The sequence below is a fragment of the Patagioenas fasciata genome, chromosome 3 (genome assembly GCF_037038585.1).
Source record: "Patagioenas fasciata isolate bPatFas1 chromosome 3, bPatFas1.hap1, whole genome shotgun sequence".
Lineage (NCBI taxonomy): Eukaryota > Metazoa > Chordata > Aves > Columbiformes > Columbidae > Patagioenas > Patagioenas fasciata.
In genome coordinates this window covers 80,132,494-80,275,520 of record NC_092522.1, presented here as the reverse complement: position 1 = coordinate 80,275,520, position 143,027 = coordinate 80,132,494, and the positions used below count along the sequence as shown (strand labels likewise).

Below are 143,027 nucleotides of genomic sequence, written 5' to 3'. Positions count from 1 at the left end.
TTTTTGAGGAATATTATCCTATGTAAAAAGATGTTGGTTTTATAATCACTTAATGGGATTTCTTAAAACTATTTTAGTATCTTCATTTAATGGACAAACTTAGTTCCCTAAATAATGCTGAAAATCATGTTCTAGAAAAGTACAAATGCGTATAAATTGACTGGGTTTCTTTTGGTTTTACTATGAAGAGGTTTCATCAGGGGAGGAAATTCACTCAGAGAAGGTTCTGAGAGCATTGCAGTTGCTTTGGTTGTGCCAACTGAAAGGTAAGTAGCTGTGAGTCAGGACATCAGAGAAACTCCCCATCTCTTTTTCTGGTTTTATTTTATTTGCATTGTTGAACTATTGAATTCTTTCCTTCTGTTTCTTTCCTGCTTTGTTATATGAACTGTACTAACTCCTGGTTTCTCTTTCTGATACTTATGACAGTGCTGCAAAAGAGGTACATGTCTTTTTTTAATTTGCTTTCATTCTAATTAGAATCTAACATAAGGTTAAAAATGTTATTGCCTGGTTTTATGACCCACATGATTTACACTGACTCTCAACAACATTTCTAAACTAAAGGACCATCAATTACAGTTTGTGCAACATCCATTTCTATTCTCTGTGGAGCAGTTAGTGCTACTTGACGCCTATCCACATTTCCTTAAAGCTGAGTTGCTGAAATTTCTCAGTAAGAAAGCATCCAGGCTCCAAGATATAGTTTTTAACTCTCTCTTTGTCTAATACATCCATGCTTCTGGTCTGAAGCAACTCTGTCAGTTCTGGTTTTGCTATATTTCTGTTATATTGGTTTTTCAAAAGGAAGTTTTACTGTGCCTCAATATAAATCCACAATGCTCAAGGATTAGAGTGAAGATACTTTGAACTATTTTCATACTGTCATAGCCCTTAACTTTGCAAAATCTTTACTGATGCTTGAAAAGCTTACAACTACGCCCGATATTTAAAAAACAGTGACGCTCTTCTTTTAGTAAACCTCATCTTCTGCATAAAGCATTTTTGAGCAGACAATATCAAAGGGTAAGACGTAGACACAAGCCTTTGTTCTGCTAATCATTATGCTTCTCTCAGTATTAGTCAAGGTGGAATCAATGAAGAGCCAACTGTTTAAACATCTGCATGGGCAATAAGAAGTTGATAATTATTCTGTCCTTGCCTGTCTAACTTTAGTAATGCCATTCTTGTAAGATTCTTACTGGCTGTCATGTTTTCCCTACCACTTGTTTGGATAGTTGTGTTTTCAACTTTATGCTGTGCAGCTGCAGTTCTCTACAGATGTGAGGGGGTTCTCCTCCAGATAATTATGGCAATTACTTTATATTCTCTCATGTTTCCAGAACACACATATTTACAGTTCTGCAATAGTAATCATAACTTAAGGTCCTGTAATTCATTATACTCAAGCAGAAGTCACAACAAGGAAACTGGCAAGGTGAACAACACTGAAATACTCCATCACATCCTGAACAACAACATAAACTTATTAAATGAGCAGTGGAACTGATTATTTTGTTGTGCTCACTGCAAATTTAGAGTTTACAGTGTACTGAGATTTTTATTATCTATCTCTGTTTCAGGCCCTCATTAACTCTGTAAAAATTTTATTCAGACTGACACTATTTGCTGTCATTCTAGAATAGATTCTATTTTGAAGGACAAGAAAAATCTATTAATTTTTTCCTGGTCAACTAATTTCCTTCTTGAAAGTGTGTTAAAACTGGGTTAATATTAGTTTTGGGGAGACAAGGGAGCATTCTGTCACTCAGAAAAGTTCAAAGGAAGGTAATTTCCTTTCTTTCTCAAGCAAATAAGTAAATTAATGAATTATATATATGAAAGAAAATACTGGGTTGATCTATCCTTAGCTAACACAATAATAACTGAAGATAATTGATCTGTTGTTTCTCTGCTACTTGCTGCTGATGCTGCACAGGTGGACTCCCCTTGCTATCCCAAGCGTCCTGTAAGGTATTGCTGCAGAAGCTGTTGATGCCTGTGAACGAGGTAAGAAAGTACTAATAGAAGATCAGAAAGTTTCAGATAAACATCCAGATTAACTTTCCAGCTTTGTATCAACACATGGCAAGTTACAAATTGCTGTCTAAGAAACTTCTGCCTTTAAATTCAGAAGAATATGAAGATGTAGCCTCATATTGTTACGCCATCTCTGAGATTCAGAAAATAATGCAGCAATTGCTCTACTGTTTGGATTTGCAATAATAGTATTTCATGCTCTGAAATGGATCCTATTTTGCAGACATGGGAGGTGTGTCTTTTACACTTGCACCACAATAAAATACATGATGAAATCTTGGGGAGCGCAGCAGTGCTCCCAGTAACCATCTTGACTAAATATATGCAAAAGTCAGGCCTCACTACACACATTCTGCTGCTCCAGCTGGATGCTGGTAGCTTTTAACTCACAAAAGACAGAACATTGTTAGATTTTCAAACTGAAGGATACTCCCCTGTCACTCTAGCCAATGTCTTTGAGTTTGTTTAGTGTTCTAGGGTAGGATTACTAACAGTTTTAAATATATTTAAGTTGATAAATATCAGCATGTAAAGAGAGACATGTTAAAGCGGGCTGTGATTGCAGTGTTAAGAATGGTTTTGTACATTAGCAATTCAAAACCATAAAGCTGTGAAGAAAAAAAAAAAAAAGTAAGTGAATTGTGATACCAGCATTATTTCTTTTCTCAACTCCCTGTTGGGATTGCTGAATAATTTTCAGAATCGTGTAGCTAATACACAATCAGTATCGTACAGAAGATGTACAATAGCTATTTAAGCCAAGGGAGAAATTCAGTCTTTTCTAAGAAACTGGAGAAGACAGCATACAAAAAGCAACCACAAGATGTCAGCCTAAATGAATTACAGTAGATCATTCCGATTGGCTTCTTCCTGATATGTAACTAGATAGGGAAAAACTATTTATCGTGTTGAAAAATCTGTGGAGAAAGTAATCTAGGAATAATATTTCTAGTCGTAAACAGATTCAGAAAAAAAAACAAAAAACAAACAAACAAACAAAAAAAACCAAAACAAACAAACAAACGAAAAAACAAAAAACAAACAAACAAAAAACTAATTATCAGCTCCAAATATAGTCCCTATGCACATTTGTTTCCACTAGGAAAAAAGCGGAAGATTTAACCTGTCTGCTTGAGACTCACAGGAAGGATGTAGCAGGGATTTGCCACTCCTCACTTGCCCATTTTTACACTCTTTCTCCAACCATTTGTTGTCAGAGCTAAGGTATCAGACTAAATTGACTTTCAGCTTCTTCTTGTACAGCTGTTTTTATTTTCCTAATATCCTTGACCACGTTCTCATGCTACACTTCTGAATGCTTGTAAGATAATGAGAAAGTCTGATTTTCATTTCCAGTCCAGGTTTGGAGACATCCAAGTGACAGATATTGATCATTGTTCTGGAATACTTTGCAATCCATTTCCCCATAGTTCACCATTCAAAAGCTTACAAAGGAGTTGTCCTCTCAGTTCGTTCGTTTTGTTGTTTAGGGGTTTGGTTTGGTTGGGTTTGGTTTGGTTTGGTTTGGTTTGGTTTGGTTTGGTTTGGTTTGGTTTGGTTTGGTTTGGTTTGGTTTGGTTTGGTTTTGAGGGATGCTTTATTTGCCTCTAATTACTCCTACTAGCAATGATCTCATGTTTGATACCGGTTGCTCACACTAGCAAGGTTTACCATTAGCTTGCCATCAGTCACAGCCTCCTGTTGTTTCTGCTGGTTGTTCATGCTGCACTGCTTTGCTCTGCTCTGTTCTGCAGCAAAGCTGCTGACTGCTTCTGTACTCAACCCTTTCTGCAGTCCATACAGTCTTCCAGTCATGCTTAAAAAGTTGAAGTAATACACAGGACCTGCACAGAGACCTTGCTACAACGGGCAAATTTCCCAGCAGGGTCTTACCCACGCTTTTAAAAAACATGCTGGGTGCTTTGACCCAGATTTGCTTTTGGTGCCATCCTTTTGAGATGCAATGACAAGCTGCAGCATTTGCTCCCTCAGCAATCACAGAGAGGCTTCCCAGAACAAAATTATAACCCTTACACAGCAACTTGTAGCTGAAATAACCCAAGACATGACAACACTTATCCGGAAATCAATCCCTGAACCTTTAATTCCTTCTCTGGCCCTAAGCTTGATATTGTCAGGCAGGGTCTCGGCTCCCATCTTACAAGATTCTCACATGGGCTGTCACCCTCTAGCCTTATAAACCACCAAACTAGTGGTTACAAGTGAAGCTGACCTACTCTGGTCATTGAGGTATTAAGTGAAAGCACTTTTACTAAAGTTACTTTGGCCTTAAAATTTAATTCACCTGCTGTGTCTTCAGGTTTCATAACACACTGTCTGATGGTTGCCAGTCTCCCTTGGGACATTTGCTTCTGCTCCATAAAGAGAGCAGGCATCCTAATATGCAGATAAAAGATGCTATGGGGCTCAGCTCTGGGGTTTTGAGTGGTGAAAAGCTGACAGAGAGCAGAGACATGACCTTGCAACTGCCTAATACTACCACCAAAGCAGGGACAGCCAAAATGCACTCACACAGGGCAAGGAGGGAGATGCACTGGTGTCAAGCCTCCAGAAGTCTGCATCTGCATCCCATGGCTGAAAGTCACCTGCCATTTGGGACAAGTGTGTCTGCAAACGTAGGTTATTTGTGTGTCTGGTTGAAAGATGATTCATGTTCTTCTGAGATCTGTTCTGTGCTTTGTAAAATGAATGCGTCATAGTAGGACATTTCAAAATTTAGGAGGGAAAATGTTTGGGGCTGTTAAAGCTTCTTCCTGATACATAATTTACTATGACAGTATCCTTGGAGTAATCCTTTGCAAATATTAAAAGTAAAAAAGTAAAGGATGAAAAGGTGTTGTTTCTCTCAAATTCTATCTTGTACTTTGTCTGGAATCTGTCTGGGCTTTGGTACAAAATCTTTTCCTTCCTGTGTACTTTCTTCTCTGAAATTGAACTAGACATATTGACCACTACTGCTGTCACAAGGGATATAGAATCATAGACTCAGGAGTTAACATATATTGATTTAGTTCTCATCAATTATTTTGTAATGAGTACTGGAGAACTGGAGAACTACAAAATGTCAGTAAGACAATGAAATACCAGAACTTATCTAAAAATATATCTGACATAGATAATTTCTACAGAAAGTCCAATGCTTCTAACATGAAAAGATCAATTTTTCAGACCATTTAATTGTATTTATATTTTTTCAACATTTCTAAACACAGTCTATTAAAATTTGCCATTTAAAGAGTAACAAAATTGATTAGTGTAGTCCCCCAGCTCTTATACTAGAAGCTCTTAGAGCACTTGGTTTTCACGGGTAACTTTACATTAGTCAGTACAACTCGAGCTCAAGTTTCATTGAAAACAGCTAGTAGAGTTACTCTATCCCATTAAAGAGATTTCCTTGCCTGATGCTTACTCAGCTTCTTAAATGTTATTCGCTTGTTCACCTGTTCTCAGTATGTGATTTTTCTAGTTTTAACATATAGATCAATGTTTCCTTCAACATCAGTTTTAACCACTGACAGTGATGATGACAGACGATGTATACCTTCCCCCCATGGCAAGACACTAATTCACAATCCATTTCCTGCCCTGCATTCCTAAGCTTACCAATCACATTCCTTATCTTCCTATTCTGCCGTTTTATTTTGATCTCAAAAACTTGCCCACCCACAACTATTACCCTTATCCTTCTCTGCATCAGCTTCCAGTGTCTCTTCAGGCCTTCAAGAACATGCACTTAGAGGCAGAAAACAAACCAAGCCAGCCCAATGAGACATGCACAGTTACCCATTTTCTGTTGCAGTCTTGTTTTCCTCCTTACAGTAGACTGTTTCCCAGAGGACAGGATAAGGTTTCATAGTGTGTCTAAAGAGCTAGCCAGATGAATGGGGATGATGCGTTCTTTTTAACAGCAGGGCCATGAAAGGATAGGATTCTTGGTGTTATCCTAGTTTCAGCTTCCAAAAAGCATAAAAAGCTGTTTTCCAGACTTCTGGTTTTGTGTTCTCCTGTACTACATGAAACCCATATTTGGATTTTGACATCTTCGGACCTCTTGACATTGTCATCCACTTTTTTCTCCCTGAATTTGGACACATTATAAGGCTCCTGTGGCTCGCTCCCTCCTTGAAGCTCTGGATCATATAACAAGGGACCTGCTGAGGAGTAGACATGTAGCTGTGGAGTTTGTTTTTGAGCACATGCTGCTGGTTGCTCCTGAGCCTTGTGACCTCCTTTATGGTCCTTGCCATATGCAGCTGGTTGATGGCTCCTTGAGCTGCACCTGGCCTGTGGGACTCTGGAGCCAGAAAACAGATGCAGGTTAGCTTAGGGGTACGTCCTGGAGGTAGATGATTGTTTGGTGCCATGGCTTGGGAACACAGAACAGAGGGAGGCTGAGCAAGTGCCAATTTTAAAGGATGATTTGATGTATCTAGATTTCAGAAGAAAGGTCATTCATTCTCTGTTAGTATCAAAACACCTGACAACTAGAGCACAAGTAATATTGCTAATAAATGGTAATTTCATTATTTCCTATTCTAGTATTTTTTCTTTCTTATAATATCTATTGTTATTCAGAAAGGTTTGTTGTTGGGTTGTGTCTGTGCCAAAGGATTCAACTTCATGAGTGAAAACAACTTTGTAAATGAAGAGTTAATCATCTAAAACATACATATGGTTGGGAAAAATAGCTGTATAGAATATCCAGTCTTGTCACACTTATTTATGTCATCATCTCTTTAACTTCCTCAGAGCAGGGAGGGGCTGTGGATCCTGGGAAAAGAGGAAGGGGTGTGCAAGACAAGAAGCAGAATGTTTTACATCACTCTGAGCTATTATTTTAGGCTGTTACTCATTTCCTTCTTTGGGCTCTTTGGGGCCACCTAAGAGAAATCAGTGAGATGAATGGTCTGCTTTGTACACTTTGGAAAAACCCTCCCTATTTATAGATCAGTTCTTCTAAAGACAATGTATATATAAAAAAAGATCAACCCATGGAAAATGAAGCTATCATAAAAGGAACTACAGTAAAGTGCTAGAAGATGTAGCCATAGCCAAGGAGTGGCACAGAGCCACAGACCAGTGGGCAAAGTTTTCTCATACGTTGGTTATTTGTAACTCGAGTTACAGAAGCGAGAAAAAGTGACACTCTCCAGCGAGCCGCTGCCTGTAATATGCATGGTATGCTAGAGAGGGCACCTGACAGCAAAGAGCAAGGGCACGGTTTGCCCATGATGTTAGTGGCCATGTGGGACAAGAAGACAGGAATGCACAGGAAACAGCAGCAGCAGAAGGCTACAGGGAGATAAGTACTACAGAGGAGTTTAATTTCTTTCCTGCTGCTGTCTTCCAGGGATTGGAATGAGTTTCCCATGAACAAAACACTTCTAGCAGAGCCCCGTACTCAGGCCACTTGTCCTGGCTGCACTGCAGGGCTGCATGGAGCGCCGGGATTGTGTGCCGCAGAGCCCAGAGGGATGGAGCAGAAACCTTGAGTTTTGTAACCTTCATGTGCAAATGCAAGGAGGTTCAGAGCATGAGGTCAAGAGCCTTCTGAGCTGTCGCATAAAAATTGCTAAGGCAGCCTAGCACCCCCGGACTGTGCTTGGCTTCTACTTCCCTTGGCAAGTTTCACAGCTGACACAAATTAATTTAGGCTGTGCTAGAAGACGACGACATGCCAGATCTCACATTAACAATATACAGTATTACCTACACATAAAAATATAGAATATGACAGACCTGTGACAGACCACTGGGGTGTTTTCAGTTCTTGCAATGACCTAGTTTCTGACTGTTCATAAAAGAAGACAATCACTATTTTAATTTGAAATTTGATTTTCATACCGTACCTAAATAATTAATCAAGTGACAAAAATCTAAACATATTTATCTACAAAGCTACATGCAGCCATAAATACACAAAAGAAAGATGTTAATTTTTGTCTCTGTCCTTAAAAAAAAAAAAACCTCAATAAAACTGGAACAGGTTGAATAATATTTTTTGTCAGTTTTCTATATATAGCAAGGACATTGAATAATGAGCAGAATATTCTTCCTTGTGAGTAAGGGAATCAGAATCCAGCCATAATAATATCTCTCTATTTACATACAAATAATGGTCTTACGTAAATATTTAAATAGATTATTAGGGAGATATTTATTCCCATGCAAGGCCAGATTTGCACGTGGCTCTATATGTTAAAAATTCTTTAATGTGTTTTTTAGCACAATCTGACTTCTGAATATACTAAATCTGCAGAACTTGTGTGCTCCAATGTCTGTATCTAATCCTGATTATGCCTAATCTTGAAGCAGAGGAAATCCTCTCCTCCCTTCTGCAATCACCTGATCTTGATTCCTGGATTGCCTTATAAACACTTAACTGCTTATTAACATGAATAATCTCCTTCTTTAAATATATTATCCATATAAATAGAGTGTATCTTTCGTTTTCTCAATCCTAAACATTGCTGTCTTATGCTATTATGTCTCCTAGGTTTTCCAGGTGTACTGTAGAAGAAAACAGCTGGATTCATCTAATTTCTCAACATTTTTCTGCTGTTCCAAATACAGAGCAAATACAATGTCCCAGATTTGGGAGGACCTGCACCCACTCAGCATACACACTGCTGTGCCATTCTTCCCCACCTCTGGCTTCTCTCTGTATGAATAAATCAGTTCCTGGGATTGTAACCATGTATGGAACTGAAGTGTCTGTATTGCTAATTGTTGAAGGAGTCCTTAGAAGTTTTGCCTAGGCATGCTTCTCCCAAGCAATTTCCAGTCATAGGTCAGGAATTGGCCAAGACGAGGGACCATTTACAACAGAGCACGCATATGGCCACCATCATTTAGAAAAAAGGGCCAACACTGGCTGTTTATGTCAGCCCCACAGAACCACTAATGTATTTAATTATATGACTAGTGAGTACATTCCTTCATGGATGAAACATGAGTTCATTTTACTTTGAAGACTGATGATGGCTCCCAAAGAAAGTCCCATGCTGGGTCTGGCAGAAAGAATCCCAAGTCTCCCACAAGGTATGATCTCCATGCAGGCACCATCTCTTCAAAGGGCAGGCAGCAACAATGACCCATGGTATCTGTTCTCCCAGGTAAATCAACAGAGAATAAAAAACAAACAGAAAATGTCATTGCACCACTGAATACTGTGGGCAGTTCTGCCCCCTCACCCAGCTCAGAAAGTATACAAAAGGATGTCAGGCATGGTTAAATTATGAAACTGCTCCCATCTGACAAGTTTCTAAATATTCAAAGACAAAGCTGGGAGTGAGGAGGAAGGTATAATAGAGCTCTGTAAGGTCAGGAATAGTGCAGAAAAGGTGCACACAAACTGACTATGGAACATGAAGTGAAATTGCCAGGTAGAAAGCAGAATATGAACAAAAGGAAGGATTACTTCATACAGCACATAGGAAAATGGAACTAATTGCCATAGGACATGGGGGTAGCCCAGAGTATAGAAGGGATCAAAAAGCAGCTCGAGAAGTTCCTAGAAAAAAAGTTCAAAGGCTGTTGAACACAAAGTCATAGATACAACTCTGGTTCTAAAATGCCAGTGGACAGGACCAGAAGAATATACTGATCAGGAGAATATCCCTATATGCTTCAACATGCTTTAATGAATCATCCTGCTTATTGCTGGAAATTAGGATATTGGACTTTACATTTAAATTAGTAAAATCATTCTTATTTTCTATTCCCCAAAAGAGCTCATTACTTAGTTAATTAAAGTTAATCGTAAATTACTAGCAGGTCATAATTTGCATTGCCCATTATCTAATGACCTCCCACTGGCTGTTTCATAAACAGTCAGTCTGTTTTAATGTGTGTTAATTAATGCAATTACAAATTATAGTGCAAGTACTGTTTACATATTTGTCCCATGACTCAAATATTTGCTCTTTAAACACAGTTAATCAAAAATGTATGTGTCCCACCTATAATATAATCATTATATCAAATTAATGTTCATTAACTAGAGCTTAAATACAAATGAAAATTCAAGTTGGCCTTATAAAAAAAAAATCTTCGGTTTGGGTCTTTGCCATACTTACATGACTAGATAACTTTGAGGAAGAATGATAGTACCCCATCAGAAACTGGCCTGCCAGATATACAAGATGTGCAATTGAATACATGATAGGGACAGTTTTAAAAGAACAGAGTAAAGCTCCCATGCCTGTAGTTAAAGGGATATATCATCATTACTGTTGCTCAGAGCTGGATTAACTTTGGATATATAAAAATAGCTTCAGTAGCTGTGTAAGGTGAGTTTTGACTTTGGAGATTAGTGTTTCACAGGAAGAAAAAACATTCTAACAAGTCTCTACTCACTACCATATCTCAGCAATTAATAGATCTGAAGTCAGGCCAACTAAGCTGCTGAGTCACTTCAGTAACAAAGCTGAAAAAGATGAACTTCATGTAGCTATGGACCACATTTTTGCTAAATTAGATTGTTAGTAAGTGAGTTACAGAAGAATGGGCATCAATGTAGCAAGTTCTGGGCAGTCACACAGTATTTATTTAGTATCCTGACAAACCTATAAGCTGAGCAGTGAGAGTAAGTTTGCCTTATTTCTTTCCATCTGTTCGTCGTAGGTGTCTTTTCCTTTTTTCATATTTTTCATCTTTGTCCTTCAAAACCTGGCAGACCATCTATGCTACTGAGTTGGATAAGAAGAAAACTACACTATCTAAAACTACTCGAGGCAAATGAGTTGGTTTTACTTTATAACCACCTGAGAGCTTGGCCAATGAGCTTGTGCAGATCTGTATTTTTAAGTATTTTTCTCTCTGTAGCGTATTGAAGTTTTTGAAGCTCTAAGCAATATTGCTGTCAGCACAACCTTATACATAGTTAAAGGTCTACAGCAGCTCTCAGTGAGCTCTCAGCTGAGTCTGTCTCAACTTTCTGTTACACAAATCTGTGCAGTTACTGAATCCTGAGTCCACAGTGGAATAGCCCAGGATGTATGCATAGAGTTGTTATAATGTTTATTAGTGGAAGATACATTGGTAGAAGATGTTATCTCTTGGTTAAAGGGAAAAAGAGCATCTTAAATGTGGTCCTATGAAATTTGGTTTCCAAATATGGCACTGAAAGAACTCCATTGCATTATTCCATTCTTGACCTCATTTGTATATTAGTATCTTAAATAACCATATTAGAAAAATATTTATGTGCCAAGTTACGTGCCTACAGGCACTGAGGGCAATGCAATTTACTGTCAGTGAGGTGGAAATGCTGACTAATTCAGAGACAGAGGGAAAGCAGTGGAACTGGCAGAATTGCCTGAAAGGACAACTAGCATAGGATTAAAAGTGAGCCGTAAGATGAGTACTGTGTCTTGCAAACATGTGCAGACCTCCAAGCATATTGCCTTGACATCCTAAAGGCAGTAAGCTTTCAATTCCCTTACATCTCCCTAGAGCACATGCTGTTTCCTCCTCCCTTCCTGTTGCATGGTGTGCAAATCAGCAGCTGTCCCTGTGTGCTGGTGTACATGAGTCTGTGCAGGTGGTGGGCTCAACAGCACAACTGAATCCTCTCAAATAAGCAGCCAGGGAAGAGCTGTCTGTGAAAAATTTTTCATAGCCTTTTTGTATCTGAAAGACCAAAGTCAGAAGCCTTCTCGTAGGCATCTCGTAGACATATGAGTTTCTTCAAGGGGACTGAGATCAGACACAGTTTAGCTGAGGAAGAAAACTCATCCTATACTTGGTATTTAAGTTATAAGTTTTTCAACACTTTCTCACATAAGTCCAGATAATTGACAGGCTTAAATGTAAACATAATACAGATTAAACTATTTTTTGCTTTTCTGACTGATTTTATGAGTTTACCTTTCAACCAGGTTTATTAATGAAAGCTTCACTGGCTGACTGCACAGGCATAGATATTAGTGTAATGCAAAAAAAGTAAATAGGAAATTTAGTACTTTTGTTAATGTAAAATTGAAAGACACTTTCTATATAAAATTTAAAAAGGAAAAAAAAAAAGGAGAATTAGCAGTAAATTTCAGTCTTGTCTTGTAAGTTCAAAAAAAATGAGGTTTTCTGGGTTTGGATGGCTGGTTGGTTTTTAGTTTTGGTTTTGTTTTTTTGTTTTTAATGAAGGAGAACTGATTAGCAGCTTCAATTGTATGCAAAAATCTGACACTATAGAAAGGACAAGAAAGCTTTTCACAGTTATGAAGTGTATTACTGCTCACCAACTCCTTTTGTGTTGAAATTAAAAATTTGGTAATTGGAAAACATAATTTCTATATTGTTTTATTGCTAGGTGAAACAGTTGTCAGGCCAGAGCAGAACAAAAAATTCTTTAATACTCCCTTTGAAGAAAAATAAAACGGAAGTTAGCATCTATCAGTGTCGCAAACGATGGAAAGATGTCTTTAAAACAGAAGGGATGGTGCCATTTCCTATTCCAGATCATCATCTTCTCTGGAAGTTTGCTCTACCTCTGTATCTCTTTGACAGAGAAAGTTTTAACTTCCTTACTTCATCCAGAGCCTTGAATTGTCCAAGAGGAGCACAGCTGTGGTGATACTTCAAAGGTCAGGACACAATCTGTAATGTAGGTCACATTTGACAGTTGAATTGATTCAGGAGTCATAGGAACAATGGTACTTTACTCCATGAGGACTTGCCTCTAAGTACTTTGGTATCTTTCACATACACAGCAAATGGTTGTCCCAAGTTTCATTTACTCTGTTGTGGTTTTGTTTGAGGTTCCAAGACGACAGGAGAGTAGGTCTGCTTGCTAGACGTCTCCTGGTTAGGTAGTGTTTTTGGACAAGAGTGGATTGATTAGCAACCATTATGTAGTTTGCACATCACTTGCGTGGTAACCTGCTGTTTTTTCAAAGAACAGACTTATTTGGTGAGTACCAGGGAAAGTAGGTAGAAAGAATGTCCAGTTTTATTTAACATGGAATGTAAGTAGGAAAGGGATAAAAGATTATTTAGTTTCTTCAAAGTATGTTTAAGAAAGGCTTTTCACTTGCCTTACTGAATCCTGGGGTGAACGCATGGGAAGGCTTGAGACAATGGCAGCATTGTTTGATGGAGTCTCTGGAGGGAAGGGACAATTAGCTTTACACAAAATTTTGAGGATGTCAGGAGTGCCTTGGGGTGGGGGAGGAAGGGGGAATGAGAGAGCAGCTTCATTTCAAAGAGTTTGATTTGCTCCCAGTCTACTTTCTTCTGTGTCAGCAGGGATTCAGCAGAAGCATTCATGCAGGAGAGAGCAGGTGACAGGGCTGCTGGCTCTTGGAGGGGGCAGCACTGTCACATCTCCGACTGCCATTCCTCATACCACTCCCCACTGAACACACTTTGTGGTGATTAAGTCATTTGGTGGTAAGATGTCAGCTCCTGTCTCAGGTCAGGCTCTGCCTTGCCTATTTCTTAAAGTTAATGCTGGGGAGGGGGGGGAAGGCAGATTAAAAAAATTGTGATTTCTCCTGTGCTGGTCCTCACACTTAGTTAGGAGCTCTCTTCTGCAAGGCCATTTCATGATCCTTTTTCAGGGAGGTCACTCACATTTCTTCCATAATGCCTGCAAAAATATGACAACAGTGAGATTATTGGTGTGCTGTGGTCAGTGTTATCTCATTGTTTCCTGATACCTTCTTATCAATCTTCATTCTTATTTTGAATTGTAAAACCTTTACTGAAGATAGTATTTTTTTTCTTTCTCTCTGCTTGCATGAACCCTTAAACAAATAGACTCGACACTTAGATATAAGGTAGGAAAAAAACAAGCAAGAAAAATAATTCACCCGTATAATCTAATTCACCTATTCTCTACCTGATCCACTCACTCTTTAAGCTCTAAGTCCCGTTGAATAAATGAAATTTGTAGAAGATTTGCATGGCTACAGTTCAGCTTTCATGAGCAGAGCCTAAAGAATGAATCAGTGCAGGAGGATGCAGGCTGACTTGAAAATCCCTTCTGTTTTCAACAGACTTCTTCTTTTTTTTTTTTTCTGACTGTAGAGATAATGAAGGGATAAAGCTTTATTGCCTCCTTTCCTTATTTTTGCTGTTTCCCTCCTCGTAGTTGCTGACTTGCTAGTCAAACAAAAGAAAAGAAAAAAAATTGAATCCTTTTTTCCTCAGACCTCCAGCTGTGTTAGCAAATCTGTTACTTAGATGTTCCCAGGTCTAGCACAGCACAATAGGATGCCTCTGCAGAGCTGCATGAGACTTGTCTCCCCTCATTAAGTGTGAGTTTATGGTTGAATGGCAGAGGAATTTATAAGCAGAGTTAGATATCCAGACCTAGGAAGGGCTATAATGAAGTGTAGGAAGTGTTCTGTATCTAGATCTATTAAGTAGTTACAGAAAACTCCTCGTTGTGGCTTGGTTTCTATTTAATTTTCCTCTGAGGGTTCCACTATTAGCTGTTAAGCTGCATACACAGCATGTCACCAAGCTGAAGTATGTGAATCCCGGTATTTGTCACCTACAATAAGAAATGAGCATACTGAGGGAGATAGTTCTCTAGGCTTTCTTGATTCTTCCTCAGACTGACAATTATTTTTTAGAAAGGTGGTGAAAGCTGTGGTTAACAAATTTTGCAACAAATTATTTTCTCTGAAGTCTTTCATTAAGGGATGTTTTTATTCTCATGCTATAAAAAGGGAACAGTGAGGGAATCCGATTCCCATGGAAGAGAGCATTCTTAACAGGTGGAATGGATTCCCCAAATTCCATTTGGTTCTACTTTTAATATTGTCAGTGATTCACTGCGTGATGCTGTACAATTTATTCTTTTATGGCTTAATTTCTCTATCCCTAGATTGAGGATAACATCTTTGTAAGTACCAAAAGTAAATCACTAGTAGGATGCTAAGTGACAAGTAGCACTGCTACATAGTGTAGCATATACAATTAAGAGAATACTGATCTTATCTGATATTATAGCAGTAACCAATAAATAAAAAATAATTTATTTGGGCCACCAAAAAATTCTTCAGTTGTTCAAGGACTCTTGAACTACTCTCATGAAGCACTCCAAATGAACACTTAATTGTGATAAACTTAGGGTAGTGAATTTACTTAACTGTAGTAAGAAAAAGTAAGTGTACCTATTATGTTTCACCTAAGCTATAACTTTGGAATACCTTACCTTTTTAAAATTGCATTTTTCTTCAAAATTGGTGAAATATTCACACCAGCTTTCTTGAGGTAGTATATTTATTTCATATAATTACAGTGGTGTTCACTGTTGTTCATTTAAAGCACCTTGTGTTTGACATGTTTGTGTTTAGTGCATTGTAAATTTCACAATTTAAAAAAAAAATATATCACAGTTTTACCTCAAATGTGACCATAATCCAATGTTACAATATGTCTATAGAGAACCCAAAGAACTAGCATGTGATGACGCAGTAGATCAGTGGTATAGAAATTACAACAATACATATAAAGATATGTACACATTTTTTTTTAAATCAAAGGTGATGAAAGATGCAGAAACTTGTGCTTATTTTTTCAGGTCAGATCTGCGATTTCCCTTTGGCTTAATGCAAAGCTGAGCACTTACTTAAATGTGAAATTCTACTCATGATGTGCTCAGATATTCTTTTGGAGCAGCACTCAAAGCTGATGTTTAATTTATTCAGATTTCTGTGATCTATAGTAAATCTTCAAATGTTCAGTTGTTTCAGTTTTGCTAATGACCCAATTAACTTCTAAATTTGTATATATCAAATTTAATTTGCTTAACTTTTAAAGGTTTTCCTTTATAAGAAAAAATAGTCTAATGAATAGGCTACTAGGCTAAAAATTAATTGATAGTAATTCACCTTCCAACTCAGGCATATAGCCATCAGCAACAACAAGAAAATACTTTTTTTTCAATATACGTCTCCTATCTGTAAAATTAGAAAAGTACTTCTTTTTCTTTGATGGCTGTCAAAAGAAATAAAATCCATTAATGGCTATGAGGCATTCAGATACTGTGATGAGAAACATGGATACACATACAGTTGTAAACGAAATAGTGCCAGAAGAGGGGTCTGAAGACAGGAACTTACTCATCTACACAAACTGAGCCAATTACCTTTTTCCTCAGCAATTTTAGGGCACAGTTCAGGAGTTAGTGAGGAGGAGGGGGACACAATTCGCAATTATGACGTTGTATCTGGCCACTGTTTGAAATCTGGAGAGTTTAATAATAACATAGATCTTGGCTTGGCTACCCCAATCAACCAACTAAAGGTCGTCATCCATGAGAAGACATGGAGCTTGTTGGTCCTGAGAAGTACTGTTTGTTTCAATAGGACTTATATGATGAATATATTTCCTGGTGACAAAATTAGATCAATATACCACAACATACGATATGCCAGTGTTTCATTTGAGCAGATCTGAAGAGGGAAACAGTTTCCTCCTCCATGACAAAAAAATGTTTTGAAAGCTTTCTGCTCTATATTGTGCAGAAAATAACGAACTTCCCAATTTTCCTTTATTTTTCAATTGAAAGATGAATAACAACATAGACACATTGGTTGCATCCGGTCCCAATAATACATTTGAGAGACCAGTTTAAAACCATGGTCTGAATTCAGAAGATAATTTCTTACTTGACCAGCTCCAATTTGCACAATACACTTTCATAGCACTAACTTTATATCATATTCTACCACTACAAACTCTGCTCGGGCAGTATGGAGTTACCCAAGTGACTTGGCTAGATGTGTTCTTAACCCAAGTCAAAAAGAACTTAATTTTTTCTCACTTTTCTTAATTTTGACACAGCTTTACCTAGGGAATGATCCTGCAAGCTCTTCCACACAGATGAGCCTGTGCAGCTACGTACAGCTCCAGCTGAGCTACAGATATCTGCCCTCAGGGCACAGTTTGGGTTTATCTTTCATTTTTAATGTTGAATGATTTATGCCATTTATGCTGGTTCTGATTATGTCCATGCTCAGCTCTGTTTTCTAGGTTGCAATTCACTTTTTGCTTATGTATTATTTCCAGTGTCAAAACCAGTCTTTAGTAGAGCTTCTTTAGAAAAATGCTTCTGGGAGGTTCTTCCCTCCCAGCTGCGTGTTTATGGTTGGGTTTTGTTTCTGTGAAGGTACCTGTAGACCTATGGAAGACAGGCACCATTTGAGTTAAGTACTTTTGTTGCCATTTCATTATTATTAAGCTTCTACCTTGTGTTGATGGTTATATATTTCTGGTTTTGTAACATACTTTCTTCTGCTGTCCATCTTCTGCAGGACCCCTTTATTTAGTATTTATTACAGAATGGTCCCGTTTTTACTACATTGCCTTGCTAGGTATTTCCAGCTTGATATATTTCACCCTTTCCTTTCCTTTCCTTTCCTTTCCTTTCCTTTCCTTTCCTTTCCTTTCCTTTCCTTTCCTTTCCCCTTTCCTTTCCCTTCCTTTCCTTTCCCTTCCCTTCCTTTCCTTTCCTTTCCTTTCCTTTCCTTTCCTTTCCTTTCCTTTCCTTTCCTTTCCTTTCCTTTCCTTTCCTTTCCTTTCCTTTCCTTTCCTTTCCTTTCCTTTCCTTTCCTTTCCCTTCCTTTCCCTTCCTTTCCCTTCCTTTCCTTTCCTTTCCTTTCCTTTCCTTTCCTTTCCTTTCCTGACCCTTTTCAGAGCCAAACAAATTTATTTCAATATCCTGTCTCTCACTTTGGTTAGCATTTTCACCATTACTACTGTGATATCTTGTAGATGGCTTGCCTCATTTCATAGATCACAGAATTACAGAATCGCTGAGGTGGGAAGAGACCTCTGGAGATCAGTTAGTCCACTCCTCTGCTCAAAACAAGGTCACCTACAAGCAGGGTGTTCAGGGCTGAGTCCAGCTGAATTTTGATGATGTCCAAGGATGGAGACTCCACAAGCTCATTGGCTAACTTGTGCCAGCATTCAATCATTGCCAAAGTATGTCTGAATGAAATTTCCTGTATGTCTGCTTGTGTCCATCACCTCTTCACTGAGACAACTTCACTGAGATACTCTTTCACTGAGTCACTGAGAATAACCTGGATCTGTCTTCTCTCCTTCTCCCTATCAGGTATTTATACTCATTTATCAGATCTCCTTCAGCCTTCCTTTTCTCCAGGCTGAACAGTCCCAACTCTCTCAGCTACTCCTCATATGGCAGATGCTCCAATCCCTTCCTCTTTTTGGCCCTTTGCTGGACTCAGTCCAGCAGGTCTCTCTTCTACTGGGAAGCCCAGAACTGGACCCAGCACTCCAAATGCTCTTCCTAAAGCAGCCCAGGATACTGTCACCCTTATTTGCCTTGAGGACACATTGTTGACTCATGTTCAACTTGGTGTCCACCAGGACTCCCAAATCATTTTCTGTCAAGCTGCTTTCCAGCTCATGAGCCCCCAACATGTTCTGGTACGCGAGTTTATTCCTCCCCAGATGCAGGACTTGTCACTTCTCTTTGTGGAACTTAGAGGATAACTCTCAGCCCATTTTTCCAGCCCATCCAGGTCCGTCTGAATTGAATGGCAGTGTAACTTATGTGGTCTATGAGCGACTCCTCCCAGTTTTGCACTAAGAGCAAAGAAAAAGCTCTTATAACAGTCTTATATCTGAAATTCATCTTTACAAAGTCTCTCATTTCTCTAAGAGACTTTTTAGTCTTTGTGCAGGCTCTTTCTGGGGTTTGTCTCAGAAAGCAACCTAGGTGAAAATCTGTATCAAAGCTAGCATGACTTTTAAGGAGAAAAGAGATCGACATGTTTTGGTTTTTTTTCTTTATGTCTGTCCCTTTTTATAGAATACATCTCAAGTTTACAACTCACATTGATCCTGGGATACACTCCTAGAATGACCTGTTCTTCAAACAAGATTGTTGAAAACTATAAATCTGCCTTGGATGGTCTTTCACTGCAGAGGAGCTAACTGATGCCAGGAAATAAAGTCTTTCCTCTTAGTAACTCTCCTTTCAAAAGTAAAACTGAGTCTTTGATAAAATCCTGCAGGTTCAAAGGAACTTGATAGAGACCAAGATCTTGGAAGAGATATTTTCAGGGTTTTTTAGGTTTTCCTAGAAACAACCAGTGTTCGAAGAGAAGCTGGAAAATATAGTACCCTAGTTAACTTCTATATATATAGCGGGTTCTGAAGCAATGAAGGTTATCAGCACATTTGAAAAGGTAAGAAGAGCACTGCAAGCTGCGAAACAATGTCACATATTTGAAGCATGCACTTAGACCAGGTGGTTGTCACCTAAGAGAGGGATATGTTTCTAAAAAGTGTTTGGCAGCTGTGATTATTCACTCCGATGTTCCCATCCTATGTATCTATATAATAAGTTGAGCAGGTCCAGCGAAGGGTCACTAAGATGATTAAGGGATTTCAGCACCTATCATACAGAGAGAGGCTGAGAGCTGGGGTTGTTTAGCTTGGAGAAGGCTCTTCTCAGTGGTATCAACTGACAGGACAAGAAGCAATGAGCACAGGTTGAAATATAGCAAGTTACATTTAAACATAAAAAACATTTTTACTCTTCGGGTGGTTGAATGCTGGCACAGGTTGCCTGGTGACATTGCGGAGTCTCCATTTTTGGAGATACCAAAACGTGACTGGATATGGCCCTGAGTACTTTGCAGCAGGTGATCTCGCTTTGAGCAGAGAAGCTCAAAGGTGATCTCCAGAGGTTCCTTCCAAACTCAACTATTCCATGATCCTGTTTGGGGACTGTTTTGTTGACTGAGCACTGAAGAACAGTTTTATGGTATCCTAAAGACCTATTTTCTTTAAGCTACAGACATACACTGCCTTACTTGAAAGGGAAACTGAGTAGCAGCCACATCATGACAGAATGAAGTGAGAGATCTGTAACACTCTCTCACCCAAGTCTTTGTCTCCTCATGCTGTTGTCACAGCTCAAAGCCTGCTATGTCCACAGGAGCCTTCTATAGCTCTGTTCCTGCCTTATTAACACAGTAAGTCAGGAACTAAATCAGACATGACAGATGGGTTTGTTTTCCCCATCTTCCCTCCCAGCTCACTCTTGTTCACTTGTACAGTGAACCACAACCATGGGACTTATCTGGCTGAAAAAAATCACCTCTGTGCGAAAAGTATCTAGCTGAAAAAAAAGTGCACTTCAGCCATGCCCATTCTGCAAGCCAGTTCCCAGTGGGGGAAGGCATCATTTGTGCCAGAACCAACTTAAAGCAGAATACTTTTTTCAGTGGCCCGTCCAGCTTAGTGAACGGCTCAAATTATGATGCATGAGAAACTGTCCCTGTGAAAAGAGAACAGGTCTGGGAAAAGAACAAAGACCTACCTCTGAGGCAGGTATCATGTCATCTAGACTACACCCTCTTCTAAATTGTACTCTTATTTGTGAAAACAGATCCTCTAGGTCAGGACCAAAAGGTGCTGGTGCCTCGAAAGAACCCAGCTACTTCCCATGTTGCAACTACTGTGTACCTGATTATCTTTCAAAGGATTGTCAGTTCGTAATCTTTTATTGGTGTTACACTTGATTATGCAAGGAAAAATAACCTTCAAAGCAAGTATAAACCCTGTGTATATCAGCAAATATCTTCAGCTTTTTCTAGTAATGTCTTACCCCCTACTTGTTCCGTATTTTTTCACTATTCCAGGCTATGCAGAGTTCAGTTTTCATCTCTCTCATTAATGCTCTATGTCTTAAATACTTTCCAGGCTTATTAGTTTTTCCCCTCTCTTTAGAAGACGGCAAGCTTGATGGAGTTATAATAATGATCAAATCATCTCCTCTACACTAACTATAACGCACATATAATTAACAACGGAAGCAAAACATTGAGTAAATCAAAGGTCATGGTAATTGAAGCTGATTTCATTAGACAGTGTCAGTATGTTATTGTTCCCAATGCAGAAATCTAGGTTTAAAGGAAGATAATGCATTCATGAAACTGGGCCACAGGAAATGGTCATTCTTCCGTTACTTTTGTGTCACCTGCAACTTCTAGTTTAATTAGGGTCACAAGCAGCCACTACTAATAAATAACCTAAAAATGGTATATGGATAGAACTATGAATGTGTTTTCATAAAAATAATTCACAAACAATTAGATTATTCCACACTTACTTATTGGGTAAAAATTCCCAGTATGAATAATTAATCGTATGTGTAAGGGTGGAAAAGTCTGTCCAGTGATTTGTGTCATTTCTATTTTCATCTCTTGGTACTAAGAAAGGAACAGGACACCTGGGTCTATGTGTTTTGAGAAATTAAAATAGAGCTAGGATTAGGAAGAGACACTTTATTTCATGAAAATTCAAGCATGGTGCTTAAAGAAACACACACACAAAAAAGCAGCTTTCAGCTCCTTAGATGAAGGATATGTTGCTTAAGTACAGACATATTGCTTGGGGAAAAGGATGGAGTTTAGAGTTAGAAGTTACATGCTTGGCTACTTGAACATGCATCATTCTGTATAAATTGCAGTGCTGGGGGTCCAGAATAATTTCTTTGATACTTATATTGCCTGAAGTGGAGCTTTTGTAGCAATGGATTTTGCTCTGCTTTTTAGTAGCCTATATAATTAAGCCTTATGACTTCAGAGTATCGATCAGATTATGTCAGTGCTCTGTTCCTGAGAGAGAAAAATGCCAGACACCTGAATGGTTTTTATATATTCACAGTTCACCACCCAGCTTTCCAGCTGCTGCGTGTCAGCCCTCCCTCCCTTCATCCCCCATGTCCACCTGGCCCTGGCATGGAGTCTTCTCATCAGTGGCTTCATTAAACAGCCAAATATTGCCAGTACTCATGCTATTTGGCCCTTCAGTGACTGTCAGATTTTTGACGCTCCAGTTTCTCTGCCCTCCTTTTCATCGCCCGTAATTCTTCCCTGATTGCATGGAGAATCTTTGCCCCCATTGCCATTCTGTAGCTAACTGATTTGTGCTCCATTTTGAGCCTCAGACATGTCTTTGTTATTTATACTCCAGAATCTGTTGGAAAAAGTCCCAAGATCTTTCTGTTCCCACAGCAAGCTGATCCTTCACTTCCTAGCTCAGCTTTTACTTTGGCCAAGTAGCGACTCTTTCTCTTTTCATTCTGTGTTTTTTATCTCTGGCTGTTATGTATGTCACTTTTTTACATATCTAAATGATTAAATAAATAGGATTTGCTAAGATCTCCATTCCATGCTTCCTTCCCCACTCACATTTTAACTTGGACTCTGTCTGCCTAATTGTCTTCCAGATTAGTTCTGACAGCAAGTACAATTGGACTTAGACTATGCTGACTTTTAAAGAAAAGTCAGAAAATAATTCAAAATCTATTAAAACACCATGCTACTATTTGCATTGGTGTTTTGGTTTTGTTGTGCATTTTTGTTTGTTTGTTCTGTGGTTGTTTTTGTTTGGTTTTTTGTTTTTGTTTTCATTTATTTAAAAGGGTATGGGAAACACGAAGGGAGGCTCTCCTGTATGAAAGCAGTCTCCATTTGAATCTGCCTACCTTTCAATCTGTTCACCCTTTAGCAATGTGGTTTCATTCTGTAATTAATCTATGTGTGAATTCTGACTGACTAAAGCTGAAGAGGCAGAGGTAACCCAGGAGTAAAACAAAATCTTTTGAGATAATATTTTTGAGCACTTTAAGCCTTGCTTATCAATTAAGGTTTCAGTCTAAAAATTTGTGATTAACAATAAAAGTCATGCTGCTAATGAATGCTTGGAAATTATTCTAGTTGCATATTATTCTGGCCCAGTGGAAATGCAGAGAAGTTCCTTTTAAATCATGTTAACTTCTCCACCTGTTTTTTCAATATTAAATAGAACAGAGAAATGCTAACCTAAATTACTCTAATTAGTTCTTGTGATTGGAGTAATGGTAGATGAGGAAACAAAGTAAATGTATAAACCAACTGTGGCTTACCACCCACAGACACATGAAGCAGGCACTCTCTCACTCTACGCCCCCAACTTCAAGTAATCATTTCCTTTCTTCACCACTGTATACTTTGAAAAATGTTCTGTAATTTTTTCCAACCAGCTAACAATTCAATTTTTTGAGGCTGCAATTCCCCAAGGAAACTCTTTCAAACTCTTCAAATCAAGTTGCTATAAGGAGCCAGACAGTTTGAGCTGATGAAAACTGTATACAGTATAATGCAATAAAACCCACAGGCCAGTCTCGGTCATAATAAAATAAAATTTATTCCTAATGTTAAGCTAACATTTTCTTATGGTTTTTATTCTTAAAGGCTATACATATACTGATTTTAAAAGCTTTCAAATGTTAATGGTTAACCAAGTATATGACGCTGAATTCCTAAAAAAGGATTTTAACATGACTGTGGTCTTTTTGAAATAACTGTTTGTCTGAAGATCTATTGCACTAATTCAGCTTCACCATAAATCCCTCATCTTGAACCGCTCCTTGCTGTTGCTTTTGATGACCATTAGATAAAAAGCTACATATTATTTTTCCTTTTTACAAGGTGCCACAACCACCACTCTGATAATTATTCCATGGAGGAACATGCTCAGACTCTTCTGTTTGAACTGGACTGAACAGGAGTCTGTATCCCAGGATCAGGGGTAGAACAAACATTTAAAAACTTGGCCACAAACTACCACTCTGGTTAGTCAGCTGGACACAAAGAGACCTGAGCTCTTATTTGCTCTCTACTATCTTTTTTTCTTCAGTAACAGTGTAATATAAAAGACAGAAGCAATTCAGACCAGCAGCCATTTAATTATTAGTCACTTTTTGGAGCTGGCTCTTACAAAAGTGGTCCTCATAGTAGAGACCCCCCCCTTTTCCCTTCCTCCCACCAAGCTCATCATGGGGTCAAGACCCAAAGGCCATGTCTATACTGGTAAACAAAACATTACAGGGCTCATTTTCTGAACCTGTGGCCAACCAGCTGGGCACATCTCTCAGCCATACAGGTTTTAAACCAGTTATCTCTGCAATCAAGCCAAAAGCAATCTGCATATCAGGGCTTGGCTTTGGCCCATGCTAGTTCCCCAACCACAGCCTGGCACCGATTGTTTCAGCGAGGCCTGGTTAGCGCAAAACCTCTTCATGGGCTGTGCACAGCCAGTGCTCTGGTGTTTGCCCTGGCCCTGCTCAGTTGGCTAATTTGGATGTGGCCAGAGAGTCTTCACATCCATGTAGGGGCAAACCAGCAGTGAGGACCCAGGCACAGGATTTTTCAGCGGTGAAATAAAATATGGTGGGACAAACAGACAGATCACAAGCAGTAGTCCAACTCACTCTGTTTTGTCGAAAGCAAAATATTTGTCTTTTTCCTTGATGTAAAATGAGTACCTGTGTGATTCACATGTGACACACTCATTCACAGTAATAGGAAAGCCTGAGCCAACACCACTTTTTCTGGAGTTGCACATGTGGCAGGATCTCCATTGACTGAGGGGATTCACAGCTTCCTCTGTGGTTTGGTCCCTCTTGACCAACCCATCACCAGGTGATGGCATGGCAAGTTTCTGGATGTGCACAACTGGGTTTCTGCATCAGCTTAAACAATTAACATAACCTCAGCTGTCATTCATATTAGCATATCTGAGCCACTAAACAAGGCCAGAAATGACCACACACTCAAATAAGGCAAAATACCTACTAGTTTGGAATTAAATGTAATCATGTGAAGGTGGTAAATACTGGTTTAGAAAAGGTGTGCAGAAGTCTACAGCTGAGCTTGAAAGAGTGCTCTCAGTGTGCCTGTAATAAAGGCTTGACTGAAATGTAATCGACCTGGCTGCAACTAAATAAATGTCTAAAAGGGCACTTGTGATAAAATACTTTTCTCTGGTAACCATATTGGATGTTCACGTGCTTAGATATCTGGTCTGGATTCTTGAGAATCTTATATTCAAATTTAAAGCTTAATAAAATGATGCATAATTTTCAAAAGGCCACAAAATAAAGCAGAACAGGATATTTTTGCACAGCTTTTCCAAACTAACTTAAAGCCACTTCCTTTCTTTGGCCCCACTGGCAAAAGCAAATGAAATATGGGGAAAACAGAAGACAAATAGGAAACTTCTCTGTTACTAATGCTTTCGTTGGGCCATTAAAAATTAGAACAATCCCAAAGGGCAAAGGAGGAGACTAATGGCTAAAAGGAGAAAAAAGAAAGTTCTGTATATGCATAAAGCCATAGCCAGCTAAGAAACAGAGCACAGTTTGGGCCTTCATGAGGCATGAGTGGTTCTGGGGGAAAGAAAACAGGAAACAGAAAACAAGAGCCTCACCAGGGTCCTTCTATAGCACATTTTTATCAGTTTTCCTGCCAGCATGCAGTTAACACTTAGCTTTGCAACTGCAGTAATTTTCCTTTAATTGAGTTTTACAGTACACTTGATGTGTTTTTAAAAAAATTAATTAAAAGGGGCTTAAACAGAGTATCAGTAGTCATATCATTTATCACTAGGCTTTAGACCATTAGGATATGTACCTGGCATGCACCTTCGAAAGCTGAAGGAGCAGTCTAACTATGTTACTACTCCTGAGAACACTGGTGGAACGTGAAGCTGCAGGGAAAGGTGCACACCAAGTCCTCAGTGCCAGAGGCAGGAAGAGGAGGCTGCTCCACTGGGGACGGGCAGCTGGGAGCCATGGGTGACAGCAAGGCCAGTGGGGCAGGGGCGTCACTGACAAGAGCGCAGAGCAGGTCTGTTGGTGGCAGCCAGGGCTAGCCAAGAGTCCAGGGGATGAGGCAGATCCAAGGTCAAGCCTGACACCACTCAGAGTCCAGATCAACGGGCATGGGCATGGCTGCGGCACAGCTGCAATGGAGCTTAAGAAAGGAACAAGGGTGAGAGCCTCAGGTTAAAACCAGCTCCTGGGCGAAGGAGCAGCAGGCCTTCACTAAGGTTTCTTCTAGCTCTTTCCTTCAAGGCTACCAGATACACTGTCTCTAAGCCAGCCCTGAGCCCAGATAGCCAGAGTCCCAGAATGGGGGATGCACACAGGACCCTCGCACACCAGCCCTTTTTGCAGACAAACATCTATTTTCTTTCTCCACTGCATTCCCAGATCCTTTTTCTCTTCTTTCTTTTAGTGTATTCTATTCATCCACTAACTTCCCATGCTTCTTCCCTCATGGTTTTGCAGTCAGTCTCCCCCACGCATACTACCAGTCCCTGCCCCTCACAACTAATAGGAGAGATGCTGCTACTTCCCACAGATAACATGACAGGTCTTCCAGCCAGCAATAACCCTGGTCTTCATCAACTTGTACTTCACATAGTGTGGATTACGCTATGCTGGCAAATAAACACACTGATATGAAGTAAAATGCTCTTGGGCAGTGAGTCTCTGCCTCTGCTCCGCAGTTTCTATACTTAGCTTGTTGCCCCTTAAACAGTCCCGATCTCAGGAGACTCTTCCTCTTAATCTTTTTTTTTCCCCTCATCCTGGCCTGGCATTTGTCTTTTTTCTTTTTTTCCCATTTGACTCAGACAGCTTCTTCCTTCATGCTTCCAGGGTGTTAACAGTAAGGTCACTAAAAGGACAAGAAATTCCTTGTTCTTGGTTCCCAAACAAGAACACGTTTGGGAAAAGGAGGTTAAAAACATCCATGGAAAGTTTTCCCTGAGATTCTGTAGCCTGGACAAGGAGGGGGAGTATGTGTGTGAACTGCACCCATCCGCTGTAAAATCCGCGGTTCACACAGGCTGCTTGGTGTTCAGTGCTGGAAGTGACTTGGGTTGTCATTGGACTCGAGACTTGGTAGATTTTAGTTGTTAAGAAAGTCTCTTGGTGTGTGCAAACTGCTGTTTGGCAACAGGTTATTGCTCAGCCAGATGTGGACAGGGCACCCACATGAACAACAGAAGGTATTTTCCTGCCATTACACCAGATTTGAAGCGCCTGCTCTAAACATTGGGACTGCTAGATCATCTTACAGAAAACAGTATATCAGCATGTACTAAATGCATTTTTTTAATATTCTTCCTGGAAATGACTGCAAAAAAATTTAAACAGTCTATAACAGGAGGTATGAAAAATTTAATACAAAAGAGCTATCTTGCCAAAGATACAAGCAACTGGAAAACTGTCATAATGGGAAATATTTAGACAATTTTAGTAATAGCTGACACAAACACACCCACCTATAACAAACAAATAAAAGTTCATAGAAATATTGCCGATAAACCTATATGCAATCTCCAGAAGTGCCTAATCAGAGCCCAGTTAAGCTGGCATAAAGCAAGACTAATGAAGGGGCTGGCAATTGGGAGATGATATCGTCAGGAAAGGAAACAGAATGCCAAGAGGATAAACGTGGAAGGACGGGAAACCTGAGCCAGTAAAAAGCTGTGGGAGAGGAAAACTCTCTGTGGGATAAAACGAGCAAATGTTCTCTCTGGTCTGAGTAGCAATGGCGGTGGAATAGGAGCAACTACCTCTGGCTTTGGACCAGTTTCTGAAATCCAGGAATCTGCTGGAGAAGGTGCTACCTGGAACCTCAGAAATTCCTGCCCTGACATCAGTGTTTCAGCTCCTTCTTTTGAAATGTTCAATTAATATTTTCCACAGTTGGAGACACCATTACAGAATGGGAAACAGCACAATTTACTGAATGCTTTTTTCTTTTTTTTTTAACTGAAATGAAAAAGCTTTAGTAGACCTCACTAGAAAAATACTATACATAATAATTTTATGACATTTTCATGAACTGTTCCAGAATTTATTTTTCTTGCAGCACAACACAAATAGGTTACATGTTTTTGTTTGCCTTGGGTGGAACGTACAGCATGAAAAATTAAAAGTGCTTTTTCAAGTCATTTTTTTTGTTTGTTTTTGGAAAATATATTCAGTGCCTTTTCTTTTTCACCAGGAATGGCAGACCACTTTAACACATCACCTTAGGAAAAAATCTTGTACCTCATGAAAATGCCTAGAACTGTTTAATCAGCATAGGAAGAAACAAATTTTCCACTACGTTCACAGAGGAAACCCTATGAACAAGCCCAGTGAGAAAAAAAAAAAAAGCTGAGAAATTGAAAGTAATAGAAAAGAACGTGCAGTGTTTTCACAGCTTTTCAAACTGTTTGCAGTTCAGTTATTTATTGAAAGAGTTCGATTCTGCTTATGTTCCATTTATAACTTGTTTTATAAAAGAATGCTATAGAGTTAGATTATGTCACATGCTGAAGGTACAAAACCAAAGCAGGCAGGTAGGTTTCTTTCTCTGAAAAAATATCTCAGCACAAGTACCACGGACCAGGAGGGAACTCTTCCTCATCTATTCGAAATAAGTTTTTTAAATAAGTGAGAAAACAAGTTCTGATTGTGCTTTGGTTTCATTTGTTTGTCTTTCAGAAAAGAGATCATGCATTCTCAAACTATTAGCAAAATATAGCTACAGCTGTGTTAGGGTAATAAAGCTATATATTGGGCTAGATTTATTTATGTATCTATATACACACAGAGTGCACACTCAATTTTAGGTAATATAGTCAAATATTAGAGATATTAGCAAAATGTGGCTACTTAAATCTCACTGGGAAACATGAATTAAATAACTTTCTAGGGCTAAGATGATTTCTTGAACAAGACTCTCTCCTAACCCTTGAAAATATTTCTCTGTCCAACATAAAACCTCTCTCAGCCAAGCAGGGCACAGCATTTGAAGATTCAAGAGGCTCCACAGCTTCTTTAATCACAGGTTGAGATCACATATCAAAACTCCGTGTAAAGTTTTTTGTTTGATTGTTTGGTTTTTGTGTGTGTGCGAAGAAAGAAGTTTAAAAGCTATGCAGTGTAAGTATTTTAGCACTGACTGGCCCTTAATTACACTCAAAATGTGCTGATATGTTATTGAAAGTCTTACCGGAGCCTCAAAAAGTAAATCCACAAAGGAAATCCCAAGAATGGGAAGTTGTGATCAAGGCAGTCATACAAATGCCTAACGTCAGAAACCTATGTGGACTAGGCTCACTACAGAGTGGGAAGTGAGCTCTTCAAAGAGCTCTATGTGCCAGATTTTTATCTTGGTGTCTTAGGAAAATGCAACTGCATTCACTATCCATCTCCTTGCTCCCGAATAACTTTTGAACCCTTTTTAAGTTTCAGCCAAATTCAACAGAAAGGACCCCAAAATACTAAGTATCATGAAAATCAGTGATAAGATAAAAAAGACTGCTAATCAGTGTCCTCACCAGAGTAAAGATGGTGTGATTTCACCAGTTACCAGTTGGCTAACCTTCAGCATGAGCACCTGGTGAGCCTGTCACACCACTGGGAACCATCTCCATTTTGCTAGTGCACATGGGAAGTGGCCACTATTGGAGCCTACATAGAAGGGATGGGTAGAAAAAGAATGTGGAACATTAATCCATAGGTAACCAAACTTTGTTAACCCTGCTATTTCTAGAGTATTATATAATATATACACTTGGGTGATGTACATGATGGTATGTAAACTACCATTGGGGAGGTCTCTGAATAAATCAGAACGAGCTAGGAAAATGCAACTGCAGGACTGATAAATTCTCACATGCTGGGAAAGGAATCCCGTCATGGTGCAAGACAGCTGGAAACCCACAAGCTCTGGACAAGCCAGTTGTAGAGCTACAAACCTGCCTGCTTCGGGATTGTGTACAGCACATCATGACACCCGGCAAGAGCAAGCCATGGCTGCAAGTGGCCAAGGTGGTATTCAGTTGTGCAAGAGCCTCCATACAAAGAGTGAAGCCCCATCTGCCAGCGGCAGACCTGGGGTGCGGCAGCAGCGCAAGCGGGCTGAACATGCTGCAGGCTGGGGGTGCGGTCCCCGGGCCGGCGGACCCAGATGCAGTCAGGGGAGTCAAATCGCCTCCGGGACACGCGGCCAGGAGACACGGAGGTGTGTTCGAACGCCGGGGAAGGAGGTGCTTGGTGGGACGTGGTGAGCCCTGCAAGCCGGCTCCCAGAGGAGCAGCCCCATGACCTCTGCTAGCGGGAGGCCGAAGTGCTGTGAGGTGCCCCGGGCCCACGCGGTCCCGGCACGGCGGACGGAGGTCGGAGGGCACAGGAAGAAGCCTGTGGAAGGACAAAGGCCGGACAGCTTATCCCGGCGCCCGGGGGATGGGGGCGGAGGGCGCGCAGGCGGCACCGGCGGGCGGGCGGCTCCCGGGGGCGCGGGCGGCACCGCCCCGCCCCGCCCGCCGGCTCGCGCTGCCCTCGAGCGCCCCCGCGCGCAGCCGCCGGGCGCCCGCCCGCCCGCGGGGAGGGCGGCGGGCAGGTGCGCGGCGGCTGCGGCGTGAGCCGGCGCTGGGGCCGCGTCTGCCCGCCACCGCTGCCCCTCCTCGCTGGCTGCCGCCGCCTTCCCAGCGTGACCACCGGTTCCCTCCTGCCGGCTGCGGCTCGCTTCCTCCTGCGTTCCATCCTCCCAGCGGCTCGGGAAGGCAAAGTACCCCCCTGGGGGTGCGTGCCCCCAGCCCCTGCGCCCGCCTCCCCACCGCGGCAGCCGCAGCCCCGCTTAGCCCGGCCACCATGGCGCGCGGGAGGTAAGCGAGCTCACTTCACCTCTACTTCGCGGCGGGGCCGCCGCTGGGTCTCGACCTCCAGCCGGTGCCGCACCTGCCGGGGCGTGCTCGGGTCCGCCGACCCTGGGCGGCTGCGAGGAGGGAGCGACAGGCGGGTTTTTTTCGATGCTCGAGGAAAAGTTACGCTCGGTGGAGGCGAAGTGGCCCCGCATTGTTGTGTTTGGGCGCGGGTGTTTCCCTGCGGGCGGCGGCGTGGCGGGTGTACTTCCGGGTTCGCACCTTTTTTTCCTTCGCCGCCGCTCTGCGCACCCTCCCCCGCCGGCAGCCGCTGCCCTCGAGCGAAGCCGGAGCTGCTACCGGTTGGGCTGTCAGCACCTGAGCCGCGGCACCCTGGAGCGGACGGGGAGCCGGGGATGGCGGCACCGCTCCGCACGTCAAACACGAACGACGACAGCAGTCGTAGTAGAGGAAGGTTGAAGGGACGGAGCCTACCTCTGCCGCCGAGCGGGGTGCGGGGTGCAGCGCCCCGCCGAGAGCCGCCAGAGTGGCGGCGACGGTGGCTGAGGCCGAGGTAACGGCCGGGCAGCGGCCGCGGGGACGCTGCGGCAGCCCGACGCCAGGGGGCGACCCGCGCCCCGCCGGCGGATGGCGATGGCCGGCGGGCGAACCGCTGGGGCAGGGGGGCGGGCGGAGACCGGCGCGGAGCGCCCGCGGCCCGGCGGAAGGGAAGGCCGGGGAGGAAAGTGGACGGACAGAGGCATGGGACCCGCCGGGCGGCGTGTCCGCCGTGAGGTGGCCGGGGAGCGGAGAATGGGTGTGTGGCGGCGCGCCCCGAAGGGCGCCGGGTTTGACCGGCGTGCGGTAACTGCCGCCGGTGCGGACGGGGGCGAGGGGCCGGGGCGGGCGCCGCTGCCGGGTGTCACGCGCAGCGCCGTGTGCGCGGTGCGGGGGGTTTAAACGTGAGTGGTGGCGGGGCCGCCATTTTGAATGGTTCCTTGCCGCGCTGAAGGGAGAGCGGGGTCGCAGACGGCCGCTGTCCGCCCTCGGCGGGGCTGCGGGGAGAGGGCCGGGGCGATGTGGAGGTGCGGGGGTGCGTCCCCACCGGCGGGGGTACGGGCGGGAGGCGGAGTTGCCGGTGCCGACGGGACGCAGTGTGAGGGAGAACAAATAAAAGTGCTGAATTGCCTCTAGAAAGCCTCGTTTCTGCTTGTCTGGTTTCACGCCCGGGGGCAGAGGCGGCGGAGTCGGTTTGGCCGATGGGGGTAGGCTGGGCGGGCCGGCCGGCTGCTGGTGTGCCCGGAGGGACAATGGCATCTGGCCCCGCTACGGGCTCACCCGCCGCTGCCGGGGCTGTCTCGGTGGGCGTGTGTGAGCCTGAACGCCGGCGGCTTCGCTCGGCTGCAGCGATTAGCCTGCAAGGAATCATTCGGTGGATCAGATAAACAGCTAGTAAATATTTTAATAAATAACCAAACATCTCAAGAGGAGCGCGTGTAAATATTTTGTCCAAACTCTTAAAAAATATTAAACTGGCGCATCTAAATACATCTGAAAAGTCTAGGTTAATTTTACTGGTTTTTTTTTTGCTTTAACATAAGGGAATTATCCATTATAATCTGATAAACATTAGCTAAAGAGATTTTATTCATTTACTTGTTTCTTACCACTTGTTAGCTTATTAGTGGTTGTCAGTAAATTATGTATGACATTCTTGCAGTGGTGGGATGAAATAGTAGTATATCAGTTTATTTGCAGAATTTATACTTTTTCCCTATGTAACTGATCTTGCCTGTTGTTTTTAAATAGGCCATACACAGGGCTGGGGTTTTTTCCCCATCTAATAGCCTAATTTGGAATTTTGCATCTTGCGTGGAAACACTTAATAATTGCAAGTACAGAGAAATATCCTGTCATGAACAAGTCATCAGATACTAAGAAAATAATTATAGTTAAATTTGGTTGTAGTTCATTTAAATATAGTCGTTTATAGTTTTAGAGGTATCTGGATATAATATTGTACTAAAACACAATAGTGCATGTTTACTTTTAGATTAATAGCTGTGTGCTTTGCTTTACAAAATCACAAGTCATTTTTTAAGACACAAAAAAGCCTTAAAACTTCAGAGGAGACAATGCTTAAAAGCTGCTTTGGAAAACTACTTACAAAATAGGCAGCTAAGCCCTAATTCTTCAAAGAATGATGATAGTTCTTTCCCCTCCTTCTCCCAACACTCTTCCCCCCCTTGGTATGGAGTAGTAAGAATCAATATGGAATTAAATTATAACCTTAATTATTAATACACCGGGAAGTCAAGTTTCCTTTGTTGAAGTGAAACAAATCATGTATGTAATGGCAAAAGTAGTGATTATTGCTGATGTTTGCCTTGTGTAATAGCTACAAAATGCAGCTGTAGTAAAAACTCTGCCTGTGTGTATGACAAAAATAGCTGTCTTCTACTGGTTTTAAAATACATTCTGTAAAGGGCATATGCTGCCATCTCAGTTTTATCAAAACTTCTCCTCCTCCTCCCCCCCCCCCCCCCCCATCTGAAAATGTATTAGTTGGCATTTATTAAAAATTTCAGAAAAGGAAAAATAGTGATAAATGAAGAATGAACCTCCAATCCCTTCCTCTCCGAGGCCTGAATGGTTGTTGTCTAAGCCATTGCTATGATGCAGCAGTAGGTCACAAGCAGTGTTTAGATCGCATCTCCGCACGGAAATGAATTGTAGAGCCCAGGCGGTTGAAGTATCTGTTCCTCCGCTTTTTCTTTTTTTGTATCTCCGTGGCAGTGTTTTGTTTGAGTCGCAGCTGAACCCCCTGACATGCAGCGCAATCCCGAGCGAACGGGCAAGGCTCCAAATGACGCCCCGAGCAGGGCGCTGGGGCGGGAGGTGGTTTCCGAAGGCACCATTTTTCCCCTGAGCGCGGAGCCCGGGCGGACCGGTGGGTCGTCGTGCGGCGCAAGGCGGCCCCGGTCCCCGAACGCGCCGAGGGCCGGCTGGGAGCTGCTGCGGCCTCCTCCGGCCGCTGGCCGCGGTGCTGAACCCCGCCAGCCATGTTGGTGCCGGCCGGCGACCGCCGCGCCCGGCCCGGCCCGGCCCTGCCCGCGGCCCCGCGGCGAGTCAGGTGTCACGGGCACGGCGGAGGGCGTTTGTGGTTTGTCCGTCCCGCGTGTTTTTACATCGTTCACAAAGGGGTCACGGCAGGGAAATACTTTGCCCAAAAGCCTTTATGTAATACACTGCATCACATTGGTGTTGAGTACTGGTAGTAATGTCAATGACAGAAATACCGTAGTTCTTTCTTAGCAAAGGCACCCAGCCCTTCCAGCAAGACTTTTTGTAGACACCTTGCGAAGCATAATGTTGCCTATATAAAATGGAAGTGCAACTGAAACCAGCAACTAGACAGGGACTTGCTGTTTGCTGTTTTTAACCACAGATTTAGTTTATGAAAGGATATTCTGAAAGCTGATATCAAAACAGCATGTCATCACTGAGAGTTAAATAACCACGGATAGTATGGGGAAAGGTCAAGAAAAAACAGGTATCCATTAACAGAAATACGAACACAGACATGAGCTTTCTTTTTTTCCTCTCTTTCAGAAAAGACGATTCCATTTGTAAAGAAAAGTGTGCAATCCAGAAGATTTTTTTTCTAAATTAACTTTAATACACTGCAGCATCTCTAGTACATTAAAAAAAAAAAAAAAAGAGAAGCTTTTTTTCACCACAGAGACAAGTGTTCATTTTCTGTAATTGCACAGGGGGTGCTTCAAATGCAATTGCATAATAAAAAGCAAATGTGCTACTCGGGTGTAAGGGCTAAAAAAGACAAAAACAACGTGTTGTGTTTCGTGTGGAAGGATAATAATTTTTAAAATATACGGACTTAATGTTCTGCTTCTAAAAATAGAATGAATTGATATGCAGGGTCTTCAAATTAAAGGTCAGAGGTGACAAACCGGGACAAAGGTCATGCAGCTCATTTTCAAGCAATCAGTTTCTAGTTTTTTCATGGTTGAACAAAAGCTTAATTATACAGAAAAGCGAGGACTGTAATACTTAACTAGTCAATTTTAACAGAGAAATAGAGGTAGTTATGCACAATTCCCTCTTGAATGTGGCTGTAGTATGGAATTATTTCTGCCACTGTTACTCATATAAAAATAGGTCTGTCTAAACATTTAAATACATTTCTTAATTTAACATTTAATAATCAATAATCTGTATTTAGTATTTGTACTTGAGAACTGAGAGAACAGAGTGTAGTCTGTTGTTTTGTTTTTTTTTTTTTCAGTGATCTCAGGAAAAAGATATCTATCTTGATGATACATACTGTGATTTCAATGAAGTTAAATTGCAGGTCCATGCATTTTGGTGTTCATGCACATACTTATTATTTCTAGCAAAGCACTTTCCTTCCCAAAAATCCTGCTTCCAGTCTGCAGCATTTTCTGTGTCACTGTGCAGTAATTACATATATCTAAAAAACTACTGTTTAACTAGTATGTGATTATCATTTTATTGTATGCAGTGTAGTATTCTTTCATTAGTTAAGATTCAGGGTTCTGAACAATTTGAAGGGATTGTATCAATGTTTATGTTAATAACATCACATTTACACTAAACCATGTTTTCATAAACATTCTAAAGGTATTTAATAAATATGCTATAGGTAAGATTTGATATATATTTAGACCATGTACAGTATTGTAACACCTAAGGATAATGCCTACAAATACTGTTAAAATTTTTACCCTCACTAGTATTTTTGTATTACATAGTAGGTTTTTGCTTTTCTTTCAGACACTGTGTCTCCTGTACCTACTTCAAATACTGATGTGTGCACTGATTTTAAAGATTTTAATCTTTGATTTTAGAGTTTGTAGATTTTTTGTTGTATATCCTTGATGTTCCTGTGTACTTTTCCCCTGGTTTGAATTTATGACCCGTCTACACTAAAGTTTATTTTAAAAAAATGACCATTGCATTACTTTATTTGTTGAGTTGTTTTAAACAGTGACTCAGTCAGAAGGTATGACATACAGGATTGCTGTCCACTCCAGTTAAAATGAGAAAAATGTCATACATCCGGTACTAGCCATACTTCTAGGAAAGTGAATAAAGTGAATATTGGTGTTTAAAATACAGACACTCATCTCTTGTTTTACTTTTATAACCTTTGATTTAATTGATTTTAATCCACAATATCCGTAGCAGTAATTGGTAAATATGTTATGAAATACCAGTGATAAAAAGATTTCCATGTTTATTAACACTCTCAAGTAATAATTCAGTGACTAAAAAACCAAAACAAAGCAAAAAACCCCTGTGATTTTTAGGTAAATGATATGTACAAATAAAAGAAAAATTCTGTGTGAAGGAAAGGGTATGTGAAAGATGTATAAATTCCATGAAAACAAATATTAGATTAATGTAAAACATCTCAGAAAAGAGGTCTGAACAAACCATACTAAAGTTGCCATAAAAACAAATAAAAATCTGTAGAATACATTTGTTAAAATAAAACTTGTTGTAATGCTATCACTTTAGAGTAGATGATGCTGAAGTGTTAATTAGTTAGGGTATTTTTATAAACTAAACAAAGTTGTGGTTTATTCCGTTTGTTTATAGAATAGATTTAATCTTGGTTTAGTAATGGTTTTACACTGAGGAAAAAGCATGTACAGTTCTGGATTAAAAATGTAACATCTCTACATTGAATGTAAACAATACTCATTCAATTCAGCGTGCTCAGGGAGAACAGAAAAAGACCCTTGTTTTTCTTTAAACTAAAAACTTAGATATCGAATTCACCTTGTTGCCATAATGGCTCTTTCTTAATTTCACCTTTAACATGTATTTTATCAGGGCTTCATTTGGCATTGTTTTGTTTGCAAACAGTTTTCAAGTGGGGAAATGAAGTCTTGCAATATATGTAGTTTTTAATAGAAATAACTACAAAATAAATCAGTGATCAATCTCTGAAAAATATGTTGATCTATTTGTGCTTTGAGAACTGTGGCTTTTAAAGTTTTTTTTTTAATTACAAAGTACTGCTACTAATTAATTTAGAAATACAAAGGTTTATTTTGTCTGAAAACAGATGTTATAGGATCACAAGGCAGTTTTCTCATAGTTTCATTTGCTGTATAGCAAATTAATATTTGGCAGTTTCAATATGCCCAGTAAACTGGGAACAAAATTCTTTACATATGAAGGAAGTAGAAAAACAGTAGTGGTAGGTGATGTGTTATTTTTAATTGTGTATTTTTAAAAGTTCATCTTTGATCTTACAAAATATTGTTTGAAACATACTTATTTTACATTGCTTTTTATTAAATAATTATCATAGTTGCTTAATATATGTATATTCACCTGCAGACTGTATGAAATTGCAGATTCTGCTAAAATGAAAAAACTGAATTTGAGAATTGTATATACCTAACTTTGGTATTTAAAACAAAAATAGTGTTGCTCACCATGTTCCTTTTGTACATATTATTAAAGTTTTAACATTAAAAAATCATTTTTAAGAGAAACTTCGATGCTATTTAAATAGGTGACAGGGTTTCATTTGCTCAAATTCTGATAAAGTGGTTTTTATTACTCCTTTTGTATCACCCAAAAGAACCAGATTCTTAACAATGGTAGAAGCACATTTTACTTTTCTCTGTTCCCATTGTAGTCAAATTACATTCTTACAAGTAGTTAGAAGGTGCGTATCTGGATGTTTGATCTTGAAAAATGTGTTCATCATCTTTTAAGAACTAAGGTCTGCCTAGCCTCTTTTTGTATCTGAGAGAAGCATATCTGGACTATTGCCAAGCTGCTTTATTTACTTGAAACTGTCAGTGCCCTCCCTGAAATCAGTGAGAAAATCAAGTGAAGTTAGTAAAGAAACACTAACTATTAATTCACTAGTTGTTCAATTAACTTTCTTGAATACACATTTTAAAAAATGTTTTGGCATCTTACATGTGCTTTTATCCTGCTAGAAAAAATATTTTAAGAAGAAAAGCGTGGAAGAAAATTATGGCTAGGCTAGGAATAAAATAGTAAGAGCTTTCAAATTATTATTTCCCCCCACCTATAATTACATAAAGACATTGATACCTGAACGTACATTTTCAGGAAAAATTATTTTTTCTTATTTATGCATTTGAGGCTAACTATATTTTACTGAATAAAAGGAAAAGAGAGTTAAAACAATGAAAAGATCTCAGGATTAAGTCCATTAAGGAACTCATGTACATACTCTTAAATCAAGGTAGTTCTGAGTATAAGACAACCGTCATTTGTGATGTTTGAAATCAAAATGCTGTATGCATAGTGCTTCTAGCTAGCAATCAAGAACTGTAAAAAATAAAGTGTTAGTTTATTTCTACCGACTGGTTCAGAAGATAGACAGCAAAGTGTTAATTACAAAATGTGTTTCATAGGTTAATACATCTGACCAATGTGTGTGTGTATATGTTTTAAAAGGTGATGTTTCATGCTCTTGCTATGCTTGGGTTCTGTATAGGGAGTTTTAAAATTTTGTATATATTTGGCAGCATTCATCCATTTAAGTCTTCACCCCTGATGAGTTAGTTAACTAAAAAGGCTCCTTTAAAATTGGAGTGTTTTCCTGCCTTCCTTTGCATCACTATCATACTTGCTTGTTGTAAAATAAAGTATTGTTGGGTTTTCTTCTGTAGTTCTTTTTGCACTCTGATCATAGAGTACCTAGCATTCTTTCAAAAAAATACTGCTGGCTTTACTCTGTGGGAAAAAAAATGAGTTCCCTGGCTACAAGTGGCTCTGAAAGAAACAGGTTTGACATCTGAATTTTTTTTCCAACTTATTTTTGGAGGGGAGCATGCAACTTATTTATAAGAGGTAACTATGTACTTCTGGTTTACCTTTATCCATTGAAATTATGTTTCTGAATCTTCTGGCAGCAAACCTGCTCAAGCTAATGAATTCAAAACAATGCTTATCAAAGATATTTTGTTTCAATTTTAGATAGGTATAGACTTACTATTATTTTTCACTGACTAGTAGGTTGTCAAAAATAAACTATATAAGCTGTTAAGTAAGCTGAATTATACAATGTGCTACCTGTACTGAAAGGTGGATTACCTTTGCTGAATGTCTGTCAGTGTGTCTTTAACTGATGCTATTGATACTGTATTTCCTACCCTGCAATAATTCCTTATGGTGTTCTGTTGCATTATTTTTTATGCAGTTAAAATATCCTTGCACGCGATGTGGATGCATAGTCAAGGATTGCTCTCAAAGCAAGTAACTTCTTTTCTAAAAATATCTTGCTGTCTAGTATGTAGTTCCTAAACAGCTTTATTTGGTTTTTTGCACTTATAAAGTTAATGCAAATTTCTCAATTGTTTCAGAATTAAAATGCCTTTTTTTTTTTCTGGTTTTGTACAGCATAAGGAGGCACAGGGGGTTTTACCACGAGCCATTTCATAGCCCAAGACTGCTTCCATTTAAGTCATGGACTGATTTCTTATGGCTTTTAGTAGGATGCAGTAAAACACATGCCAATTAGTTTGTCTTTTAAACTGTCTAGTTTAATGAGTTCATAGAATTGGAATGCCCAGGCTTGTCTACACTAATGTGCCCTGTGCCAAGTTTTGTGTATCATATTGGGAAGCCATTTATAATAATATTATAAAAAATTACATTTCCATTTTTCTACTTAAAGACCTGATATGCTTATGTGACACTCTAAAATATCTGATGTTCACAAATGTGTTATGAAACAGTGATACTGGAAGCAAGAATAACTTGAGCTTGTGCTGTTTTCTGCTACAGCTTTTAAGAACTGTAATTTTCCCCTTTGAGTCCCAACACCCCAAATATTTGAGTCCCCAAATACTTGCTTTTAATCCCTTCATAAACTGAAGCAGACTGCGTGTCAAAGCCGAGAACGGATCCTTTACTCTATGCTTGCATATTTCATTATGTTGCATAAATAATGCAAGTAAATCTGAAAGACACAAAAGCCCCATAGCCACAGGTTGGCAGAACAAAGAAGCAGACACAAGAGATTAGGCTTCAATGCCTGAAGGTGTAAAAGTAGAGTTAGGTTTAATATAAGGCAAAAGTCCACATAGTTCCAGTGAAAAAATTAATTACTACAAAAGAAGAGGAACTGAATCAGCTTGCCAGTGTCGTTGCATTGAAAAGAAAGATTATACCATCCGCTTTTCAGTTCCTGGTGTTGGAAAGGACAAGGGATAGCTGACTGTAGGGGAAAAGAAGTTAGAGAAATTTCCCGTTGTCTTTGGTATTTTTTTCCTGTTTCCCCCCCCCCCCATCTTTTTTAGTAAGAGAGCAGGATAACTATCAGGATGTGCCCTTAAATTGGAAAAAGACAAATCTCGTATTTCTCTAAAAGATAAGAGAATTTGGCTTATACCTAAACAGGAGGATAATGCAATTCCATCTTCGTTTTCCATGGGTCTTAGTTAAAATAGATTATTAAAAAGACAGTAGAGGCTGACAAGAGGACATGCTTATAGCAGGTGAGTTTGTGCATGTTCCTATCCATCTTTCATTTACTAAACAAACTGGACAGCCAAAGTAACAAGATTACTCCACAACCAAGGTCTTTTCCTTCATGCTTCCTACCATGTACAGTACTTGTTTCCTGAATGAGATTTTAATTGACGTTATACAAAATTAGCCAAGCCTTGCTCAACTAGATCAAAAGTACATCTATCATGTAGTTTCAATCAAGTCATACATCTGTATTTTTATGACTAATTGGTTCTGTTTAGGTTGAGACCTAGAATTTAATACTGTTACATATTACGATCTGCAGTGTTATAACTGACAAAATTGAAAGCATTTTTCTATTGCATCGCGTTAAGATTTTCACCATGAAAGAATCCTGAAGGATCATTTTCTTTTTTTAAAATCATATACAAGGTCTGACTGATTGCTTCATTTGTACAATTTAAGTGTAGTAAAGACAACTTACTAGCTCTTAGGTTACCTATAGCAATTAAATATTGATAAAGGAAACAAACACCTTCCAATATCCTGCAAATCTGTGTCTTTTCCCTCTTGTCATCAACTGCATAGCTTTCCTAAGAGACCAATGAAAGGGGCAACGCTTTTACGGACACTTAAAAAAAAAAAAAAAAAAAAAAAGGCAGCGGCTGATTTTTATCTTATGCCTTGGTTACCTTATTGTGGTTCTGATGAGCTAGGTAAGTCTCAAACAGTAAGTTTACAGGTCACTTCACAGAGTCAATGCCCTGACATTTTATGGCCTTCTAATGAGCCGTTAAACTGGAGAAGAGGTAATTAAATATGGTACTCTGGTAAAATGTGCGCAGTACTGACTCCAGCTCTCTGATTTTAGGTTCCTCAGAAGACGATGAGGTCATTCAAGAAGGTCTCCTCAGGCTCAGGTCAGTCTTCTCTATAGCGTCTTACATGGCTGACTTAGTATCTGTGAAACTGAGGTCCTGCAGCACCTCTGTCCCTCTGACTCAGATGAATTTAATTATTGAGGGGGGAATCACTAATTTTGTGCACAAGCTTTGGAATTCTTGCTTCATGTTGTTTGAGTGTTTTGCTTCTGTAAGAAAAATAAACAATTACATAAGGAAAGTTTATTTACAGTCAGATACCTGTTGTAAACTGTATGAGCCCACATGTCCATGCTTTTGGAATGCCACCACACCGTGCGTACCGATGGCTGTACACATCTCAGTCCCCGATTACAATTTTAACTTTTCGAGTTACTTTCATGCCGCTGTCGAGTTTCAGCGCCGACCGGGCGTTACCGCCACGCAGCCCCCTCCGACCGCGACGCCGCTTCTCCCAAGCGCAGCCCAAACCGGCAGCGCTGATCGCCCGTTCCGGCTTTCCCGGCCGGCTGTGGGGTGCGGTCCCCGACGGGCCCGGCCGCGCATGCGCAGGGCGGCGGGCCAGGGGTCGGTGCTCCCCGCGGAGAGGCGCTGCGTGCCCAAGGGAGGGAGGCCGGTCCCGCCGCCCCGAAACCCCTGTGTCATGTGCAACGAGGAGCTCTCGGTGCGGCGGTAAACAGTCCGGAGCTGGCGCTGGCAGGGGTCAGTTTTTACCTGTGTGCTGGGGCGGAGGGAGCTGCCTGTGTCACAGCCGGACTGGCTCAGGCTGCCGCGCGGCGTGCGAGAACGCTTGGGCGGTTGCCCAGCGGGAAGGATGTGCGCCCCGCTGGGACACGGCACCGAGATCGGGCGCGGACAGGGGCTGGAACGAGAGCACTTGAGGCGCGGAGCCGCCCGCTGTTCGTCCCCCGCTTGCACGGCGGGAGTGAAGTGGTGAAACCGGGGCGCTGGCCGCCGGCACGCTTACTTGGGGCCGCTGCCTCTACAAGGGCCGGTCATCCCTGCGGGGTTTTAGCCCCGTCGGACAGTCTCCCACGACGACTGGCTAGAGTCTCCTTAAATCCGCCGAGGAAGCGGTCGTTATTGGCTCCAAATCCACAGCTGAGAGACTGTTAATGTACTTGAGACCATATCCTGCAGCAGAGCTGTCCGAGTGGATGCCTCCCGCGTCCTCCTGCTCTCGGATCACGCGCGGGTTTAAGAGATTTCTAGTATTTTATAAAGCCTCTCGCAAACCGCTGGCGCTGCCGGCAGAGGTCCACAGAAAGGGGGGTGGACCGCGCCGGGAGGCTCTGCGGCACCGACAGTCGCCGCTTTTCACTTCAGCGCAAAACGTCAGTAAAACGCATGTTTGAATCCACGCTCCGGCCGTCAATTAAAATAGCGGCGCCTGCAAACCGCGGCGTGACTCCTCCGGCGAGGGCCGCCCCGTCTGCGGGAAACTGTGCGCGCCCGCGGGGGTGAGGGCGGATGGCACCTACCGCAGGCGTAAGGGATGAGGGGCGCTGAGGCAGCTGCTGGAGGGGCTCCCAAAATCGTGCTCCAGTTGCAGTCGGTGGGCGGGGTGTGGGGGAGAGAGGCGCCCACTGCGCCTGAGAACGGGATTTCCCGAAAAGAGGCGTCGTTCCAAACGGGCGCGGTGCGACGGCACTGTTATAAACCGGGTTACTTCATACCCCACAGATGCACGTCGAGGATAATCCCGTCCCTCATCTTCCCCAGCCAGGGAAAGCACACAACTGGGTGGCAGCGGGGCTCGCTCAAACCGTACTTGAAGTTAATCTCCCCAAAGGTGGAGAAAAAAAAAAAAAAAGAAAAATAATCCCCAAAGCATAATACAGAGAGTAATCAGAGCTGGGTGGTGGCTGGGGACGACCAACTCTGCTCTCCGAAATTTGCAGGAAGGCATGTCGCCACATTTCGCGGTGGAAAGAAACCGCGTTTTCTGGAAACGTTTAACATAAACCACCAAAGGCAAAGCAAGTTGCGGGAACGGACCCACCGCCGCGGCCGTCGGATGTGCGAGCCCTCACAGCCTGTGGACGCCCGGCTCTTCACTCGGGGGGCGACTAGCGAGTGGAAAGGGCCCCTCTCTCTTTACCTACCCCGCCCCCCCCCTCCCCCGAGCGATACGGCCACTGCCGAAAGAAAAGTCCGCCGGGCCGGTGGCAACCCCCGCCCTCGACCGGGGCGCTTCACGGCGGCGGAAAGGGAAGGCGGTTTTGGCGCCCAAACTGTAGGTGAGAGGGTTTTGGCGGGAAGAGCTCAGCACCAGCAGAGACCCCCAGCGCAGGGGTCTCTGCCCTGAGGAAGCGACCGGAAAGCCTCCCCTCCTTCTCCGTTAGGAAAAGTCGGTTTCGCTTAAACCCGTGTAGGAAACACGACGGGTGTCTTATTCGGTCATCAGCGGGAGAGGCGCGCGTGGGCCGGCGCTGTCGTGCGTGGGGCAGCCGCGGCTCAAAGCGACCAGCCCCATCAAGTGACGATGAAGGGGGGTAGGGGTTCTCCGGCGCCGTTCCTGCTTTTTCTGCCTGCTTGTCGGCGAGAAATGCTGGCTGTGCTTTGAAATGGGAAGTCGCGGCAGCACCCCGAGCTCTGCTTTCAAGTGTAAAGCACGCGTTTTGTTTCAATTGCACGCGGGTCTGTCAGTTGTTTGGCCTTTTTTTTTTTCTCTGTTTTGTTTTGGTCTTGGGGGGGGGGGGGGGGGAGGGGAATAGACGAAACCAGAATTCGGACTTCAGAAGTTTTAGGAAGGTGACAAATTGGAAATGCAACACCACTGGTTTTGGTTACATAGTTTCAAGCGAACTCTTACTGTGCGTGTAGAAAAACAATGATCGAGCATCCTATAATTACCCTTACCATAATTAGCATATAAATTGCGAAATGTAAGGATAGAAATAATTTTTTTATATCTAAATTATTACCATTAAACCGATTTTTCCACGAACTGGCTTGTTCTGTAGGGCTTTTTCCCCCTTTATCCCCTATCCCCTTTGGCTCCCGCCTTTCCCCCGATTCTTTGCGAATAAATTTTGGAAGGGTGTTAGTGGGTTGTTGTTTTTTTTTTTTCTTCTTTTTTTTTTTTTTTTCTTCCTCCCGGAGAGTTCCCAGCTGGCAACAGCTCTCTACCTTCCACAAAACTTGAAAGGCTGATGTCCCTTGCAGGAAATGAATGAGTCGATAACATCTGACACCAGTGACCAGTCCAGTGACCCCAACCTTAATTCCACTAATACTGGAGGCCTGAAAAATCTCAGTAAAGACCCTTTGCAGATATCCCCCCCCTCTCTTTTTACAAAATCGACATTTATTTTGCAATGTAAGAAATACCTCGCAACGTATATATTTACATTTATTTATTTACCTGTTTTTGTAGTCATTAATTTATTAATCGAAGAACATATTATACTGAATTTGCTTTCAACTGAAATTTGCTAACAAGACAATTTTCCATTTAATGAACTCATCAACTCATTTGCATCCGTTTAACCAATATTCTAGCCTCTAAGGAATTTTCATACCAAATGTCGGTAGAATAAGTCAATCTGAAGAAAAATAACGACCTTTAAAACGGTATTAAACAGAATACTTTCGATCTTTTTGAAGGGAGGGGCAGAGAGCACTCGTGTTTTATAAATGTGCTATTCTGCTACAATAAATGTAGTCTTGGGCACTTCAAGTAAATGGCGTAAGCATTTTTTCTTCCAGTAACCTTAATTTCTTGTTCATAGCTGGGGCTTCAAGTGCGTTAAAAATCTCGTACATTTATAATATATAGCTATCGTCCCGGTCATAAGATCCAAGCATATAAAATTACTGGTGATTTAATATTGTAAAATAATCGCTATCGTAAAGGGGAAAGGGAGGTTACGAGCAAAAATAAGTGGTCTGTTGCACGAATGCGTAAGGCAGGTCAGTGTAGGAAGTCGACCTCCACTGTTGAAATAACCTATAGGAAATTTACGGTTGAAGACTGCAAAGGAATTTCAGGATTTAAAGCTGCTTCTGCTCCACTTGCCAAGCTGCTTGTATTTGTACACTTTCGCCCACCCTCGCTTCTTTTCTAGCAAACGATCAAACCGAGCACCTTGGTATTTCACACAGAAACGAGGCGCTCGCAGGGGAATTTACGCTTTCCTGAAAGGCAACAAAAAAGAGTAAACAGGCCCATCGGGGCAAAGGCGTCCCCCTTAATTGGGCAGACTGATCGACGCCACTTCCAAAACAACAGCAAGTGCTTTGCAAATGCGTAAACCCCTTGTATTCAGGTCTTGCACGGGTCGGTTTGTGGCTTTGGCTTTTGTTTGTGTGTGTCCTTAGGATAAGAGAGGATGCCGGGGGGTGAGGGGGAGAGGAGGAGGAGGAGGAGGAGGAAGGGGGTTTAATAAGAAAGTAATTGAGCCCAGGTTTTAACAAGATATAGTCAACGTTTAAAGGTTATACAATGCTGGATGTAAAGTGAGGTTATATCTGAGTAGGTGGTGGTGAGGACAGAAAAGGCAAAAGCTGATGAGTTCATACCTTCAGCTGTGCCTTTCCACTGGAGATAGGACAGATGGAACATAAGACGGAATCTCACCTAATTAGGGTATTTTTTTACGTTTCAAGAAAATATTTTTTTAAACAAACGTTTGACCGTAAGTGCAGCAATAGCAGGAGCTTGCGAGCACGTTGTTTTCTGTGTACCTGTGAGAGCCGAAGGGGGAGTGCGTTTGTAAGGGGGTGCACTCAGACTGGTACCAAGCCCGTTACACAGAACGCATTTATTTTCCGAGTTACATCCCCCTCCCGCTGGCAGTAAAGACTTAAAACAGCAGTCCCCAGTCAGCGTTATTGCTCCCCTCTTTGTCTTCTTCCTCCGTTGTGTGGTTTTTTTTTTTTTTTCCCCTCTCCTTCCTCCTCTCTAGCAAACCCCTTTCTCTGTCAGTAGTAGTCCTCCTCTTCTCCCTCTCCCCCGCGCTCCTGGGGAACAATCGCTGCTGATTGAGGTTCACTCCAATAGTAGACTTGAAAACTGGGCTCTTATTTAGGAAGTCATTAATCACATCCCCTCCCCCGGAAAGAGATGGCGGAGAAACCTGTGAAGTACTATTCCTCGCCCCATCCCCCTCCAGAAATGTTTTGAAACGCTAAACCTCCGCACATTCTGAGCCATATTAAGGTGATATCGCGTTTCCGGCGCGGTTTTAATTTGAATGCGAAATTAGTAACGCGCAGCACAGGCGTGAGTGGCGGCGACCGCCCGGCAGCCGCGGCACACGCACATAGATACACACACACGGGGGTCGGGAGAGGCAGCTATCTACCCCCCGACCCCCGCCCCTCCTCTCGCCCCGGGACGCGGGCTGTGCCGGGTACGGACCCAGCCCTGGCGTCGGCAGCGCCACAGGAGCTCCGGCCGGTCCGGGAGAAGACGGTGCCGAGAGGCAGAAGCGCTGCGGGGGCTTCGGGCGGCTTTTCTTCAGGTGGAAGCGGCGATCCGGTTATACATATGCCCGTATTTTGCGCAGACGGTAACACACGCTGATGCCCACATACGTAGTGCATGTCTGTACCCATGTGTATATCTCATTTGTAAGCATTTCGCATTCGTACGTGTACGCGTACCCCACCTCGAGCGTGCACAGATACCCTAATAATCTCATCGGCATATCTGCCTCTGCATATATTTGTTGTATTTAGAAAAACACGGATGTTCCTACGTATTTGTGCATGAACGGGAGTGCAGAAACCCCACAATAACACGTCATCTCGATTTCCCGTAAAGACGCGTGCAGATTAGCTGTCGAAAAAAAAAAAAAAGCCGTGTTGGAAATTTCTTGTTCATTCATAAATTATTTTGGTGTGTCAGCCTAGTTGAAATGGCGATTGGCTACTCCTGCCTCCTGCCAACCCCTTAAGGATCCGATGTGAAATTAGTAGCAAGAAAGCATGTAATTGAGCAAGTCACGTGTGCGCAGGGGGCCAGAAACGGAGCGAGAGAGAAGGGGAAAAATCAAAAGAGGGAAAGCACATTAGACCATGCGAGCTAAATTTGCGATCGTTGAAAATCAGGATGTTAGATTAATGCAGAAGACCACTTCGATCCACAGGGAAAGTTTTCATCTCACGAGTTTGGAGCAGAGGGCCCGTGGGGCAACATGGCCGAAGGTTAATTTTCTTTTTCTATTGTTTTACTATGATTTTCGCTCGCTCGCTCTCTCCCTCTCCTCTCCCCCCACCCCCCTTTTAACCCAACTATGCATTACCCTTTTTTAGCAGCTCGCGCAAGGGGGCTTTCTCCAAACCCATTGTTACCCGGCTCAGAAACTGTTCCGTACCGCCCACACCGATTCACAACTTGAAAAGCTTTCAGGGGGCTATTGTTTGAATTGTTCCTGTTTGATTAAGCACAGTTGCAGTGGTGGGATGAGAAAACGGCCGTACACCTGTCCCAACTTTAATCAAAAGTTTATTCCAAGGAGGGATGGCTACACGTTGGAAAATAGTGGTTTCGGCGCTGCATGTGCAATAACCAGTTGTGCAATCTACCCAATTTTGATTATTCGCTCTCCTCCACCCCTCCTCGGCCGGCCTCCCCCCCTCGCCACCCCGTCCTGCGCCTTGCGAGGATAGACTAATTGGGCTGAGAATTTTTGTTGAGAAATGGGATCGGTCTTAAACCAGCAATATTCAAGTAAAGTATCGCGTTCCGTGCTGTAATGTGGCTGAAAGATGGAGTTAAATGGAAAAATACACGTATGTACAGAAACGTGGGCTGGCCTGGGCAAAGAAAGCGGGAGAGCCTCCGTACGCAGTGTTTCCTCTCTGTAACCTCCGGTGATTTTTTTTTTTCACGTATTTTGGTGAGAAGGTTGTTTATTTTAGGATTTAGGAAAAATTAGGCTCTTTTCACCGTCTGCTTTTTTATTTTGTTTTGCCTTTTTTTTTTTTTTTCGGTTTCTTCTCTAGTAACTCCTGTATGCAGTGGCAGAAGGATGTTACCAGAATTTAACTCTTTGCTGTGCATCTTGCCCCCCTCTTCCTTCTTTTTCTCCCCCCCATTCCCCCCCTTCCTTCCCTCCCTTCCCCCCCCCCCCGCCTTTCCCTCTTCCTCAGCAGGGGCGAGTAAAGGTGGAGACGAGCCTGGGAAGCTGCCGGATCAGGAGGAAGAGGAGGAATCCCAGGTTTTGCACGGAACCGGCCATTGCAAATGGTTCAATGTGAGAATGGGATTCGGGTTCATCTCCATGAGCAACCGAGAGGGAAGCCCCTTGGAGTCTCCAGTTGATGTCTTTGTACACCAAGTAAGACCCGTTTTTGTCTTCCATCTCAGCCTGCCACATTTGATTGAGCTCAGTGGGACCCTGGTTTCATGTGAATAGAAGTAACCTATTTTTCTTAGGTATTTAGGTATATCTGCAATTAAAAAGTTGCCTTAGGTAGTGGTTTTGTTGGCAGTGTACAATTTGAGTAAATAAGGTCATTAGGCTGTACTCAGTCTCTGTGGCTGGAGATTTGTGCAAAGGGATAATGTTGTTTCTTTATATCTTCCTCCATGGTTAGAAACTTCTCCTGTGCCTTTATTTTCAAATACCACACTTCATTTTAACAAGATTTATTATTTGTCACGAGATAGATCAGGAGCAGATATGCCTTTCCTTGGATACTGATTAAAATTAATTTTGGAAAAGGATAAATAAATGTCAGTTTTCATTCAGATAGCATTTGAATACAGTTTTAAATGCCTTTCTTGTAAACCTCGAATTGCTTTTTAAAAGCTCATCTGAGATTAGTTAGTGAAACTGAGACATAATTATAGTGTTATTTTGCAGTAATTCAGACCTGAGAGTGTCCCTGTGGTGATACACTGAAGTGTGCCTGTCGTTTGGTTGGTTGATTTTTAAATATTCCTTCCTAGGGGAAAAAAAAAAAAAAAAAAAAGAAAAGTAAGGAACCAGACCGAAAGCAGCACCTCTGTAAGGTTGTTTGGGAGAGAAGGTGCCTGTGGCTGTCTTTTTTTATTTTTAAGCATAGCAGCATTAACACTGTATTTTGAAAATGGAAGCTGGCATGAATGCCTTCACACAAAGGAGTTTCGGGTGCAAAATACATACAAAATTATAACGGAGCTTTTCCCAGGGTCTGTAGTGTGATTTGTGAAGAAGGAGCATGTGTAGACCTTCCCTGGTCCTTCTGTTAGTCTCCAGTTGCAACAACACTATTCTGAATGATACCCATCTTCTCTGTGATCAGAGAACAGAGGAGTGGTATCAGGTAAAGAGACCATTTTGGATTTGGCTAGGGCCATGTTAGGAAGGTCAAAAGGCATCTTAACTTTTTACGTGGTTGTCCATTTTCTATGACGTTTGCAATGACGGGGCAGGGGACTGTACCATGATTAAATAATGACTCCCTCTTTATGTTCCATTAGATGGCCCAGCCATATTTCCTGATAGCTTTCATCAGGCTTTTAAAAATATTAATAATACACCTTTAATGAGATTAATAAAAAGGTGACTGAAACTTAGAGATGAGTGCTGCTGCTGTGGCATGTTGCCTTGCTTCTTGCAGTGAACTGGATTTCTGATCTTGCTGTCTTATATGTACGCTGCACCTAAGGCCCTGCACATCAATATTAACTGTTTGCATTTGGAATTACGTAAAGTGTAGAATCCAATAGTGAACTTTCCTAAATTCTTACATTTCCTGCTTTGTATTGGTATATGACGTGCTCCCCTCTTTGCTGCTGCTTTTTCTTTTTAGAACCAAATGAATGAAATACTTATCAAAGAAGGAGCATTCTTCATCCTGTTTTCCTCCCTTCCCTTCTTTGTACCTTTTTAAGTCGCGAAACTGCTCTTTGCAGTTCCATAAATTTACTTTATGATAAAAAACCTTTTTCTTCATCTAATTTCTTGTTAATGCATGTCATTCTTTTTTCTTCTCAAATAATGGAAAACAAACATTTGAAGCATTGCACTGGTGTTAATAAAAAAACACATTTGGAAACAAATATTATTGGTAGTTCTGTGGAAATAGTGAAGTGTTGAACTGCATGATATGATGATACATTTAAGTGATACTAGACAAGGTGTGCTGTTCCATAATGAAAAGTAGTCATAGGAAATAATTTTAAAACTATGTGGTAAATTTGAAAGTCACTCTTCAGTGTGTCCCCTAAAAGAGGAGACAAGAAGAAAATGTTAGACATGCTTGTTTACTCTTTAATAATCTACAATTTATTGATAATACTTTCTAAGACACATCACAGTGTAGAATGCAGTGAAAAATAGTGTGTTTCATTGCACATGAACTCTGCACCTCAGTCATTTTGAGTATTACTTAGAGATATGTCTTGCTGAGTGAAGTTACTAGTATTCTGCAATGGATTGCTCTTACAACAAAGAAAACGTTTCTCACCTTTTTTCTTTCTTATGCAATCTAGGATACACATGAACTTCATGATGAGTTGCATCTTCTTTCTGTCAGTCAGAAGCAGAATTTTTCTGTTTAATGTAATGGGGAAAAGAAGTATCTATTTCATTTCAAAGCACATTTTAGATAATTTATATTTCTATAGAGGATGCTTCGTGTTAAGCTGACTAGCTGATCAGTTGTAACAGTAGCAGGCAGAGTATAAAAATGCCTTTAAATTAGTGATGTTATTTAACAGTGCTGCCTGAACAGTGATTGGACCCTATTCTTATTAGTTTCATTAATCTGAAAAATTTACTCATGTGAAAAGGCCTTTTCAAGGCAAAGATGTTATTTATTAATCTGTTGAAAGAAAATATTACTGTTCAAAACTGCCTTGAAAACACGTTGTCATTTAAGTGTGTACACATAGTATTGCATACATTCACTTGTTCTGCAATGTTTGTAGCTGCTAGTATCATTTTATAGAATCAGACAGTCTAAGCAGAGGAAAGAAGCTTCTATCTTATTTAGTCCAAGTCTTGTCAAAGCTAGCTTGAACCTTGCAACAATATTTTTACTGCCTTTTCTTGGTGAGATTATACCCAGCTTATGAGATCTTGCTTACTGGATGTCGACTCAAAATTCCTGTAATAGTTTAAGCTCGTTATACCTAGACTTTAGAGCTTGCAGTAAATAATGTTGCTTTCTTCTTGGAGTTTCACATTGGTTGTGTGCAGATCATAGTCACATTTTTCTGAAGTCAGTGCTTCACTAATTTTATATATTGATGTGTTTTTAGGGGATGATGCTTTTGTTTGGACTTCTCCTTTACCCAATGAAAGTTCTGTTCATGAAACAGCTGTTTTTAACTCTACTTTTTAAGTCCTTCCTTCAGCACTAATAATTTTGATTGATCTCTGATCTACCTTCAGGTTGTTGTTACCCTTCCGGTAATGAGGTGCGTAGAGCTAGATGCATTATTTAAGGTAGAAACACATCAGCCATTATATACGTGCATCTATCATCTGTGGTTTTGTGCACAATGTAAAAAAGGGTACACTTAAAAACATCTGCATTCTTGTCCTTTTAGCTTCATGCTGCTACAACTTATACCTTTAAGTCGTTTGTTTGAATAATTCAGTGTCATATACAAATTACAAGTCCTAAAAAGTATTCAATTTTTTGAAAACTGGCCATGTCCAATGCAGCAGTGTGCCTAATTCACTGTGTTTCTTTTTACAAAAGAAATGAATAGTAGCAATGTTAGTCCTGTGGAACTCTCTTAAATTCAAGGAATGTGCGCCTTACTGAATTTGTCTCAGTATTGTCATCTGGAGTTTTAATAGGTTAGCATGGAATGAATAATACAGCTTGCTACTTTTTTATGATGTGAATTCTGCACATAGTTATGTGTGAACAGCTCTTGTTAAATTTTAGAAAAAGATGTATTTGTCCGAGGATAAAGGAGAGTGGAGAGGTGAAGTGAGTGAACCCTTTTGTGGTGCACATGAGAAAAGGTCTTCATTGCTAAGAAGAGCTCAAGTTTTATAAAATCAGAGAAAAGGATGATGTTTATATTTTTTTGCATGTACACACAATTTAGATGCATACAACTCTTTTGGATGCTGGCAGTAAGGCAGAAATGCTGCAGATTCTTCTTTGCACACGCTTTATATGGACTAATGATAGAAAAATGTCTGTTTTCCTTTGCTTAGCATGAAGCCCACATATTAAAGATGATAATGAAGGGTAGGGTGCTGGATGTAAATAGGCACAATACATGGTTGTGAATATCAAGGGTTATAATTTTATGTTCCATTTCTGAGTAATGTTGTCTTCCAGGATGAAAAGGATTGTTCAGTTTAGAAGATGTTTGTTGGGACCTGGCTCTGTAGTCCAAAATTCTTACCATGTTAAGGGATTGATATAGGATTTCTGAACTGGGACCTTAAACATGATCCTTCTTTGGGATCCTCTTTTATGAGATGGGGAGAGGAAGGAAGGGAGGAGCAGCATGCAGGAGTTGGTGTATTTTGTTTTCTCATTAAAAGGAACATAGCTGGTTTGAAACTTTTCACTTTCATCTGAACTTTCTTACTCTTTGCTACAAGTTACTGTTATTACAAGATTTGATGAAAGTGGGAGATGGTTTTCTTTAATTGAAAGACAAATATTATAAATTTTCCTCTTACTGTTCAAGCACCTATAACAAAAGAAGGAGGGAAAATTACAGAGACTATTCAGTTATAATTGTAAACAAAAGAATAAATGGGAAATTAGAAATTTAAGCAGCATCTGGAAAGTCTCTCCCCTTAATTTGACTGACCATCCTTTTTGATGATGAATCAGATGCTTATTCTTTAAATTCCTAGTGTTTTAGCCACAGTTAAACTACCTTTTCTAGTATAAAGTTGGGTATGGCATAATATGCTGAATGTTGAATTTCTAATATTGTGACACGTATGATCTGTGCTTTTGCAAGGATGAATTAATTCATCTATCACATCTCTTCCATTTCCATGTTATTAGGAGCTTGTAAAAAGTTAGTTACTTGCTCAAGATAACTGGAAGCTCTGGGCAAGCAAGTGGGATCAATATTGCATTGCTCCTTATTGTTAAATATGGCATAGCAATGCCCCTTTGAAGTGCAGAATTTTCCATGCAGAGTACGCTATTACAAACTTGTCATCTTTGACTTCTCTTGGGGACCAGGCAAGCCCAGTCCTAATCAAAACAAAAGTACTAGCAGGATTTAGAGAGGGAAGCTGAGGAAGGAAGCGAATGGGGAGTAAACGTGTCTCTGCAGTGAGCGTGTGTGCCAGAGATCCAGCAGAGATCAGACCTAAACTAAAGATATGGGTGCTCAGCAGCCCCAACACTTGTAGAATCTGTAATGGGTAACTGTTGGAGATCTGGAGCCAAGCTTTGGCACTCAACAGCTGAGCACACAGAAAAAAATGACTTTAAATTACGGGCTCTGTGGATATGTGGTGTGGAGCAGTACAGACTTGTTTGGGATTTTTTTGGTTTTGGCTATTAATTAGGCCCAGTGCTACATTTCAAGTCCTACCTGTGGATGCACAGACAGATGGCAAAATACTTTACTGAGAGTCTGATGGTTTAAGATGTTTGTCTGAAGAAACTTGTAATTTGGTATTGAAGTTATGGAGCCACCATATGTGGAAATACCTTCCAGATTTCATCCACTTACATCTAAATCAAACATTACAGTGCATTTTTATCAATAGACATGTGTAATATTTAAGTGAAGGGCAAGTCTCATTAAACCTAAATTGTGTTGAACCAGATCAGATTTTGCTGAAGAAGTTCAAACATTAAATATTTACAAGAAAAAAATCACAAGCGGCCCAAAGACAGAGGTCTGCAATGGAACTGTTTTGTCTTAAGAGAGAGATCCCTCTTTGGCAGAGCAGTAAGTACACGCTTTCCAGAGCATGCTATCCTCTTTTTCTCCAAGACTGAGGAAGTTGAACACAGGGGTTGGGATACTGGGAGGAAGAGGATATTTTGTCTGGGGGACAAACCTAAGATATCAAAGCAGATACATGAACCAAAGCTAAAAGGAAATGAATTGTCAAATCGTGAAAAAATGTTGTTATTGTTGCTTGTCCTGGTTTGCAACTACGTTGGTGCTGTAGTAAGTATATCTTACACCCATCTAGCATTTTGTTTTAGGCTCTTTACAAAGTATGCCCCTATTTAGATATTGTTCAATTCCTCTACAGTATATAACCCTTCTTAGTAGAAGCCTGTCATTTTTTCCCACTAATTATCAACAGAAGGAAAATTAGGCACATCAGTCTCCACAAAGATGTATAAAAGTGACTCTAAAGGTATAATTTAAGTAAGATCCTAGGAACTTACAAACAGGCGAACACATAGAAATAAGGACATAACGTTTACGTTTTTCATTCCCTGTACTTAAGGGTCTTTTTTTTTTTTTTTTCCCCTTTAGTTAAATCAGCTAAAAGTTTCTATGACTGATAGAATTATGTGATACTTAGCCCTTTCTAAGGGACAGTGCTCGGACAGGTCTGGATTAGCTTTTGCTTGCTGGATATCACTGGAGAAAGCAGTGACTCCTTAAATTGCTTTTACATTAGCAGAGTGTCGGTAAACACTTCTACATGGAAGGCGGGGAAGGGCTCCTGATTGCTCGAGCATATTTAGTTGGAGAAATTGGTGTCCACACCTTTTTCCTCAGGTTATTCTGTTTGGTCCTGACTTAAAATGGGGGGGTTAACTCGCTGGGAGATAGCTAGAGGGAATTCCAGATCCCCACTCCAGCGATGGCTCAGCTGCTTGGGGAGCAGCTGTGGAAACCCCTGCAAGTTTTATAGTCTGCTGTATTAAGGAAAACTGGCACAGATTTTGATTTTTTTTTCCCTAACATGCAAAGCTGTAATGTGCAGCAGGTCAGCAGCTGCTCTTGCAAGCAGCTGAGTTGGCTTTGCTGTAGCAGCATGGTGAACAGGTGGAGGTTGAAACTCCTACAGCCACCCTTCTTGGTGGGAGTCATGTGGCCGTGATTTTACTTTTACTTTGCTGCTGCCCAAGTCAGCTACAAGAGCTTTTATAGCACTCTCCCTGTTGGGCTAGCATAAGTGCTTGTGAAGCTGGATGGCAAACCCAGCTGGGGAAATTTTGGTTTTCATATCTGATTTTTATCATTTTTTTCTATCAGAGAAACCCCATGGTCCCCACAAATAAGAGTGGGCAGTGCTGGCACTGTGGAAGGGTGGCCAAGGATGCAAACAAGCAGCTACCAGGGTGAGCTGACAGTGTTGGAGGAAAGAGAACTGGAAGGTGCTGTCGCAGAAACATGAATGAAACTGTAGTTTCCTTTGATGCAAAACAGCAGAATACTGGTGTTAACTTGAGCTGAGGCTGGAAAGACAAAAGCGTTAGTGACTTTTCAAGAAAAAAAGGTGCTTGTGGGTATTGGAATGAGTACAAGCATCTGAGCTCTCCTTGGAAGTGGAAGGTTTCAGGAATCTTTTGGGTCACACTTCAGTCTTACATGTTTCTCTTTTTTATTATTTCTTGTTTTATTGATTACAATTCAGTTATGGCATTGAAATATTTTGAATTGCAGTTTTAAAACAGTACTATTTATAAAACAAAAAAAAAAGGATAACTTTAATTTCACTAAAATAATGTGTATTTCTTCTACAGAACAGATATAAGTATATTTACAGGGCATGTTCATAATAATTTGGATATCTTTTTAGCAGATAGGTGAGAGTTTAGTGAAATTTGTTGATAATCTGAGAAGTATAGCTCCCTATTTATTCTGTATGTGTGACTTTGAAAATTAAATTTGAAAACTTACTTGTTTGAGAGGATATAGAATATTTTTGTTTTGTTCTATTATCATTGCAGGAGCCAAGCAAATCACACGGATACTTTCTATTCCAAAGTTCTCATTTAGTGCTAGAATTACTTTTTTTTTTTAGGAGAGAGGCTGAAAGGCTTGTTTTGGGTTTTATTTAGCATCATAGGTTAGTGTTTTCATCTGTTAAATTTGTTTAACAGGTAAAATCTGAGTGAATGCATGTGTAATCAATATTTGGAGTGTATGAATTTGTCTGCAGAACTGAAGTAATATTCCATGATTACTATGATACTCTTTAAGAAAACACTAATGTTGTTATTACATTCATAAATCCATACGTCTCATTAATATAGCTGATAGTGGCTTTCCCATCAAAGATAATCTGTTCCCAGAGAGGCTCTCTTCTAATTAGTCATGGTAATTTATAGATACGCAGTGTTGAGGGATTTTTTCTTGCCTGGATTGCTTTTATTATAGTGCCACTTGAGGCTACTTTAATATTAGTGTTATGACTTTGTTTATGGTTACATGAATACATGCACCAAAATAATACCTGGACTGAAACTGAGAATGAAAGTGATAGCCCTTGTGTACTTTTAAGTAGATTAGAATAAGCATGAACTTGTATTTTTTTCAAAGTACAGGTGTCTTTAAAAATCTCTTAATAATGCACATGTGCTATAATTTTTAAGAAAGTTTTATTTCATTTTACAGCTGTGTTTTGCAAGCTAGTAATCAAAGTCTTGGTTGAGTTTATGGGCTATTTGTAGTAATACAATCTTGGTGGAAATACACTGCTTTAAAAAGCCTCTGCTGACCATGTGTAGTAAATTCTGAATATTCTTAGACTTGTTATATTGGAAATACAATAAATAAATAAAAGTTCTAATCTAGAAGGTATCTAATAGACCCAAGCTGGCTTCTGTAGACTTTAGACCCCAAACTAGTCCCTGTTTTTAGCAGATATATATTGCTGTCCTACTCTGTTTAGTTACCTGGCCTAAGACACATAGTTTGCACATCTTGAAAATTAGCCATTGTTGACACTAAAGCGGAATAAGAAGAATTATTCACAAACCTGTTTTTTACTCTCTCCCCCATATTTTAAAATCAGTAGTACATCAGGTGAATGTAAATTTGAGACTTATTTCAATACTAGACTAAAACTCCTCCTTAATATAACGAAAGCGTGACATCCCTTCTTTTCCTGGGCATGTTACAGACCTGACGGGCCAAGCTCTGCCCAGTCTTCTCACATGAAGTGGTCTCACTGACTTGTGAAACTTATTCAAAAAAGCAATCAGCATTAGGAGTGAATTCTAAGTCTCTTAGATGAATGTTCTTACTAGAAGTATGTAGCTCATGTCCTTTTGTTTTTTAAGTGTGTAAATGTGCTTTTTGTGCTCAAAAACTTGAGGGCTGTGTTGCGATTTGATTTGTTCCGTGTACAGTGCCTAAAATGTAGAGTAGTAAGCTGGGATTTGGGTCAGTGCTGCTTAATTAAAAGTTAACTGAAAATGGTACAACTTAACATAATGTGCATGCATGAATTTGACTTTTATGTAACTTGTATATACTTTTCACAATATGCTTGCCTTTTTTTTTTTTCTTTTGTACTGTGGATGTGTAATATTTAATGTCTAACTTAAATTCACCTGGCCACTAATCTGCCAGGCTGCTTTGATGCACAGCTCTGATAATGTTGTGGTCTTTTTCATGTTCCTGTTGAAAAATTGCTCAGTCCCAAATTATTCCCTCACAGGAGGTAAGAGGGGTAGAAGATGTGAAATACTCCCCCTGTGAAAAAGACCCCTCACTATAGGCGCAAGGCAGGATCTGTTGAAGGGGAATGAAGTTTCATCCTTGCAGTGAAAATGCCTTGAGATCTTGAACAGCTCTTCAGTGATGTAGAGACAGTTGGGGCCACCTGTACAGGGCCTTTGGTTTCTGGAAGGGGTAATAGGATGTGGTAGGTATTGGGAGAACTTCTGAAAAACTTTGTAACTGCAGAATTGTGTGTCTGTGTTCAGTAGGGGAAGGATGGGAATCTTCCTCCAGAGTCCTTCAGGATCTGCCTTTTTCCTGGGCCCCTCTGTTTGGGATGCAGAGATCCTACCCAGATAGAAGGGAGAGCAATGACTTACAGGGAGGGGGGAGTAGCTGAACCCTCTGTTCAGACAGGAGGGGGTGGACAGTTTACAGGTTTGGAGGCATAATATGGTCCTCAAATATTTTTAAATGCAGTTAGTAAAAAAGTTTCAATTTCACCACAGTGCTAAATAGCTCTTCCCTACAGTGATTAAATACTCATTTGGCTGTGCCAAACCTTTGTTTGTCTGCTTCATTATTTGGTTTGGGGGGTTTGTGTGTGTAAATTAAAGAAAGTATGTTGTAATAGCTGTTTTATATGAATGAAAATCGCATTTGTATAATGTTTCAGCTTAGTGTGTTTTGCAAGAGCTGTTTAACGGATGGGAAATGCAAGGTAGAAGTTAACCCTGGAAGGAATGCATGGTTTCTTGGATGGGGTCGGTGTGGCCGTAGCATGCACACAGATTTTAACCAACAGGACATTCAGCAGGGCATCCTGTTGATTGTCTGTGACTCTGGTTTAGAAACTACTGCAACCTAGAAACAAAGATAAAATAGTTTTTAAAATTGCGTTTAATTTGCTTTAGAAATTAGTGATAATTGTTAAATGTAGACCTTACATGTAAGGTGGTTGATCTGGGTGTGAACGAGATGCATGAATAAACAACTGTTAGAAATTAAGAGCTTCAAAAGAGAACTTTGCATGTCACCATTGACTTTAAAGGACTAGTCACAAAGAAAGGACAAGGGGCTTGAACTGTGGATCTTAAGGGAGCAAAAGATTTTAAAGGTGCATTGGCAAGATGAAAATCATATTCAGTTTTTCAGGCAGAAATATAGTACATCTGAATATGAAAATCTTTGCTTAGACTAACTTGAATAGGCTTTTGTTGATGATAATTCATGCATTTGCAAACACTTAATGCAACAGTAAACACCACATCTTTCTCTAAGGAGTGCTTAATTCTCCTGCACTGTAGTCTTTTATCTTTGTCAATAATTAAAAAAAAAAAAAGCTACTAGACATTCTAAAATTTGATCTATCAGATTTGAAAATGATTCAAATTATTTAAATTTAAATTTGATCTTCAATAGAAATTAGCAAACTTTTGTAAAAAAAAAACATTTTCCATTTTATGATGTCTTTGCATTTAATGACTACATAACATTTTTGCAAGAGAGCAAGTACTTTTCAGAATTAATATGCAGTCTGCTTCGAGCAACAGAATCTCTTTATGTTTAATAATGTAACTGGCAGATAGAGTTTCCCCAAATAAATTTTACATTCATCTTCATCATTTTCTTTTCATTAGGCAATTATGCTTTTTTTAAAGGCAGATTATTTTATTTATTTTTGTAATATAGTAGTTTCTTTTTTACCAACAATTATTGATAGTTTATTGGAAAGTGATAGCTCATTCTATGCTTAAATTGGTTAATTGTTCATTTTCACACAGATAGAAATGATCATCTAAGGAAGAAATACTGGTGACAACTGAATGGAGCAAGATTAGGCTGTTAAAATGACTACAGTTGCAGCACTGTCCTTTTGTCAAAGATTAATTAATTTTAGTGTTCATTGTTCAATACTATAATTAAGGTTTAACATTTTCTAGCATCTATGTTTTAATATAGGTTTTCTTTTATATGGGAATCAGTAATTATTTTTAATTATATATCAAGCATATGTAAATTAGTATTTATTGTTTATTAATAGTGTGTCCATTACATGGAGCTAAAACTGCACTGAGCACAATAGGTTTCATGAAATGCACCTATATAGTATATTATATTCTCTTGAGAAGTATTGAGGTAATTGGCATGAAATGCTTTTGTTCTAGTATTTCTGGTTTAGGATGATGAATATAATCTATTTGTTAAATTCTTTAAAACTGGTAAACTTCAACCTAGTTTCTGTTTTCTCTGACTTGTGTATTAAAAGTACAGTATATTTTAGCTATGTTTTCAGGACCAAATGTTACTCAGAGATTAAATGCTGAGCTTGGTGAAATCAGTGAAATAGGAGTCAAGAAGCTTCAATAAGTATACACAATTTCTCTCAAGGATTTTTTTTTCTATCAGTTTCATTTGGGAATTTAGGTATTTAAAACAGAAAAGTTTGATTAAATAAATGTGAGGGGAGGGGTTGTATATCAACTGTCATTCAGTGTACTTGGTTTCACTGTATTTGTAAGTGCTTTACAACCTTTACAATGCCCCCAAAACTAATTATAGAACAGTATTAGTTGTATGAACTTACGATATATGAATGTTCATCTAAATTTCTTGCAGCACATTCAGCTGAACCATGTACCTTAAGAGAAATGTGCCTCCTCTTTATTTACATCTTATGTGGCAGAAAATACTCCATTGGCTTCCTTTGTTCATTTTCACCAGGGTCTTCATTAATTTAACTGTAGCTTTGCCATTTTGTGAACAAGTTTTAAATTTCTGGCATTTCAGGTCTAAGAGAGGACTAACTTGGCAGATATTATTTACTGATAATATGTAAGAAGATAAAAATATGTACTTCTCTATGGCTTTCTCCACTTAACATGTAGAAAGTTTAGTATGGGTTGTTTTTTGTTGTTAATTCCCACAGTTTAACAAAGTTAATCTAAATTTGTCTGTCTTGGTATCACATTGTTCTTCTGGGCACACTCATATCCCATTGCCGATTATTTTAAGATGAACGAACAAAAAAAGCAAATTAGTTCCTTTTATTAAATCTGTGTGGGAGTAAGTTATCAAACAATACGGGTACATGCTAAATATATATGAAAGATAGTAATTGCTATTTCCTTCGAAAATTGGTTTGTTGAAAAATATCAGTTACATTATTGTAAAATAATTTTGATACATTTATTGGAGAAATTTTTTTGGGGGGATCAAAAACAGATGGTCACATTTTTTTAAATGTCTAGTTTCCATGCATTTGACTAATTTTATAAAGGCCTTTCTGGTAACAATGTTGCGATAAAATGTTACCGTTAAAATGCTACATTAAGAAACTAAATTAGCAAAATTAATTTAAAGATCATGCAAAAAAACACAATGAAAATATTAATTATTAATTAAAATATTCACTGTTAATTAAAACATCATCTTATACAGTGTTGATGCCTACTTTAGGAAACACATCTAACAATGTACGTCAGTTTGGATTCTCCTGCATAAAGGAATGGCAGAGACGGATGGCAGTTGTGACAATGCTTTTTATGTTTGTCAATCCCCTTCTGGATCCATGCATTGCAAATCTATATAATTAGCATCTAGAATGGGGCAAAAGTAAAGATTCTGAGTCTTGGTATTTTTCTGCTTGCTGATAAGATTTGCTAGTCTGCTATTGGCTTCTCTGCTGTGCTACATTAGGTGTGGATGGAGGAAAGCTTCTGGTCTTCCAAAGAATGAGCTACGATTTTTCCTGTGTAGATATTGTATTTATTGTAAGTTGGCAATATTCAAGTAGTGCAAGTTTCTTATAATATAAATGTTGTCTTGGACTGCTGTGATAATGGACTGCAGGATAAATGCTGTTAGTACTTCATTTAAAACATGCATGAATGGAATAATTCCCAAATTTTGTTATTATTCTTACTCCTAGTTTTATCTAAGATCATCACTTTGAACGTAAACAATAGCAAACCATTACCACTGTAGTGAACAAAACATCTGAAATACTGTTATGAAGTTTATAAAATTATCGATTGGTTGATGTAGAGACAGATGATTCAATTTTGCTCTTTTTCATGCCAGTGGCAAAGCAGGGTAGGGAAGGCTGTGGGGTTTTAATGCCAAGTTTGGAAGAGTTTAACTAGACATTTTGGTATTTGAAAGTGAGGTATTTTTTGTTGGTTCGGGGCGGGGGGGTGGTGGTGTTTGGGTTTAGTTGTTTTTTGTTAGTGGTGTGGGGTTTTTGTTTGTTTTTTGAGGTCTTTTTGGTGTGGGTTGTTTTGTTTTTTTTTTTTTGGGGGGGGTGTGTTTTGTTTGTTTGTTGTTTGTTTTGTTGTTGTTCCCAAAGAGCCCCATACCTGGCAGCGCTGGGCCCGGCGGAGGAGCCGGCGCAGGGGCAGGAGCCTCCTTAAGTGCGGCCTTTCCCGTCTGGGCCGGCCGGAGGGCGGGAGGAATTTGCACCCTCCCGGCTCAGGTTGCAGCCCCTCCGATCCAGCCGGGGAAGCCACAGGGTCGGGACTATCCACCGCCTATCGCTTCCTCGGGCTATTTGTAACGTGGTCGTGCTCTGGTAGTTCACTACGGCCCAAGGAAGAAGCGATTGACCTGAAAGATTCGAAGATGTTCGTTTTATCACTCTCTTAATATGTTTTAAATTGCCTTGTTTAAAAGAGAAGTTAATCTAGCACACAGTGCAGAAATGGAAATGTTAGCATATTTGAGAATCGAAATAGCGATAGGTCAAAAATAGCTGTTCGGGGGGTCTGTCTCGCAGAAGTTGGTGGATTTGATGCTGCCATGCACTGAGGTGCCGGGGGTGAGTGCCACTTCCCATGGTGGAGGGCCAGCTTACCATCGGCCACTGTGCAAATTAACTTACAGCAAATGCGAATTAAAGAATGGGGAAAGAAACAGCAGCATGCTCACAACTACTTCCCTTTTTTTTTCCCGGAGGTTTGCCACTATTTATGACAGTGCCTTAGACCATGGGAGCATCTGTTTATACAGGAGGCCATCAAAGACGTGAACGCTTTAAAACTGAGCCAGGGTTACAAAGAGCACCCAACGCCTTGTTCCTTATCTCGGCATCCCACACTGCGGGACGAGCCGTGGCCGCACCAAGCCCCAGGCCCGCACCAGGCGCGGGGGCTGCCCAGCAAGATGGCGGCGGGACGGGCGGCCCTGCGTGGCCTTGTCCGGCGGAGGCGCCACGCCTGCGGCCCCGCCGCATTCAGGCGTTCTAACCGGGTGGAAGTGAAGTGAGTCCAGAGGGGATCTCCCTCCCCGCTGTCCCGCTCCCCTCTGCGGTGTAGGTGCACCCCCGGCTTTCCCAGCGGGTATTCGGTCACCCCTGGAGCTCCTGGGGAGGCCGGGGCGAGCCGCCCCCCCGCGCCGGGGTGGCCACCGGGGCTGTAGAGCCTGGGGATGGGGGTGTTGATGGCTTCCCCCACCTTTCACAATAAAAACGACTTTGCAAACAAGTACTACCTCCTTTTAAGGGGCATGTGAAACCTGAGCTAAGTGTTGCGTTTTGTTGTTGTTTGCTTCGTTGATGTTTAGAGGGAGAATACTGGGTGGAGAATTAAATGCGGGTATGACAAAGTTAGAGAGTGTTTTTTCTTAGGCCTGTCAGTAAATAGCTAGACTTCTACCCTTAATGCTCAAGCAAAACGTGCTACTAAATAACACGCTGTGTTAAAGTAGTCATATTTACAGAAATATTTCAAATTTTGAAGTGAATACCTTTTTACCAACATCCAATAATTTTTCTTAAACTTGTTAGAACTCAGTGGCGTTTTGCCTCGTGGCTTACAATTTCGCTTTAACTTCTGAGTGTTTTAGCATGACAGCACAAAGGCTTTGCAAAATATTCAGCAGAATTATCTGCTTTTGTTTGTTTTGAAGGAGAACATAGTCCTGCCTGCTAAAAAGTCATTCAAAAAGATTAATGGTTGTAGGATTCCGATCCTGCAAACCCTTGTTCTTTAAAGTAAGAACTATTCATGTAAATAAAGGTTTCGAGATGAGAACCTTAAATTTGTGACTTTTTAAAACTATTCAGCCCTTAAAAATGGTCTTCTGCTTTAGTTTGGCCTTGGGCAAAGTTCTCTGTGGACTCAATGGGATGTTTTTTTCCTTATGTAAGAACTGTAGTTTCACTACTTAAAATACTCTTTTAATTGAGGAAAGGATTGATGGTGTGTTAATTTTTTTCTTTAAAAAAAAAGTATTTGCGTATGTAGACACCTTATATACTGTATATGAAATACATGTTTCTTCCACAGCAGCAGTCCTGCAGCAAAGGAAATAAAATCAAGCAATCTTTAATACTGCAAATTTCAATATGTTGATTTTTCCACCCATGTGGGTGAGTTGTATAAAACTGTTTTACAAGTTCTCTGACTGTAGTTTGTAATACTACAATTAAACCAAATATTTTTTTTTTTTTGCATTTGAAAATTGAAAATGCACTTCTGGGCTGTGAATAGTGTGTAATGATTCACCCCTCTGGGACAGTCTCTCATGTGGGATGATTTTGGGGTAGTGCCATTGATGTTTGTCTCAGTTGCTCCTTCCTCCCTTGTCACCATCCATCTCACTGGAATGTCTTAGTTTTTTCTGATAACATTTTTACTTGCAAACGATTTTTTTAGATGCATGTGTTATGAAGAGAATTTGTACTGCCAGAGCCCTAAGGTTGCTTTGGTTGTTTCAAAATAGTGTAGGGATTAAAGGCTTTTTTGCTTATGTTGTTAACTTCAAATAGGTAACACATGCTTTTTGGAAGTGTTTGTCAAGCAGAACTAGTTCACATTTCAAGTACATATAACTTCGTCTCAGGTTTTCTGTAGTTTTGATTAATTCACATGTGCTGCAGATTTTCAGTTAAACATCGGGTTGTTTTAGAAAACGTACAGGCTTTTGTACTGTATATGTCAGATAATTGGAATATTTAGATGTTTCTTTTGGGGTTGGCAACTTATTTTAACCTTGATATGTAAAATTCTTTGTCTGTTTTTAAGGTTAATGTTAAATGTTGCTTTTGTGATCCCAAGTGGTAGAAACGCTTTTCAACATACCACAAATCTTGGAGAGCCCAATAATTGTCGCTCCAGAGACAAGTGCTTTAATGACATTTTGGTTGATACACATCAAACTTTTAGTTGCGTTTTCTGTGAGCCCCAGAATTAGGCTGGATGGTTATTTTAAAATTAAGCAAGCATCTCTGTTAATCTTGAAGAAATAATTGTTTGCTGAAGATGTGATACCATCCTAGCTTTTTGTGTGTTTGTGGGGTTTGTTTGTTTTCTGGACAATATCCTTGCTTTTTATAACCCTGCGGTTTCATTATTGCCTTAACCCAACCAACTGTAAACTTTTCCTAGAAGAGGCAATGCTGCCCACCCCTTCCTCCACCCTGGCCCCATGTTTCCACCTGGACTCCTGTGCCTATTGCGCTGCTTTGTAGCTGCAGAAGGAATGACAATCCTGTGCTCTTTGAGCTGAAAGCCAGTAATTTATTTGTATCAGCAAGCTGACAGGACTTTGGTTTTGCTACGTGAAAATTGGAAATAACTTGAGGAAGGCAATGGAATTGCGCAGCCTGAGCAAATGCAGAATGCGACCACTGCGTTTGGTGTCAGGACAACGATAGAGTGTAATTTTCATGGAACTGAGCCAAAATAAAATGGGAGATCTTCTTCCCTGAACTTCTCTTTGGTCTCATTCATTCAACTTGCTAGCTAGGAAAAAAACTTCAGAGCAAGACTTTGCACAGCTGCATCTTGCAGAACCTCCAGCATCGTTGGCATATGCTTACTGTGACTGCAGTTTGTATCAGTGCTGTGCTTGGTCTGGCTTTCATTTCCTTAGAAAGAGATGGTAACAGTTCAGTCCTGCAAAGCGTAGATGTGTCTGTTTCTGTAACTTTTTTAAAAAACTAGAAATAAAAATTTGAGTTTCTCACTCCTATTGGCAACATTTAATTTGAGACTGCCCTGCTGATGTGTAACTAGCAGGTGTAGTTAAACCATCACCTTTGCCTGGCACACCTTTTAGTTAATATTATAGGAGGATCAAGTTAAGCTCCCTTGAAGAGTATCCATGATTTAAACTTTCTTAGTAGACCCTATGTAATGTACATTAGCTGAACTCTGTGGCTACTTCGAATAAGATTCCGGGCCAACCAGTCAAAAGGATGTTGTAGTTAATAAAATACGAGGGTGATTATCTTGAAATCGTTTATTGACACAACTTGCACTGTGGTTGGCTAAGGCGTACCACGCTACGGATACGGTATGTTGCATTAGAGTGCGCCTCTCTCCCTGATGAGCATTTGGTGAGGAGATAGTACAGATGTATGTAAATTGAAGGAGCCTTTATATACATACAAATATACATAACATCTGGCAGGGGTGAGTAGCCTCGAGCAGCTGAGGATGAGCAGAATAGGAGGGTAGATCAGGGCACTGCTGATGGTCTAGGCTGGGCAGGGATCAGTGTGGTTTGGGACAAACTGCTGCATGTGACTATTTTTAATGGAGAAAAAGTTGTGTCCTGAAATTTTGGGAAATTCTCTAACAGATAGATTGCCACCGATGAATGGAGCCTACCCCATAGCAAAGCTCTGTGTTTAATAGCATTTGATCAGGATCCTCACAATAAAGTTGCCTTTCATATGTCAAATTATGTATGGTTTGAAATTGTAGCTGTTGTTCTTGTAAATGCGTCTAGGTATTTCTTTTAGAAAGAAAAATTGCTAAATGCCACTTAAAAAAAATCCGTTGAACAGCAACATACAACTGTGAGGAAATCATTATACTTTTCAGTAACCTTCATTTATTGCAGAGATTAATGGTTGATTAGTTTGGCACTTACTCTGGCAAACAGTAAGTTGTACACCTTGTGCACTGATGATATTACATACACAGTTTAAGTGGATCATGGCTGTACACAGTTGATTTAATATAAGACTGACCAAAGTAGGTATGGCTGTTTCTAACGCACAAATAAAAGTGAGGAGGATATCAATATTTGGTATAATGTAACAAATTGAATTATTTGACACATTTTTCTAGCAAAGACTGAGTTAAGTGAACAAAATACCATTTATCTTTATTTGTAGGTTGTTCTTCAGGTTATTGATTTCCAAATTTCAGATAGTTATAATAAGTTACCACAGTGAGATAAACAGTAAGCAATTTATCTTTTTTTTTTTTTTTTTTAGTGATTGGGGGAGGGTATGTTGCAAACAAATGGAACATTTAATGTAAGAAAGAATAAGCTGCATGTGAGAAAATATTTTTAAAGGGGGTATTAGCTGTGAAAGTAATGGTTGAAAAACTTATGACTGTAAAATGTAAATATAATTTCCATTTAAAGGTATTTGCATAGCACAGGATTTTCTTTATTTTACAAAAGGAAACGATATCTACATTTTATGAGCAAAAGTATATACATCTCTAATTTCACAAAGAGGAACATTTATAAACTTATTTTCCCTCCCATCAGCTTAGCATTTGTGGGTCAGCATTTTACCATAAACTCTTGATTTATTTACAAATAGAATATAACATAGTAAAAAAAAAATTTCGGAATTGCCCCTGGAAGCTTGGGGAGGTTTACCAAGGCAGAGTTTAACACCTTTTTTTTAAGTCTCAAGTAGTGATAAGGAAACCGGCTTCGGGAGAGCTGAGCACAATGCAGTGTACCCTGTAGGCATTTCTGCTGGCGTTCCTTCATCTTCTGCGGGTGCCCCTCCTCCATTTTGTTTTCCTTTTTCACAAGTTTTCTGGTGGTGCTCTCTCTTGACCCCACTGTGTGAGCTTGTAGCCACACAGGGCACTGGTGAGATCAGAGAATACCACTGTTGGATTAAAACGGGAGTGCACAAGTCAGGAAAAAGACTGCAAAGGCAGCAAAAGGAAAGTGAAGGTCTACTGGTTTATCTGTTAAAAAAATGCAGTAGTCTTAAGCCAGAACTTGAGGTTTTGTACAGATTGTTTGACGTTTTATATTAAAATGTAGTACAGCTATTGCTAAAAAAATCCCTAAATAGATTTTGTTAAAATCTGTATTTCTATTGTGACTTGTTATCACAATTCCAAAAAAAAAAATAGGACTAGTTAAAAGTACTCTCAGTCAAAAAAGGTAAGCAAGCGCCAAATATAATGAATTTCCTTTCCAGTTTTCTGCATTTCAAACAAGTTTCCCTAAGATAAACCCTTGAAAACCATCTGACACGATTTAAGTATTTATTGGTCCTTACAAATGAATGCCTTTTATTCCTAAGAAATTACATCTCTGATCTGTGCATAAATATACTTTTTCATTTAAAAGTTGACCTTAACTTAGTGTTTTGTAATAATAATATTTCAAAACTGTGTATTAACATATATAACCTGTTTCTTGGCTTTAGTATTCGAGGTTCAGTGTTTTGTATAACTGTATTAATGTACAGAATATAAGCAGAAAATACTTGTACTTTTGTGATAAAGTATGTTTATTCTTTGGTAGTTGAGTAGATGATGAAGCTATTTAAAAGCATTTTAGAAAGTGCTGCTTTAGACAAATGTCAGAAATCTACATTCCTCTTGTCCTTATGTTTTCAAAGTCATATCCATCTTTAGTTTGATTTTCATCTTTGATAGGATTTTAGCACTACCATCCGTTAACTATGGCACATACCTGAACATTGGGGATCAGGTTCTACATTTGCATGTTTATCAGTCGTGATTCTCCGTGGACAATGGCAGGCATTCATAAGTTTTGTAAAATAGATACAGTATCTGATTACAGACTCTCCTGAATACTGTGTTCAGTGTTTTAAACAGTCTTTTAAGAGAAAATACATGTTGCATTAGTTTGCTGTTTTTCTGTACATGTGGGTCTGCTTTTTACACATCTGGCTATGGATTCAGTTTCTTGGCAACTGCTTGTTGATTATGTTAAAAAGTTGTGCAGAGATTTCTGTCAGGATCCAGAGATGAAAGAGGACTGCTGTTAAGCTGTGCTCACAGATACCAGGGCACAGGTTCTTGCTTAAATTAAGGCATGGATCAGCTAAACGAATTGCTGCAAACACCAGCAGAAAGTCTCCCTTACCAACCGAACCAGTGTTACTCACTTTGTGGGCTTTGGGGCTGCATCTAGTGATAAATCCACCAGGGTCAGGAGAAGGCTGAGGCAGCGGGGTGCGATCTTCCCTGCTGTGTGAGAGGTAGTGTGGTGTTCCTGCCCACAGCAACTGCTGTTGCATCTGGCACATCTGGCAGAAGGGCACGTGCCCACTGGCATCGCTCTGGTCAGCAGTCTGAGCGCAGCTACCCTGCCTTTCGGGAATGGGGTGGAGGTGGGGAAGGAAATAATTTTGCCAGGTGGATGTTAAGTTATGCTGTGCCACCTTCTTCAGAACCAGGGATTGATGCCGAAGCTGCTCAGTTATGCAACATATATGTAGCCTGAGACACGGGGGGACGGAGGGGCGTGAGAGACTTTGAAATGGGTAGATATGTGGCTGCCAGGAGATGTAGTCAGGAACCCATGAATCACAATGTTTGTGGTAATGGTGAAATTTTTGTAGCCCACACAGTTTTGTTGAATTTTTTTAATTTATTCATTTACTCCTCACCTTTCTGTTTAATAATAACAGATTACAAAGATGAATGTATTTGTCCTATTTCCGAAAGGATTAAGACATAGTAAATTTTAAAAGATGAGAGGCTCATTAGTGGGTAGGTAAACACACACAGGGCTTAGGTTGTACCTGGTTAAGGACCAGCTTTGTAATGGATCTGCCCTGTGCCAGTGGCACAGAGGCATTTGGCTGCAGTGTGGTTTTGTGTTGGCTTGAACCACAGGTAAAAGCATATTGAGCTACGTACTGTTGTACTGTTTAATGTGATTGAGTGAAGTGCTTGTGCCATGTGGGAGGTAACAGCAATTCACTAAGAACACGTGCAAATGCCACGCGTAGATGCACTGACTCATGTTAATGTAATTACCTCATTGTAATTGAGTTAAGTACAATTGATTTAACAGTAGTGAAGATGAGCCCACAGTTACAGTCTAAAATGTGGGTTCGCATTTGATTGTCAGGGTTACTGATTATTGCAGGGAGCTGAAAATTTTCTTCATAATACAGTGGAAGAATAATGTGCGTAACTTTAGCCACATTCACAGTCCGAGTTAAACTTACCCCAGGTGGTAGTTTTAGTTTCCTTGCATGTATTTTCCGAATACCATGTGAGCTATCCATAATACACCTTTTGCAGAGTGGGAGGGGTCAGCACGTTGTGCACAGCACCATTTTGTTTGATTGTTCTGTAGGCTGAGTTCCAATACTGATGTAGAAATATTTTTTCTTGTCATTTAATTGTTTTCTGGGGGATCTCATGGCAATAATTTTTAAAGCCCTGTAGTACACTGCTCTGCAAGCTTGATCTTTTCCCATGAATGTTTTCAGTTCCTCCTTTATATTAGTCCGCAGTTACTAAGAAGCTCAGCTGTTTACCCAGATTTACTCCAACAGTAGTTGCCATCTCTAATTCAGTATGTTAGCATTTACTAATCCATTATTTTAGAGGCAATGGATGTATCAGCTGCAGGATGAAGAAGACATGAGAAAGGGGTTAAAAGTATCTTGATTGACTTGTCAGTCAGTGAATTTATCAGATATGAATTGTGTAGATTTGATACGTTATTGCAAACAGATTTACTTCCCAGTGAAGTATTCTTTTACCTTTGAATTTTTTTTTTTTTTTTTAGCTAGCAAAGAAGTCTGTACTGGTCTTTGTAATAATTGATATAAAGGTTTTGTCACAAATCCCAAATTTTCAATGAAGAATTAATTTCTGTCCCTCTGAATTCTGACCATAGTGTGACACTACTTCAGTGAAACATCCTACAAAGATAAATATTATGAAATTGCTCTTATTTACTAAACTTCATTTATCTTTTAGAGGTTTAGGTGACTGATTGGACATCACAGTTTAGCCCATTAAGGTTAGCTGCATTGCAGGGAGCAATCTTACCTGCTTTGCTCTTTTTGTGCTTGCCCAGGCTTCAAGTGTGAGTCAGTTCAGCAAGCTAAACCTGTTTTAAAAACAAACTAACAACCCCCCAGCCCCCACACCCTCACTTAATTTTTTTTAAAATTGATTTTGCCCTGGCATAGCTACCTGAACTAGTGATGAGTCAGATGAATGCCAGACCAGGTACACAGGGTGGAGGAAGGAATCTGCAGCTGGGAGTAGCAGAAAGGGAGCTGCTCCCTTTTCCAGAGAAGACTATAATTTAAAATAAAAATGATGTTGATCAGTTTATATGAATAATTCTCACATTTTAGTTTTGTTGTCATTGCAGAAATACTCAGTTTCTGAAACTTTAAAGTGAAATGGAGCAGAAAACAACAGGGACAAAACCAAAATATTATATGCGACTGTGAGTACAGATTGTTACAGTGTAAACCAAAAGCAGTATATATTATGAATCTAAGCATATTATTAAGCATATTACCATTTATTTATTAGAAATTCCAGTTAAGCCCTGAAGTTGAAGCCTGTTAAGGAAGCTAAAAATATTCCTGATGCTTGGAATAGCATATGAATGAGTCAAAAGGTTTTCAAGACTTGGAGGCAGGCTGTATCAGAAATGATGTAGTGTTGCTGTGTTTGTAGAAAAAGGACCACAAGACAGATGCAGCAAATGTTTTCATATATAACAGGTTGTTAGTAATGCTTAATGGTGGGTGAGAGTTTTTCAGATTTCAGAAAAACACCATCAATGGCTATCTCTCCAGTAGTGATAGTTTTGGCTCTGAGACTTCGTGAGTGAAGCTCCTGTTGGCTCTGCTGAGTTTTACCCTGGTTTGAAGTAAGAGGCATTCAGGCCAGCAAAATTATTGCTGTTCCTGTGAAGTCAAGGGCTTGGACACCTACAGTTGTTCAGGCGTCAACAACTGTAATTGAGCATTATCTGGATTTTTGTATAGACAAAAACAGTGTTTCTACCTTTATGTTGTATTCTCAAGCCAGGGGGGAGGCAGAAAACCAAAGAGACCAGTGCAGGGAGGGGACTCTGTGTGAAGTAACATAGCGACATTTGTAGTTCAGGCGATCCAGACCTCCAGCAGGCAAGCTCTGGGCTTTGTATATACATAAACTTCTAACAGTACTCAAAACCCTGTCCTCCAAGCAAAATTTTTGCTCCCAAAACAGGGAAGCATCACGTGTTACAGGCACAGAAGGAAGCTGCTTTGCTGGCTGGGGCTGGCCTCTCTGGGTCTGAAGCCATGACCCAACTGCCTCCTGCTCCCAAATCATCGTGTCCCTTGTGAAAAGATCCTGTAATGCTCCTGCTCTCTGTCAGTCCCAGCAAGTGCAACTGAGGCTCGTAAGCTGCCGTTTTATTCCCTTAAGAGCAGTGATGTGGTAATCAGTGACCAGAAATGACCTTCAAAGAGAAGTACAATTTTTAGAGAACAAAAAGCAACAGAGAGGAAAGTGTCTTAAAAACCATAATCCAGAGAGCATGTGAATGAAGTAGTATGCTGTGGTCTGAGGAAGGTCCAGTTTCTTTAGGCAGTTGTGGTGGAGTCCTTTTGGGCCAGTACATCTTCCCAGTTTCTGAGCAGTGACCCTTCCCTGTCCATGGAGAAGGGCCTTTTTAACTCTTCAGTGTTGGTTTTTAATTTCCAAGTGGAATATCTAGGTTACTTCATCCTGGATTCTAGCGTTTGTCCAAGTTGTTGCTTGCTACTTTACTGGGCTGTTCTGATGTGGAGCACTGCTGGAGAGCTTTCTGTCGCTGCCCTGGCCATGTGCTTACTTGACTTATCATACGTAGCCAGTTCTGTGTCCCTTTCACCAGACAACAAATGACTTTGCTACTGGCTTTGATTTTATATGTGATATGCCTTCATTCTGTATTGTATCAGGCAATGAAAGATGGATTGGAAAAATGTGTTATTTCCTGGGGGAGATACCTGTGGCTTAGATGTCTGTGAGTACATTCACTGTATATGTTTTCTTTGATGAGAGAGGGAGGTTTTTAGATGCCAATTTTCCTTTTGTACTCTTTGGAAGACAGGTCAGAGGGATTGTTAGTTTTTAAAAGCTGCATCCAAGTGACAGCAGTAGATCCTCAGTTTTACTCTCTAAGAAAGCTTTTCATTCACTTGAGGTTATGTCATTTGAGAAAAAAAAAACAGGTCTTAAGATGTGCTGGTGTATCTCTTTGGTTTATACTTCTTTAATTCTCTTCTAAATCAACAGCTGAACTGAAAAATAAAAACATTTTACTGATATAAGGCTAATTCTTGCATCTTCAGCACTTGCAGATGGGAAGCCTGATGTCTTGAGCCTCTGGAGAATCATGCGCCTCCCAGCTCCATATCTGTTTTTATGGAGTCTCTTTTCTGTGCAGTTAAATATACTAACTCTGTCAGGAGCTGTCCCCTCTCTCTTAAGTTTCTTGTGCTCATTGTCAGCCTCAGGGGCTTGATTCTCTGGAAACATTTGGAGTGATTATTCAAGCTAATTTGTGTTAAATAAAAGACAAACAACAACAAAAACACAGAACACCATTCTGACTTTATGTAGTCTTTCTATTTTCTTGTTAACTTTTTTTTTAATTTCTCAAAAATGCCTTGCCTGTCTACATAACAGACATGCACCAGATTACTCTGAAGAATATTCCTGTGTCCACAGAGCAAAACCAGCTGTAAGAAATCCCACATGGTATGTGAATTGCAGAAACTGCACAGGTTCATGAACAGAATCTTATGCTTTCATTGCATTCTTAAAATAACTTCACATAACATAGTGGTCTTGTCTAAGTGGTCTGGGAGGTACGAAAGTACTGTGTAGCTGTAAAGAAAAAAGCTGGTTTACTAATTTGTCCCTAAGATCCATTGAATTCAAGGGCTATGTGTTTAAGAAAGTGAGATGGATTATGTAGGATTGGCCTCAAAATTATTCACATCTGTTCACCTGAACAGCTGTAGAAAAGTCTCCTAAGTTGTGTGTTGTGTTTTTTTTTTCCCTTATGTCTCTGTCCACAAGCACGTTTTGCTCATAAGCACAATGTTTACTGAGCTGATGGTCCTGTAGATCATGTTACTTATCTGTATCTTGGAAAAGAAGGTTGTTCGTCTGTCATAACTGTCCTGTGTCAGTTTTTCCCTGGGGTGTGAAGTGCACTCTCAGCACGCTTCAAGCTCATGGTGGCCAGTCTTGTGACCAGCTGTGATCGTGTCCTGGTGTCTGCTAGGTGCGTTGCACACACCCTGCCAAGACATCATGCAGTACTTTATACAGCCTCATATCCACACTCATATCCACGCTCGGATAATCATTGAGTTCTCTGATGCTGAAAAGGTGGTGCAAAAGCTTTGTCATCTTCTCCCTGCTGTGTAAGGTGGTGATCAGCTTCTGGAATTAGAGCACCACTTCTTTGTGGACACAGCCATTAATAGCGTTATTTTTTTAACCTTTAGAATACTAATAAAGCAGATTTATCTGGTTAAATTTGTCAGCATAGTAAGCAGAAATGGAAGTGCTCTACCACGGAACATTTTCTTAGACTGTGCCTGTCTAATTAGAGACATATTTATTGCGTTATCCGAATTTGCTGGAACTTTTTTTCCGGAGCAGGCCTTAGCTTCACTTGGGTATCAATACCTTCTTTGTCTTTCAGTCAATGAAATTCTTAACTGCTCATCTATTTATATCTTTAATCCCACATGTGTTCTAGAAGAGAAACGGAGAGTTTTCATTGTTTATGTTCCCATCTGGCTGGGGCAGGCAGGCCTGGTCCCTGGCTTGTCCCTGTGCAACCCCAGGGCTCTCAGGCCTCCTCCCTCATGGCAGGAAGGGGATGCACAATCCAAATCTGAATTTCCTCGCTGTCGTTGTATGGAACCTGGATGACTCGTGACAATCAGTAGTAGATCTGCTCGTTCCCTTTCTTATCTGTAGCAGTTTTGAGTCTCTACCTGAAGGTGGACATAGTTTTTGACTGAGTGAGCAAAATCTGACTCAGTGTAAAAAGTGAGTATGTTCTCCAGCTATCCAAGGCTGGTGGAAATAGAGTACAGCATCTACTCTGTATTGTCACCACTGATACTTATATCTTCTCTAGTTCTGTGTTACAGTGCTTTCAGGGGTCTAATTAAGGTGGAACACGAACAGCCTTTCAGGTGGGACTGCCACTCATGTTGATGACAGTCTGCTTGCTGTTACTCTATTCTTGGGAAGTGCTGTGTTATTTTGGGGATTGCAGAGAACAGGAGTAACAAATCTTCCCTGTGTGGTGACCCTGAGGATTCACCGTATTCCTACTCAAGGTTTCCAAGTTATTTCACACACAATTTCATCTACCATCTTCCAAGACCACATTTACCAAAAGCTGAGTCATTCCTACGTGTGTTTAGTTTTTCATTTTTTCGTGGTAAGTTTTACTTCACTGCATCTCCAATTTGACTGCATATCCATAGCTATTTGTAGAAGTCTTTGTGATTAAATACTAAACATACCTGTTCCCCCATAGTGTTATATGTACAAGAGAAATTTGCAGAACTTGTTACTGGCAAGTAATTTTGTCTGCTAGCAAGATCTTTCTAGCTAATCTTTTATTATACTTTGTAGTAGGCACCTTCTGTGACCTAGTATTTAATTTGGCCTCTGCCTTATCTGTTTGATCAAGCTAGCTTATGGAGTTGGCTTTAAATGACATAGGTGTTTGCATGGGCATGCACATACACATATATAAACTGTGATGAGGGAAACCTGAGTTTGTACAGTCGAGGAGGAGAAAACTTAGAAAATACTGAAGCTGAAGTTCCACATACAGCTGCAAGTCTAACTCCTTTTTATTTCTTTCACTTTAATTTGTACTTACTTGGTTTTATGATCACCTACTACTTCCCCCAACATGATGTATTGTGCTTTCAGCTACAAATGGCTGCATCTTATATAGTAGCCAGAAAATAGATGTTGGTGTGAATATGGTAATAAGATATGTCACTGAAATGAGTGCAAATAATGAAGTAATACACAGAGTTTATTGTTTCCCACAGCTCAACTGTGTTTCTTACATCTGAGTGGTGTACGTTTGATTTTAGACTTTGGAGTTTTTTTCTTTCAAACAGTCCAGTAAAAACAGAGCCTGGGATGTATTTACTTCTAGTATTTAGAAACAAACAGCTCAGGGAGCAGGCAACTTTTATTGGACCTGTAAAGGAGTAATATAGATGGTAGAGATTTCAGGCTGTATTCTGTTTTTCCTGAGTTTCAGTTTTTTGGAGGTACTGAGCTCTTGGTGTGGGGATGGTTGGCAGGTTTCACTCATGTTAGGCGGTCTGTGAGATCGTACCATTGCGTTAATGCAGCAAAAAGACTGAGTGGAAACATAAATATGTTGTAGTGAAAATACTTCAGTTTTATGCAGTTCTGTTTTTTCTCCCATATGAAGTGTAATTTTATAAGGAGGAAAAGTCTTCAGCCAGAACTGAGAGGAATAAAACAAATACCTAGAGGACTGATTTAATGTTATTAGAGATGGGTACAATGGAAATAAACTCATCATGAGTTAAGAAAATGTAACTACTGCAAAGCCAGTCCCTGATCTTGTGATACCTTGGCCTGGAAAGGGTGTTTGGAAGAGATGATTGTTTGTGCTCCCTTTGTCAGCCAGGATCTGTACCCCTGTCAGGCAGTGGAAACCTGAGCGTGCCATGTGTGTCACCGATGCCCTACAAAACAATGTGGTTTTAGTGTTGACAGAAGGACGGGGAAGAGACTACAGCTCAAATTGTGATATTGAAAGGATATTGCTGGGTGATGCAGCTAAACCTTTAAGTGTGTTTGTAAGGATTTCTCCTGCAGAATATTTGCCTTGTAACTGCATCAGAACTAGTCTCCTGTCTGCATTTATTTCATAATGAGATGTGTCTGGCATTTCTGAGGTGTAACCAGCCCACAAAAGCAAACAAATTCGGAGTTAACAGGCTGATACTTCTGGGTCTGCTCTCCCCTATGAGTGTTGATGAGAGCTGTGTCAGCAGATTGTAAGAGAAAGGGCTTGTCCTTAAGGAACCCCTTTGTGTCTTCCTGCTGCAGCTGGTCTGACTCTCTTTCTGGAGGCCCTGGAAAACATTTACATTCTTCAGCAGAGCATGTTAAAATTAGGGCATAAAAATGACAGATTTGATATTGGAGTCTTAAATAATATTTAAGTAGTCTTGTGTTGTGTAATCTGAGCAGAAGCCAACATTGCTGTCGTTTGATTAATGCAGTTGCTTGCGTGATATTCCAGTTTCACAATTCCTTCCTCAATAAACATAACTATAGAATAAGATACTATTTTAAAAATTAAGTTTTTCAAGCATTTCTGAGTACTTCCACAGGACCTATGCTAATCATTTAAAATAGTCTATCTTTTATAGTTAAAATCCTTTGTCCTCTTCCATAAAAATTGCTTTAATATGCCTTCCATTTAGAAGGGTTTTGCCTTTAATGCCGTTTTCTCATTTGTATCACTGTAAATTCAGAGGTATTTCATTGAAACGTGAGATGTGTCCTTTGTAACAGAATATAGCTCATGCTTTGATAGCAGAAGTGACTCTGAACCAACTGTGTCTGTCAGCCTTTAAAATACAGCTTTTTAGAGAACTAGTTCACAGTAAAGGGACAAATTGAATACTCTCCCAAATAATAATTGAAGGGTGCTGCTAAGTTCAAGTTACCTTTGAATCATCAACGCTATCTCCTTCTACTGCGGTCTGTTTCTAAAAAATAATTTAAAGTCACCCACTCATTTCCTGTTGTCCAGACTATGTTAGACATTTATTACTAGTTCGCTTCTCTGTAGTACCTTAACTGTCATGTGTTTAGATGATCTGCCACTCCCCTCAAAAAAGTGATAAACATTTGAAGTATAAAATAACCTTGTGCTCATTCTTTCTCCAAGGCCAAAGTGTTCTTTTATTCACATACCTGAATAGCTAATCAATATTTGTAATTCTGATAAAATCATATCTCATTAAGATACAGCTGACTATAAGTTGGTAGAACTGATGGAATACCTGGCTATCTAGTACTAGATTTAAAAAAATAAAAAAATTAGTAAGTGTATAGTCTGCTGTATAAGAATAGCTAGGAAGAGTAATCATAACAAAAAGCACAGAAATAGTAGAGAATTTGAATCATAAATCAGGAGTGGTTAATACAGTATAAATGCTGCTGTTTAACTTTGTTTTTATAGTGAAGGAAAAAAGTGTTTTGGTTTTACAGTATAGATAATGTTGTGAAAATAACTACAACTTTAAACTACCTCCAATATGAAATTCAGCCTATTTATAATTTCTTTGCTTTAGAAGCAATGACCCTTGAACCCCGCCAGTTTTCAGATACTCTTGTCTTATTTTGTGTGCATGGTGACTTTGATTTTAGTAAACAAATATTCTAACCGGTATTATTTTATGCTTCACTTATATACTGGCATTTTAAATAAATTTAATTTTAAAAGAAATAGTAAATCTAGGTTCCGACCTCCAAATGATTTAGCAGCATTGGTGCATTGCTTGTTGATAAATGATGTTGCCTTGTATCATTTGTGCAGGATCTTTCACAGTGCAACGCAGGTCCCTGGTGGGAGCCAAGGACACATGTACCACAAAAGTAAAAACAGTATTTGCCCAAAACCTTGGGAATAGTTCAAGAGAGGTTCCTGTTTACAAGATAATAGATATTTATCTTGGGGTTGCTTAGGGCACAGTTACTCCCCGTTGGCTAAAATATCATCTGTGCTCACTTACTCCCTCACTCCCCACCTCGCAGTAGCTTTCAAGCAGACAGTTTTCTTCTCTCTGAAGAATTAGAAGAGGTCATTGAAGCATGGAGGGGCTTTGTGCTAATGCAGCTGATGGTAGTTTTCAGAAAGCATCCTCCACAACAGGGATCTCGGGTTTCTGAGGTGAGGTCCTGTGAGGTTGCAGTCACGGTACTGTGCTGGGCTGGCAGGCTCCGTCTCTCAGCCCAGGACCTGGGAAGGGTGGTGGTGGTATGAGGAGAGTTCTTCAGGCTCCAGCCTATAGGTGGCTGGGACCAGCCAGAGGTGGTGGTGGACTTCTAGCAGAGTCCGTGTCAGAATTGGGCTGTAAACCCTTGTTTTGCTTCCAGGACTTAAGCTGCTCCCTGTGCCTTCACAGCCTGGGAAGAGAGGGCAGTTATCTTTTCCACAGCTTTGAGACCCTGTAGCCACTGTAGCTGTCAGCCACCTCTTTGCCACAGATGAGTTTTAGCTTGAGAAGTCAGCCAGGCCATTGTCTTGACCCGTTACTCGCAGGCTGCTACCCCTGGTCTTTCATTATGGCCCAGCCCTTCTACCACCCTGTCACCTGCCCCAAGAGAAAGTCAAGTTGCTGAGTTCCAGCATGATCAAACCACCATCCTCTCATCTTCCTCCTTCTGACCCCACAGTCCTACCTCAGCTTGCTGCTCACAAGTAAGATCTTTTCCCTTCTGAGTATGTATTAGCCTGTATCAACTGACACAACCCAGTTACCTTCTCTCCAAGCTGCAGTTCCCCTCTTGATCTGCGGAGTTGTTGGTACCTACCTGTTCTGCCACACTTCAGGAAGAAAGAAGCGGGTCGGTATAATCGGAATGTATTTTGCCATGAGATTAGGGTGAGCTGGACTGTCTTAACAGGTTCAGGACTCTCTCTGTACTGCTGACTTGCCGAATAATTTGTATTAAATGCCTTCTTTCAGTGTCAGCCTAAGGCTTCTGTAGTTGCCCACAGTGTAAGCTGTTCCTCTGTTAACTGATGAGACATGAACTACTCGATTTTCTTATCTAAAACTGGGATGCAGAAAGGTGGATGAACCACTTTCTCAGTATTTTCCTGGTACTACTTTTCACTACTGGTGTCCAATTTAAAGTTTAAGGACAGCTTCCCAGAGATGGATGTTAAGGGTCTGCAGTAAGAAAACGTGACTCTCAGGCCACTTTTATGCAGGGGAAGGGAAAAGCGCATGTGCAGAGAGAGATCCGACTACATCTGAATTAGCAGAGCACAATCTGGGCCTAATTTCTTTTTAATTACATGCAGTCTCTTGAGATGATGGCATGTGATGAGGGAGGTGGACAGGAAAGCTTTATATAGCTAAAACATCTCCTGGCATAGGGGATTGTCATTCCCACACATGGAGATGTATAGAGGAGCACAGAAATGAAGCGTATAGACATCACAGGGCAGGCATGGAAAATAGAGGTGCTGCAGTTGCTTCTGAACATGTGGTTAACGACACTAGAAAGGTGTTGCAAATCTGGAGGAAACTGTGGTTTAGGTGAAATAACTCTACCATCAAGACTGTGCTTTCTACTGGAGTACATTTTCAGTTCTTGAAAAACGCAGCAAGCTGTGTGGGTTGTACATTGCGCCTTCCTGTGCTCTTGTGCTTCCATCTGTGTTCATGGGACAATCTACACTGAAATCAGCTAGTTTTTAGATTTCTTAGGGGAGAACTGTGTTCCAGTATATTCAGCGTGTTTTTCAAAATGAGTGAAACGCAGCCATACTGTTTTCTGTCCTCACCATTAAACTCATGGTAGAGATGCCAGACAGGAGAGAGTTCAGCCACATTCATCATGCAAGTTTCAATGCACTTGTATCCCTTGTGGGAGAAATGAGAGAAACAGATTCACTCATGGATTTTCTGGTGGCCTACAGTTTGTTGGGTTTTTTTTCTTTGCCAGAAGCTCGCGGGAGAGGGGAAGGTCTGAGACTCTGCATGGCGCCTTTTTCCAGGTCATAAAAAAGCTGCAAAAATGGCTTGTTTTGGTCTCTGCCTGGGAGGTTTGGGTTTTTAACAGAAAGGAGGCTTGAAAAATACTCCATGTAGGTGGACGCTATAAAAGTATGAAGCTCACTGTTGTCGTGAATTTTTCAGTGGAAGAGGTACATTGTGCTCACAGCCTAGCCATGCTGGTTTTCTCTTCCACTGGGACATTTTGCACTTCACTAAAATGAACTGAATGTCAGAGTGCCCTAGAGAGCCTGTTCATCTGCTCCTCAGGCCCTTGTCTCATGAAAGAAGAAAAACAAAATAGCACCTCCTCTCAATGAAAACAGAAAGAGGATAATCATCCCTGTTTAATGACTGGGTAAAAGGTCGTGTCTATTTGTTCCAAATTTTTGTAGAAAGAACCTTTGGGTTTCTGCAAAACCGTGTTACATTAGACAAGAATGTTCGTAGCAGAAAATGGGGGCGTTTTCAGCTGCAATTCTCCTGAGGGTAGAATAACTCAGTGCTGAGTGAAGGAAGGGAAGGGTCTCCATCCTGGGGCACCTGTGGGGCTCCCAGAGGCAGTGTGGTTGGCTGATAGCAAGGAAGCACCTGTGAGGAGGGAGCTTGGAGGTGTTAAACCATTGGGAGACTGTAAAGAGAAGATGCTGCTTTCCAATGGGTGAACTTCAAAGGGTATTATAAACGGTCTGGGATTAACAGGGTGGTTTCAGGAGGTCACTGAGGCACTGTAAGTGGTGAGTTGGCAAGGTGCTGCACAGGACAGCCTTACCTGCCATGGCTGCACACTCACGTAGACTGCTTTTGAGGTGTGCCCTTTTTTTGACTGCGTAGAACTGATTCAAAGAGCAAAACCACAGCAGAAAACATGACAATACCAAGAAAAGATAAACCGTTTTCTTCCTGAGTCAATATGAGACTGAAGCGGGGGACAAGGAATGGTCCTTTTGCATTGACTGAACTGAGTCCTAAAACTGTATGTTGCGCCTAGCATGACTGATGAGGAAATATTTAAGAAATGGTAGAAAAGGCTGGCTTAATTTTCAGGCCAATTTTCAGGAAAATTGGGAGAAGGAGAATTGCACATTCAGTAACACAAATGGTATATGCAAAAGAAGGGTGAAAACTAGTAGTAGAAGACTAGTTGTGTAGGTGCTACACTAGCAAAAAAATAGTAGAGCGAGGGAAGAGGGTGAGGTCAGGGAGGAGAAGCAAATGAGATGTTTGTTATCCAGGCTCATTTCATTAGTATACAAAACTAGAACAGCTGGTGTAACCAGATACATAGGCAGTGGAAACATAGTCAAATAGCATTTGTGGCCTGAACACAAATACTGAAAATTATGCAGAAAATTGGTAAGGTATCATAAATGGAGTAGAACCATGTAAAGAAACAAACAGTAGCATGGAGACAGTAGAATCTGGTCAAAATCACTTTCAGAAAGCATTACGAAAGACCTGTTGTAGGCCTCTAGCTTAGGCTTTATATACAAACAATGTAATACCAGTATTATGAGAGAAGAATACTAGTAGGAATAGTAACATTGTAGGTAGGCTATGTAGTAGGCTAGATCCGTATTTAAGCATAAATGATATAATGATATGATACTTCTGTACATGACACTCAATAGCTTTCTTACCAAAAGTGTAATTCAGAATAGAAGTTGTGTTATTTAAAACTTGGAAGGAGTTGCTGACCTTATAGAAAACCTGATCGTTTGAAAAATGAAGGCAAAACATGAACTGGATTAATTTGGTTGGAGTTAAATGGGATCAATGATAGTTTTTTAAAGTGAACATTTGTTGAATTAGAACTGGTTAGTTAAATAGGTGAACTGAAGTGCTGGAGGTTTAAATGGAGAAAAGGTTTATCTTGAATCCCAAATAAAGGAAAAGGAGGATTGTGGGCAATTACTTAATCCTTCTAGCAGGGAATCTTCTCCTGGGAGGGATATTGGTAGGAAAAAGTAATGTGAAAGGAAGGAGGAATATATTATGAAAGGAAGTCACTTCCTGGAAGTTTTGGTGGAACAGGAACTGAAAATATTAAACTGAGTTAGAATTTCGTTTGAGTTCTTAAGAGTTAAAGCAGTTAGTAAAAGTTTCTTTAGACGTATAAATAAATTGAGAAAGAATAAAATCTTCTTTTGTATAGGGAGGGTGACTTTGAATTAGAGAGAACCTTTTGTTCAAACAGTAAATAAATACCATTGCACCCTTCTCAGAAGAGTAACAGTGTTGAGACAGCGACAGGAGGATGAATGGGAACAAGGGTATGAACATGACTATGGTCGAGGTGGAGATTCAAGACAAACAAATTCCAAGTAAATAAAGATGTGAAATTGCAGTGTACCAGCTGCATTGCAGTAACTGCCTACATACTGGTTCTTTCCATACTGTAAAGTTATGTGCGGTAGCTCACCCTGTCTGATTAAACATTGTATACATGTAGTGTACATAGCTTGTGTTTGCCTAAGAGCTGAAGTGAACCTCTTTCAGAAACAGAGTGGCATATAGCTTTATTTTTAAGTAAGTGTGTTGAGTTTTAAAAAATATTTGTAATACTGTAGATCTTTCATTTTTACATAAAATATTAAGGAACACGTTCTGATATCAGAAGTTGCCTTTTCCACTGTGTATGCCTTGGAGCTTGTTGAGCCTTTCTGTGAACAGATTTAGCTCACTGGAAAAACAAAAATCTATCCCTGTTTCCTCTTCCTCTTATCCTTCCCCCCCACCTTTTTAAACTGAGTTTGTTTCCTGTCAGATTAGTGAGTTAAATTGGCTTATGGTGAGGACCCAGAAGTGCCAGATTTGGTGCAAGATAAGCCTCTAGGAGCAGGAAAAAGCCCTTGAGGTCAGCGGGAGCAATGGCGAGTTGTCTGGTGGGTGAGTGGGTGGGTGCCCGGCCTTCAAAGTCCGCATTAGTGCAGCGGAGCTACGTGTTGCTCTCAGAGGGGCTGTTGTTCAGCGTAGTGGATTTTTTGTTTGTTTGAAATATATGGTCTTTACAAACCTCCTCAAATGACCTTTTGGTGGGCAGCAGGACTTGTATGTGTAACTGATTTTATTTTGCAGCACTTCCTGTAACATTTGCAGTGTACAACAGTTAAATTCTGGGTTTGACCTAATGTGGATAGGAGCACTAATACAGATCCAGTGTAAATTGTTTTACTTCTGTGTCCTCTTACTCTGTACTGTTGCTTTACTTAAAGGTTGCTGGCTCTTGATGCAACTGTACAAGGTTGTTTTGGAGAGAATTTCTTGTGATCTTCAGTGCGTCTGGGCTTCAGGATATGCCTTCCTTCATGTCTGGATTTAATTGTAGATAATTTTGGAGGGAAAACCATTTTCTTTTGGGAAACCCGGCGTATTGGTGGCATCTGGTCATTGTACCGAGCAATCAATCAATCAATCGCTAGATAAAAAGGGGCAGAAATGAGAGATACAGAAAATAAATGATCTAAGCACAATGCCACCAAGTAACTTTTTTCCCCCTCTCTAAAGAATTTAATGTCTGCGACAGCACTTGTTTGCAGTCCCAACTAGAAATTGCAAAGAAGTTGTGAGGAGGCGCTTACTGGGACTCAGTTTTCCCTTCCCTCCCCACATGTTAATAAAAGTTATGCACAGGTATCAGAGGCAATCAGGCCCCTGTAATGAGCCTTAATTCCAAACTTCCTTTCTTTTGTAGAGCGTGGTGAGAGCTGTAAGCGCTCCCTGACACTGCCCAGGAAATGGTACTTTTCTTTGGGACCATCTTGCTAATGCAGTTTATATTTGTTACGTTTTTATTTTTGTTTTGTAGTAGGAAACGCTTTCCAAGAACCTGGGATTGTGGATTTTTCCACTCTTTGTTTTTGGTTTTGCTAATACTCTTACGAAATTTCCAGCATTTTGGACCAAGCTGGTGCTTGTGACAGAGATGTGTGAGACTTTACATTATAGGCTAAAATATTAAGAAATAATAGGGTACCTGTAAAAAAATTAGAAATGGTCCTGTCTAGTTTAAAAAAGAAAAAAGCTCTTGTCTGAAATCACTGTATTGACTGCTGGTAAAAAATAACAGCAAAGTCTCTGACAGCTGAAAGAGAGAGGAAGGAGGAAAAGCATGTTGCTTTTGAGTTTTTCCCTTTGTTCATTGGCAGTGTGCCCATACACCCCATTCAGGGCTCTAGAAATGGTTCAGTGACTTGAAACTCTCTCTGCTTTTAGTTTTGTGGGGTTTATTTGTTTAAATAATGTGAGGAAAATACTGAGCGAGGTCTCTCAACATTAAATTATCAACATTACTGACATTTTTTCATCCAACTCTTCAGACACATTAAGAGGAAATCAGGTTTTAGATTTGTTTTGCTGGTTTCCAAATGACATTTTTTCACTATGGCTTTGAAATGTTATTGTGCCCTCAGAGAATCTCACCATACGCTGGCTGACAGTATGGTAGTATACAGTTACACAATAAGTCAGGCGACACCAAATCCATCTATAACATTGGAAAGCTGTTAAGGTGTATTCAAGGAGAGTGCTGTGCAAGTCATTTGGAGTGGGTTTTTTTCAACACTTTCTGTTGTTAAAAGCGCCTGAAAAAACAGACATGCAAAAAAATGTACACTTGCATAATATGTGATTTATGAAAGCGTAATTGTTCCATTACTTTGGCTGTTAAATATATTTTAAAATCCTTCTTGTAAATATAGTGTTTTGTTTGGAAATAAAAGTTCTGTTGCTAAAAGTGAAATGAGAAAAATAAAAACATTTTAGAGTACTAATAATGCCTTGGTTTAAGTTGCTTTTTAAGTAAGTGCTACTTTATTTTGAAGTACACACAATGTTATGTGCGTATCAGATGTCAACCTTTTGATGTTTGTTTTATAACTCAGAAAGGAAAAACGCATAAGACTTGCAGAGACTTAACTATACCTTCATGAAGGTGTAATTAAACACAAAGACAAAAGTGTCCATTCCTGAGAAATATGGGCTCATGTTTACCTGCTTGAGGTTCCCCTTGCGATTAGCATTCATTTGTGTTGTCATGATTGTCTGGTTTTAGAACATTTAACTATATGTTTGAGTTTGGGACAAAATACATGTTGTTCCGTTCTTTCAACAAGATTTTCCCTGGTGGCTGCTGAAGACTGAAGAGGTGTGGGTGGACCTGGAGATGGATTCACGCCACAGCCAGAATCAGTTATTTCAGTTGATGAATGATTGTGTCTTTTTTTGGGCATATTCTGAACTTGGATGTTTCTTCATTGTGACAAAGATTCCTGTATTGCTATACAGACAATGGGGGGATTTCTTGAAATAATACTGCCTTCCTGGGTGGTTTGTTTCGTTGGTGTATATAGAATTTCTGTCTTCCAGTTGTATTAGTGGGAAAATTTGTGTATTTCTTTTTTCATACCATATATTTTAATTTCAAAAAACAGTCAAGCTTATGATTCAGGGAACAGATGTTATATATTTCTTCTTTCATGTGTTATGCCCCTCTTCCATACTGTTTCCCCCTTCACCCCCCGCCTCCCCCCCCCCCCCCCCCCCCAATCTAAATACTGCTCAGCCTCTCACCTAGAAAATCAGCTGTTTGTCTCATGCTTCACACTGTTAGAACATTTGGTGGAAGAGCCCATGTGTACGAGAGCTGCCCAAATGGATAAGCAAAACCAGCCTTTGTTCTAACCAGTGGGGCTGTGTTCTTGCTTATTTTTGGCTGCTGGAAAAATTAGGAGCAACTGAGCCCCTCAGTGAGACTGACATTGGTGTGTCGTCTTGCATTAGGGATGGTTGCTGCTGGGTAGACTGTGAGAACTCACCTGGCACAGTACTTGGGATGTTTGGAAGCAAAAGTGCGTGTGCTTTTACATGATTTCATTAAAATGAATATTCCAAATTATTTTATAATTTTTAACTTAGTCTGTTAGTGTTGTGGGAAATGGACTTTGCAATGGTGTCTCTCTTAAGAAAGACAGGGAGAAGTCACAGAGGTTCCCCAAGGTAACTCCACTGCAGAACAAGGAACTGGAATCCTTCTTTTCCAGTCTCACCACATGTGATTCAGCTCTGGATTACAATATCTGAATCACAGAAAACTCTAGGTTGGAAGGGACCTCTTGAGATCATCTGGTCCTACCTTTTGCTGAAAACAGGGCTTTGGGTTAGGTTATTCAGTGCCCTGTTAAATTGAGTCTTAGCTATTTTCAGTGAAGGGAAGAATACTACTTTTCTGGGCTTCACTGTTCAATTCTTCTTGTAGTAAGCAACATTTCGTTATGTGTGGATGGAGTTTACCATGAAGCACTTGGGCCTCTTGGCCTCCTGTCCTGCTCTCTGAGCATCCTTGTGAAGAGACCAACTCCCTCTTTGCGTATCAACTATGAACTCTGTAGGTGTCAGGTCTTGTACTCTGCTACAGTAGTGTCTTGTTGCTGCAGACCTCCGAATACCCATAACATGAATACAAGGAGCGAGCCCATGTCAGGGATTGTCATCTGTTTTGAACATCTTCCCTAGTTGTATGTGTGGGGTAGTAGATGCGATTTACAAAGCCAGGTGTCACTCAGCTCTTTTTGAACTGTGATTGAATGGGATGGCACCTGCAGTGAAATTTTCTTCTTGAACTCCATGATTTGGCCAAGTGAAGGCTGGAGAACAAAGAAAGAATCAGTCAGGGTACATTTTTCTCTTTGCTATGAAGAGTTAATTAACAAAGTAAGAAAACATGTTTTATAACTCTCCTGCAAAAGCTACAAGTGTTTGGAAATCGATGGATTTTGTAATCTTCTCTGTCTGTGAGTCCAGCTGATCTCATTCATACAATGTGTAAAGTAAACATGTAGTGCAAGTAGTGTCTATCGTTGTATCTTTTTTCAAAAAAAACTTGTCTCACTTTATTTGAAAATCATTATATTTAAGTTTGATTCATCAGATTTGTCCTGGGATGTAGACTTGGTGTTGTACATAATTTATTAGGAATTGAGATTAAACTTTTCATTGCATCAGAATCACTGGTGAGCTCCTTTTGACTTCAGCATGTCCAAGGTTTGCTGCTATAGTGTAATATCAAAAGATTTATCAGTACTTTTTTCACTCACCCTGATGATAATCATTTCCTTTTCTGTGAATGAAAATACAAATCCATACATAAATCATTCTAACTAGGTAAGATTTTTGGGTTAGTGAACAGAAATTTAGCACCTTACAAGAGATATTTGAATTGCCCATTTCAGTGGACTTTGTTCAGAGTACCTTCCTCCTACCCTTGTGCTCGTTGTATCTTTAATTCACTTTCAGAGCAGCAGAGCTATGTCTAAGATATAAGGAATACAAATTATGATAATTTTGATCATAAGCAAATTAGCTCTGAAGTGAACATTTGCCCTCCTTCTATTTTGTTTTAAAAGCCTTTTTAGTTCCCCATGCCTGTTATGAAGGATTTTTAAGAATACAGCACTTTCTCTGCTTCTTACATCTCCAGCATTCATCACAGAAAAGGAAAATGTTATTCCTTTTTTTTTGATATTGAAAATAAGTTCTTATTACTTGTTTACGTTGAATAGTGTTTTCAGTGTATCCAGGACTATAATTTGTAGTATCGTCTGCTATAGCTCACACAGTGGAAATCGTTATTAAACCTGTATGTGTTGTAGGACAGTAGACAAGATAATTTGTCCTGTTGATTGTTAATGTAAGTACTGTTTTTAACACAATGGTAACCAAGAGTGTTTTTCCTATTTACAGAGCAAGCTTTACATGGAAGGATTTAGAAGCCTAAAAGAAGGAGAACCAGTGGAATTTACTTTTAAGAAATCTTCCAAAGGCCTTGAATCAATACGGGTAACAGGCCCTGGTGGGAGCCCCTGTTTAGGAAGTGAAAGACGACCCAAAGGGAAGACAGTACAAAAAAGAAAACCAAAGGGAGATAGGTAATTACCTTATTTTGCTATTCCCCCTCTATTTTCTTTTCAAGTTTTTCTTGAAATTGTGTTTTGAGCATTTATTCATTTGTGAAATGAAACCCTTCTATGTAAATTTGGCTTTTATGTGTAGCCTAATAATTTAATTAAATGCATTAAGATGTATCGATACAACTACGTAAATCCCTTGCTTGGCTGGTTTTACTTAAGAAGACTTTATTGAACTAGTGGGAAACTGCAAAGGAATGTAATATTATTTTGAAAATACTGCTGTTAGATTGAGAAGAGAGGTCAGTCTGAATACAGGTGGAATAACATCATGTTTAGGTGAGAATTGTGCATCCTAAAGAAACTGTTGTGTGCTGTGGGGTTTTAAACTGTGCATCAGTAGTTTTATACAGAGGAAAGTGTAGGTGGTGCAGTCAGGGTTGAGATGTACATAATTTGATTAATTATAGTCTTATGTAGTGAACAGAGTATCAGGTGTTTCCAGAAGTTTTAATGCCTGGTGGTCTGAAGAAGTGTTGTAATAATATTTTATAAATTCCAGATTAGTCTTGAGAGCTGTACTTTTCTTAAGTGCAGCAGACGGACTTTCACTGTTTCACTTTATTTTTTGCCTCTGGCTTGAAGTTCTGTAATCCTCTTCACTTTGAAGCCACCTACACCTCGTTCCCCAAGGACAGCCTTCCTGCCCAAAAGTTCTTGTTTTTAGGTGAATTTCCCATTTTTGACTCATGGTATTGCCCAGCCTAGTAGCTGTAGGGACTGAGATTAAGTGGAATCATACCATTTGTGAACGATCCTAGTAGGAACATCCAAACAGCGAAGTTTTGCCTACAGTATTTGATGTATGGCATGACTGAGAGTTGACTCTTCTGCTGCAAATTCTGAAGCAGAGTAGCTTGGGAAAGAGGAGCTCACCTGGAAAGGCAGTGTAGCCCAGCCTCCAGAAACAGGGGATCAGGAGCCTTTGCTGGCTGCAGATGAACTCCACTTGTCTCCACCTCTGTTAAAAGGCTTCCTTCTTGCCCCCCTGCCCCTTTTTCTTTTTTTAATTAAGGACTGGAGACAACATGATAGTTGTCCCTCTTTTACCTTCTTTGTAAAAGCTAGAGGCCATGAACAAAATTTATTGCTGCTGTAACAGATCAGAGTCCATAACCACAACAAGGAGAGACTTTGTAAGCTGGACAAAGCTTTCTTTTTGATTGCTCACCATATCTGGCCTTTCAAAGTTGTGTTGCGTGCAATGGCTTTGAATTTTTTTTTTCTTCCCCCTCTAAGCTAGGCTTCCATGATAGTTCTTATTTAAACCGTTGGTATTCAGTGGACTGTCATTACTGATCTAGTTTAGGGTGTTAGCATTACCGTTGTTATTCATGTTTCATACTACAGCAACAAATAAAGGCCGCAGTCACGATACTGTTGCACATATATATGAAAGAAGACAGTCCTTGCTTCAAAAACCTTGAAATGTAAATGGCAGGTTGCAAGTAGACCAGGAGAAACTACATATTGAAGGAGACAGGGCTTTGAACAAATGTAGATATCTGTAGTGCACAGCATAGTCGATGCAGAGGAAGCAGTACTTTCAGAGAGCAATTTGTCTTATCCCAGGGAAGCATCTAGAATATGGGGGGTGAATCTTACCTTATGGCTGTTTCTCTTCAGGAGCTACAAAGGGAGCCTAGATCCAATGTTGTAGATATTTCCCTTACAAGGCTCTGAAGTTAGGTGAGATGAATCCTACTTTCAATGATGTTTTCTCATAACTAAAGCATAGAAAAAATTGAACAGATACATCCTGAAAAACAGTGCAGAGGGATGATCCAGGAGACAATGTACTTTCATGTTGACTTGCCTTTAAAGAAGGAAAAATTCAAAATTAAGTTGAAATAATTTGAATATGAAAACATGGGCAAAACCGCCTACCCACTTCTGTCTCAAAATTCTTATGCTTAAGTCATAAGACACCAAAAAAATCTGAAATTTGAAATGTCTGAAATGGTATTGATATTATAATTTGGTGAGGAGCAGTGTCTTTGCTCAAAGGAAAATTATTTTTGATTGAATGCCTAGCTAATTTTAAAAGTGCATCTCCAACATGTTTCTTGAAGATGGCTATTGTACTTTGAGAACTGCCTCCATTTGTGAAAGCTAATTCCACATTCTTGTGTTTATCTGTTTCTGCGTTATCAGTGTAACAGTGTGAGGACTCAGCCTCGCTGAATCTCTTTAAATGGGTCCCATTTAAACAGATCCAATGACACTTTTAATGGTGTACACAGGGAAGACTGGCAGAAAGAGATAGCAAAGGTGAGAAAAAGAAAGGGAAAAGCAGCAATATGTGTAGAGAGAGGAAAAAAGAGTAATGAGACTGAGGTTACCAAATATTGGTGGTGCTTCCACAATAGATGGAGTCTCTGTAATTTGCAGAGTGTTGTTGCTGTGGGGACCTTGCTGTGATAATATTTCCCCCACAAGGTTACTGTGGGCCGCATGAATTTTATACCATGGATGGAAAGGCTTTGTAATCGCTGTCAGTGATACAGAGCACTTGGGCATCTTTCCCAGTGAGGAAGAGAAAGTCTTTTGTGGTCCATGTGAAATGAAACTGTGGCTGTAAGCAGCTTGCGGCTTTAGATTCCCAGACCTTACTTTAGGCTATTGTAATACCCATGTGTCTTACATACATATTTTTTCACAGTGTCTAGAGTATTCTGGGCTAGAGGGGAGGTTTCTCTGAGGAGACTCATCTGGGATTTGCATCTGGCAAGTGCTGGATTCAGAAGTGGTGTTTTATTGCAGAGATGCACAGCGGCAAGGCTGGTCTCTACGGAAGTAAGGCAGAGTATGAATTTGGAACAAGTTACACTGTGTCAGGTTGTGGCTTCCTTCATAGGAGCTCTTAACACCTGCTGAACACTGTGTGTTTTGCTCAACTTTGACAGTGAGCTGTCACAAAGCACACTGTGCTGCTCTCTGGGAATGACAGTGGGGAGGTGATGCAAAAAGATAAAGCACTCTGAATTGACACCTTGATCACGTGCTCAGTAACTATTGATGTTGGATGTTTAGTTCCTCTTTCCAGTGGTATTTGAGACCCTTCTTAGGCTTACGGACTGCAAAGACCACCATAGTTTTTGTTCTCTTACAAGAAAACCACCGTGTGAAATGAGGTCACTCTGGCCCTACTGTCCTTTTTCCAACAGGACCATGTACTTAAAGAGAGACTGTAAGAAATAGGGAGGTATAGCTTTCCATCTCTGGCCATCAGTGGTTTAGGCATCTCTTCAGTAACAACACCTAATCTGAAAAAGACTATTAAATGTGTTAAGTACCTGAGTTGCTGGACGCAACTCTCTGGGATCCTCTAGCAAAACTTGAGATTATTTTAGACAATAGGCTAGGAAGAGCAATAAACACCAGTCTGAGATGTGCTTTCTTACATGATTTTATTATGGATATTTGCTGACTGTCCAATAATAATCCACCAAACTAGTATGAACTGCTTGCAACAGGAGCATCAGAATGCTACTGAAGTAAAAAAAAATAATAAAAAGGACAAAACCCACCAAAAAGCCTGAGAGCTTTGAACTATTCTATTGCTTTAGGAAGGTTGTATCTTTGCTAGACTACAGTCATTAGGGACAAAGTTTTCCATATTTGCACGTTTTTCAGGCTGACAGCTTTTTGGAAGGTTTAGCAGCAGTTTAGGTTTTTCAGAGAGTGGAATGAAACTATAGAGCTTTATTAATAGGGTTTAAAAAACAGGAAACTTTAAAAAGTAGCTGCCACTTGGTGCTGTGGATCTGAGACTTGAAAGATGGATTTCTGGGGCAGGGGATTAATCTTTCCTCATCTTTGTTCAGACTTATCCAACTCCAAGTTAGAAGCCTCTGAAAAGTGTTACTGCATATGTTCATATCCAACAGCCCTTGTTAAAATCTCTGCGTCATGCATCTGTGTTTGAGGGAGGTCAGCAGCCACAGCCTTCCTGCACACCAAACACACGATGTGGTTCCAGGACTTGGTCTGTCCATCCTGATGAGAACAGAATCAGATCTCCAAGACCACATTATTTTCTTTGCCAGGAGAACAAAGGAAGGTGGCTTAAGGGAGGAACAACAAAACAACTGCCACTAACTGGTGTGTAAAGCATCCAGTGTCTATGGACTATACACTACTTGGCATGATTTCGCCTCCAGCCTTAGAGTGTAGCTAAACTTCAGTCTTCTGGAAATGCCAGGTGTAAAGCTATGGTAGAATGAGTGCTCCAGAGTGAGAGCCCAAGCAGGAAAGCCTTGCTCCTCAGGAGACAGCAAGCCATGGCTAGCCTGTCTTCTAACTACAGATCCAGGACACAGCATCAGGAGTTGCCTTCCTCAGAAGAGAATGGATTTCTCTTCCTGCCTATTTCAGTAGCACAAACAGTCGGGAGGCAGGATGGCGAGCTGAAAGATCAATATTTGAATGTTGAAACTGACTGCAGAAATTACTACAGTTGTGCATAACAATATGTATAGTATTAGAATAAAAGGTTTCATTTTTCAGAAGACATAGAGGAAATCCCATTCCAAATTTTAAATGTAGAGAATGTTCTTTAATTTGCAAAGCCAAGTGCCCATAGTTAGATACAAGCTACAAAGCTTAATTTGATCCCTTACCAACTGCGCTGCTTCTGAGATCAAGGTCAGATTGAGTTATTTTGGGGTACCCAGGCACACTGTAGTGTGTTGGGTAGTGGTAGTTTGAAAGGCCGTTTTCTGGTTTCGTGTAGTGTAACTACCAAATTCATCACAAGGCACCTTGGAAGTAAGGGCTCTTTTCAGAGCCCACGTTGCTGGTGAACTTGCACAACCACGCCATGTTTCAGCCTGGTCACCCGCGTGTGGCAGGAACTGGGCTTTTCAATTAGACGTGCAAAATAACAAAACACACAAAAATACTTGTTTCCTTTCCATCAGATGTGCCTTCTGATAGGGCTATTCACATGCTTCAAGTGAATGCAAATTTCTGTGCTAAAGCAAGAGCTGGGAACCTGCTGGTAGTGATACCACCAAGTGGTATCTAAGCCTAATTTTCTTCATTGCAAGCTTGTACTAAGAACAGAGTAGAGCTTGAATAAAGTTGTCTTTGGTATCTGTTTGTATGTATGTACAGTTAAGAAGAGATAGGCCCCGAATTTTTCATAGTGTTTATGAAAACAAATCCAAATTTGACGCTAAAGTAAGTGGATACAATTCTGAAAATATACAAGGAACAGATGAAGTGAGTAGGAAGGTGTTGGTTTTATGTAGCCTCATGTAGAGTAAAGCTGCACAGCAGATGGGTTTCTTGAGTACATATACTGGTTTTGGAATGCAGAATATTTTTCTTTAATCGGATGTCTTCTCAGGCCTCATGTTTTCTGAGTATTTTGCCCTCTTTCACCCAGGAAAGATCTCCTCATTTACAGTAATGTAACAGCATATATTCATGCCTTTTCTTTGGTGTACTGATGCCTAATGATCGTACTGGAGTCTTACCTGTTGTAGTGATTCCCCACATCTAAAGGAATTTAGAAGCAAGAAAAAATTGAGAACTTTGCTAATTTTCACAGATTATGCATAACTTCAGTAAAGCGTATGTTAGAAGTATTTCAGTAAATAATTTGCAAAACATCATTTCTGTTTCTTAAAACCTTCGTAATGTAACTTACATCTTCTTCCTTAATGCAAATTCCCAATTTCTCTATTGCTGTTTAATTTCTTACTACTGTACTAATGTACTACGTACAGGTAGACAAGAATAAACAAAAAAAGTGCAGAGATTTTCAGGGCCGACTCAGTAAGTACTTAAGACTATGCTTTGAAAGTAGTAGGGAGGAGGGCGTTATTTGAGAAGATCTCCCCAGTCATGGAAATTTCTTTTAAAGCTGATGTTGACCCAGGCTACAGACTGCAGTGTGGTGATGCTTTTTGCTCGTGTGCTGTGCTATAGCTGTTGATGAACTGTTAGCAGAACTGCTCGCAGGATGAACTGTCTTTTAAAATGATGCACACAGTCTGTGCTGTATTTTGCTACAAAAATGTTCGGTGTAAATCATTAAACCCCAAATCTCTTCTACTACAGGAAAACACTTGGGTTTCCTTGTTTTCTTGATGTGTTGCACTCCAACATCACCTAGCAAGTGTACTCAAAGCGTGTAATAAATATATAACACTGAAGAGAGATTATAGTGGTAACTCCAGATGATGGAAACATTTGCCATGTATCCTGGCCTGTTGAAAAAGATACCAAGAACTTGGAAGTTGGAGAAAACTGAATTATAGCATAGCTGCTAAATCAGATATTCCCAAAATGCTGCCTTTGATTTACTGCTGTTGATAAATCTGAAACTCTTCAGGAGGAATAAATGTTCTGGAACCCTTTAACTTAAAATTAATAAAGCCTGTGCAGTAATATAATTCCAGATCACTGCAGCTGTTTCTTTTATTAGCTGTAGCTTCATGTTTCTGTCCTTGACACTTAAAGATCAAACCTACTTAAATATGAATCATTTAAAAATGTGGATTTACTTCAATATCTTGTTTTGTCAAGAAGCTCAGCAGCTCATTATGTAAGAGGAATGTGTCACGGAGGTAGTCATCTCTGTCATGGTGGTGCAGTCACGCTACTACTGTGCCCATTGTGCACAGCCCTCAGCCCCCAAGTGCACCTACAGTGTGCCAGAGCACTTCTCAAACAGGTAATAAGACATGGGCTATGTCCTGAAAGACACCATGACTTTAAGGGCATATTTACACCCTGAAAAGTAGGTTCATTTTGGAAAATGTAGCGGTTTAAGCCACCCCTGCATAGCAATGTGGCATCCTCCATCCAGAAGCAGCAGGACTGAGTGGGACTTTGCAGTTGCTTCTTCTGGTTATAGGAAGCTGTTCAGAGAGGAAGCAGTGGAGCTCAAATAGAAATGCTCCTGTGATGTCCATGGTCCCTTAGGCAGGGTAACAGGAAGATATTTCAAGGACAGTGGATAGGGAGAAGATTAGGAAAGGAGCAGGAATATAAAAATACAAACATGGGGGTGGGGATCAGGAAGGAGAGGGAAGAGAAAGGCTTGGGAAGGGGAGGACAGACCATTGAAAATCATGTCAATATGAGTAGTACAGAGTTTTCCCAGTCTCCAAATGGTCACCTCAGAGCTAGTAGTTAGGGCACTCTTCCAGGAGTACAGAGAACCCTGAAACGGCTCAGGCACAAACAGGGATTGAACAAAAGTTTCTTCCATTTTGAAAGATTGCTGCAAGTCAAGAGCTGATGCACAAGGAGCCAAAGTCCTGGACTGAGGTGATCCCAGCGGGTCTGGGAGGGCTGATCTGAAATGGGACTTTTTGCAGTATTCTGCTTATTGTGTGTTTCTTGTTTACCGTATGACAAATGTGACACATACAGAGTTTGTTTTGCAGAACCACCAAATGCTCCCAACTGTAACAGTTGCTCAGTTTGAGCTTTGCCCTAAACATATCAGGTGCTACGAAATAGCTAAATGCTCTATGGGCTCCAATATTTCAAATTGGGCTCCTAGAATAAGGCTCCTCTGGAACATGATTTTGACTTTTTTGTTGTGTTCCAGAATCCTGTGCATTTTGTTGAAACCAATTAAACCACAGAATTTCATAGAGCCCCTGCAAAGTAATCAATATTTGGAATGCGTGAAGATGTCTCAGTGAGACCCCCAAAGTCAGTACCTCTGTAACTGGGTTAAGATTTAGCTGGATATAGTGGCGAGTCCAACCTTTGAATTGAGTAGGCTAAAGAAGTATACAAAGGTTATTTTATATTTCAAGCAACAAATGAGAAAAAGGCCACATAGGAGAATTTGCATGTTGATTTGCAGGCTGTTACTACAGTGTAAACTGTTTCCTTCTCTTTTGAATGTTGAATTTGTAGGTCTGACTAGCCGTGAGGCTTGGAGGTTTGGACCAGTTTTTCTTCGAAACTGCACTATGACATGGTAGGATAAGGATGAAGGGACTGGTTTCAGGAGGGAAATTGCATGTCCATGAGCAAGAGAGAGCAAAGGTGGCCATGGCCTAGCTGGAGGAATCGCAAGCCAAGGTCGGCATTATTGACGGAGCAGAGGGAGCTGGGTTTGCTCAGTGACAGACCCGTGGAACAATTAAGGAGGAAAGAGTTGTGAAGAGTCACTATGAAATGTGGGAGTGAGCTAAACAATTCCTTTTCTTTGATCTCCATTCATTTATAATCTTATTGGTGTTGAGTCTCCTGGCACTAGAGCTTTTAGAATGAATAGCTGAAAGTACAAAAATTGATTTAAATTGGGCTGGTCTTGTGTTGAATGGCTTTCTTTAGCCTAGAAGTTACTTGGAGTTTTACTCTTCTAGTTGTTGGACAGTTTAAATGCTAAGCAGTTAATTTACTTCAGACAGTTCTGAAAACAATAGCAAACCACAGACTGCTCTTATTTCATTGTCTGCAATTAACATTGCAACAGCCTTTGCATCAAAGTTTAACCAGAATGCTTTGATTTCCTTCGTGATAAATGGATATCTTTTGACCAATGCAAAAAACTGAAATATTCCAGTGTTTCAAATTCAGCTCCAAATTTGCTAGTGCTTAAAATTAGTAGCTCTGCTTTTTTGTTGGACTAAACTAATAATGTGAAACAAGACATAGCATGTGTCAGTCTCTGTCTGCATAATGAGACAAGTTGTTCTACAAAATTATGCAGTGTTGCTTCTTCCATCAATGAGAGGGAATCATCAGTATTTGGCAATAGGATTAGAAATTGTATGTAGCTCAGATGTAAGGAAAAGCCTATTTATTTACCTTTTAAAGGTTTTGTTTTATTTACATTCTCTTTTCTGAGTTAGTTGTTGTAAATCACTTCTTTTTAGCAAGTATATGAAAAATCATTAATTTCTTGTTTTTCCGTGGTTTTGCACTGTGATATATTTTTGGAGAAACATGGTTAGCTGCTCACATAATTAATGCTAGGAATATGTACCTACCTCTCCTGTTAATAATTACTTAAAATGTTCGGAGCACTTTGGTTTTCCAAGTCAAAAAAGAACCCACAGGGTGTTCTAATTTACTTTTTGTTAAATAGGTTAGTGGGATTTTATGTTATTAAATGTGGGAGTATCATTAATCACTTTTAGAATTTTTGTTCTTATGCACATTGTATAACATACGAATTTTACTTGTAACTCAGAAATAATTTTATCAAATGGTTTGTTCCTGTTATTCCTGTGTTTCTAACTCACTGGAGCCTCATGAAGTTACCTTTCTCCTTTACAATCTATACATTTCATTTATGCTTAGAAGAGAAACATCTGGCATTTTTTTAATGAGAGCTGCACGCTCATTGACCAAACAAGCAGCAAGGAATCTGTTGTATGGCTGATTATGGCAAGAAAATGAGGTAGTAGTCTCACTAATAATCAGTAGAATTTGTATAAATGGGTGCTGTTTCATTTTCTGAGTCAGCTAATCTCCTTTTTCACCCTTACAAGAAAACAAATCATGTTTAAAAATGCCTGATGTGGGAAAATGCCACTTTCAAATGTAGAGATTAGAAACATTTAAAACATATGTATCTGTGGCTAAAGATGCTGACTCTTAATTCTCTCCTGTCTAGAGCGTTCCTTTTTTATCTTTGAAGTTCAGTCATTGTTCCATGTCGATGCCATTGGTTTTATTTAATTTTGTATCCTGCAGAAATTAATTCATACTGTTTAGATCCAAACTTATAAGAATATTTGTGAATGTAACATATCAACAAGTTTGTATTTTACACAGCCTGTGGAGCTGGATTTTGGAATTTGCTTTTTTAGTCGTTCTTTTGTGGAAGAGAAATCTTTCAGGCATGAATTGATAGTCCAGATCTTTTGAGGTCTGTCTGTGCTAACCTATGACCTCTCTTCTTAGGAGGTCAGCATCTGAGGGCAGGAGATTAAGGCAGTTAAAAGATTGGAATGGGAACTGGAATGGAAAAATTAGCCAGCACATTTTGGGTGGAAAACATCAAAGTCATCAAACAATTTGCTTATTTTAAACTCAGTTTAAGGGTAACAAGCTAATTGTACTGTGTTTGTTGACGCAAGCAATTTATATTATTTGAGGACATTAACACTGAATAATTTTTTTTTTTTAATTGGAGAAACACAGTGCCTGTTCAGTATAAACATACTACTAATTTTGTATACTAAATGCTTTTGCGGAGCATTCTTCAGGATAACAATTCAGGATCTGATCATACAGCCTGTATGCACTCAATCAGCTCTATTTCTCACAAACAGCAATAAAATGTTGTGGAACCTGAATCTTGTTTGTGGTCTGCTGAAGACCCCTGGCTCTCACTGGAGAATACAGGTGCTCTCAGTACATAGGAAATACTATTCCCATATTAAAAATTTCCTGAACGTGGTGCTTAAAAACATTGGTAAGCATCTCTTTTTGTTACAGCTTTTCAAATGTGAATTCCTTTCCAATGCAAACTTGTCACCAAGGAATGTTCTTTCATAGATTATAAATTGATTTAAAAGAAAACAGCATTATCTGTTTGTTCTTATCTGTCACAGTTCAAAATTCATTACTATGTGTTTTTAGAAGAATGAGGACTTCATCTTTCATCTGTACAAGTTTAAGGATTTGTGTAAGGAATAGCATTTTCTTCTGGCTTGTTTAATGTGCAAATAAAAGTGGTTTCAGTATCACATACAAAAACCAGACTAGTGTTTCTGCATGGAAACCCACCTGGCAGGAAGGAAAATGAAGAGTTACGGGTATCTCGCAACTCAGACTCTGACTAACAGTGTATGTATTCTGATACTTGTCCTATAGGTATGGCTACTAGTTAAAGTATGATAAAATAGAGCTAAGCTCAGGCAAACAGCCATTTGTAAGCCTCAGTCTAACCTCCACACATTTCTATTGTTCTTTAGATAATGAAGGTTAAGAGATTTAAACCCCTTTGCAAGCTTATAACTTTCCAAACTATTCCTTTAAAGGCTGAAACCTCCGTTCTGTAGCTTTTTAGCCCTGACTTGCATGTGAGAGGAAATTGAACAAAACGATCACCAACATTTCTTGCTCTTTCATGGAAGGAAAAGAAGGGAAAGCAGCTGGTGTGGGCTGCAGCAGCCCATGGACCGTTCCCAGGGACACAGGCACCAATGTGTCGCCTTCCTGCTGTTCCACTGGAGTGGCTGGAGAAGCTCTACCAGCGGCAAGAGCCAGGTGTGCCCAGCATCCGTAGTGGCACCCCAGGAGTGCCGCAGGAAACTGAGCATTTGAAGGGAGCAGGACCAACTCTGAAGGCTGTTTTGTCTTAGAGATCTGTTCCCCGTTTGAATTCTGGGGGTAAAACACGGTAGCTTCTGACAAGCCATTTTGTGATTACTGCTTGTCAGCCCTTTCTGTGGTTAAATAACTCAATAGGATCAATAGATGGAGAGCTAATTCTTTCTGTTTTACAGAACAGCTTTGGTTACCCGCTTTTGAGAACACGTGAATCACTGTGAGGGAACAGAAGACTTGTTAATTAATAAAGAAGTTAAGCAACTACAAAGTTAGTGTGCTTGACGTGACTTCAGATAACTTTCATTTTTGCCTGAACCCCTTCTATACCCTCCTTCTGTTCTGTCTGTTTAGATGGTACACTCTTCAATGCAGAATTGCTTTCCTCCGTAGTCCAGATAATGCTTAAAATTACTGCTGTTTTTAATTACAACAGTAATTGTGATTCTTGGCTATTTGAATTATTGGACAGCAGTGATACACACATATTTTTTAGTCCAGAAGACCTGCTCCCCAGGATTTTTGTTGGATGTGCGTCTCCTCTTGTTTCGTGATGTTTGATAATTCAAACATCCTGTCCACAAGCCTGCTTTTCTTAACTATCTTTTGCCCAACTTTAAAAGTAGTCTATAGATATCTGAGGTCTACGAATTGAAAACTGCTTTAGTGGAGAGTAGGGTGCTGGAGGTTTTTCATTCCTTAATTTCTGTATCATTAGTTCTAAATATACTAAGAAATGCCTCCAAGTTTTGAGTGCAGTAGCTTGCAGAGTAGACTGCTTGCTCAGTTTGAGGAAGGGGGAATTCAAAACTCAAATTATAATACAATTTCTGAATTACATAAAAGATATTTTACTTTTTCATGATGAAATCTTGCTTTGGTTTTGCTTGATCTGTTTGAAAAATAGGTAGAGAATGTATCCTTGGTTCCCTCACGTGCTCTTTTCACAACAAAAAATTGCTACAGAGCTAGACAGAACTGATCAGAATTACTGCAAATAGTGTTCTCAGCCTTATGTGCTTGCGAAGGTTGAAATTTCTGGCAGTGCAGCTCTGCCAGATTTCTGACTGCAGCCCCCAGTGCTCTTGGAATCAGTGTCTCCAAATGGACTCTCGTGTGCCTCAGCTGAGTCACTTCCTCGCCACAAACTGCCATAAAGGGATGATTTTTCCTGCTTTTCTTTCTAGGGTTTAGCCTGCCCTGCACTCCTACTTTTCAGCGTAAGAACTCATCGGGAAATACTTTTTGTAGTAATGCAGTTGAGTTCAGAGGGTTTCAGAAATGTGGATTATTGGAGGCCTTTTTTGTTGAAGAGACTGTTGGGGTTTGTGTTCCTTCACTCCTCCTAGCTGCTAATTTGGATGAGAAGCCAGCAAAGCAGCATGTTGGTTTTCTTCGTAAGTAGCAGTTACAGTTCTCAATTGCCAGGTGAACATGAATGTCTATGAGATACTTCAGGTGATAGCTATCCATACAATCTATAGAAGTATATCATAATGTATCTAAGATATTATATCTCATTTTTCTTAAAGACCCACATTTCTTGCTTAATTCTTCCATAAAATATGAGTCAAATTTGAAAGCTTTTGAATTTGGCAGAATAATAATAGTCTTCATACTAGTGCAATGTTAAGATGCATTTTACAGAAGTTTTACTTTAATTGTGAAGAGACAAAAACATATTAAATCTTTTGTATCCATGTATTGTATACACATTTATAGTATACACATAAATATATACACGATAGATTTATGAAAGGTTGCCTCAGATGCATTGAATAAAGTGGGTATCAAAAGGAAGATGACTTATCAAGAGATCAGTTCAGCATGAGATGTACAGGTTAATGACCTCATCAATTAAAAATGTTGGTTTTATAGGTGCAAGGTAAAGCTGACAGGAACTTTTTAGTTTTTCTTTCTTATGCTGACAGTCATACTCCCATTCTATTCCAAACTTCCACTAGGTGAGCTTGGTACAGGTAGTCATGCAATACACTGATGTTGTAGAACGTGATGAATCCCGGCTTCGTAACCCAGCGTAGTTTATTGCCGTCGCTGGTAGCTAAGTCTTCATGTGACTGGCTTCTTCTTAAAGATGCTGCCTGTGTTGCATTAGTAGAACATCTTTCTCTAACAAGCCAACAGGCCCCAGTCTATGTCTGTGTAGTCAGTGTGGCCACAGTGTGTGCTCCTTTCTCCGGTTCTTTCTGCTGGTGCATCCTAGAGTGCGCTGTTTTACTTTTTTCCCCTTTTGCAGTATGAGGTATTAGACAAAATGAAGCTATACTACTGTAGCTGTGTGAGCTTGCTCTCATGAGGCCAGGTAACAACAGAAGTAACAATGTCGTGACAGGCACTTCTTGCATCTACAGTCCTGCCTGTGTTAAGGTCAGTTGAGAGTTTTCACAAACCTGCAAATATTCTTACGGTTGAGACTATAAGTGAAAAAGTTTATGAACTGTAAGGTGGTATTAGTTCTGGAAATTAATTGTGACGGTGTATGCACGCTAATCACTGTAGTGGAAACATCCGACTGCTATAATGAGATGCTGTGTTGGGAACAGGATACCACCATGTTCCCTTTCGGTGGTACCAGGTGGTAAATTTGCTTAAGCTTGCATATTTTGTTACACTGTAGAGGACCACAGTTTGTGTGTGGCATATCAATCCATTTTCATTTAACTTTGAATTGTTTTCTTAAAGCAGATTCTCATTTAATTAAAAAACCAAAAGATTCCACAGGGACAGGTTTATATGTAAAGACTTGAAACAAATCTCTTTTAAAAGACGAAAACGCAGTGCTTTATTAAATGATAGTTCAAGTTTGTCAGTTCAAAAATCCTTATTTCTTTGAAGTAGCCAGGTGTGACTTCTGAAGTGCTTCACGCGTATCAGTATGTAAAAGCTAAATATGAGCAGAATTGGGATGGAAGTGAACGTGGGGGTATGAAGAACTGGAGATGGGGAGGAAATGTGATAACATTATTGCTGAATGTGAACTAGGTAGTTGGTGGGACTGGGACTGACTGGATTACAGAAAAGTGGTGGGTGGGCAGCGCTCACCTCTCTGTGGCAGTCAGAGAGAGGCAGGGCTGCTCCGACCCGATGCTTTCTGTGATCTGATGACTTCCAGTGCCTCCAGACAGGTCTTCAGTACACTTTCTTCCATGAGCCAGGGAGATGATACTGTTTTACCTTCCTTTTGCCTCTGTTTTCCCTCCCAGAAAAGATGGGGAGTAGTTACAGAAGCTTCTTTAATGTGCCTGTTTCACATGGTTCAGAGATAGTGGAGTGCCAAACATGAGTCAGCCGTGAGGGGGCCAAGACAGAGAACAGCACAGGTCGTGGCTGTGTGCTTTGCACTCGTGCTCCAGGATTAAAGGGGTGGCCAGGGCTCTCTGCTGGGGCAGGCTGGGTGCTCACCCCATTGTAGCCCCCAAGGGCCCCTGGCATACTGTGTGCATGTGTATGGTGTCATTATCTGTGAAAGCCAACACAAATGAAGCTGTGTGCTGCAGCTGTGGTTGCACTGTGGTCTGGTGAGGGAATGGCTCCCTGCAGGTGTGCCGTGGCTGCTGTGTACCCCTGGGGAGCAGGAGGGTGGATTTCCTGTCTGACAGACTATTTGAGGAAGGATGCCACGAAGGTAGGGCTTCTGCTGCTGGGTGGGATATGGATGAGCAGACTCAGGTGTCCCAGGGTGGCCCCTCCTGGGAGAGGATGGGTTGCATGGTGCTCACTGTAAAAACAGGCGCTTGTAATATTCCCCTCCTGGTGTTTCAGGAGGCAGCACACGTGATCCTGCCAAACACACCCATGGGCTGGGAGTGCTGAGATGGTCAAACAACAGGACCAGGGGAGTTCTCCTGAGGATGTTGTAATGGATGTAGCCCTGGAGACCTGTTTGGCAGAGCGTGCCAATAACTTAATTCTGCCTATGATGCAGTCTCTTTCTACTGAGGAAAAGAGCCTCTTTGGAAGAAAGATGAAGTCTGCAGTCTAGTCAGGTCAGCATTCCCCTACCAAGTGCAATTGGATTGCTACGTACCCCTCACCAGATGAGGAAAGTACAGAGGTGGCCTTGGCACAACCCCAGGCCATATCCTTTCTCAAGGAGAATTCAAGACAGATTCCGTCAGATTTAGGAGTTAACTTAAAATTTTTTGCATCAATAATAATGTTCTTAAACATGCAGTAAACATGTGCATTTAGGTTATTGCAGATGTAGGCACTGAAGATCCCAAGATGTTTTTTTATTTTCTTTGTATGCGCTTGTAAATCATATACACTGAATATCAAGAGCATAAACTTCCAGCAGCTGGTTCTTTATCTCCTGCATATGTTTATTAATACATAACCAGGTCTTGGGACTCTTGCTCATCACATGCTGGGACACAGAGCTAGTGTTCAACTACGTCTGGTCCAGGCTTGCCAAAACTCCCCCCAACAATTGCCAAAGACTCAGACAGCTGTGCTTCACAATCCAACTGATTTTGTGTGTGTGTGTGTGTGTCTGATAGATTATGCCTTTCATGGTGTTTTTGCTTGTTAGAGAGACATTATTAAGTTGAAAATACTGTGAATTTCAGAAAGTGATACTGCACTAGTTTTAAGTATAAAGCACACTAGTTTTGTTGTTGTTGATTACTCTGCAGTGTGCTCAAGAAACAGGAATCTCCCAGGTACTGGACAGCATTAACAGATTGGATCCCCATTTGTTATTTTTTCCTATAGGGGAACCGTGACTTTAAAATAAATGGTTGCTGCTCCTGGCTCTGTAAGGCAGGTCTCTGCCAGGTTGCAGTTTCACATTACCAAGGGCCAGCCGGCTGCTGTGCCCCTCTTCACCCTCAGCCAGAGTTGTGGTCCTCTCCCTGCAGGGTCGCTGATGCTGAGCTAATCCTGCAGAGATCCGGTTCAGGGAGGGTAACTGAGGAAATACTTATCCTGAAAAAGAAAAAAAGGTAGCGAGTAGCAAACGAATAGGGTGGAGACAGAGAGGGGGATGCCTCTAGGTAGCAGCTCTGCATTCAGTGGCTTTATCTGGAGTATGAAACCCTATGGGCAGCTCAGCATGAAACATGTACTTTCTGCTCGGCGTGGCAGAGACGTTCCCCACAATGTGGCGGTGGCCTTGTGGTCCCTGTAGCAGGGGCCATGCGAGGTCGACTCTCACTCATGGCAGGTGGTCATCTAAGAGCTGGCAGGGTTCACTGGAGGGAAGCGTCAGGAGCACAAAACCCAGTAGGGAGTTGGGTTTGGCCTCCAAAAGGCAAGACCTCACAGAGAACCCTCTGGACTCATACTTGGGGAGCAACCCAGGCCTTTTCTATTTGAGGTTCTCCTGTCAGACTGCTGTACAGATTTGAAGTACCAGATCCTGCTGCACACCAGTTCCCCACAAGAACGATGGTCTGTACTTTTAGCAGGGCTGCAGCTTGTATTTGAGATAGTTTGGTGCCACCACATCATTAACTTGTCTGTTGAACTGTACTGTAGCAGGAAGGCAGCGACTGATGGGGAAGGTGAGCAGCGTTCCTCAGCTCGACATCCTCTTGGGGCTGAATGGCAACCCTTAAAAGCTGCAGTGATCATGCTTAATTCACTGTTAACTTCTGGTCTGGCATTTTAGTATGGCAGAGCAGCATGTATGTGGTGGTCATTTCTCAGTTCCTGCCTTTCAGCAGCTGCTCCTCAAAACTTGCAAAATGTGAGCAGTAGGCTTGGAGGAGTGCGGCGTGTGGTGTAATCACAGCTCTTCCTTCCCTGCCAGCTTCCTCTAAGCAGTGTTTCATTTTTTTTTTCTGCTTCTGTTGCATTAATTTGAACTGCTGTGAATGATGTGAAGACAATTGGAGATATGTACTAAAACTAGCATTTCCTATTGTAGTGTTCTGCTGTTTCACTGGTGATCATATTATTTTAAGTGTGTTACAGTTCCAGAGTTTTACTTTGGAACTTAAATGTACTAAAATGATAACCTGCCTTTCTGAAAAGGAAAAAAAATAACGTAAATTTCACACAGAGTAGCAGAAACTATATTCTTTTTGATTTTACTACATGCATCAATTGCACAGTGTGTGTAATACACAAGAAGTGAATGTTTCAAGTGTCTTAATGGCAGTTCTTCAAATGAAATTTTCACACTCAATGTAAAGAAAGGATTATATAAAATCAACACTTAAAGTTAGTAGTACTCTAATGCTGAAAAGTATTTATAAGTGTTAGTAACATTGTGAAACTCAGTATACAATCCCATTCAATGTTGTGTTTTCCAGGCTTCCAAAACAGGAAAGTGTATATTCCCTGGTATTTCCAGACTTGCACATTTTCCTAGTCTTTGCTAGGAATCAGTGAGTTTTCAAAGCATTCATAAATTCTGATACAGTGTAGAAGTATGTTATAAAATGCTAATTTGCTCTGTTGAGATAGCGAACTAGTTTTATTGCAAATTTTGCAATTGCCCTCAGTTACCAAGAAAGTGAAACAAGTACCTTGATTTTTTTTTTTTAAATACCCCAGCCATTTATTTGATTTTAAAAAAATACGATAAAGCTCTACAGTGATACTAATGTTATTCAGAGCTCCTTTTGTACAAAGAGCGTGATACTGGCAACTAAAGCTCTGATTTAGTGGTGACTCCTCCTTCTGTAAGACAGCTTAATGTTTTCTTGTTGTCATCATCATCAGAGGAGAGTTACCAGCTGAGCTCATTCTTTCTACAAGACTTCATAGGAAAAAAAAAAATTGCAGTTATTTTTTTCTAACTGATACACATGTGGTTTTAACTCTGGTAGCAAGAGGCAGGGTAGGGTATGGAAATGCAGACAGCTGCCTCTCAAAGAAACAAAGCTTCAAGGAAGCTTAACATGCTGAAAGCAAGGGGAGCATATAATCTCCATCCCAGGGTGCTAAAGTGCCGAGGATCACATCCATCCAGGGTTATTAACAGCTTTTGCTTTGGGGTATGGATTTAGGGCTAAAGAGTACTCATGAAAGAAGGACATAAACACTGCAGGCAACAGCAATCAAGCCAGTCTGATCTTAAAATATGTATGACAGCCTTGCATCCTACTAATAGAGAAGACCTGGAAAAATCAGAAAAAGTGGATGAAGTGCAATGTTAGTTTATCAATTGGAAATCATGCCTTACCATTATTAATATACCTTACCTAGCAGTTGTATTTTGCTAACTAGATTATTTTCTTAGACCACGGAAATGAACTAAAAGTAATCTGGCCTTCAAAAGGGATCTGTGTGCAAGGGAAAATTATCAGTTGAAATAAGCTTTATCATGTGAACTCATCAAAAATACTTTACTGAGCCCTGGAGCTTCACTTGTTTTTGAACCTCCCGTGCTCTCCTGTGATTTGGAATTTGAAATGTTTTTAACAAAATGGTGAGTGCAAAACTGCTCTACCTTGTGCAGTGTATCCCACTGAGTCATCTCATAGCATCTAGGCAGCCTTTAAGGACGAGCATGGTAAAGAACGATTCAAGTTAAAAATAACTTTCCTGAGTTGCACCTGACTATGTAAAAGATGAAGGGGTGAGGGGCAGAATTTACACTGATGGTCTTGCTGCAGGGGGAAAATGTCCTGCCTCTCCTGAAGATGGATCTTTCCTGTGGTTCCCCAGTTCATTGGTCTTCCCCTTTGGCAGCCAGTCGTGCTTGCCCCAGAGCTTTTATGGCAAGTTACAGGAACCTCAGGAAGGAGTTTGGCTGGTATTTTTCTGCCTTTGGGGAGCATGTAGGAAGAGGGAAGCTGCTCTTCCCAATGGTGCGTAGAGCAGCTTGGGGAAGGAAAAGAAGATCAACGATCGTGTCCTTGATTCCATATTCTGGTTCACACTACAGCAGGCTCAGCACTGCTGAGCTTCAGGTGCCTTCCGGCTCCTCTTCCCAAAGTCATTTAAGTCAGCTGGGACCAACAGGAATATAATATATTTCAATGAGTAGTGCGTCTCCTACACCAGATGAGACACTGACCTGAGGATCTGGTAGGGATCCTTCTTTACTCTGCTGGTGAAGTGCAAAACCAAGTCCCTTTGAACACGTCAGGCAATTTTTAATAACCTGATCAGCCCTAGTGTTGCAAAAGCCTCGGTGTATTTTCTGTAACAACAGCTAATTGTCTGCAGTATCCCACTAATATCATTGCAAGTTAGGCTAACTTCATTGTCTTCAGGAGCCAGTATGTCATGGTCCTCTCTCAGAGAGGTGGACACACAGTTTGGTCCTTGGTGGTGCAATTCAGTCATCTCTGATTGCAGTCTCCTTTTTGTGAGGTGCAGTTTGCTTTTCTGATGGCAGAAGGAGGGAGGGATGGCCTGCCACTTGCCTCACCCCATTCAAAACAGCACGCACCACAGCTAGAGCAAACGTAGAGAACACTATTCCCCTCTCGCAGCCACTGATCCCTTCTAGTATCTCACACCACAACTGGAAGCCTGCGAGGCAGCCAGCTGTAGCCCAGCCAGGTTTTCACTACCTCTGCTTCATCATGTGTTGCAGCTTTTCATCAGCGAATATCTGACATTGCGGCATCATGGCACAGGCGTAGCGAGATATTATCTTCTGCGTCACCAGCGCTGTACAGATGGGTCTTGGCACGTAACAATCTGCAAGCATCCCCTGATTTCTTGGATGGAGGAGTCTGCTGCAGGCAATCTTTTCTCAAAACTCCTCTTGCTTCCATTTTCATCTTAAAGGCACAAAATAGATCAAGACAGGGAAATTTGACCCAATTTTCAGAAAGCAATGATCACTAACAAAAATTATGCAGGTGACCTGGCTTTGGCAGGAAGGAAATTACGACCTGAGTGTTGATGAAGTCCATGATGATTATTCATGTGATTAAGAACTGCTGGGGCATGGCCTGAGTCTGCAAGGGGGGGACAACCTGAGACTTCTTGAGGAATATTTGGGGGAATAATCTGAGGTAATGTATGATGTGCTGCATAGGACACAAGGCTTGGTTTCACTCAAGAAGTGACAGATCAGGATTTTAAGAAGGGCAGGGGGAGGATGGGGGAGTAGAATGGACCTGCTGCTGCTGCTAACAACCATTAAAAAATACAAAGCCAGCTGCTCTCAGAGCAGAGCTTGATCCTTTCAGTGCCTTTAACAGCACAGTGTATATTCAGAGGAGGGGAATTCAGGAGGCCCTGTGGACCTACACCATGGCACTACACAAAAATGCAAACCTGAACAATGGGTGGCCTCAGCAGTTCCATCTGCCTCGCCATTAACAAGGTTAAAGTAAAGTGGGTTTCCTCGACTGTGTCACATACAATTTACACTTCAGATGCTTTAACTGTGGAGCTGGACTGGAGGGAGCACCATTCTAAACGCACGTGGCAAGTGTCTCCTAATGTGTATGCTAAACACTTTTGGTATTGATGCTCTTTGAAAGGTACAGAGTAGTAGCACTTAGATAATTTGTAAGTGCTATTTGGAAAGTGCAGATTTTTTTGCTAAATCATTAAAACAAAATTCCTGTTAATAAATTAGAATTACAGTCAAATATTGTTTACTCAAAATATTATCAGTACATTAAACTGGCTAAATTCAGCTAACAGCAGAAATTATTGGAGGCCTGGGAATGTTACCACCAGCATTTCTGATATGGTAACCTGAAAACTCAAACCCGCTCTTAAGCTGAAAAGGATATTGATATATGGAAATGTATTCTGTTATAAACCATTCTGCTTTCAGAGCCACTATAATACTTAGCCATGGCAAATAATGACCTTTAAAGATTTTTGGCTGTTGAGAGTCAGTGATACATCAACAGGTAGGTTAGCCTGTTAATCTCTATTCCATTGAGTGTAATAAAGCATTAGAACTATCAGAGCATTTTGCAGATACCGTGCTCTGTGTCTTCGCTTTGAGATGCTTCAGGGGAACCTGATGGTCCTGTAGACTGTCCCATTCTTGAATAAAAATTCAGTTGTTACTGAATGAATATCAAAGTTGATAATTTAATTGTGGAGCTGGTTTATGATCTGTAAGACAAGCATTTGAGCATTTAACTCTGTGGTAAAGATATAAGGTGATTTCCTGAGAGAGAATACATCTGTTGCTGCAGAAGTGCTCAAGGCAATCCACAGATCCAGGCCACCGAACAACAAATATAATACAAGAAACCTAGCCATCTCACCTGCCTTCGACCCCAGTTCAGTAGCAGAATAGAACTTCATACTCCTCCTGAAGTTAAACAATTAAACTTGCAGGCCATAAAACCAGCAGATGTTGACTAATAGTTACCCTAATGATGTCAGTTGTCTCATGTAGGAACGCCCCAAGCCAGCAGCTCACCACGCTGCGTCTCCTCCTCAGTGACCTGTGCAAACTCCTCTCAAAGGCTTCTGCTCGCCGCGTTTGAGGTAACTACAGGCAAGGTAAAAAGAACTGAGAAGTCATCTCATGACTAATTGGTCACAAACCATTGACAGTCTCCTTTTGTAGCTACCAGATTGCCCTCTGTCTATGAGCTGCAGCTTTTGCCTCAAGCTCTATCTTCACAATTTTATCAGAAGATAGTTGGAGCGCTATTCTTGCTGAGTCCTGACAGGCGTAATGCTTCCACACCAAGCATTGCAGTGGAAGGAAAATGAAGAAAGAATAACGCAGAAAGGCAGAACCTGTGAAGGACGTAGAAGGGAAATTGTCCAACTGCATGTAGCACTTGCATGTGCATAAGGTGGGAGATGCCCCAGCTAGCTAGGTGTGAGTAAAGGGAGAGTTCACAAAAAAACAGGATTAGTCAACCTGAAATAGAGATTTTTGATTTTATGGGGAATATGTAAAAGAATTATGTAAAACCGTATTTACTTGGAGGAGGGAAAATATGCATGTTTGTGTGCTGTACTGAGCATGTATTTAACTCAGCACACTTTGCAGCCAACTCGGCTACTTTTTGGTCAGTTAAGTTCTCTTCCAGCTCATTGTCTCTAACTGAAAGGGAATTCAGCCACAGCTACCCTGTTTGCAAAACTAAGTTCAACATCTGCATCTTGTGCGTGACCTTCCAGTGCGTGATTCTTTCATCTGTTCTTCACATACACCCTCTTACTGGTGCAGATGAGATAAATGAAATATTATTACTGACATATTTGTGAACCCAGGTAGAAATCCGGTATAGATTTATGTGAAAGCCGTGCATGTGCTGTGACCAGGGGCAAGTCCCAGACATGGAGTGCGACTCCACGTTGCAGTTCCTGTAGTAAGAATGTTGGAGGATGATGGGAATCTCACTGCCTAATGTACTCCCTCCCACCTCCTGCCAGTGTTTATCACACCTGCGGTTGTGCCAATGCAATGGTGTGTTATTTTGTCTTGAAACTGGAGGTGTGATGTGAACCAAGCTAAACAAACACTACAAGCTGAAAAAAGTAGATGAATTAACTGAAAACTTTTGCTGTTGAGAATTGGTTAACAGTTTTAGTTATTGCACTAATCATCCCCAGGAGTTTTTGAAAGCATATCATATGTCTCTGGAAGTGTTCTTCTTGAAAAGGAGGCTGTTTACTGGGTGGTTATCTTGCATTTATTTTCACATTACCAAAGAAAAGCTATGAATGAATTGCAGAGTAGTAGAGCTGGAGTCCTGGTCACTGCTTACAGTTCTGGCTGGGTTGCGTCATTCGAGCAGGATCCCTGGCAGTTCCCCACGTTCCGCCTGGCACAGCGTGCTGTTGCTGGCTTGTTCCACTGTACAGAGTGTGAAAACAGGAGGGCATCCCAGGAGCTGTTGCTGATGCTGCCAAGACAACAAGCAGTGGTGGCACTCTCTGTGCAAAGCTTTGTAGAAAACTAGGATGAAAGCTAAGCACAGTAGTTTGTTGAAGACATTCTGGTTCAGATTTTGCACAATGTAGAAACTCTGTTTTCTGCATCTGATTCTCATTTTTGTGCTTCCTGCCAACAGGGAATGAAAAAGACCTGGGGGTAGGGGGGGTGCTCTGTGTTTGAGAAGTCCAATTAAGCTCGTGATAGCCCTCATTTTCCATGTGATGTTTGGATTGTAGACATAAGTGAAATGACTTTTCGCAACTTGTCTATTAGTCGCAATAGCTGGGCAGCAGTGAAGTAGCCATAACAAAGACGACAATTTCAAAATCAAGTATTTTATGTATTGTCCAGGATGTGCTGGATTCCTGTTCTAGTTCAGTGAATGACAATTAATTTTTAGCCTGATCACTATACAGTTTTACTCTGTACCATAACTTTTTCATAAATTGGGGGGGGGGGGGGGGGGGCCGGGCGGTTTTGCTTTACCAGATACAATCCCTATTGGACGCAGACTCAGATCCTTGAAGCTATCAGGATCTCTCTCGCCTCTGAAATCAGTGGGACTTATGCATGTAAATACTGTAAACATTTGATTATACACAACAGTATCACACAAGCTGCCTGTGACAGAGAAAGAAGGTGATGCCATATTCTATGTCACCAGCTTCTGAGCCTGGGAAGGATGAGAATTTTCATGAGGGAAATCTGTGGGCTGTGCTTGAGGTCCAGAGTCCCAGGTATGGGACACAGTCTCCCTCTACTCCATGGTTATTTGGAAATTAGTATTTTCAAGTATTTTGGATATTTAGAATTAGAAGGTTTGTAAGGAGGAAGACGAGAGGCATCTTGATTTAGGAGCCATTTTTTCTGGCCTTCCAGGCTGGTTTAATAAACAATTGGTTTGTTCATGGAAGTATCCAGGAATAGTGTAGGAAGTGTCAGGTACTTAAAGGTCTGGTCCGTTGTCTTCTGTGGCTAAAACTGTTCAGATATTACTATTTTCAATGACACACATAGTGTTGGGTTCCTAGATTTAATGTTTGAGTACTGCCAGGAGCCTCAAAATGTGAATTTACTTGCTCTCTGTGTCTTGTATCAATTGGGGTTTCTACTAGACAGTCAGCAACTTGGTGTTCTACCTTACGGCTGAGACCCACAAAATTATCAGGTTGGCTCCTCACCTCTGTGGCCCAAGCCAGTGAGCACACTTCAACCTACACAAAAGGTCCCTGAGAGTCCACCACATAACTTGCTCAGTGTGAAAGACAGGTTTGGATGCAAGTCTTCCCTCAGCCAGGAGGTTGCTGTGGTCTCCAGCTGGTCGTTGTTCAGCCTTTTGAAGAAAGATTAGTAGACACTAGGTAAGAGACAGGGGTTTCTCATCTGGGGAGCCGGGGTCACTGGCCATTTCCAGGAGGATTACACCCAGGGTTAGAAGCAGCACCAGGATGTGGGGGAGGAGACTGTGCCTGAAGAGCACAGGCAGCAGTGGGGCCTCTGGGTAGTACAGGGAGAAGAGTTCAGCTACAAAGCCTACAGCAGCTCCTAAGGTTGGTGGTGTGGTTTTTACAATGGTGCAGTAATGGAGATACCTAAAACTGACACAGATACAATTTGTTATTGCACAGATTGAGGGTTGTGGCATCCACATGCCACCCCTCAAGAGCAGCTGTGAGGAAGGGTTCACACAAATGGTGGAGGATGCTGAGCCAGGGGTAGGGGGTCCTGCTCCGGGCTGGTGCTGAGCAGCTGGGCTCCCTTGCTCTGCCTGCCAACCAACTCCCTGCTCCCGCTACCCAACGATGGGCGTTTATCCAGAATGGCAAAAAACAGATCCAGTTCTCTGTCTAGCTGTGAGTTCAAATCCGCTGCCCAGGCTGATTCAGCTGTGGTATTTTAAGGTCTTGCAAGAGAAGGATGCTCTCAATTTTTCCTGCAGAACATCTATCACTGGAGTAATTAACTGTTTGATGAATACTAAGAGTTGTCTCCATAACCTCATAGTGGTATGGCCAATAATAACAGGTTTCAGTCAGGGCTAATGAAATCCTATGGATTCGACATGTTATACATTCCATTCCTAACCACTGCAGTATGTCCCAGTCACCTTTCCATGTTTTCTAACCTGCCCCCAGAGCCTGGGATCAGAGACAGGCTACCAGCGTAACTGAGTAATCCTTTATTTCACCAGAAGTTGGGATTTGCCCTCTAAAATAGAATAACTAATTAACCATTCCCCCTACAGAAGTTCAGGACTGTGCTGCCCTGTGCGTAAGTGGCTGCAGAGACACACGTGCCTTCTTCCACCAGCCAGGGGTCTGATCCATCAACAGCAACTTCAGGGCTTGCATTAAGAACGTGTTGTCCTTTGTGCTTCTCTGTGATTCCATTCTTAACATCCAGTTTTCCTGCCTTGCACAGTGAGTGCTACTGGATAACTGGAGGGTTGTTTGGTTTTGAGTATAGATGAATTGTTAAGGCACAGACACAATGCTGATATTAATCTCTCTTCTGTTTTGTGGCTGCTTTCAAAACTGTAGATTCAGGGCTTCCATAATTGAAGTTTTGGCTTGGGTATAAATTTCTGATCAAAACCACAGATAACTGGTTGTGCTGTGCTCAGTCAGCATATCCATTGCATTTTTCTTTGGCCAGTGCACTGAGTGTCTGACTTGTAACCTGCTGTCCCTTTGCATTGATCACGACTGTGGTGCCCTTATCTGAATGTTTCTTTGCTTTCAAATATTTTAAGTCTAGGGTTCCTGTTTTATCTAGATCTTCTGATGCAGAGTTCATCTGTCATGGCAGGAAAATTGATCCTTGGCCTATAAACTTCCTTACTTCTGAAATGGTTCATTCATTTTATTTAACCTGAATGGCTGAGCATTAATGGGCAAAAGAATCAAACACATCACTCTTCTACCTTGGCCATAATTCTTTGGTTTTCTTTTTTTGACTTTCTGATTTATTCTGTGTTATGCTTTCAAGTCTTACATCAACCAGCAAATGCAGATTTACAGGTGGAACGCCAGGGCTTCTGCCTGCATTGCTGTTTGCTCGCAGCTTGTCTCAGCCAGACCTCTGCAACCAGCCTTGCCTGCTGCAGTGTGGCTCTTCAGTATCATACCTAGTGAGAATTTTTTTCTCAGCTACATTAACAAAGTTAATGGAGAATAAGCTCAAGGAAGTAATAAGAATTGCTCTGCATTTACACCCATGTAACTGAGAGCAGAATTAAGACCATTAAGATGCTCTGTTTCTGGGAAGATGCAATATTTTTAAAAAGTTATATTAACCCCATTGTTAGCATTTTACTGGAGTGATACCACTTAATCTACATAATCAAAACCAAGAGGGATAAAGTGATCTAGTTTACCACATACAGGGAAATTATTTCAGTTATGTTTCATTATTTTTAATTGTATAAAGAACTAACAGAATTCAGAGAAAGGCATATTAAACCTGTGCATGATATTTGCCCTCCTGTGGTCAAACTGAGAAAAAGAGGCAGGAAATTTTGAATAAACAATGTTGTTTTTATGTGCACAAATGTGGTTTCTATTTTTATATACATAATTATAGAGATAATTAACAACGAAGATAATTCTGGTGGTGAGATAGGGCGGAATAGTAGAAAATGGCACTACTTCACTTTTAATTCTCAGAGTTCGGGCAGTGTGGGACAACAGAAATACCTGCCTCAGGTGAGAATTAAAAGCTTTAACATATGAGGCTTAATCCTATTGCAGCTGAAATCCTCTTTTCACGCTTTACTGTTGCTTCGACATTTTGATGTGAAAAATTTCAAAATTAACTTTTTCTGTAAGATGTTGAAAGCCTCTGAAAAATGTATTACAGAAAATGCTGAACACAGCCATTTAGTAATAATGTCAATATATGGAGATAGTCCATTTTAGACATGTTAAGATGCAAGTTTGGAAAAGTGAATTAGGAACTGACTGCTTTCTTTCTCAGTCAGTGCATCAGAGTGATACAGATTTCCCTTGCTAGTGAAATGTGGTTATAGAGCATCTGAATGGCTTAATTTTTCTTGCAGGTGTTGAACCTGTGAACTTGTAAGTGCTATTTCAAGGAAAACCAGCCACCAAGTTTGATGTCCTTTTGTTACACAGTTGGGAAAGGAAGCGCTGTGTGTATTTCATGTGACATGACATACACTATCAACTCCATGAGCTCTGGAAAGAATCCCCATAGAGATAGTTCATAGTGAGTGTGTCAGACAGTAACTGTCCTTTATTTCTGAAGAATGAAATGAAGATGTGAGTTGCTGGTCAAATCCTGCAGTCCTTAACACTTGTGAAACCTATATTAATGCAAGTCATCCTATTAGATTTTGGAGAATCCATTTCAAGGCCAGGATCCAAGTCTGTACTCCTGTCGGTAGGTATTTCTGAAACTTGGTGCATGATACGGACTTAAAAGGGATACCTGAAATGATATGACTCTAAACTGGTATTTGGGGAAGAATAGGTTATGAACTTCCATAGCAGCCTTTCTCCTCCTCCTCTTCCTCTACCACTGCTTGCTTCAGTGCTCCAGCAACTGCCAGGATGCCATTTGCTGCTTCCTGTTTGGTGTTACTTGTATTTGCTGCTAACCTTAGTGACGAAATAAGGAACAAAAGGGAAACGGCAATTTTTAACAACAAATTCCAGTTACCTACCGCCGTTTTATCTCATCTGTGGATTAGCTGATGAGTGGATGTAGAAACCCTAGAACCGGCTCTGCTGCGAGGCAGATAAGGTCAGGCGTGCCTCTTAGCTCATGAGCAGCACCTCACTGACCCAGAAAGTGTTGAGTCGGTTTTATGCAGCGTGCATCCTTATCCACATGGCCAGGAGGCTCAAGCCACCCCTGTGAAGGCGTCTGGTGTTACTGAACTATGCTTCCGTAAACAGGGGCACGCAGGAGTGGTTTCAAACACAGACAAACAAGGTCTGCGTGGTTGTGTCCAGCCCCACACCTGCCCAGCGCTGCACCCCAGTTACTAGAACTTGGGCAACAGGCTGTGAATGTGGGTGCTCACTGTAGCAATACCCAGAGCAAATCTTTATTGGCAGCCTTGCCACCAACATGAACTCTGGAAAATACTTACTGGTTATAGAAGTACTGCATACAGAACTGTTTTAATGGTTTTGTTTGGGTTTTTTTGTGTGTTTGTTGGTGTTTTGTTTGTTTGTTTGTTTAAGATTATTCACACAGAAATTAAGTCTTAAAAGGATAACTTGTGGTTGTGAATATTTGTATATGTGTGGTTTCATAATACAAAAAGATTAATAGCAGTAGACTTACTTGAAGTCATGGTGTAACGTTTCATGTTCAAAATGCATGCTGTAGGACTGATTAAAACATAAATTACTTATTCCATCACTGATCTTGTATCTGCTTTATCTGGATGGGTTAAAGACGTTAAAATATACACATTCTTTTAAAGCCATATTGATATTATTGGAGCAAAACCATCTTTTATGTTATTTAGATAAAAAGACCTTGCTTTGTAAATTGTTATTTCAGGAGTCCTTAACTCTCAATATAAAGAAAACCCTTTTGTTGTAACCAATGAAAGTGCATCCTCATGGAGTAACGTTTTGGATGTATTTCGTAAGGATTGTTATGTGATTATGTGAAAAATAATTTTCCTCCATGGCTGCAAAGAGGGCTGAGTGGATAGCAGAGATAAGGTTTCACGGAAAGGAAGAAAGAATGGAAGCGACGTCGTTGAGGTTATTTTTTTAAGAGCTGCTGTCTGTGTAGTCCTTTCCATTTTTGTGGAGAAAAAAGACTGCATTTTATGAATTTTGAACTACCTTTCTGTTTCATTGTTGTTCGTGGTTCTCAAAAAAAAAAATCTACCATCCAGTAAAATTGCATTGGCAAATTTTCAACAAATTCATTTCCTCACAAACTTAAGCTAAATAGTATCCCAACAGGCCTGATTTATCAGACAAATGCCCCTCGTTGTTTGTCAGCTTCTTTGTTGGGGGGTGAGGGGGAGGGGAAACCCAAGCAACAAAAGACCGTAACCTATTGATATTACTCCTGCGATACACCAGGGAAAACAGATTGATTTAGAACTAACCACAGAAAACTAGTAATCTGCTGAGTTTACAACAGAGCATTTTATTGTATTTATTTATTTGTAACAAGAGTAAACATCATCAATATTCAACCTTGTGTTATTGGAAGCCTTGCAGACAGCAGGTTTGTGTCAGCGGGCTGGGGCTATCTGTAAGATGGAAGAAGAGCTTAAAGAAATGAAGGGACCTTGTTTTTCCTCACAAAATTGAAAGTCTCCGATCTCTGGTACATTATCATTTGTTGTAGGATTTGAAAGATAAATAGATAGATGAGCATTTTTATTACATCTTTCTTTTTTTCGTTGTTGTTGTTGTTGTTTGGGTTTTGTTTTGGTTTTTTAGATTATGATATTTCTGTTAATCTCAAAAAAGCTAGTAAAGCACAGGAAACTTTCGAAGCGAATTTTGCTGAAGAACAACAGCCTGCAATTAACTTTCCCAGCATGTTGCCTCTGCACAGTGTTTCACGTGAATGAGGGGTTCAGGATAGCAAATACGCCCAGAATCTAAGTGTGGCCCTGGTGTGCTGCTTTCTGAATTGATAATACACCATTTTCCAACATACTTGGCTAAAAATAATTAGTTTCAAAATTAAACTGATTTTTTTTTCCACAGATTGATAAATAAGGGTGCTAGTGAAGTTTTCTGCCTTAGTGTGACCCTACTTGCTGGACACACTGTAAATGCTCCGATGAAGATGCTAAATGTTCCATTTTCAAGTTTATTTAACAAGATAATTTCACTTCAGATTATCTTTTCATTATTATTTCAGTATTTTGCATACTAATACCTTATCAGAGTGTTTTCAAAGTTACCTGCATTCAGCTACAGCTACTCAAGGTTGATAAGCAAAATGGCATAAAACCCAGCAATGTGCATGTGAGCAGAAACATTCCAGCAGTTTCCCTCCCGGAGAGCACAGGCAGAGCATATACGTTCCATGCATCTTGTGTCTCTCTCGTTGACTCACCAGTGGGTTTTCATCCTTTAAAAACGAAAAGATGGGCCACGTTTCTGCAGGTTAATTCCCCGCTGGGGGCAGGGCAGGGCACGGTTGGCAGCAAAGGGGCACAGCCATGCAAGACTCCCTCCTGCTCCCTGTGATTTTTTTTTTAAAAAACACAGACCGGCTTTATTTCTCCTGGGATTTAATGCTGCTTAAAAGGTTTACGGAGGGAGTGGAGTGGAAGAAACCTCCCAAAATAATGCCTGCAAGGGAATCCCCTCATAAAAGCCACAGAGGAAGGGGTGAAATGCCAGGGGAGCTGGTGTCCAGCGCAGGGCTGCCAGCAGGAGTGGGGTGCCTGGGGGTCCCCGCTGCCTCCTGCTCCCCCCTGCTACACGCTGCTGCTGCTCTTGCTGCTCCTGCTGCTTGTTGCCCTGGCAGCCGACCAAACTTTTTTACTTTCTAGGGCCAGGTGCTGCCTGATTTTAAGTTGCCTCGACTGCAGCTTCATGTTTAGTTTCAGCATTTATTGTTCTAAAAGGATGAGGTCTGCATGTGCTGTTATAGGGCATAAGGGTAATGGCCTCTTTCAAAAAATACTCAGGTTTTTGTATTTTGTTATCATATTATACCTGTATTAAGTTGAAGTGTGATTAGTCCTTTTATAATACAGTAACATACAAGAGGTGCCTGTTTAGCAGCAGTCACCTGTGATCCTGTCAGTCTTTGGAGTGCTGCTGTGACAAATTTGATATACAGAATTTGGCTAATGGAATATTAAAGTAATCAATTAGAATATACTTGTATTTATCTCAAAGACAATTTGAAATTAGCAGATCCACGACAGCCCAGAAGCCTCTTTCAGTACTGCAGAGGTGTTGGAGATGGTTCTCACTTGTCCCAGGTGGTGCCTGAGCAAGCACACACCACCCTGAGCTTTTCTCTGTTCACAGCCACCAGCCAACAAGTGTCCCCTCCCAGAGCCCCACAGCCTGCTTCTCAAAACAAGCCACTGAAGCCCTTGAAGAATAAAACATCTTAAATTTGTCCAAGAACCCAATTTCTGTTAGATTGTGGACAGAGAGGTGGTGAAATGGATCTGCTGTGTGTTCTGTCTGCAAGAACTAGCCTTTCTTTAGGTACGTTTGAAAGTAATTACTAAAAAAGACAGCACATTTAGGTAGTTTTAAACATTTCCTTTATGCTTTAACTGCTTAGTTGGCATTCAGAATATCGTAAAAACATCACACTTGCACAGCAGTTAGAATACCTTGCCATTGCTAGATGGAGCATTGTTAGCCAAGATGCATTTTTTTGTTGTCTGATAGCATTTAGAAAGGAAAAAAAAACAGAGGAGTTGGTGTAGGGAATATCCTGGTGAATTATTTTAGTCTTCCTCTGATTATACTGCCTTTCTTCCCTTTAGAATCCCTGTTAGATGTTAACCCCTCCCTGCCTCCCTCGCCCCCTCACCCCCCACCCCGAAAAAGTCATCACGGTAATTTTAAAGCTTTTTCTCTCAACAGATAATAGTGTGGAGTCACACAAATGATTCTCTACTTGTCATATCTATTGGATTATCATCTAAATCATATTATAAAGCAGCATGAAGAAGCAAGCAGTTGTCCTTACCCTCCTTACTGCTTAGCTGAGGAGCTGTTGTTGTGGCGAGGGTATTTGCAAGGCAGGGGTATTGTCATTTTAAAAGGACCAGGCCTAGGATGTGCATCCTCACTAGGAGCTGACTGCTGGGACAAGGGAAAAAAAAGCAGTAGAGGGTATTTTATTTTGCATTTGCTTGTGAAATCAAGTACTTCTAATGAATTTCAGTCATCATTTTATTGCAATTAATACAACATAGTTTATGTTGGAATCAGTATGCTTTTTACTTGTTTATGTTTCCTTTAATATGTATGGTTCTGTGCAATCACAAACCATAGTGAAGGAGAATTTAGAAGTGTTTTTTAACCTTGCTATATGCTCTCTTCTGTCTTCTTTAGTAGGTATTATTGTTACTGTTTTCTTGAAAATATTGAAATACAGTGCTAGGCAAGTTCGTCAAGGTGTTCCTTTATTAAAATGTTCATGTTTTTCATATAAAAAAATCACCCTGATTCGCCTTCCTGTCAGTGCTGTTGCGAAGAAAGGATTCCCCGTTAGGATAATTGCTGTCTCTTTATTTACTCTGTTGTATTGTTATTTGAGCCTGAAGCTACGTAGTAAATCATGGGAAGCTACTGTGAGAAAGACAGCTCTATTTTAATAAATCCTTCTTGCTGTCACTTTTTTGTAAGGGTTACTTTTACTATAATTGCACTTTTAAAGGCTTTTTGTGGTTTATTCATCTCATGATGTAATTTACATATAAACTTCCGTGTTGTTTTTAAGCTAACATACATTATTTCCCTGTGCTTCTGAAGTGAAGAAGTACTTGTTATAATTGGACTAACCTAGAGTTTCTGAGAATGTACTCAAAAGAGAATCTGCTAATTTTCTTAGCAGGAGTCAGCTTGTACATTCTATAGATCTATAGAGATGTAGATGTGTAAGCTTGTGTGCACATATCATGTGCTATCGGGTTTCATTATGTTGTAACATAAGTATATATAGCCGAAAGGAGGAAAGAGTCGAAGCATCTTGGACAAAAGGGTTAATAATACTGTACCTTAATATGCATGGATGATGCCATGTGGTATCATTTGTGAGCTCTGAGGTGGCTGACCATTTCCATTTTGGTGTAAATCCCTTGAGAGGGAAGGCATTTCAGAGCGGGGTGTGATCTGTTCTCCTGGTAAGAGTGATTGACAAGGAATGAATAAATCGTTAAAAGAACTGAATAAATACCACCCTCCTGTTTAAGTCCAGGCACACCCCGGCTGGCACATATATATTCTAATGCGACACTTTAGCCAGATGTTTGAGTTGGTTGGTAACAAAAAACACTCCTGAAAAGCTAAATCATAGTTTAATCGCAACAGAGTTTTCTTTTATGGTGACATTTTAGTGGCGATTTGAATAAATGCAGGGAATTACAATATTTTGCAAGTAGGATGTATTGATAAATACATATGCAAAACGTGATGGAGGCCTCTTGAGTGGAAGCAGGGGCCCTGACAGCAGGTTCGTGGTCAATTGGTGAGGTGAAATGGTTCACTGAATTGGATAACACAGTGCATACCATAGTGACTGATTAAATTGATCTGTCCATGGCCGCCCTGCTACTCAGGCCCTTTAATCTATTTTCAAACTTTTTTTTCTTTTTTAAACCACTCTAAATACATGCGATATGAAGGAAAGGAAGCAAGATGCATTCACAGCTGTAAAATTCTGTGTTCTGAATTAAGATAAAATTCACAATTTCCAGAATGTCTGCACACTCATGTTATAATGTGTTATACTATACTTAGCCCAGGAACAAGTATATTGCTAGAAACTGATGAAGAAAATAATAATAAATATAATTATTTAATATAACCTAAATTATAAAAAATACCACATCTGTGAAATCTTAAATGTATTTATCGGAGGCGGGGGGGAGTAAAACACTTGAGAGTTTTTGTTATTGCTGTCCTTTTGTTTTTCTAATTGCGAGTTATACTTCCTTAGAAAGCTTTATGAGGAAACATAGCAGAATGCCAGTTAAAAAGACTTAGTTTTACTGTTAAATGAGGTTTGAAAACATTATTTGGAAAAAAGTAGTCAGATGAATATTGTTTAGTACCTTAATTTTTTTTTTTTTTTTAATTATAGGAGGAAAAAGCTTGATGTTTTCTTCTTAGGATGTTGGTATTTTACATCATATTTAGTATGTTTGTGCTAAGGAAATCAATACTAAATTACAATGGGGCTTGTACATGTTACTTTCTTCTTGGTTCAAGGGAAACTTTATATTCTGTGTCTCTTCATGTGATGTTTTGTAGTATGTGCAGACAGACTAGTGTAAGTATAGTCTTCAAATTCCACTGAAAAATCACATAAAGCTTCAGTGCAGTGGTGACAGAAACGGAACCAGTTCACCTAGAATGTTATTGCAGTTGTCATCGAAGTGCAGAGTTCAGTATAATGCGTTTGTTTTCTTGTTTCTTAATAATTTTCAGGGAAGATAGGACAATTTAATCACAATGTTTTCTGAAAGGATAATGACGTTCTGCTCATCATTTAACTTCTTTAAATTATAGATCAGTCTTGTAGGACATGACAGCATGCCATGTGCAACTTATACACTGTTCTTTGATTTGTCTGTTGAAACAAAGATATGGTTAGTATCTTGCTAACACTGAAGAAGTGATACAAAGAGGGAAGTGCTGCGGGATTGTTTCTTGGAATGGGTTTGCAAATGTTTACAGCCATTTTGCAACCTTTTTAAAAATTACACAGATTTTATCAAGAGCATTTGTTTGGAAGGTAAAACGAATTCTGTAGGTGAGACTCCAGCTGTGCATGCAGCTTTGTGTGGACTAAACTTCTTGGGTTTGTGTAGACTAGTAGTTACCACTAAATACTAGCTGAAATAGTGCCTTATTGCTTTCCAGGAATCTCAACATTTAAAGTATTTTTATGTAGACCCGAGCCGGAACATATTGCACTGTTTTGTACATATAGTTACAGTATTTTTAAATTCTTCAGTTGACTCCAATAGGCCTAAGTATTTGTGCAGTTGTTTTTTAAATTAGTTGATGGTTAAGGGAAAGCACAAAAAAAAATCATTGTGATTTTAGTTCTCTCCAGTAGCATGTTAGATTATAATAACTGTGCATTCAGTGTGAGTTTTGTAAAACAGAGAAACAGAAACTATAGAAAAATATCCAAAATAGAAAGCTCAGTGGTGAACATGACTGGCATAGGGTCACTTATGCCAAAGGAGTATAATTATTTCTTTGTATCGTGTTAGAATAATGTAATGCAAGGGCTGGCGTTACAAAGCGAGAGGATTCAGTAAGGAATTGCTGGAGATTTCTTCAGGACTCCCCTGGCTAACGAAGTCCACAGAAGAGTATTTAGTGAATTTTAGTGGTTTTGGGAGCCAGGGAGGCCTTGCCCCTGTGACATGGCGGAGTCGGCCGTGGCTCATGGCTCTGGGGCAGCCGTGTCCTCTTGCAGGTGGTGTCCTGGGGCACAGCCACTCACACGCGGTTCGAGAACTTCGAGAGAAAACAAACCAGCCGTGTTTTATGACTCTTGTCGGGCCTGTATTTATTTTCTTTTGAATCGAAACCGTTAAGTGCCATGACAAACCCTCTGCAACGTAAAAGTTTGGCCCCCGCCCCTTCACGCCGTGCCTCAGCCAAGCTGGAGGAGGCGAAGTGCCGGGCACCGGATCCCCAACATCTCTCCGCATGTTTAACCATGGCCATGGCCCAGACCCGGCAACGGGCACGGGCAGAGCGAAGCGGTGAGGAGGCCACGGTGGCTGCTGCGTTGTCTCGTCCGCTCGCCCCGCGTTGGGGAGTTCGTTCTCTCAGGCCTTGGAACGCGAGTGCCCGCAACGTTTGAACGCTGTGGACACCTCGGGGAACAGGGGTGCTCGCTGCGGCGGGATGCGCGAATATCTGGTGCCCTCTAGCGGGGCCAGGCAGGGCCCGGGAGACGGGGGAGAGCCGGGACCCCGGGAGGCAGCTCTCGGCACCAAGCGCGATGTGGGTTTTGGCACCGGTGCGACAAAGGGGGGACGGGAAAAAAAAAAAAAAAAACACAAAAAAAACACAAAACAAAAGCAAACCAACCCCCCCACACACACACAAACGGCACAACCTCAAATCTACCTCAGCCCGTGGCAGTGGGTTATCGGTGCAGAAGTCTCCACCGTTTCACCCACAGACTCTGTACATGATGTAGCAAATCTTGCTGTTTGATGCTGCATTTTATAACGAGCCGTCTCTCTTTTGTTTTTAGATGCTACAACTGTGGTGGCCTCGACCACCACGCGAAAGAATGTAGTCTACCTCCACAGCCAAAGAAGTGCCATTACTGTCAGAGCATCATGCACATGGTGGCGAACTGCCCCCACAAAACTGTCTCGCAGCAGCCCACTAGTTCTCAGGGAAGACACGAAGCCGAACCGCAGCCTTCCACTTCTGCTTTCCCGAGAGAAGGGGGAGGAACGCACGGGTACTCGTCTCCATCGTACTCTCAGGAGGGCAGGTCGGAGATCTCGGAGTGCTCGGGCAGGTCACCGCAGGAGGCTTCGTCGAGTAAGTTGTCTGTATCGCCCGAAGAACTGAGCAGAAAGGGGCCTTCTGTTCAGAAAAGGAAAAAAACTTAAACTGTTTGTCGTAACTTTCCTTTTTCTTTATCCTCTTGGGATGTCTACCTCATGCAAGTTACAGGGGAAATAATGTCATTATCAGTAGCTGACCTGGAATTTTAACTACTGTTGAGGAACTGTGAATTTTTTTTCTTTGATAGACAAATCACTCCAAGCAAAATACATTTGAGCAGGGTGCATTACGTTTTACCTTCTGTATGTGTGTGTATGAGTGTGCATGCGCGTGTGTGTATGTGTACATATCTAAAAATATATATTTTTTCCATCAGACCACTCTCCAGCTCCCACAAGACATTACTGTGAAGCAATAGGCACAGTATCCACAAACGTTTCTGAACTCATTCCTAGAACCTAGTTCCAAACGCATTCCACAAAAAGCAAACAAGAAAACCCAAGAAGTCTCATTTTAAAACAAACCAAACCTGAAAAACCACACACAGAACTGAGATTAAGACCGTTACTTCTCTTGTGAACCAAAGGATGCTTTCATATTTTGAAGCTGCCATATGGTACTAAAGATACTAAGACATCCCCCATACCATCAATTTTAGTAATTTTCTTTCTCATCTCCACAAAGTATCCAAACCCCTCCCCTGCCTGTGCCTGTTCGGGGCAGTGTCATGACTCAACACGGCTCTCATTGCCACCATCCTTTGTTGATAAGGAGTTTAATGCTCCAGAAAAAGACAATGAATGTGTAGTTTCTGTGCTGGTTTCTCAAAATGTTTCGTTAAATTAATATGGTTGTAACTGTAATTTAGATGACTGTTGTGTAGGGGAGAATGTATAAGTGGTTACCAAACAGACCCTTTTGAGTGGTATCAGGATAGCTTCTTGTTTAACACTTTGTATTCTGTGAACATTTAAGGGACCTTGGTGGCAGTAGTAGCAGCAGCAGCAGCAATTTCTCTTGGTCCCGAGTAGTGCCCCTCAATTTGAAGGGACTTCCCCCGTGTTTTCTGTTGAAATGCCACAGAGAGAACTCCCTAGGGATTTTTGTTGTTGCTTTCTGTTTTGGTTTTAAAGAAAGCAAAATGCAAAGCTAATGAGATCCTGGTCTAAATAGATTCTTAAGAGTAAAGGCAGATGGCTGCTTGCAGTTGCTCAGCCAGTCTCCCTTGCTGGTGATACGGCACGTGTGTAGTCAAGAAGGACAGGCACCTGCTGCAGACAAGCCTTGGTGAGGGGACCTGCAAATTTGCCAGAAGCCCTGGCCATCATCAGCTTCTAGTGAAACTGAAGGCTCTTGCTGACCAGCCCTGGTTGAGCGTGCGCTGGGACCACACACTTCTGCATTAAAGAGGAGGAAGATTGGTGGCCTCAGAGTGAGACTCCCTGGGCTGCAGCCCTTGCTCGGGGTTAATAGAGTTGGAGCCTATCAAAACTTCAAGTCGCTTTCCATTTGCAACTTCTGAATTACCAAGTCATACGTAAGATAACATACTTTGACAAATCCCATTGCGGATGTAAGTTAATTAGAGAAACCTGTATAATCCTTAACATTGGCAATAAACACAGGCTATTAAAGCTTGAAAGAGTCAGGTAGGTTTAAGCTCGGATAATCAAACTGAAGAAACAGCCTGCATGAAAGGCTGCGGCGAGCTGAAGTCCTACCCATGGTGACTCTTTTGCAGCCAATAGTTACAACAGGTATGCAGCTGGCTCATTACGCGGCCTCCCCCTTCCCACTTCTCCTGCCAGATGAGACTTTTACTGTTGCTGCTGCTGCTGCTTCAGTAAACAGGTAGTAATCAGATGCCTCAGTGAAGGGCACGATTTCAAGAAAATTATTTTGTGTGAATTCTTTGCCAGTGTTTGCGAGAATCTCAATGGTTTACTGAAGTTCTCAATATGCTAATGCAAAGCTTACCTTTGACGATATTGAATGTGATATATCTATAGAGAAGAACTTCCTTGCCTTACGTAAGGATAGTAAACTTATTTAAATTATGTAGACAAATCAAAGTGGCATTGCGTAACCTTCTAGCCGGTGTAAAAACCAGGTTAAACAGCAAAGATGCAAAACTTAGGTCACTTTGAAAATTTAAACCAAAGTTCCTTATAGAAATAGGCAATTGTGGATTTGGAAACTGGTCATTCCCTGTTTATATGTAAGAAGTTCAGAGCTGAGATAAGGTGATATTTACAACGTGCAGATTTTTATTGGTGCTGTTTGAAACCAGTGTGTGCACCAAAGTCAGACTGAACTGCTAAGAGCACATACCAAACCCTATCTTATTGTTGAAAGCTTAAGGTTTTATTTTTATATATTAGAATGTTATCACTATTACATAACATACTCAGGACAAAGAACTTTGCTCAGGGAATATACCACGTAATGTTGGAGTTTTTTTACAGAATAGTCTACAGACCTGCTTTCTCAGAACAAACCAAATAGTCTTAGACCTTTTTATCTCTATGTAAGTATTATGTGCTGATATTAGTAACTACCTCTGAGTTGACATAGACCTACATTTCTGATAATCAGATCTCAGCCTTTTGTATTATAAGTTCCTGTGAAATGATGAAGTGGTATTCTGTACTAGCTGCTTATGTGAGCATTTGTGTCTTTACGTTCACAGGGTCTGAGTTTTCAGAGATGCTGGGCAACCAACAGCTCCCACTGACTTCCAGTCGGAGTTACTGGTGCTTGGCTTTTCTGGGAGGTGAGGGATGGGGGACGAGGTCCACTTTGTTTACATAGGTGACAATAAAATTATTACTCTTGTTTACAGCAAAATGCTACCTCATATTTACTGCATAAACACACCTTTGTGCTGCTCTAGCCTTAAAGGTGGCTGTTGATTTATGGTACATAGTTTTTATCTGTACTAAATATGTAACTGATAGTTCACCACTGCATACATTATGGCAAATACTTGTTTAAGATGAAGCATCCATTTGAAATGATGAGACGTTTCCAAACATTTCTTTGAAGTTTTTATTTTCCTGTCTAAAGGATGATGGGCACTGTTCATGAAAATAGATACATCTCCAGAAGAGACAAAAATGTACATGCCTAAGTTAAACATATAGCAGCACAAGCTGGGGCAGGTAACTACTTAGCACTGGGCTGCAGCAGAAAAAAATCTAGTTCTATTCCTTCAATAGGCTGCTCCAAATAAGCAAAGAACCCTTTAAAGGAAGAGGCACAGACTGAGTTTAGGATTCTTCCTTCATGTCCAAGGACAAAATTAATATTCTGCAGCATTGGCTCAGCCTAGATTTCCCCTATTCACCAGCCTGTCCTTGCCAGAATGCTTCACAATAAAACTCGTTTGAGTAGAAATAGTTCAAATATCTGCTCAGAGAGATGTATTTTTCTCTTAACAATACCGGAGATAAGGTTAAACCTGGAACAAGAATATCTCTCCCTCCCATTCCCCCGCTCCAGAATACTCAATTTGATTTAATCATAAGGGATGTTGTGAAGTATTTTTTACTGTCCCCAAGGAGAGGTCATGGCATTTATTTACATGCCTGCAAAAGCTAGGCCTTGAAGAAAACCTGTATTTGGAGGCAAAGCCAAATAACTTTTTGCATCGGCTGATGGTAAATCTGGCACTGTAATACCATTGGCAATATTTTGCTTTTAGCCAGCTTCCAGGGAGTGCCAAACACCACATTTGGTCCTGCCTCTTCCCGTTGTAGGCTGACTCTTTCGGCCCAGTTTTACTGTGCACCAGTGTTATCCTGGAGTTCCTGCTTAGTCATACTTAGTTTTGTGAATAGAGCCCCATAAAGTGTTTATAGATCTTGTAACATTCTTTGTAAGAAGAATTATAAAAGAACATGGGAAATCTCATCGAGTCTTAAATTTAATTTAATTAATTTATCTGTAAGAAATGTTTATCATAAAATTATATATGTATTCCCCTGTGCTAGATATAAAAGTAATTGGGAAGATATGTACATGTGCAGATGCACTGATTTTAATTTTCTAGAAGTCTTAATGAGATTTGAGTATTGTTTTAGAAATAAGCAGAGCCTTGTTAAATGCATCGATCTTATTTTGCTTTAGTACATCAACAGCCTCTTCTTTAAGATCCGTTGGTTGTGTTACCCCTGTTACAACTGTTGACTGTTAACAAGAGGTTGATCTATGAACACACGCTTCTTTTTTTATACTAAACCAGAGCTGTATGTTAGCAGCTTTGGGAGTGTTTTTTATGAGAATGTTGAAAAGTACCAAGGTATTTGCTACCATTGTCGTTGAACCAAATGTAAGAGCAACGATCTTTATGGAAGATAATGGTTTTGACTACCTCTTGGATTACTAAGTTAAGAAACAACTGGCTGACAAACATCACCAGACTGGCTTAAACTAGTATGTGTTGCTTGTGGTAATAATAACAATAACCATACTAGAGACCAAAGTGAACACTGATTTCTATATGTCTTTAATACTGTGTCTTATCTAGTGTTTTTAAATTATCTTCTGTAGTATAGATTACCTCATTGTCCATTTTGACTTGTATGTTGTTTACAAGGTGAAATAAAAGAAAAATCACTTGAATTTTATGTTTTTAAAAAAGACAGCTGAAGTTTTGAAGGTAAATTCACCTGTTTACTGTCTTGAGGGACTAAAGCACTGATTGCCTTTCTACATATCATGTATTTTATATTCTCATTTCATGCCTAATGTCTTCTTTTCCTGTCAGTCATGGATATTGTGAGGTTTAAAAGAATTACTTGATTGAAAATAAAACATATAACGTTGGCATTTACAGCGAGCCTTCAGTATTTTCTTTATTTGAATTATAAAAAGGCACTGTACAGTCACTGGGCAGCCTTTTCTACTCACTCCATCATCTCTTCTAGTCACATAAAACTTCATTTACTTCCCCCATCTCTAATTCATGGCCTCAGAAAACAGTGAGCTACAAACATGTGTCCCAAACGTATCCTACCACATCCAGTCCTGTCTCCAACCTGTAGCCAAATGGTTTCATCACTGCCCTTGAACGGGGAAGAGGTGTGTCCGAATCCCCACACGTCCCACTTCTTGGGTCAGTTGTGAGGAGCAAGGCTTTCTTTAAAACATCTTAGGAATGTCTTCTTTGAAGAACACAGTTCACACTGGGATGTTACACATGCTCCTGGCCTGTCTGACCCCAGTGTTTTCAGGAATGGAAGGGGACATGTTGGACCTGTCACCATCTAACTTCTGCAGCACCCTGCAAGATGACACAGGCAGGAGCAAGCCACCTTGGGGAGCTGTGAGCAGCTCTGGACATGTAAGAAGCCCTGGGAACAAGTAAAATGGAGAAACCTCCCCTTCAGCAGTGCCCAATAGCGGCTGAAACCAAAGCGCCTGGAATAGCAGCAGTGCCTAGTTCTTCCCATCTAATCTGTGATGTGTGTGTGCCTCGCTCCCTCCCACAGCCCCTACCTCCCCAGACAGTTAAGAGCTTATCTTCATGTTAAAATCATGTCTTGTGTGCTATGCAGAGACAGATCATCAGGAGTACCTAAACCCACTGCTGCAAGCCAAACCTTGCCTTCCTGGCCTTGCAGAGAAGCAGTAACTGCCACATGGTATCAACAGCAACACTGATTCATGCTAATGAGAAGAAATTCTTGGGTTGAAGCTTCCTGATTAGTCAACAGATAACGTCAAAAATCACAGCAGCCCTTTGAAATAATTACAAAAGCAGCATTTTAATTTCCTTTCCTGTTCCGTAGGTCTTAGGACTCCTGCTTCCAAGCTATTTCCAGCCTTTCTGTAACCCTAAGTGCTGAAAAAAAAAAAAAAATATTTTTTTTGTGGGTTTTTTTTGTTTTGTTTTGGTTTGTTTTTTTTTGGTTTTGGTTTTGTTTTTTTTAGGATTGTATTTTTCCTGCGATCTGCTGAGACCAGGAGCTGTTTACACAAACCAATCATTGCAAAAATCTCTCAATTATTTAAAGGCTCCATACCTATCTCCTTCCCTCCATGCCAGTAGCCTTTTCCCTGATGATAAAAATATCCCAGATGCAAATAATTTCATGTACTTTCAAGTTGCTTATGTACTTAACACTATCCTGCATACTTACACAGGAAGGAACCCCGTGGTGGAGAGGAGGGAGTTCATTCTGTGGATGTCCTTCTCCTGTTCATTAGTATCATTTAGGTGATGGCCCGATTAATTAATTTAAAGACCTTTTCAGCAAAGGTCTCTGCTCTGCCCAGTGGCATCTGCTGCCTGCAGTGCTGTTGACCTCCAGAACAACCTCGAGAGCAGGTTCCTCTGTACCCATTGGTTTTTTGCAAGCACTGCCCTCTGCATCATTGCAGAGTAGTTGCGATCGAGCCCCGGGCACATTTTCAGGCTGCTGATGCTCCGCTAACATGAAGCTGTTCGATTTCTGTTTCCTGACCATTCAATATTTGGCCCTGGGTGTTAATTGCTATGCAGCACTTAGCCTAGATATTCAGGGCTGCAGCAGCCAAACAGTTCATAAACCAGCACGTAGTAACTGGTGCCATTACTCCCATTTTACCAGCCAGGAGAAGGTGGACTAGGCAGAAAGACTAACAAGTACAGAGCCTAGTTATCCATGTAGCTTTAGATGCTCACAACACTTTTATTTCCCCCAAATAATCCAAAATTCAAGGCCAAAAAGTATCAGCTGTTTATCTAGTTAGACCTGCTGCATGACAGTTTAACCTGCTGTTAAATTCAGGGCAGTTACTATTGTATTGGATTTTAGCACTGAACTATAACTGGAGCCTTGTTTGCTTGGCTGCTTTAAGCGTATTTTCCAGTTGTGCTTCAGATCAGGCCTGAACCCTCTTGGGAAAAAAAGAGCTGCTTTGCTCCATGCCAGCTTGTTTTAATCACCTGCTGCTAACAAGTAGTGCCTCATTTCCAGTTCCTATGGCCTCAACTTCCAGCTCTTCGTCCACTAAAGTAAAATGTCCCTTTGTGCACCAGTAAGAAAATGCAACTCCTTTTTTTTAATTCTTAAAATAATAGAAGAAATAGAAATAAATAAATAAATAGATAAATAAATAAATGAATAAATAAATATTTCTTAAAAGAAAAAGTAGAAAATAAAAGAAATTCCTCATTTTAATGAGGAATTTCCTCCTCCTTTATCATAATTTTGAGAAACTTCCTACTCTCCTACTTCAAATTCTTTCAACTTTGACGCTGGAGTAGCAGATTCAGCTCTGACTTTAAAACCAGCCTCCTGTCTTTGGTCAGGGAGACTGTGGTTCAAAGGTTGCATCACCTAAGGGACTAGCCAAACAACATAGTCCTACTAGCCATGGCAATATGGCATTCACTGGGCCACTGCTGGAAATGGAACACTGCCTTCCTCCCTGCAGGAGAAACGGCAAAAAGCCTGTAAAAGAAGTGGATATTTCCAGTAGCAGAGATAATTAACCAGCTGAACAATTGTCTCCACAAGGAATGGGGCAGATCTAGTTGGACTGTGATTTCTTGCCTTTGACATCTTCAAGAATAAATGGCCAGAGTTGATGGACCGTTGCTGAGTAAATCTGTTACCTGCAGTACTACACAAAATTTAGGTTTTTCGGTCGTTCTCACTTACTGCACAAATTTATATGACAGCTGGTTGCAGTGCCATACTCTTGGTCTTCAGTATTCTAGAAAACTAGTTCTTTGGTCTTCTTTCCCTTCTAGAAATATGAGTTATCACACCCTAGGTTATCTAAAGCAAGTAGCAAACAAACAAACAAACAAAAAACAAACAGGACTTTGGTTGCAGCATCAAAAATATTTGAGGCAGTCAGACTAAGCAGGCATTTTGGGAAATACTGGCTGAAAGTTACTGGAGTAACTGAAAATAAGTTAAATTAGAAAGTATTTTGGAAGCTGCCTATGGAAGAGAGCAGAAATGCTCCCTCTCCCCCCAGGCAGCCCAGCAAGGGCAGGGGCTCAAAGCATTGCAAGCTGCTCTCCACACAGCCCCCATTTCTTTCATCTCCCCTTGACCTACACTGACAGCTGTGACAAAAAGTCACTGTCAAGCCTGCTGAACCGTAGCTTCTGTGAAGTTTCAAGCCTGAGAGTTTCTGAAAAGCGGCTGTCTGGCACAAAGCTGCACAGTGAGGAGCAGAGGCTCCTCTCACAGGGACCCGCCGTTCGGCAGCCGCAGCGCGGGACGGGGAAGGGGGCAGGTGCAAAGAGCCACCCCAGCACCCCCTGAGCCCTGGGATCTGCTTCTGTGTTAGTGAAAGCCAAGGGGAATTAGCGCAAAAGAACTACAGGAACAGACATATGATTGCAGCATTGAGTGGTTTAAAAAAAAAAAAAAAAATCTGGCAAAAATAGGCTTACTGGCAGCTCCTGGAGTTTTGGGACAGCCTGTGAGGGAGTTTCAAGAAGCACTAATAGGCTCAGCTCGCCTTCTGTCCATTGCAGTGATGCTCTATTTCCAGGCCGGGGATTGAGTTGCTTTTCCCACAGACTCATGAGGAAGTGATGGCCCTGAATTGGCCCCTGTATTAAAAGCTGCAGCTTTGTTCCCCTGAAGTAATTTTAGTTGAGCTCTTAGTCATTCTCAGCCGGCAGCAGAGAGTGCCATTAGCCATGTTGGCGTATTTGGAAGTGATGTAGCACACACACTCACAGGCTAAAGAGAGCACGTGTGTTGGGAGGAGCATTGAGGCCACCTCTCTGAGGCACCTCATGCTGGTCTCCTGAACCCCCTGAACAGGCCAGTTAGATTACAGGAACTTTGCTGTGGGCAGGTACAGCTTTTTGAGTGATGCAAGTGTTTTGGCCAGTGCATTTGGGAAGGGAAAGGCCAAGATTCTTCTTTTGATCAGCTTGACTGTGCCACCCTTTTTTTTTTTTTTTTTTTTTTTTTGTGTTCTTATTTCTCAGCATTGCAGTGTTGGATGAAACAACAAAAATATCCAAGTGAACAACTAACAGGCACAAAAGTTTGCAGAAGAGTTTGTTACACATTAAGAAAATCGCATGCAATAAAGTACAAACTATGTTAGAAGCATCATATACATCATTACCAGACAAATCACCCTGTTATTATTGAATGAGTCACCTCACTGGTCTGAGTGATGACACGACAGAGGCACTTAGGCCTGACAATGTTTTTCCCCACTGGGGACAGCCCTATAGATTCAGGCCAACCCCACGCCAGGCAGTAATACATACGAAGCAGAACATGTCCTGCTGTTTCTCTCAACAGCTCTGTTCCAGGACAACCACTCACTTTAGCAGACATTTAAGTATCACGAACATCCCCACATGCAATTTCCTACCCCACTTCCCTGTGTTCTGTTTAACTCTTTCCTTGAGTGCTTGAATGTTTTTGGCATCACACCTGCCTTGGAGCACGCACTGTAGCAGCTCCCTAGAGCACTTCACATGGCTAGGTTTTATTTTGCACCTGTGATGTCTATGTATGTGTTGAACCCATACCACAAGCACATCCACTGCTGCAATGAAGGGCACATGTCCCCTCTGTGCTGTGTTTGCAGGCCAGGAACTAAAGCAGCTCCCAACCCAGGGAACATCGTCACCCAGGCTTCCTCCCACAGTGCTGTGCAATTACTACCTACAGGTGGGTGCCTACAGCTGAGCTCAGACCAGACTAAGCCACCCTGGCTCAAAGAACAGACTCTGTAATCTCCTCTGTGAAGCTCTGCTGTGGTCATGAGAGCATCAAACCAACAAAAGTCTCCCCCCCTTCCCAGTGGAGCCACCAGCATCTCTTCCTAACACCAGGCTTTGGTGAGAGCATCTAAAACAGTGTGTGTAAGGTGCAACTTTGGTAAGAGCAGCTATGTCAGATTCCTGTTCAGGGCTATGAAGGGCAGCTTAAAACGTACAAGGTTTTAGTAACAAAGCAGTATCACAGAATGTCAGGGATTGGAAGGGACCTCGAAAGATCACCCAGTCCAATCCCCCCGCCGGAGCAGAAACACCTAGATGAGGTTACACAGGAGTAGGTGCGTTCTGTGTACCATCTGGTTTTGTTCCAAAAACAAAACTGGGCAAGGATAGCATCAGGCTCCAGCTGGTACCACATGATGTAGCATCAATAACTGATCCTCGCCCCAAGTCAAGAGAGGCTAGTACCACTAGCCAGTACCACTGAGTGACAGCCACCTCTGCAGAATACCCTTCCTCTGGACACTGAGCTCTGCATGACAACTCACCACTATCCCAGCTGGTTAAAGGCCATGCATTGCAAAGAGGAACATAAAAACCTGTTCCTGGAAACTTCTGCTGGTCCACAGATCCTTCCACAGATCCCAGAAAGTATCAAAGGAGGGGCTGAAATTCCAGCTACCACTTCCAGCTTTTAGACCAGACAGCAACGTCTCTACAGGTAATGACATAAAACCTCCTGTATTTTGTCTACTCACAATTTCCGATTGTTCAGCTTGACAAGGTGGCAAAGCTGGGCCTAGGGTTCTTCCCAGTTCTGCTGCAAGACAAACATTTTGTGAGCACTTGGGCAACTGGTAAGTTTTTGGTGCTGGGAACAGCAATAGGCTGATCTGAGGTTTAAACAGGTATTTTTCTCTACAAACACAAGTAGTTCCTCAAATCAGCAGCACTGACAGTGCTTTCCACAAAGCAGGGATTAGGACTGATTTCCAGGTGAAATTTTCCAGAGAAAAAACCCCTACCTGCCTCTTTTTACATGGGCATGCAGATATGAGAAGCTACACCAAAACAGGGAAACACAACACACTGATCAGCACAGATCTTGAACCTAAGTAACACAAGGTGTTTATTAGCTTGCAGCTAACAGCCACAAGTAGTTATCAGAAAAACCTTGTCACCCCTGTGAGTCACACAGGTACATGCTATACTCACTCAAAATAAAAACAAAATCATCAATTTCCTGGAATACTACCACCACAAAGCATAAGACAGAAAGTAAAGTGACAGGATGCAAGAAGTAAGGGCTGGTGGGAGAATAAAAAAGGTCAAGAGTCTCTTTCATTGGTTTCCTCTGGCTGTAGAGAGACACCAGCAGGTCCCAAGGGCCACGGGGCTCCCAGGGTCACCCAGACCCCTCACCAGAGCTTCCAAGGCCCACGTCGGCACCACAAGGGTCCACCCGCACTCATCACCCAGCACCTCTGAAGCGCCCGTCTAACATACTCCAAATAGGCTTCTGAGCCTGGTTTTGTCCCCACTGAGTCAAAGGGGAAAGGACATTGGTCACTGTGAGCTTTTGTCAGTAGAATTCCCGAAATTATCTCCTCTATTTGAGATAAAAGGAAGAAAGAGGTCCATCTCTATTTTCCCCGTTCACCACCCACAATTACTTGGTCTCATCCCCGTCCGCTATTCACTGGCTTTCAGGAAGGCTCCAGCAGCCAGGTCACAGGTCAGCATGGGGAACAAGCCTTTGCTTCCCTGAAAAGGATTGAAATGTCTTAAGTGCCTCTTTGGCAGCTTCCAGAAAATGCCCATCCCTTCTGCAAAATCACTGCTCTTGGACTTTATTCTCTGGAGGTCACTCAGTTTGTTCAAAGTCTCTGGACAGTTAATGTACCCCAAATCTCTATAGTGCACTTCTTTATTCCTCGAGATTATACAGCAAGGTATTTGCCTTGTGCATTTTCAGATATGCTTCTGTACCTCCTCTGTATCTTTAATTATTTTTAGTTCAGTGCATAATTTTGCAGTTGTTATTAATGGTCAATAGGTAATTGCCCTTTTCCTCTAAGGTCTGAAAGATTTTACTTGACCATTTCACATTAGAGCTGGTGCTGGACATTCATGTAGAGGTCTGACAGCTTTTCTAACATCTTACAATATGTGCTTTTCTATTTTAGAACCCCAACACAAGGCCATCTGCTTGAGGGAAGTGACTTTTTTATTCTCAGTTTAAGCTCAAAGCAAGAGGAGAATATCACACTGTGCAGCCTCTGGCACACACTTAACTGATTCAGGGTTTTGTGAGGCTCTGTTGAATTTATTCTACATAAAAGCTGTTTGCTGCCCTGGGCAAAGAAAGATGCTTATTTCAGAGGTGTGACTTTAGATGCACACCTAGATCCATCTCGCAGGATCCCATGGATGCAGGATGCCCAGATACTGTACACAGCTCATGCAAAAGGAATCTGAGGACACACAGCTGCAGGGTTGCTGTTACAAGAATTATTAATGCAGATCAGCAGCCCGAACAAGTACATGTTGCTTACAGGAGGAATTGTCCCCAAAAGAGTAACCCACTGTATCTAATGGATGTTCCTAGGAAAGTATAAGGACTCATAGCTTTTAGCTTAAGTAGAAGAGGTTGGACCATAGAGGTTCTACATAGCAAAACAAGTCTGTGAGCTGATCTCATGATTCCCAGGGGCCCGAGTTAATTTTTGTCTACCAGCACTGGCAGGATTATTCCCCTCTTTCACACCCCCAGCTGGGTCCTGCCAGGCAGAAGGAACTGTGTCTGACACTCCAACGCTTCTGCTGTCATTCTCCTTGCCAGCTGAGATAAGCCCAACCCAGCTGCCTCAAGGTACAGCTCTAGGTAAAGCCTGGGGGTGTGGGGGATGTTTAAGCAAGTTTTTCTTCCCCCCCCCCTTTTTTTTTTTCCTCTAGGATGCTGTCAGTCTGATCACTGCTGGCAATCAGCAATGGTGTGTCCCCTCATGTTTTCATGTAATTACCAGTATTACAAGACCCATATATTTTTGTATCACTCTTCCAGGTAGTTCCTCTCTTGAAACACGACTAGATCTTCTCCATTTCAGTGAGAAGTCCAGGATGAGGTTTGCATTCAGCAGTGAAAACTCCCTGATGGGGCCAGGTCTCACCTACAGTAGTTCCACCAGTGACCTTCCTCCTCCAAGTGGAAATCTAAAGCCTCATCATAGGTCCAGCCCTGTTTGATGCTCTCAGCACTGATGGGGGAATGGAAAGTCCCCTCAGATGGCATGAAGATAAAAGGGATGATTGCAGGCACTGTAGAAGACAGGGTTAGAGGAAGAACATACACATTTAGTGAGGTGGATTTCAATAGTGCCAAACAGGTGGCAGTACCCTTCTAGAGGATACAGCACTAGAAGGAAAAAAATAGGAAATTTGTGATGGGCCAGCTACTGAATGTGTATCAACAACCTGTAATTGTTACTGAAAGAAGCTTGTTTGAGAAAGATACACACTGAAACATCATATAAGCAAACATCTGAGGGAATTTGTTCTTTTCTGGCATCAGTGCTGAGGACCCAGCTGGAGCAGTTTTCTAGTTGAAGGTACCACTCCATACGGTGACAGCTTCTGGTGCAAACAAGAAATGCAAAAAAAAAAAAAACAAACCAGCTATGAGGGTAGGCTGTAAGCAGCAGATGTTGTCTCCCTTTTAGCCGCCTCCTTTTACAGGGAAGGCTGGCTCAAAGGGACTAAGGTCGAAGGTTTGAAGGCTCGAAGGTTCTTCAAGTCCAAACGGGAGGGAGGAAAAAAGGCATCAAACCCAGTTTCCTTTTGTGGAAGTTTTAAACAGGTCAGCAGTGGGCGAGCGGTGGACACCCACCTATCTGACCCTGCAAGGGGGGATTCCCAGGTCGGGCAGACAAGCTCAGGAGAAGCGGGTTTGTCTTTCTGGGCAGGGGCCATTGGAAAGAGGCAGGGTAGGTGCCTGAGATCTTGAGTGCCTTAGGGCTGCCCAAACATTAGCTGCCAAAATTAACCTGCTACTTCCCTGCTATGCTGCACAATGTACCAAAATTGTAACGAGGCAGGCTTTGACGAGAAATATTCCATTTACCTGGCCATTAGGGCAGCACTCACTCTGCAAGAGCCATACTGCAGATGCCAAAAATTCCTTTAATAACAGCTCAGTAGATGCTATCTTTTTCTCTCCATAGTACAAGCCAGAGCTGGGCTTGGATGTTAGTGTGTTAAGGTTAATACACATAGCATTCGGTCAACAGAGCTGGTAATGAAAACAAAAGAAGTGTAAGAAAGCACATAAGAGGGTTTGATTTGCCAAACTGAAGTTTAGTTCAGTGCTGGAAAGTGCCAGATGACAGTGGAAATTATCCAGAAACATTTTCCTCTTCGGGAAAAAAAAATATTTTTTTCCCCACTCCAGAAGCCATTAAAATATTTCCTGTGCTGTTTACATACATCATCTCCCTTTTTCAGATTGACTCTATTGAGGATTTCCATTACTTTCAGCAGTTGGCATTTTTTAGTAATTCTATAGTATGATAAATGCGATGCTGGACAAGTGCAGAACAACTCATATCAACTGCTTCAAGTCACAAATAGCTTAATGATCATTCTTTCCATGACATGATTAAGTTTCTCACTGCACAACTGATTTTTTTCCCTTGACTTTCCTCAGTAGGCTCTACTGCATCTAACTCAGAGGTGGAGAAAGCACCTCTAAGAGGAAGACAGGAATGAGGAAGAGAGATGGGAGAGGTAAGTTCTACCATCGCCTGTGATACGCTGTTGTAGCTGTGTGCATTTTTAATGGGAATTGCTAACTGTTGTAGTCGTGCAGGGGCAGCTTACAGATCTACCAATTATCCAAACAATTCTGTTCATTTTTAGTAGTTTCCCCTCAAAATTTATGATCATAACTACTCTTATTCACCTCGGCCTCAAGAAATGTTACGTCCATTACTTTGTGCACCATAAGCCCTGTGCTAAGCTCATCCAGCTGATCACCAAGCCTAAAGCTTGCAAGTGCTTCCACAGTCTTTACCAAATCAATGGCTTTCCAATGAGCTGGGTTTTTTTTTGGCTTCCCCACTGATAGCAACCAGCTTTTGTACAAAGCATGGAATGTTTCTCCCAGTAGAGGCTGCTGTTTGTCTGCATTCTTGTCTTCCAAGACGCGTAACTTTTAGATTTCTCTTCTGCTGAGTGAAACAGCACAAATTCCAGGGTTGTCTCACACATAACTCATTTCTCTTACAACATTTAACAGTTGATCGGAGCTCAGCTATGGTCACGCCATTGGGCTGTCCTGGAAGAAACACTGGTGCTGGCTGAATGCCACCTAGAAGCAGTTTGGGAAGAGGTTTGGCCATCATGCTGCCTCCCAGCTCCACCTTCCCTCTCCCTGACAAGGTACCTGCAGCAGAGTTACCAATTCAGTTCTCTTTGCTGCTTCCATTTTCAAGATAACATTCAGAAAGCAATCAGTCTTCTGAGATGCTTATGCTGAGTGGAGATAAGATTTAAAATTTAGCAGAGCCTCCATCTGTTAAGATAATGAATGTAAAAATAAACTGGTTTGAGAGGAATGCAATGTAAGTACAGACAAACCATAATTAGCTCCAAGTGACTTTTTAGATTAATAGGAAACAAAACAAAATCATTTATGTATCCATGCACAATTTAGGATTCAGACTAAATATATTTGACCCAAGTTGTTGTCTGTTCTGTGAGGAAATCCAGGATTGTCAGCCCACTAAAACAAAACCCACTCATTTTATTATAGATGTGCTTTAAAAGGTTATTTAGGGGTCTTTATTTGTCTGTTGGCTTTTCATCTGCAACGCTCAGACTCCTGATTTCTAGGGCAAGGCAGCAGATGGCACATATTCACTGCAGAGTGTTGAGAAGAACTGAAGTCCTCCAGGAATCACACACCAAATACATCACAGCCCAAAATACATTTTCTTGGTCTTTTACTTCTCCTGCCCTTCTCAAGAAGAGCCCATAGTACTAGGTTTATTGCAATTAAAGGATGCCTGAGACACACCAGGAGAGGGGATTTGGAGGAAAACAAAACAACCACCACAAAAAAAGGTAACCCCTCCTTACCCCCTTTTTAACAAACTCCACTTTTTTCTATTATATTTAAGTAATACGATTTCCCCTTTGATGCTTAAGTAAGGATATGTATTTAAAATTTCACATTCTGTAAAGTGTTTTACAACTCATGTTGTGCACATAAAAGATATTTTCTATTCAATAAACTCTAAGTAAAATGAAGCAGTAATTTATTAGGCAGTTATTCCTCCAAATATAATGCTAAGTGATACCAATGCCAGGGGTTTTTTTCTGTTTAGCACCCAGCATACAAAAATCTACAGATGAGCATAATAAAATTTCCTTCAATAACTGTCCCTACTGCTTGATTTGATTGAAAGAAGGAAACAGGGAAGGAAGCAGAAAAAAAAAGACAGGGAACCAGACCCTTGCAATGTTCGTGTGTGCTTCATTTCTCTATTGAGTTTCCAGAAGAGCAACTCAAATTTTCCATCCTCATCACCAAGTATTTTTTGTTCTTAAACAAAGTTGCATAATTGCAATTCATCCTAGCACTTTCAAAGATGAAACACCAGCTGGAACACAGGACTAAATCTGGTTTTATTTCTAAGAAGGACAAACCCTGTGGAGGTATAAGCTGCAGGGACTATGCAGACATCTGCTCTGTGCTTAGGATCACTTACCTCTCCCCAGCCCACAGGTGACAACCACCACAGATGTGCACCATAGCAGCAGCAGTTCAAGGATACCCCACAAATGCATCTTCAGTGAGCTTTCCCAAGCCCAGGAAATGATGTAGCTCAACTCCAAGAAGACAGAGACCACCTCTACCACACCCATGTGCTGATTTGCTCCTTCTTGGTCCGCTGGCTCCTCTTTCCTTACACCCAGCCAAATGAATCAACCATCTCCACCTGGTGCAATCCACACATCGAGATGAAAACCCTGCTCCTCCCAGCCCAGCTCCCAGCTCAGTCCCAGCAGTGCTTCAGCACAGGCCAATGGTTGTGTGATCCAGGAGAGGAAAATGATGGTGGAGGTGTGATGGGAAAATGTCAACAGAACAATAATGCTGTGATTTTAACATTTAACTGATGTTTAAAAAGACCTCTTTAAAGTCCTGTCTCTGAGCAATACGAAGGGTTTCTGTTTTGTTCCCCTGGAAGTGACCACGTGCCTCATGCCTCCACACTCATCCCAAACCCCTTAGAAATAAGGACAACAGCACCTTCATATGCCATTTAGCCAAGAGCAGGTGTGCCACAAGCCCTTTCTAAATTTAAGACAGTAACCCAACCAAAGAACAGTGCTGCCTGCCAGCTCTCCTGAGTACCCCTGTGTGGAGAATTTGCCCAAGGGATCAGGCTATGGACCTGATCAGACAATAAAATTTGCGGAGTTTTAATCAGAGACTTTTCTTATTTTTTTAAATTGAAGACAGCATGATTTCTTCAGCATTTAAAACTGTAGAAGATTCTTCTCTTTTCACAGTATTTTGGAGGACAATGTCTACAATATTATTAAATTGCTTGGTTTTCTGGCACATAATAGAGCCTTGAGTATCCGTGAATACAGCAGTACTGATGCAGTAGCATGCAAGTGGATGCATGTCAAGAGGCGTTGCTTTTGATCTGTTCTTTGCCACAAAGGATGACGGGGAATTGTTATCCCAAAAGCACTTTACACAGGAAATGAGGATGTGGTTGTAACAGATATTAATGTCCCAAGAGAAAGTTAAGGAGAAATTGAAGCACAGTAAATTGCAGTGGCTGGACAGTATTCATTTGAGGCATCCGATAGCTGCAAAAGGTGTCTGGAGATTGTAACACAATTTATGTCCATCCCTGTGCAAAGTTCTAATTTCTACTTGAGCTCTGACTTACAGGTCTTAAAGAGGTTTCTGGAGAAGAAAGCTCTCAGGCTTCTAGAGGAATTTAGCAAACACACAGGCACAGCATAGCATGGCTGTAACCTACTTAGATTTGCAACTTATGTTCATTAAGTGCTAAGTAAACATTCTTGTGAAATAAAATTCACCTGATATTTAAGTGCAATGAAAATGCTTTATTTTACCTGTAGTCATAATAACTTTATCAACTGAAAAGCCATTTTTCCTGATAAATGGCCCAATCAACTTTTGCAATGGTTTTGAGCCAGTCTGCAGAGCTCTTCTTTTTGAAAAAAAAAAACCACACAGGGACTGTATTGCAATCAATACTGAGAGATTCTGCAACTTTTGCTTTTGTATTGCCTCCCTGCACTCTCTAATGACTCTCATATTATCATCATCATGCTCTCAGGAAGTTGAAATGTCAGGGCTAATTAATTAAGATGGTTTGTCTTCTCTTATTAATCCCTTAAGTACTGAGAACCCATTCCCCTTTAATCCAAAGCAGCTGTGACCAACATGGCAGGAGAGATCGGAAAACATTTTACTCGGAGGCACTTCCTACGACTGCGTCTCTGAAACAACAATTAAAGTAACTGTTGCTGTGACTCCGGTAATAATGTTAAAATGTGTCACTACAATTTTACTTCTCGAAACTCCAGCCAAATGATTTGTGAAGGGATCTGTGACAGTCTATGATGCATAATGTTGCTCAAGAAATTACTGCTTTCCGCATGTGAAGATACTTTCCAAGTCTTTACCTTTGCAAGAGGCTCTACCTAGATGCTGGAAATTTACTGAAGAACTGAGCCCCTCTATTAGCATTGCTACCCTTTTAAAAATATTTTTTATTGTTTTTTATTCAAACATCTCTTTTGTTAG

General features: G+C 40.8%; 1 protein-coding gene across 5 annotated transcripts; it reads left to right on the top strand.

The window, feature by feature from the left end:
* Positions 1 to 30,467: 30,467 nt before the first annotated feature.
* Positions 30,468 to 129,310, top strand: LIN28B (lin-28 homolog B). Of its 5 annotated transcripts, none has more exons than XM_071806690.1 (5): positions 30,468 to 30,552; positions 40,913 to 40,961; positions 48,027 to 48,211; positions 87,995 to 88,179; positions 124,211 to 129,310. In XM_071806690.1, the coding sequence occupies exons 2-5, from the start codon at positions 40,928 to 40,930 to the stop codon at positions 124,578 to 124,580; spliced, it is 774 nt and encodes a 257-aa protein (XP_071662791.1). In that variant the 5' UTR covers positions 30,468 to 30,552; positions 40,913 to 40,927; the 3' UTR covers positions 124,581 to 129,310. The 5 variants fall into 5 exon arrangements, with proteins under 5 accessions (XP_071662791.1, XP_071662790.1, XP_065691014.1 ...); XM_071806689.1 differs by having other exon boundaries at positions 48,024 to 48,211; XM_065834942.2 differs by lacking the exon at positions 30,468 to 30,552 and having other exon boundaries at positions 40,686 to 40,961.
* The last annotated feature ends 13,717 nt before the right edge of the window (positions 129,311 to 143,027 follow it).

What these genes read in the sequence shown, in the direction of transcription:
- LIN28B (XM_071806689.1), top strand. Translation starts at nt 40,928, where the DNA reads ATGAGGTCATTCAAGAAGGTCTCCTCAGGCTCAG. An exon ending in TTGATGTCTTTGTACACCAA is followed by an intron (nt 48,212 to 87,994) that starts GTAAGACCCGTT and finishes TCCTATTTACAG; the next exon opens with AGCAAGCTTTACATGGAAGG. An exon ending in AGAAAACCAAAGGGAGATAG is followed by an intron (nt 88,180 to 124,210) that starts GTAATTACCTTA and finishes TTTTGTTTTTAG; the next exon opens with ATGCTACAACTGTGGTGGCC.